This window comes from Mauremys reevesii, linkage group 14 (genome assembly GCF_016161935.1).
Source record: "Mauremys reevesii isolate NIE-2019 linkage group 14, ASM1616193v1, whole genome shotgun sequence".
NCBI lineage: Eukaryota > Metazoa > Chordata > Testudines > Geoemydidae > Mauremys > Mauremys reevesii.
In genome coordinates this window covers 14,902,040-15,029,098 of record NC_052636.1, presented here as the reverse complement: position 1 = coordinate 15,029,098, position 127,059 = coordinate 14,902,040, and the positions used below count along the sequence as shown (strand labels likewise).

Sequence of the window (127,059 nt, the reverse complement as noted above, 5' to 3'; positions counted from 1 at the left end):
GATGTAGGTGCTCTCCCGTGGATGGGTCAGGGCGACCAAGTGCCTAAACTGCCGGGGGTTGCTTGTTCCGATACTTTATTGTAGGAGTTGGTGGGGAATTGTTCCCATTTTCGGTCACTGTTCTCTCTCCTTTGCATCCTTTCTTTCCCCCGTCCCGCTTTTCTCTGCTTCTCTCCTTCCCCCGCGCTCTCTCTTCTGCTCTTCCCTCTGCATTTTTCCCCCCCACACGATGCGCTGCCCAGCACATCGCCGACGCCATCCGCAGGCGGAGCCGCAGCCTGCACCTGGCACCCGCGCAGCTCCAGCGCTGCCTGCAGGGGGACGGGGTCAGGACTCCTGGGTTCTCTCCCCGGCGCTGGGAGGGGAGCAGGGGCTGGTGGGTTAGAGCAGGGGGGGCTGGGAGCCAGGACTCCTGGGTTCTCTCCCCGGCGCTGGGAGGGGAGCAGGGGCTGGTGGGTTAGAGCAGGGGGGGCTGGGAGCCAGGACTCCTGGGTTCTCTCCCCAGCGCTGGGAGGGGAGCAGGGGCTGGTGGGTTAGAGCAGGAGGGGCTGGGAGCCAGGACTCCTGGGTTCTCTCCCCGGCGCTGGGAGGGGAGTGGGGGCTGGTGGCTCAGAGCAGGGGGGGGCCAGGACCCCGGACTCCTGGGTCCCCTGGCATGATGGCGCCTTCTCTCCCCTTCCCCAGATCTCCATCCGGACGGGGATTTACCACGGTGGGGAGCCCCTCTGCGACAACGTCAACACCCAGCGCGTTCCCTGCTCCAACCCCAGGTAGCGAGCGGGGCGGGGGCTCAGCAGGGGGCGCTGCGGGGCCGCCGGGGTCGGGGACTCCCCCCCCCCCAGCCGCCGCCGGCGACCCCAACCCGTGTCCCTCGCCCCCAGGTGGAACGAACGGCTCTGCTACGACATCCACCTCGCGGACGTGCCCCGCGCCGCCCGCCTCTGCCTCGCCGTCTGCTCGTCAAGGGGGCCAAAGAGGTGGGGGGATTGGCCGGCTCAGGGGGGCGGGGAATGGGGGGCAGGCTGGCTGTGCCCCACCCCCGGCAGGAGCAGTGCCCCCTGGCTGGGGGAACCTCCATCTCTTTGATTACAAAGATACCTTGGTGGCTGGGAAGATGGCGCTTAACCTGTGGCCGGTGCCCCACGGCCTGGAGGACTCACTGAACCCCATTGGTGTGGGGGGCTCGAACCCCAACAGGGTGAGTGTTTTCCTGCCCCCCCCCCAGCGCGGCCGGTGCCCCTCACTCCTGATCCGCAGCCCCTGCCAGCCCGGCCCTGGGTCCCCTCTCTGTCCCGTCCCGTACCACAGTGGGGTATCTGGCTATTAACCCCTCCTCGCCTGTCGGCAGCCGTAAGCCTCTCTCGTGGCAGTACGTGCTATTGCAGCCCACTTCTCTCCGCCTGCCCAGAGGTGGCGGCTGGCTGTTACGGTAGGGCCTACTCAAAACACACCAGGCTAAAACGGTCAACCTAAGCGCTTAAAAACATGGGCTGTGAAACTGTGAATTAGCCTTAGTGGTGCAGTCTCCTGGATGTAATTACAGTAGGGCCTACGTAAATGCACAGGGCCGGCATGTTTTGGCTATTAAGGTAGGGCCTACATAAATACACAGGGCCGGCATGTTTTGGCTATTAAGGTAGGGCCTACGTAAATACACAGGGATGGCATGTTTTGGCTATTAAGGTAGGGCCTACGTAAATACACAGGGCCGGCATGATCTGCCCAGTAGGGCAGGGCCCTAGGATAACCACCAGACCACATCATAGGGAGATAAAGCTATGTAATAAGTACTACAATAATAGATCCATATGGCCCTCTTGCGTATTATTGTAGGGCCTACATAAATTGGAAGGCTCTGAGCACATCGTTTTTGGGGTGCTTTGCTGGGGGCTAGGAGTCCCCTCTGGATGGGGTTGGGGGTGCTAAGGTTCTGACCCCCTTTTCACCCCCCTCCTCCCCCCACCACCGCCAGGAGACCCCCCTGCCAGGAGCTCGAATTCACCTGGTTCAGCCACTCCCCTCCCAGAGCCGGGGGGAGAACCCAGGAGTCCTGGCTCCCAGCCCCCCTGCTCTGACCCCTTAGCCCCCACTCCCCTCCCAGAGCCGGGGGGAGAACCCAGGAGTCCTGGCTCCCAGCCCCCCTGCTCTGACCCCTTAGCCCCCACTCCCCTCCCAGAGCTGGGGCGAGAACCCAGGAGTCCTGGCTCCCAGCCCCCAGTCCCCTCCCAGCGCCGGGGAGGGGACCCCGGCGTCCTGACCCCGCGCCGCGCCCCGGCAGGTGCCAGGCGATGTGCTACGCAGGCTACCGGCCATCCGGCACCAGGCCACCCTGCTGCTCAGCCTGTCCTCGCTGCTGCGGAGCACGGGGCTGCCGGAGCTGCAGCCCTTCGGCCACGCCGCCTACGGGCGCAAGGCGCCGGCGCTCGCCGAGGCCGAGCCGGAGGCGCTCGAGTCCTTCGGCCAGCGGATGAACGAGGCGCCCCACGGCGGCTGGAGCACCAAGAGGGACTGGATCTTCCACACCCTCCGGCACGTGCCCCTCGGCGAGGCCGGGCACGACTGAGGGGCCACACCCCCCCGCCTGCTTGGGGGGAGCCCTCCAGGAGCACGGGCCCCGCCCTCCTCGCTCGGGCGCTGATGCTCCTCCCCCTGGGGAAGGGTCCTCTAAACCCCGCCCCCTTGGGAAGGACCCCCCCCATAGCCCCGCCCCTCCTGGGACAGGGTGGGTGTAGGATTCAGGCCTGCTCTGGGCAGAGGGCGTGGCCAAGCACTTAATCCCCTCCCCCTTGGGCGGGGTCTGAGGGGAGCCGGGCCTCATGCCCCGCCCCTTCTGGGTGCATCCAGGTGAGGATGGGGGCGGGGCCCTTCCAGCTCCACCCTTTTCATAGGAGGAAGTGGGGGGGGTTTGTCAATCCATTATGCCCCTCCCCTTGGGGGGCGGGCAGAAGCCAGACAGCCTTAAGCCCCGCCCCCTGTGGGCGGGGACTCCACTTAGGCTCCTCCTCAGGGACCCCCGCCCAGAGATACCTGCTGTTCGGGGTGGGGGGGGGGTCCTGCTGCTTTTGACCTCTGACCCCAGTAAAGGGGGTTTAGCCCCCGTCGTCCCCTCACCGAAATCTTCCAATGCACCTGAGCCCCCAGCCCCCACCATGATACTTGAATCCTGCCCCCCCCCCAGTCTGCCAGGGCCATGGGGGGGGCAGATACTTGAAATTTTTTTGCCTGGAGAATTTTATGTTGTTGGTGCAAAAATACAATTTTGAAAGAAGCCCGAAGTGGCCCCAAACTGCAGGGAGGGTGGAGGGGGGGGGCTCAAAGGGAGGGGGGTCATCATGGGGGGGGTGGCACCCCAGTGAGCTCTGCCCCCTTCCCCGCCCCCCCATACCCAGGAACTTGGGCGTTGGGGGGGTGTTTCAGGGGCTGGGGGCCCCTGGAAATAGACACAGGCAGCTGCAGCATCCATTTTTATTGAGCTTTCAGGCTCGGGGGTGGGGGGGCAGGACGACCTGCCCAGCTGGCCCTGCCCGAGGGGACCCCCCCCCCATTAGGGCAGGAGGAAATAAGGCACAGAGATAGACTGGGTAGAGAAGGAACCCAGGAGTCCTGGCTCCCAGCCCCCCTGCTCTGACCCACCAGCCCCCACTCCCCTCCCAGAGCCAGGGAGAGAACCCAGGAGTCCTGGCTCCCAGCCCCCCTGCTCTGACCCACCAGCCCCCACTCCCCTCCCAGAGCCGGGGAGAGAACCCAGGAGTCCTGGTGCCCGAGGTTGCAGCTGGTGATGGATTTTTTGTGGGGGTGCCGGGGGCGGGACTGTTTTGGGGAGCCGGCCTGTGATTGGTTCCCGGGCATGCTGCATGTCCATTGGTCACGGGGGGGGGGTATAGAAGCTGGTGCTTCCGACAAAGGGTTAAATCTATCGCCTAGCAATAAACGAAACCATTTATAGTGGGCGCTGCCACTGATAAATTAACGGGGGGGGCAGCGGGGCTGGGGGGGCAGGGAAACGGGTGCCCCTTGGGTGCAGATCTGGGGGTGTAGGAGAAATACAGGGTCCCTCGGGGGGGGCGGAGATTTGGGGGAGGGCTGCACGGGGGGATATTTGGGGTTCGTGGGGTGAGGCCCTCAGGGAGGCGGCTCGGCTGGGAGGCCGGACAGGGTGAAAGGGGGATCGAGCGGGCGGGACCCGGGGCGGCAGGGAAGCCATCGGGGGCACCCGGGGGGAGGGACGGGGGGGCTCAGAAGTTGATGTCGACGTCCCAGACCTCCCCGCTGAGGGCGTTGGCCGCCCCCTGCAGGGTCCACGTGGCCAGGGCCAGCTGGCGCCGGAACCGCCCCTCGTCGACGCGCCCGGGCGCCTCCCGCAGCAGGCGCAGGTGCTGCAGCAGCGCCCGCAGCGTGTGCGGCCCCTGCCCGAGCAGGACGTGCCGGACGGGGGTCTCGGGGGCCGCCGCGTAGGGGGACAGGAAGTAGAACTCCACCTGTGGGGAAGAAAGGGGGTGCTTAGCAGAGTCCGACCCCCACAAATGCAGCAGGAGATGCAGGCTCCAGGCAACAGGCAGGCATGTGGCAACCCGGCTCCGGCCTGGTGCATGCGCCGACGCGGCCCCGGCCCGATGCATGCGCTGCCCCGGCCCTGGCCCGATGCATGCGCCGACGTGGGCCCGGCCCGATGCATGCGCCGACGTGGGCCCGGCCCGATGCCTGCGCCGACGTGGCCCCGGCCCGATGCATGCGCTGACACGGCCCCGGCCCGATGCATGCGCCGCCCCGGCCCCGGCCCGATGCATGTGCCGACATGGAACCGGCCCGATGCATGCGCCGATGCGGCCCTGGCCTGATGCATGTGCCCACCTGGACCGATGCATGCGCCAATGCATGCGGCGGTGAATTGCATGTGTCCGCACAGCTGAAAGGCGCATGCTCCCGGTTCCCAGCAGGCAGCGGGGCTGGGGCACCGCGTGCAGCAGGGGTGGGGAGCTGTGGGACGATGCAGGACCCCCCCCCCCCCGAGGCTCACCCTCATGATGCGGACGTTGTGCATGCGGTTGAGCCGTTGGTTCGTCTCCTCCGAGCTGTAGATGTCCTGGCGCAGCTTCTCGGCCGCCCGCATGTAGTCGCCCCGGGCCGAGTACATCCACTGCAGGGTCAGGCCGCGGCTCTGTGTGCGGGGGGGGATGGGAATGAATGGGGGGGGGACACAACCCAGCCCCCATCCCTCCGTGGGGCCTTCCAACCCCCGCAACTTCCACACTTCTGGATATGTTCCCCCGCTCCCCTCCCAGAGCCAGGGAGAGAACCCAGGAGTCCTGGCTCCCAGCCCCCCCTGCTCTGACCCACCAGCCCCCACTCCCCTCCCAGAGCCAGGGAGAGAACCCAGGAGTCCTGGTTCCCAGCCCCCTGCTCTAACCCACCAGCCCCACTCCTCCCAGAGCCGGGAGAGAACCCAGGAGTCCTGGCTCCCAGCCCCGCTGCCTCCAACCCACCAGCCCCCACTCCCCTCCCAGAGCCGGGGAGAGAACCCAGGAGTCCTGACTCCCAGTTCCCTCCACCCACCAGCCCCCACTCCCTCCCAGAGCCGGGGAGAACCCAGGAGTCCTGGCTCCCAGGCCCCTGCTCTAACCCACCAGCCCCACTCCTCCCAGAGCCGGGAGAGAACCCAGGAGTCCTGGCTCCCAGCCCCCTGCTCTACCCACCAGCCCCACTCCTCCCAGAGCCGGGAGAGAACCCAGGAGTCCTGGCTCCCAGCCCCCCCCTGCTATAACCCACCAGCCCCCACTCCCCTCCCAGAGCCGGGGAGAGAACCCAGGAGTCCTGGCTCCCAGCCCCCCCCGGCTCTAACCTATCAGCCCCCACTCCCCTCCCAGAGCTGGGGAGAGAACCCAGGAGTCCTGGCTCCCGGCCCCCCCTGCTCTGACCCACCAGCCGCCCACTCCCCTCCCAAAGCCAGGGCGATCGGTGGAGCCCCAGATCCCCCGGGGGTGGCTGTGGGGCTGGATCCCCCCCAGCCCCCTACCTTCAGCTCGCTGCTGTAGGGGTTCAGCTCCGCGATCCGCTGCAGCAGGACGTCTCCGTAGGCGCCGAAGTCCAGCGGCACCAGGTTGTCGTGGCTCAGGCGAATCAGCATCTGCCCCACGACCTCGGCCACCGACTTGGCCACGGCCGGCAGCCGCCCGAAGAGCATCCCGTTCAGGTTCTCGTAGGTGTCGTCCTGGGTGTGCAGGAACGGGTAGGGGCGGGCGTCCTGCGGGGACGGGAAAACCAGGGAGTGAGGGGCACCAGCAGGGCAGGGGGGCAGGGGCTGCGGGTCGGGAGTGAGGGGCACCGGCAGGGCTGGGGGGGGCAGGGGCTGCGGGTCGGGAGTGAGGGGCTCCGGCAGGGCTGGGAGGGGCAGGGGCTGCGGGTCGGGAGTGAGGGGCACCAGCAGGGCTGGGGGGTGCAGGGGCTGCGGGTCAGGAGTGAGGGGCGCTGACCCAGCTGGGGGGCACCCTGCCAGGGTCTCTCACCTCGACGAAGGAGAACTCCACGGCCGGGACCCCCGCGAAGGCGGTGAAGAGGTAGGCGCTGCTGTCCGTGGAGAGGGGCCGGATCCTGGGGGCGGCAGGAGGCAGGATCAGACTCAGGGAGAAGGGGGGGTGCTGAGGTTGGGGTTTCCCCAGTGTCCCACCCAGGGCTGCTCCCCAAAAACCTTCCCCGGGGGCTCTGAGATCAGGGACTCCTGGCCCCAAACAGCTCAGGATTTCGGGGGGTGGCAGCAGGATTTGGGGCTGGCAGGAGATTTGTATGGGGCTGGCGGGGGGGGATCAGAGTGGGTCAGGGTTGGTGTGGGGGGGATTAGGGGTCAGCAGGGGCGAGGTAGCCCTGGCCAGATTAGGGGGTCAGAGGTTAAGGGTCAGCAGTGGTTCGGGTCGAGGGGAAAAGCAGGAGGGTCAGAGGTTAAGGGTCACCCTTGGTGAAGGCTACGCCGAGATGGGGGTGGCGTGGGGCAGAAGCAGCCAGGGCGGCTGGGGAAACCCGCTAATGAGGACAAGGCTCGTTAGGGGCCAGCCGGGCGGCAGCCCAGCTCCAAGGAGCGGCTCCCGGGGAGCAGCGTGGGGCAGGCCCAGCTGGGGTGACCGGAGGGCCTGATATTCGGGGCTTTGTCTTCCACCCCCAGGGGGCGCCCCGGAGCCCGGCTGAGCCAATCCCTGGAGCGAGCAGTGGGGTGAGGGGGGGCAGCGGCTATGGGGCGGCCCCGGCCCATGGGCGGGGTCAGTGTGAAAAGGGGGCGGGACCAGAGTCAAAGGTGAGGGGTCAGCAAAGGTAGAGAGTATTTAAGGTCAGAGGTGAAGGATCACCACTGGGGAGGGTCAGCACTGAAGGGCAGAGGTCAAAGGTGATGGGTCAGAGGTGAAGGGTCACCATCGCGTAGGCTCAGCACTGAAAGAGCAGAGGTCAAAGGTGAAGGGTCGGAGGTGAAGGGCCACCACTGGGTAGGCTCAACACTGAAAGGTCAGGGGGATCAAAGGTGATGGGTCAGAGGTGAAGGGTTGCCATTGGGTAGGCTCAGCACTGAAAGGTCAGGGGTCAAAGGTGATGGGTCAGAGGTGAAGGGCCACCACTGGGTAGGCTCAGCACTGAAGGGCAAAGGTGAAGGGTCGGAGGTGAAGGGTCACCATTGGGTAGGCTCAGCACTGAAGGGCAAAGGTGAAGGGTCGGAGGTGAAGGGTCACCATTGGGTAGGCTCAGCACTGAAGGGCAGGGGTCAAAGGTGAAGGGTCAGAGGTGAAGGGTCTCTGTTGCTCCACAGGTCGCGCCCCACTTACACCTCGCTGGCCCAGCGCCGATCCGGGAACGTCACCTGCTCGTAGAGGGTCTGGCCACTGCGGTTCGGGCTGTCGACCTGCCGGTGGGGAGGAGTCACAGGTGACCTTCGAACTCTAACCCCCGACCTTCCACCCTCAGAGGGGCCAATGTGGCCTGATGACCTTTGAGCCCTGCTCTAACCACCAGCCCCCACTCCCCTCCCGGAGCCGGAGAGAACCCAGGAGTCCTGGCTCCCAGCCCCCCCTGCTCTAACCACCAGCCCCCACTGCCCTCCCAGAGCCAGGGAGAGAACCCAGGAGTCCTGGCTCCCAGCCCCCCTGCTCTAACCCCCAGCCCCCACTCCCCTCCCGGAGCCGGAGAGAACCCAGGAGTCCTGGCTCCCAGCCCCCCTGCTCTAACCCACCAGCCCCCACTCCCCTCCCAGAGCCCAGGAGAGAACCCAGGAGTCCTGGCTCCCAGCCCCGCCCCTGCTCTGACCCACCAGCCCCCACTCCCCTCCCAGAGCTGGGGAGAGAACCCAGGAGTCCTGGCTCCCAGCCCCTGCTCTACCCACCAGCCCCCGCCCCTCCTCCCAGAGCTGGGGAGAGAACCCAGGAGTCCTGGCTCCCAGCCCCTGCTCTGACCCACCAGCCCCCACTGCCCTCCCAGAGCCAGGAGAGAAACCAGGAGTCCTTGCTCCCCGCCCCTGCTCTACCTCCCCCTCCCCGAGCCGGGGAGAGAACCCAGGAGTCCTGGCTCCCAGCCCCCCTGCTCTGACCCACCAGCCCCCACTCCCCTCCCAGAGCCGGGGAGAGAACCCAGGCGTCCGGGGCTGCCCCTCACCTGTTTGAGGACACTCTCGATGAGGCTGGTCAGCAAGGGGCTGGTCTTGGCGTAGAATTTGTCATCTCCTGAGGTTCAGCGGGGGGGTGGGGGTGGGGAGAGAAACGTGTCAGGGTGGGGGGGATCCAGTAGTGGAACCTTGATTCCCACCCCCACTTGGGGGGGGGCTGACATGCCCCTCCCCCATCCCCTGGGAGCTAAGCCCCAAGCTTTGAGTCACCCCCTCCCACGGACCTTGATAGAGTTAGGTTTATAATTGAGAGAGGGAAACTGAGGCAGACAGTGTCTCCTCTAACCCACCAGTCCTGGCTCCCCTCCCAGAGCCGGGGAGAGAACCCAGGAGTCCTGGCTCCCAGCCCCCCCTGCTCTAACCCAGCAGCCCCCACTCCCCTCCCAGAGCCGGGGAGAGAACCCAGGAGTCCTGGCTCCCAGCCCCCCGCTGCTCTGACCCACCAGCCCCCACTCCGCTCCCTGAGCCAGGAGAGAACCCAGGAGTCCTGGCTCCCAGCCCCCCCTGCTCTAACCCACCAGCCCCCACTCCCCTCCCAGAGCCGGGGAGAGAACCCAGGAGTCCGGGCCCCCAGTCACGTACCTAGCACAGCGTTGTCCAGACTGATGTAGGCCACGGCTTTGAGGTGCAGCATGGTGAGATACCCCTGGTCAGGACGGGAGGTTTGGGGGGAGGGGAGTAAGTTGTGGGGGGGTCCAAAGTAAGCAGCCCCCCATCTCATCAATGATGGTAGCTGCTATTCCCTCATCTTACCACCAGGGGGAGCCCAGAGCCTCATGACGGCCAGAGAGAGAACCCAGGAGTCCTGGCTCCCAGCCCCCCCTGCTTCAACCCACCAGCCCCCACTCCCCTCCCAGAGCCGGGGAGAGAACCCAGGAGTCCTGGCTCCCAGCCCCCCCTGCTCTAACCACCAGCCCCCACTCCCCTCCCAGAGCGGGGAGAGAACCCAGGAGTCCTGGCTCCCAGCCCCCCTGCTCTCAACCACCAGCCCCCACTCCCCTCCCAGAGCGGGGAGAGAACCCAGGAGTCCGGGCTCCCAGCCCCCCCTGCTCTAACCACCAGCCCCCACTCCCCTCCCAGAGCCGGGAGAGAACCCAGGAGTCCTGGCTCCCAGCCCCCCCTGCTCTAACCACCAGCCCCCACTCCCCTCCCAGAGCTGGGGAGAGAACCCAGGAGTCCTGGCTCCCAGCCCCCCTGCTCTAACCACCAGCCCCCACTCCCCTCCCAGCACCGGGGAGAGAACCCAGGAGTCCTGGCTCCCAGCCCCCACTGCCCTCCTGGAGCTGTTGGCTGCAGGAGGGGATGGGACTGGTGGGCCCCTGTAGGTAGAACCCCCCTCCCCCAGCCCTGCAGCGGGGACCCAGGCGTCCGGGTCACCTCTAGCCATTCGGTGGAGCCGACCCGGCCGAAGTCTTCTGCGTCCCAGCTAGCGAAGAGCAGGGTGCGGCGGAGCTGGAAGCCTGGGAAGAGAAATGGACTGAAGTGGGGGGACATGTGCCCCTCCCGTCCCGAGAACCCAGGAGTCCTGAGGTCCCTGGGGAACTTTAATCTAACTCCTTTAAGGCGGCCATCTTTTTTGACAGGCTGATGAATATTCCCCTCTGTGCTCTTGGCGGGAGCGAGGTCCCCACCTGATGGCCACTGGGGGTATGACAGGGGAGGGGTCTTCTAGTGAGGGGGCGGCCCCGCCCCCCTGTGCCAGCCCCGCCCCCTTCATCTAGCCCCGCCCCCTGCCCCACCTGGTGCCAGCCCCACCCCCTTACCGTTGCGCACCATGGCGGAGAAGGTCCGGGCTAACTCGAGGAGCACGGCCGTGCCCACGCCCGAGCCGGCCGCCCCCGGGCCCAGAGCGTCCCGCTGAGCCCCGATGATCACGTAGTGATCTGTGGGGGGGGGGGAAGGGCAGGAGCCAAGGTTAGGGGAAAGGAGACCCCTCCCCGACAGCCCCATCCCCATCCCACACAGCTCCCAGGCCTCCCAGTCCCCACACAGCTGCCCCCACCGCATCCCCACCTCTCTGTGGCCCCCATTCCCAGGCGCCCACCCCACTACAACCCACACACCCAGCCCCAGCCCCACCCCTTCCTGTCCCCATCAATTCTCCTCCTCCTGCTCTCCACCCCACCCCACAGAGACCCCACCTCGTCCTGTCCCCTCCCCCGACCTCACCGGGTTCAAATCGCCCCTCGATGCAGCCGAAGACGTTACTGATCACGGTCGGAGTCTTGACGTTGTTCACCTGGAGGTGCACCCGGACGCCTGGGTCCCCGGGCCCAAGGCGATACGGGACGTCGGCCAGGCGGCCCTTCCAGTCCCGTGGGGCGGCCAGCCCTGTCAGCTTACTGGTGGGGGGAGAGGGGGTCAGACTCTTGCAGGGCCGGGGAGAAAACCCAGGAGTTCTGGCTCCCAGCCCCCCTGCTCTAACCACCAGCCCCCACTCCCCTCCCAGAGCCAGGGAGAGAACCCAGGAGTCCTGGCTCCCAGCTCCCCCTGCTCTGACCCACCAGCCCCCACTCCCCTCCCAGAGCCGGGGAGAGAACCCAGGAGTCCTGGCTCCCAGCTCCCCCTGCTCTAACCCACCAGCCCCCACTCCCCTCCCAGAGCCGGGGAGAGAACCCAGGAGTCCTGGCTCCCAGACCCCCTGCTCTAACCCACCAGCCCCCACCCAGAGCCGGGGGGAGAACCCAGGAGTCCGGGCTCCCCCACTTACCTGAGGAGGCGGGCGGCTGTGCTGGCGCTGATGGGGTGGGCGGGGATGCGCGGCAGCCCCGAGGACTGGATTGGGGGGAACTGGGTGTGGTTGAAGGAGGGGAAGCCGGGGGTGTAGGGGTCGCCGGTCCCCATGTGAACCTAGGAGGGGCAGAGACAGCGGGTGAGGGACGGAGGCCGGGCCTGCCCCACCTGCTCCCTGCCCCACTGAGCTTGACTCCTTTGCTTGCAGGTTGTGGAGAGAGACAGGGAAGAAGGACCCCCCAGGAACCGACACCGCCCCCGCCGCAGAGCGCAACCGGCTCCAGGTACGTCCGGAGATCTATCAGCTAGCCAGTTTTGAAGGCCTTTCGTTTGGTTGAAGCCCGGGTTAATGTTCGAGCTCGCCGGGGCGGGACCGATTTGGACACGGGCGGGAGTCCGATGCCCGTTAACGGCGGCCCGGTCGTCTCGTTAGAGAGAGAGCTCGTTAGTATGAAGGGATCCCTGTGGCGCAAACACCGGGACGGGCGTGAACTACATGAAACACCCCTTCAATTTTTTATTAATCAGGGCGTGAATCAGTCGCTCCGTTAGCTTAACGGGGATCAATGTCCCAGGGCAAGTGCCCCCCATCCCCTCACCCACCACGTCCCATGCAGACCCCCCCCCACCCTCCCTCCCGCGCCGGCACTCACGTGTCCATAAACCGCCCGGTTCTGGGACAGGCCGGCTTTCCGCGGATCCTGGGGGATGTCCCAGGGGTCAGGGTAGATCAGCACCCCCCGGGCCTGGGCAGCGTCTGCGTTTGCCACCTGGAGGAAAGGAGAGAACCCAGGAGTCCTGGCTCCCAGCCCCCCTGCTCTAACCCACCAGCCCCCACACCCCTCCCAGAGCTGGGGAGAGAACCCAGGAGTCCTGGCTCCCAGCCCCCCCTGCTCTGACCCACCAGGCCCCACTCCCCTCCCAGAGCCGGGGAGAGAACCCAGGCATCCGTGCTCACCTTCTCCGCATAGCTGATCTCTCCCACCCTGACGATGACGAGGTGGCCCTGGGGGTTCACTCCCTGCTGTCCCAGGACGTCAAAATCCTCCTGGCGCCCGTAGTTGGCATAGACCAGCCCCCCCTGGGGAGACAGATGGGGGGGAGCGTGGGTGGGGGCGGACACCCCCCCCAAAACCAGCACCCCCAGGCTCAGGAAGAGGGCTGGGGAGTGGGGATGGGGGCAGGATGGGAGCAGCAGGGTGGAGGCGTTACTGTGGCGTTGCCAGGGGCACTCTAGGGGCAGGACCTGGGAGAGGCGGGGGGCGTTACTGTGGCATTGCCGGGGGCGCTGTAGGGCAGGACCCGGGAGAGGCGAGGTGTTGCCGGGGGTGTTACCGTGGCATTGCTGGGGGGCGTTACCGTGGCATTGCCGGGGGCACTGTAGGGGCAGGACCCGGGGGAGGAGGGGTGTTGCTGGGGGTGTTACCGTGGCGTTGCCGGGGTGCTGTAGGGCAGGACCAGGGGAGGCGGGTGTTGCTGGGGGGCGTTAACGTGGCGTTGCCGGGGGCGCTGTAGGGGCAGGACCCGGGGGAGACGGGGTGTTGCCGGGGGGCGTTACCGTGGCGTTGCCGGGGGCGCTGTAGGGGCAGGACCCGGGGGAGACGGGGTGTTGCTGGGGGGCGTTAACGTGGCGTTGCCGGGGGCGCTGTAGGGGCAGGACCCGGGGGAGGAGGGGCGTTGCCAGGGGGCGTTACCGTGGCGTTGCCGGGGGCGCTGTAGGGGCAGGACCCGGGGGAGGAGGGGCGTTGCCGGGGGGCGTTACCGTGGCGTTGCCGGGGGCGCTGTAGGGGCAGTACATCTCGGGGTCCTCCAGGGGCAGTTTCTCCAGGACCCCCCCTTGCGGGTCCAGCTGATGCAGGAAGTTGGGGTTCATCCTGGGGGCGAGGGGGGGGGCGTCAGAGCCCAGCCTGCCTGGCCCCCCCATTTGCCCCTGGGCACCTCCTCCCCCCTCCCCCATGGGTCCCCCCCACGTCCCCCCGGTCAGACCTGTCCGGACGCTGCAGCCCCACGTAGTGGGTGTCGGTCCAGGCCCGGTCCAGCCCGTAGGACGTGAGACTCTCCAGCACCCGGTGGGTCAGGGCGTCCATGCGGGGCGAGCCGGGGTGGTGGGGGCCCTCGCTCACCCACCTGGGCGGGGGGGGACGACAGAAGAGGGGAGGGGTCAGGCGGCAGCTGGGGGCATAGGACCCCCCCCCGAACCTCCACCCCTCCAGCCATGCTGGGCGAATTGGGGAGGGGGTCCCCGGCGTTTTTGAGGGGGGGTTTCTGAGGAGAGATGGCAGATGGGGGGCAGAGGGGATTTGGGGTGTCTGTGGGGGCTCAGAGAAGGGGGACCCTGTGCTGGGTGGGGGTGTGGGGTGACTCTGGGGTATCTGTGGGGCAGGCTTCTCGGTGGGGCACGGGGGGATCCCTGTGGGAGGATCTGTGGGGCCATGGAGAGGGGGTTCTTTGGGGGGCAGGAGGATCTGAGGGCTCTCTGGGTGGGCCAGGGGGGCTCCAGAGAGCTGAGGGCTCCCTGGGGGGCTGGGGGTCCCTGTGGGAGGATCTGTGGCTGCAGGGGGTCCCAGTGGGGAGGGGGCTCTCGGGGGGCCAGGGATCTCTCTGGGGGGCTCTGGGGGACTGGGTCTCCTGCAAGGTTGGGGGGCTCTCTGGGGGGCTCTCTGGGGGGCCAGGAGGCTCTCAGGGGGCAGGGACTCTCTGGGGGGATCTTGGGGGGATTGGGGACTCTCTGAGGGCTCTCGGGGGACCAGGGGGTTCAGGGGGGCTCTGGGGAGGCTCACGGGGAGGGCTCACCGGACGGTGCTCTCGATGCTCTCCTCCCGCAGGTATTTCTGGAACATTTCCTTCAGGTCGGCCCAGTAGAGGGGGGCCCCCGGCCCCGGCGACTCCTCGGCCACCCCCTCGTCGCTCACCACGGCCAGCAGGTCGCCCCGCAGCCCCGCGCACGACGGGCAGCTGCCACGCAGAGCCACGTAGCCCAGCAGGAACGCTGCCCGGGGAGACGGGGCGTGGGCACGGGGGGCACGGGGGGCTCTCAGACTGGGGGGCGGGGCCAGGAGCCCAGGGGGCGGGGTTTTCAGTCCACAGGGCGGAGCTCTGAGCCAGGGGCGTGGCTATCTGTCCAGGGGGCGGAGCTCTGGGTCAGAGGGTGGGTCGGTCCGGCCAGGGGGCGGAGCTCTCAGGCCAGGGGGTGGAGCTCTTGGGCCAGCGGGAGGGGCTGTCAGGCGGGGGTGGGCCTGTCAGTCAGGGGGCGGAGCTCTCAGGCCAGGGGGCGGGGCCCTCAGTCAGGGGGTGGAGCTCTGGTCAGAGGGTGGGTCTGTCGGGCCAGGGGGCGGGGCTATCAGGGTCAGGGGGCGGGGCTATCCCTCCCGGGGGCGGAGCTCTGGGTCGGAAGGTGGATCTGTCGGTCAGGGGGTGGAGCTCTCAGGCCAGGGGGCGGGGCCCTCAGTCAGGGGGTGGAGCTCTGGTCAGAGGGTGGGTCTGTCGGGCCAGGGGGCGGGGCTATCAGGGTCAGGGGGCGGGGCTATCTCTCCAGGGGGCGGAGCTCTGGGTCGGAAGGTGGATCTGTCGGTCAGGGGGTGGAGCTCTCAGGCCAGGGGGCGGGGCCCTCAGTCAGAGTGTGGAGCTCTGGTCAGAGGGTGGGTCTGTCGGGCCAGGGGGCGGAGCTCTTGGGCCAGGGGGCGGGGCTATCTGTCCAGGGGGCGGGGCTTACCCACGGTGAAGATGAGCAGGGCGCTGAGCACCACGTAGGTCAGGGCTTTGGACCGGCCCCGCGGGCCGGGGGCCACCAGGGCGGCCATGTCCCCGGCCAGCGTCTGCTCCTCCCGCTCGGCCACCTTCAGCTCCAGGCCCCCGGCCCCCTCCCCGCCCGGCCCCTCCACGTTCCGGTAGATGGTGTAGGAGCGTCGGCCGGGCCGATCGCCGCCCTGCGGGGGAGACGGGGGTCACGGCGGGCGGGGCTGCGGGTCGGGAGTGAGGGGCACCGGCAGAGCTGGGGGGGACAGGGGCTGCGGGTCGGGAGTGAGGGGCACCCACAGAGCTGGGGGGCCCAGAGCTGGGCTGGCAGGGGCTGCGGGTCGGGAGTGAGGGGCACCCACAGAGCTGGGGGGCCCAGGGCTGGGCTGGCAGGGGCTGCGGGTCGGGAGGGAGGGGCACCAGCAGAGCTGGGGGGGGGCCGGGCGGGGCTGGCAGGGGCTGCGGGTCGGGAGTGAGGGGCGCCGGGGAGTGTGCATTGTTGGGGTCTCCTCCAGCCCGCTGGGGAGGATTCGAACCCGGCCCTACCGCACGCCGGAGCAGGGATCTCAGCGTCTCCATCGCAGCCTCCTCACGTCCTGGGGAGAGAGATGGGCCCCAGGGGCCGGTTAGGGAGGAGCCAGGAGGGTTCCCCTTTATCTGCCCCCCCCCAGAAGAGCAGGGGCTGGGGCACCCAGGGCTGGGCTGGCAGGGGCGGCGGGTCGGGAGTGAGGGGCGCTGGCAGAGCTGGGGGGGGCAGGGGGCTGCAGGTCGGGAGTGAGGGGCACCGGCAGAGCTGGGGGCAGGGGCTGCGGGTTGGGAGTGAGGGGCACCGGCAGGGCTGGGGGGCAGGGGCTGCGGGTCGGGAGTGAGGGGCACCGCAGAGCTGGGAGCAGGGGCTGCGGGTCGGGAGTGAGGGGCACCAGCAGGGCGGGGCTGGCAGGGGCTGCGGGTCGGGGGTGAGGGGCACCGGCAGGGCTGGGGGCAGGGGCTGCGGGTCGGGAGTGGGGGCACCGGCAGAGCTGGGGGGGCTGCGGGTCGGGAGTGAGGGGCACCGGCAGGGCTGGGCTAGCAGGGGCTGCGGGTCGGGAGTGAGGGGCACCGGCAGGGCTGGGGGGGCAGGGGGGGCGGTTACCAAGTCTCTGCCCGGCGGCCCGGGTGCAAAGGCTGCCGGGGCCGTATTGATTTGCCTGCCTGGCGCCGGGCTGCCGGGGGCACAGAGGCGGGGGCCGGCCCCATGGCCAGGGGTCAGAGCCCCTCCCCCGCCCCGGGCGAGCTGGTGGAGGAGCTGAGATATGGGGGGGCAGAAAGGGGCTGGAGGGGGCTTGGGGGCGATTGGGTGGGGGGAGGGGGAGCCAGGCCAGGAGGTCCCAGGCCCCGGCTGCTGGGAAGGGCCGGAGGGAGCCTGGCTGGGGTGATAAGGGCGGGGGTGGGGCTGGGACCTGATAGCGCGGCCCCCAGAGTCACGTACACACCGGCTCCCCCCCGGCCCCCCCAGCCCTGCCGGGGCCCCTCACTCCCGACCTGCAGCCCCCAGCCCTGCTGGGGCCCCTCACTCCTGACCCGCAGCCCCCCCGACCTGCCGGTGCCCCTCACTCCCGACCCGCAGCCCCCCCAGTCCTGCCGGTGCCCCTCACTCCCGACCCGCAGCCCCCCCCAGCCCTGGGGTGCCCCTCACTCCTGACCCGCAGCCCCCAGCTCTGCCGGTGCCCTCACTCCCGACCCGCAGCCCCCAGCTCTGCCGGGGCCCCTCACTCCCGACCTGCAGCCCCCCCAGCCCTGCTGCTGCCCCTCGCTCCCGACCCGCAGCCCCCCCAGTCCTGCCGGTGCCCCTCACTCCCGACCCGCAGCCCCCCCAGCTCTGCCGGTGCCCCTCACTCCCGACCCGCAGCCCCCAGCTCTGCCGGTGCCCCTCACTCCCGACCTGCAGCCCCCAGCCCTGCTGCTGCCTCGCTCCCGACCCGCAGCCCCGCTCGCTGCTGCTGCCCCTCGCTCCCGACCCGCAGCCCCCCCAGCCCTGCCGGTGCCCCTCACTCCCGACCCGCAGCCCCCCCAGCTCTGCTGGTGTCCCCCATTCCAGACCCACAGGCTGTCTCCCCCGGGCTGGGCTAGGACCAGTGGCTGTGGGGGGTTTATGGGGTTCTCACAGACCCCCCCAGCCCCCTCCCCCTAGGGACACTCACAGAGTCGGCGCCTGGTGCTGGGAGCTGTTTGTGTCTGATACAAACCCGGGCTCCCACCCACCTGCCGGTGACACCCAGGCCTCCTCCCCCGCCGGGACCTACGTCCAGCACCCCCCCCGCCCCCCCTGCCCTGCCTGGGCCCGGCCAGGGTGGCGCCAGGGGACACTGTGCTGCCGGGAATGGGGCGGGGGTCTCCCCTCGCAGCCCCAACGCTCACCGGGCCTAGGGGGGCTGTGACTGGCTGGGTCAGGGGGGCGGGGAATGGGGCAGGGGCCTGTCCCCTCTGGGGGGCGCCGGCTCCCCCCCGGCCCCAGGGCGGGGACTGGCTGGCTCAGGGGGGCAGGGAATGGGGCAGGGGGCCTGTCCCCTCTGGGGGGCGCCGGCCCCCACCCGGCCCCAGGGCGGGGACTGGCTGGCTCTGGGGGGTGGGTAATGGGGCAGGGGCCTGTCCTCTGGGGCGGCCTGGGCCCACCCGGCCTGGGCAGGGGGGGCTGGCTCAGGGGTGGGAAATGGGGCAGGGCCTGCCTGTCCTCTGGGGCGCAGGAGGACGGCTGGCTGGGGGCCATGGCTCTGTGCTGTGGGAAAAGGAGGACGAAGGAAGTTTCCGGCTGTCGCTCTCCATGGCCTGTAGGGGGCATCGGAGCACGGAATAAAATTGCCGCGTAATCCACATGCTAATCGCATGGCTGAGATGCAGCCACCTCTGGGGCGGGGCGGCCGGTGACCCAGGGACCCCTCGCCCGGCGCTGAGATGCAGCCACCTCTGGGGCGGGGCGGCCGGTGCCCAGGGACCTCGCCCGGCGCTGAGATGCAGCCACCTCTGGGGCGGGCGGCCGGTTACCCAGGGACCTCGCCCGGCGCTGAGATGCAGCCACCTCTGGGGCGGGGCGGCCGGTGACCCAGGGACCCCTCGCCCGGCGCTGAGATGCAGCCACCTCTGGGGCGGGGCGGCCGGTTACCCAGGGACCCCTCCCCGGCGCTGAGATGCAGCCACCTCTGGGGCGGGCGGCCGTTACAGGACCCCTCGCCCGGCGCTGAGATGCAGCCACCTCTGGGGCGGGCGGCCGGTTACCCAGGGACCTCGCCCGGCGCTGAGATGCGCCCACCTCTGGGGCGGGCGGCGGTGACCCAGGGACCCCTCGCCGGCGCTGAGATGCAGCCACCTCTGGGGCGGGCGGCCGGTTACCCAGGACCCCTCCCGGCGCTGAGACGCGGCCACCTCTGGGGCGGGGCGGCCGGTTACCCAGGGACCCCTCGCCCGGCGCTGAGACGCAGCCACCTCTGGGGCGGGGCGGCCGGTTACCCAGGGGCCCCTCGCCCGGCGCTGAGACGCGCCCACCTCTGGGGCGGGCGGCCGGTGACCCAGGGACCTCGCCCGGCGCTGAGACGCGCCCACCTCTGGGGCGGGCGGCCGGTGACCCAGGGACCTCGCCCGGCGCTGAGACGCGCCCACCTCTGGGGCGGGCGGCCGGTGACCCAGGGACCCTCGCCCGGCGCTGAGACGCGCCCACCTCTGGGGCGGGCGGCCGGTGACCCAGGGACCCTCGCCCGGCGCTGAGACGCGGCCACCTCTGGGGCGGCGGTGACCGGGACCCTCGCCCGGCGCTGAGACGCGCCACCTCTGGGGCGGGCGGCCGGTTACCCGGGACCTCGCCCGGCGCTGAGATGCGCCACCTCTGGGGCGGGCGGCCGGTTACCCAGGGACCTCGCCCGGCGCTGAGATGCGGCCACCTCTGGGGCGGGCGGCGGTTACCCGGGACCTCGCCCGGCGCTGAGATGCGCCACCTCTGGGGCGGGCGGCCGGTTACCCAGGGACCTCGCCCGGCGCTGAGATGCGGCCACCTCTGGGGCGGGCGGCCGGTTACCGGGGACCTCGCCCGGCGCTGAGATGCGGCCACCTCTGGGGCGGGCGGCCGGTTACCGGGGACCCTCGCCCGGCGCTGAGATGCGGCCACCTCTGGGGCGGGCGGCCGGTTACCGGGACCTCGCCCGGCGCTGAGATGCGGCCACCTCTGGGGCGGGCGGCCGGTTACCTGGGACCCCTCGCCCGGCGCTGAGATGCGGCCACCTCTGGGGCGGGGCGGCCGGTTACCCGGGACCTCGCCGGCGCTGAGATGCGGCCACCTCTGGGGCGGGCGGCCGGTTACCAGGGACCTCGCCCGGCGCTGAGATGCGGCCACCTCTGGGCGGGCGGCGGTTACCGGGACCCCTCGCCCGGCGCTGAGATGCGGCCACCTCTGGGCGGGCGGCGGTTACCTGGGACCTCGCCCGGCGCTGAGATGCGGCCACCTCTGGGGCGGGCGGCCGGTTACCGGGACCCCTCGCCCGGCGCTGAGATGCGGCCACCTCTGGGCGGGCGGCGGTTACCCGGGACCTCGCCCGGCGCTGAGATGCGGCCACCTCTGGGGCGGGGCGGTTACCCGGGGACCCCGCCCGGCGCTGAGATGCGGCCACCTCTGGGGCGGCGGCGGTTACCGGGGACCTCGCCCGGCGCTGAGATGCGCCACCTCTGGGGCGGGCGGCGGTTACCAGGGACCTCGCCAGGCGCTGAGATGCGCCCACCTCTGGGGCGGGGCGGCCGGTTACCCAGGGACCCCTCGCCCCGGGGCTGAGATGCGCCCACCTCTGGGGCGGGGCGGCCGGTTACCCAGGGACCCCTCGCCCGGCGCTGAGATGCGCCCACCTCTGGGGCGGGGCGGCCGGTTACCCAGGGACCCCTCGCCCGGCGCTGAGATGCGCCCACCTCTGGGGCGGGGCGGCCGGTTACCCGGGGACCCCCCGGCCGGCGCTGAGATGCAGCCACCTCTGGGGTGCGTATGTGGGGGGGGGCATTTTTTATTAACATCCCCCCTCCCCCCCAGGACTCGCCGATTGTCACTGCTCATGCAGGGGCTCAGGCAGGGAAGGGTTAAGGGGGCGGGGCCTGTGACCAGGGAGAGGGTTTCCTGGCAGACCCTGCCCCCCCCCACCCCCCAGGTGCCACCAAGTCTGGGGTCTTATCAGGCCTCTGCCTTGTGAAAAACAAACAGGGCCTGGATCCAGGCCTGATGCCTCCGTGGGGCGCTAGGGGGCGCTGTGGGGCAGGGAGCAGGGCAGGGGCAGCAGGGCGCTGTGGGGCAGGGAGCGGGGTGGGGGCAGCATGGGGCGCTGTGGGGCAGGGAGCGGGGCAGGGGCAGCAGGGGCGCTGTGGGGCAGGGAGCGGGGTGGGGCAGCAGGGGCGCTGTGGGGCAGGGAGCGGGGCGGGGGCAGCAGGGGCGCTGTGGGGCAGGGAGCGGGGTGGGGGGGCAGCAGGGGGGCGCTGTGTGGCAGGGAGCGGGGCAAGGGCAGCAGGGGGCGCTGTGGGGCAGGTAGCGGGGCGGGGCAGCAGGGGCGCTGTGGGGCAGGGAGCGGGGCGGGGGCAGGAGGGGCGCTGTGGGGCAGGGAGCAGGGGCGGGGCAGCAGGGGCGCTGTGGGGCAGGAGGCGGGGTGGGGGCAGCAGGGGCGCTGTGGGGCAGGGAGGCGGGGTGGGGCAGCAGGGGCGCTGTGGGGCAGGGAGCGGGGCGGGGGCAGCAGGGGCGCTGTGGGGCAGGGAGCGGGGCAAGGGCAGCAGGGGCGCTGTGGGGCAGGGAGCGGGGCAGGGGCAGCAGGGGCGCTGTGGGGCAGGGAGCGGGGCAAGGGCAGCAGGGGCGCTGTGGGGCAGGGAGCGGGGCAAGGGCAGCAGGGGCGCTGTGGGGCAGGGAGCGGGGCGGGGAGGCAGCAGGGGGCGCTGGGGGGCAGGGAGCGGGGCGGGGGCAGCAGGGGCGCTGTGGGGCAGGTAGCGGGCGGGGCAGCAGGGGCGCTGTGGGGCAGGGAGCGGGCGGTGGGCAGCAGGGGCGCTGTGGGGCAGGGAGGCGGGCGGGAGGCAGCAGGGGCGCTGTGGGGCAGGGAGCGGGCGGGAGGCAGCAGGGGCGCTGTGGCAGGGAGGCGGGGCAAGGGCAGCAGGGGCGCTGTGGGGCAGGTAGCGGGGCGGGGGCAGCAGGGGCGCTGTGGGGCAGGTAGCGGGGCGGGGGCAGCAGGGGCGCTGTGGGGCAGGCAGCGGGCGGGGGCAGCAGGCGCTGTGGGGCAGGGAGGCGGGGCAGGGGCAGCAGGGGGCGCTGTGGGGCCGGGAGCGGGGCAGGGGCAGCAGGGGCGCTGTGGGGCAGGGAGCAGGGCGGGGGCAGCAGGCGCGCTGTGGGGCAGGGAGCGGGGCAAGGGCAGCAGGGGCGCTGGGGGCAGGTAGCAGGGCGGGGGCAGCAGGCGGCGCTGTGGGGCAGGGAGGCGGGCAAGGGCAGCAGGGGCGCTGTGGGGCAGGGAGCGGGCGGGGGCAGCAGGGGCGCTGTGGGGCAGGGAGCGGGGCAAGGCAGCAGGGGCGCTGGGGGCAGGGAGCGGGGCAAGGGCAGCAGGGGCGCCAGGGGCAGGGAGCGGGGCAAGGGCAGCAGGGGGCGCTGTGGGGCAGGGAGCGGGGCAGGGGGCAGCAGGGGGCGCTGTGGGGCAGGGAGCGGGCCGGGGGTCTGTGTTTCGGAGACAGCCCCAGTTTTCATTCCTTGCCCCGCATTACCCCTCCCTTGCCTAGGGATGGGGGGAGGGGAGGGCCGCCTCCCACGAGGTCTCCCCCCCCATAACACTTTCCATAGAGGGGGGGCTGCTCCTGTCGGATTTCCCTCCCCCGCTTGCGAATGTCCAGGGCTCCCCTGCGTCCTCCATGGTCCCGGTCTTGGCAGTTTCTAGCCCCCCCAATCCTACTGCTGCCCCCAAGTTCTTAGCTTTGATCTTATGTGTAAGTGTGGGGGGGGGGAATTGAAACTGAAACCATCCTGTGCCAAATACAGCCCCCCCCCCGCTCTAACCACCAGCCCCCACTCCCCTCCCAGAGCCGGGAGAGAACCCAGGAGTCCTGGCTCCTGACCCCTGCTCTGACCCACCAGCCCCACTCCTCCCAGAGCTGGGAGGCGTCCTGGCTCCCAGCCCCTGCTCTGACCCACCAGCCCCGCTCCTCCCAGAGCTGGGAGAGAACCCAGGAGTCCTGGCTCCCAGCCCCTGCTCTTACCACCAGCCCCCACTCCTCCCAGAGCCGGGAGAGAACCCAGGAGTCCTGGCTCCCAGCCCCTGCTCTAACCACCAGCCCCACTCCTCCCAGAGCTGGGAGAGAACCCAGGAGTCCTGACTCCCAGCCCCTGCTCTAACCACCAGCCCCACTCCTCCCCGAGCCGGGGAGAGAACCCAGGAGTCCTGGCTCCCAGCCCCTGCTCTAACCACCAGCCCCACTCCTCCCAGAGCTGGGAGAGAACCCAGGAGTCCTGGCTCCCAGCCCCCTGCTCTAACCCACCAGCCCCACTGCCCTCCCAGAGCCGGGAGAGAACCCAGGAGTCCTGGCTCCCAGCCCCTGCTCTAACCCACCAGCCCTACTCCTCTCCCAGTGCTGGGAGAGAACCCAGGAGTCCTGGCTCCCAGCCCCCTGCTCTGACCCACCAGCCCCCACTCCCCTCCCAGAGCCGGGGGGAGAACCCAGGAGTCCTGGCTCCCAGCCCCCCTGCTCTAACCACCAGCCCCCACTGCCCTCCCAGAGCCGGGGAGAGAACCCAGGAGTCCTGGCTCCCGGCCCCCCTGCTCTAACCACCAGCCCCCACTCCCCTCCCAGAGCCGGGGAGAGAACCCAGGAGTCCGGGCTTCCAGGCAGTCCCCGCCCCATCCTCTCCCTCCCTTATCAGAGACGAGAGACACAAAATCGTTTCCATCTTAACTTAATATCAAATATAAACTCTGTTGCCCGGGCCCCCGGCGCGTCGCCCGCCTCCGAGGCTCTGCCCGTGTCGCCCTTTCAGAGATTTGTGTCCAGGGGGATCGTCAGCCCTCAGCAGTGCCAGCGGCACAGGGGTGCACCCACCTCTGGGGCGGGGCGGCCGGTTACCCAGGGACCCCTCGCCCGGGGCTGAGATGCGCCCACCTCTGGGGCGGGGCGGCCGGTTACCCAGGGACCCCTCGCCCGGCGCTGAGATGCGCCCACCTCTGGGGCGGGGCGGCCGGTTACCCAGGGACCCCTCGCCCGGCGCTGAGATGCGCCCACCTCTGGGGCGGGGCGGCCGGTTACCCAGGGACCCCTCGCCCGGCGCTGAGATGCGGCCACCTCTGGGGCGGGGCGGCCGGTGACCCGGGGACCCCTCGCCCGGCGCTGAGATGCGCCCACCTCTGGGGCGGGGCGGCCGGTTACCCAGGGACCCCTCGCCCGGCGCTGAGATGCGCCCACCTCTGGGGCGGGGTGGCCGGTTACCCAGGGACCCCTCGCCCGGCGCTGAGATGCGCCCACCTCTGGGGCGGGGCGGCCGGTTACCCAGGGACCCCTCGCCCGGCGCTGAGATGCAGCCACCTCTGGGGCGGGGCGGCCGGTTACCCGGGGACCCCTCGCCCGGCGCTGAGATGCGCCCACCTCTGGGGCGGGGCGGCCGGTTACCCGGGGACCCCTCGCCCGGCGCTGAGATGCGGCCACCTCTGGGGCGGGGCGGTCGGTTACTCGGGGACCCCTCGCCCGGTGCTGAGATGCAGCCACCTCTGGGGCAGGACGGCCGGTTACCCGGGGATCCCTCGCCCGGCGCTGAGATGCGCCCACCTCTGGGGCGGGGCGGCCGGTTACCCGGGGACCCCTCGCCCGGTGCTGAGATGCTGCCACCTCTGGGGTGGGGCGGCCGGTTACCCGGGGACCCCTCGCCCGGCGCTGAGATGCAGCCACCTCTGGGGTGGGGCGGCCGGTTACCCGGGGACCCCTCGCCCGGCGCTGAGATGCGCCCAGCTCTGGGGCGGGGCGGCCAGTTACCCGGGGACCCCTCGCCCGGTGCTGAGATGCTGCCACCTCTGGGGCGGGGCGGCCGGTTACCCAGGGACCCCTCACCTGCCTACCCCACCCCCGGATGCTAATCTTCAGAGACTGACAGCTGTCAGTTCGACTAATCTAGCTTCCCGCTGGTTATCGGGGCGTCCGGTTGGTGCGTTGAGCCGTGACGGGGGTGATGGACAGCTGTCAATCATGGGGCGAGAGCGAGGTCTGTGACAGGCATCAATCCGCTGGATCTCGCTCCTCTTCCGGGACGGCTCGTCTGTCTCCCTGCAGTCTGGGCTGATTGACAGCTGTCAATCTTTCATCCGCTGCCCTGTAGCAATGTTCTCCTCCTCCACCACTTTATTCATGCGGAATTCCAAAAGCCAAACGCGGGATGATTGGCAGCTGTCAATCATCTTCGTATTTCTCCTGTGACGTGCTGGCAAGAGTCTAGGCAGTGTGGCTGGGGGTGATTGACAGCTGCCAGTCACCCATCAATGTTTAACACACCCCCCCGCCAAGAGGAGCCGGGTTTCTTCCATGACTCCGGGATGATTGACAGCTGTCAATCACCAAGCGAGGTTTTCCCAAGGCTCCATGTCTGCTGTCCGGTGGGTGGATGATTGGCGGCTGTCAATCATCTGCCACCAGGAAGGTTCCGAGGGGGGAGGGGGCGGAGTGCTGTGGCGGTCGGGGCTGGGTGGGAGCCCCTCACCTGGTGTCGGGCCTGCAGGCGTCCGTCAGGAACAGTGTGACCCGCCCCCGCAGGAAGTTGGAGTGGACGCTGAGGAGTTTGGCCAGCGTCTGGATGCGGAGGGTGGGGGGCGGGGCAGGGGGCGGGGCCGGCTCCACCTGGGGGAGACGGGGGGCTGTGGTTAGAGGGGGGCACTTTTACCCTTCTGCCCCCCATCCCCCCGCACTGCTCCGTCCTGCTCCACAAATTCATCCGTCCATCCATCCATCCTCCTACCCACTCTCCATCCATCCACCTGTCCATCCATCCACCCATCCCTGCGTCCCTCCATCCGTCCATCCATCCACCCATCCGTGCGTCCCTCCATCCATCCATCCTCCTACCCACTCTCCATCCATCCATCTGTCCATCCATCCACCCATCCATGCGTCCCTCCATCCATTCATCCATCCATCCTCCTACCCACTCTCCATCCCTCCATCCGTCCATCCATCCACCCATCCATGCGTCCCTCCATCCATCCATCCATCCATCCACCCATCCGTGCGTCCCTCCATCCATCCATCCATCCATCCATCCGTCGTCCCTCCATCCATCCATCCATCCTACCCTCTCCATCCATCCTGTCCATCCATCCACCCATCCATGCGTCCCTCCATCCATTCATCCATCCATCCTCCTACCCACTCTCCATCCCTCCATCCGTCCATCCATCCACCCACCCATCCGTGCGTCCCTCCATCTGTCCATCCATCCACCCATCCGTGCGTCCCTCCATCCGTCCATCCATCCATCCTCCTACCCACTCTCCATCCATCCATCTGTCCATCCATCCACCCATCCATGCGTCCCTCCATCCGTCCATCCATCCACCCATCCGTGCGTCCCTCCATCCGTCCATCCATCCTCCTACCACTCTCCATCCATCCATCTGTCCATCCATCCTCCCATCCTTGCGTCCCTCCTTTCATCCATCCATCCTCCTACCCACTCTCCATCCCTCCATCCGTCCATCCATCCACCCATCCATGCGTCCCTCCATCCATCCATCCATCCACCCATCCATGCGTCCCTCCATCTGTCCATCCATCCACCCATCCGTGCGTCCCTCCATCCATCCATCCATCCTCCTACCCACTCTCCATCCATCCATCTGTCCATCCATCCACCCATCCGTGCGTCCCTCCATCCGTCCATCCATCCATCCTCCTACCCACTCTCCATCCATCCATCCGTCCATCCATCCACCCATCCATGCGTCCCTCCATCCATCCATCCATCCACCCATCCATGCATCCCTCCATCTGTCCATCCATCCACCCATCCGTGCGTCCCTCCATCCATCCATCCATCCTCCTACCCACTCTCCATCCATCCATCTGTCCATCCATCCACCCATCCGTGCGTCCCTCCATCCGTCCATCCATCCACCCATCCGTGCGTCCCTCCATCCATCCATCCTCCTACCCACTCATCCATCCATCCTCCTACCCACTCTCCATCCATCCATCTGTCCATCCATCCACCCATGCGTGCGTCCCTTCATCCATCCATCCTCCTACCCACTCTCCATCCATCCATCCGTCCATCCATCCACCCATCCGTGCGTCCCTCCATCTGTCCATCCATCCATCCTCCTACCCACTCTCCATCCATCCATCTGTCCATCCATCCACCCATCCGTGCGTCCCTCCATCCGTCCATCCATCCATCCTCCTACCCACTCTCCATCCATCCATCTGTCCATCCATCCACCCATCCGTGCGTCCCTCCATCCGTCCATCCATCCATCCTCCTACCCACTCTCCATCCATCCATCTGTCCATCCATCCACCCATCCATGCGTCCCTCCATCCATCCATCCATCCTCCTACCCACTCTCCATCCATCCATCTGTCCATCCACCCATCCGTGCGTCCCTCCATCCGTCCATCCATCCATCCTCCTACCCACTCTCCATCCATCCATCTGTCCATCCATCCACCCATCCGTGCGTCCCTCCATCCGTCCATCCATCCATCCTCCTACCCACTCTCCATCCATCCATCTGTCCATCCATCCACCCATCCGTGCGTCCCTCCATCCGTCCATCCATCCACCCATCCAATCGTGCGTCCCTCCAACCGTCCATCCATCCATCCTCCTACCCACTCTCCATCCATCCATCTGTCCATCCATCCACCCATTCATGCATCCCTCCATCTGTCCATCCATCCACCCATCCGTGCGTCCCTCCATCCGTCCATCCATCCACCCATCCGTGCGTCCCTCCATCCATCCATCCTCCTACCCACTCTCCATCCATCCATCTGTCCATCCATCCACCCATCCGTGCGTCCCTCCATCCGTCCATCCATCCATCCTCCTACCCACTCTCCATCCATCCATCTGTCCATCCATCCACCCATCCGTGCGTCCCTCCATCCGTCCATCCATCCACCCATCCGTGCGTCCCTCCATCCGTCCATCCATCCATCCACCCATCCGTGCGTCCCTCCATCTGTCCATCCATCCACCCATCCGTGCGTCCCTCCATCCATCCATCCATCCATCCTCCTACCCACTCTCCATCCATCCATCTGTCCATCCATCCACCCATCCGTGCGTCCCTCCATCGGTCCAGCCCTCTATCCTCCGCCCCACTCTCCATCCATCCATCTGTCCATCCATCCACCCATCCGTGCGTCCCTCCATCCGTCCATCCATCCACCCATCCGTGCGTCCCTCCATCCGTCCATCCATCCACCCATCCGTGCGTCCCTCCATCCGTCCATCCATCCACCCATCCATGCGTCCCTCCACCCATCCATCCATCCTCCTACCCACTCTCCATCCATCCATCTGTCCATCCATCCACCCATCCGTGCGTCCCTCCATCCATCCATCCATCCATCCATCCTCCTACCCACTCTCCATCCATCCATCTGTCCATCCGTCCACCCATCCGTGCGTCCCTCCATCCGTCCATCCATCCATCCTCCTACCCACTCTCCATCCATCCATCTGTCCATCCATCCACCCATCCGTGTGTCCCTCCATCTGTCCATCCATCCATCCTCCTACCCACTCTCCATCCATCCATCCATCCATCCATCCACCCATCCATGCGTCCCTCCATCCGTCCATCCTCCTACCCACTCTCCATCCATCCATCTGTCCATCCGTCCACCCATCCGTGCGTCCCTCCATCCGTCCATCCATCCATCCTCCTACCCACTCTCCATCCATCCATCTGTCCATCCATCCACCCATCCGTGCGTCCCTCCATCTGTCCATCCATCCATCCTCCTACCCACTCTCCATCCATCCATCTGTCCATCCGTCCACCCATCCGTGCGTCCCTCCATCCGTCCATCCATCCATCCTCCTACCCACTCTCCATCCATCCATCCGTCCATCCATCCACCCATCCGTGCGTCCCTCCATCCATCCATCCTCCTACCCACTCTCCATCCATCCATCTGTCCATCCATCCACCCATCCGTGCGTCCCTCCATCTGTCCATCCATCCATCCTCCTACCCACTCTCCATCCATCCATCTGTCCATCCGTCCACCCATCCGTGCGTCCATCCATCCACCCATCCATGCGTCCCTCCATCCGTCCTCCTATCCACTCATCCATCCATCCTCCTACCACTTATCCATCCATCCATCCCTCCCTCCATCCATCCATCCATCCTGCCCCACACATCCGCCTGCCTCTCCGTCCATCTGTCTGTCCCACCCCACGAATCCATCCATCGATCCGTCCATCTCTCCACCCCCCACAGCATCCGTCCACCATTCTGTCCTCCCAGCCCCGTTCCCGCCCGGTGCCCCTCACCTGGGCGTCGTGGCTGCGCAGGATCTGGGTGATGCTGCGCAGGTTGCTGTACGTGCGCCCGAGCTGCTGGTTCAGGGAGGGGTCGGGGACCAGGGTCCGGGCCCGGAGCACCGCGGCCGAGAGCAGGGCCTGCCCCCCCCACACCTCCGCCGCCTGCGTCTGCCTCTGGGGAGGGAGGGCAGGGTCAGACCCCTGGGATCCCCCAGCCCACCCCAGTCAGACCCCCGGGCTCCCCCAGCCCCCCCCAGGTCAGACCCCCGGCCCCTCCAGCCTCCCCCCACCCCAGATCAGACCCCCGGCCCTGTTCAGACTCACATCCATTTTCTTCCACTCGTTAAAATTAACCTTCGTGTCGGGCACCGTGAGAACTTCTGATAAGTTGCAAGAATTTGTACAACCTTCCTGTAAAGAGACCAAATCGCCTGACACCACGGAGCTGGTTACCCAGGGACCCCTCGCCCGGCGCTGAGATGCGCCCACCTCTGAGGCGGGGCGGCCGGTTACCCAGGGACCCCTCACCCGGGGCTGAGATGCAGCCACCTCTGGGGCGGGGCGGCCGGTTACCCGGGGACCCCTCGCCCGGCACTGAGATGCAGCCACCTCTGGGGCGGGGCGGCCAGTGACCCAGGGACCCCTCGCCCAGCGCTGAGATGCGCCCACCTCTGGGGCAGGGCGGCCGGTTACCCAGGGACCCCTCTCCCAGCGCCGAGACGCGCCCACCTCTAGGGCGGGGCGGCCGGTTACCCGGGGACCCCTCGCCCGGCACTGAGATGCAGCCACCTCTGGGGCGGGGCGGCCGGTTACCCGGGGACCCCTCGCCCGGCGCTGAGATGCAGCCACCTCTGGGGCGGGGCGGCCGGTTACCCGGGGACCCCTCACCCGGCGCTGGGATGCAGCCACCTCTGGGGCGGGGCGGCCGGTGACCCAGGGACCCCTCGCCCGGCGCTGAGATGCAGCCACCTCTGGGGCGGGGCGGCCGGTGACCCAGGGACCCCTCGCCCAGCACTTGGGGCTGACGCGGTTGGGGACGTACCACGGCGTTCTCAGTGTCTCTGGCCTCCTTGATGAATTTCTCCATGACTCGGGTGTCGCAGATGGGGTGCAGCGGGGAGGGGCGAGTTAGTGCAGCGAGTCCCAGCAGTAACAACAGCAAAGCACAGAGCCCTGGGGGCGGGGGGAGGGAGAGTGTTGTGAGCCAGAGGGACCCCTCCAGCCATCTATCCACACCCCACCATCCATCTCCTCCATCCCTCCCCAATTCCTCCATCCATCCATCCATCCCCCCACACCCCACCATCCATCTCCATCCCTCCCCAATTCCTCCATCCTTCCATCCATCCACCCCACACTCCTCCATCCATCTCCTCCATCCATCCATCCATCCCCCCACACCCCACCATCCATCTCCTCCATCCCTCCCCAATTCCTCCATCCTTCCATCCATCCATCCCCAATTCCTCCATCCTTCCATCCGTCCCTCCCCAATTCCTCCATCCTTCCATCTGTCCGCCCCACACCCTACCATCCATCCATCCATCCATCCATCCATCCATCCATCCATCCGTCCCACACCCTCTGTCCATCCTTCCCTGCATCCATCCATTCATGCACCCCCACCCACTACCATCCCCCTCCGTCCGCCCCCCCCCCCCGTCTATGAGCTCCGCTCCCTCCCAGCCGTTCTGTCTCCTCCCACCCTTCCCGGTAACTCCGTACGGGACTCGCCCCGTCCGTCTGACTCGCCGTCAGCCGCCCGCTAATTCTACCACCTCTTCCCCGCGCTCCTGGGGGACACTCCAGCGCCCCCCCTTCCCAGCTCCTGCCCCTGTGACGCGGGGTGGGGGCCTGCAATCGGGCCCCAGCAAACCGCCGGCTCGGAAATTCCCGAGGAGCCGATCGGTGGCGCTACCGCGACCGGGGACGAACCGTGCCCGGGAAACGAACGTGAGTTGAAAATTCTCCACAACTATGAAACGTCCCCGGAGCCGAGCTCCTTTCACTCTGGGCCTGTCTCCTTGTCTTGCAAGGCCGGCACTTATTGTATCTTCCCAAGAGGAGGTGTCATTTGTCTCCGAACACGTTCTCGGTCGCCTGCACCGTGCGCTTTCTGCTCCCTGATTCTTCCCACGAGCGGTGGGGAGGGGTTTTTGAGGATGTTTTAGGTGCAGGAGCCGATCTTTTCCAGCGGGGTTATGAGCATCGACGGCGCTCGGCAGTAGGATAGACTTGGACAAGACGTCCTTCGCTCTCGATTCAAGCTCAGATGGACCTCGAAACGGATCTCCGGCGGGTTGGTGAGGTTTCTCCTGTCGGCTCCAGTGACAAAACCTTCAACGTCCCTCTTTGCCGACAAAACCGACCTCCCCCAGGACTGGTTCCTCACTCTGCTTCCTAGATCCTCCGTCTCTTCATGGCGCGCGTGGGAGGCTTCTCTCTGGTCGGCCCCGTGCGTCCCGTCCCTTGGTTTTTCCGTCGACGTCTTGCCCCGTTCTCCCAACGCAAGGGCGGAGATCTAACCCGCGTCCTGCCGCTTCCTCTGGGTGGTTGGGTTTGGCTCTCAAAGACAAGACGAATATTAGCCGGAGCTGAAGCCGGGGGCGTTGGGGGACGGCTCCCGGAAGCCGGTAATAGTTGACGGGAGCAACGGAGCGTCTGCGGGACACGGCGTCACCGGGTAGCGAAATTTATGGGTCCAGGCTTCCAGAATCGGGATCAGCTTCCTTGACCACGGTCAAGCTGCCTCCTCTGCCTTCTGTGGTGTATTTTGCCATCCCGAGTGTCCGCCTCCGCGGGAGGATGGTGTTTCACTCTGATTTGGACGCCAGCTAATTTGGCAGCAGAGTCAGGGGTGGCGGTGAGGGTGGCTGGTTCGACCTTCCCCGGCGTTGCTCGGTCCAGGTGAGCGGCCGGTTGGGGAAGGACCATCGGCTCTGACGTCCTGTATCACGCAGGTCTCCATGCAGAGGCAATGCGCGGGTGGGGGGCTCCCCCCCGCCAATTTCTGCCAGGGTTTGCCATCGAACCCTGGTGCCGGAGAGTCGAGCCCCAAACCCATCTCCCGCCCCAGCTGCGTCTCCTCTAGACCTCACACGGCCGACTCTTCCAACCTCCCCTCATCGGTCACACCGCGGAGCCGGGTCTCCGTCTTTGGGCACCGGCCGCGGGAAGATGCCGGTTTCAGCCAAGCGCCGGCCGGAGGGATACGGCCCCGGCGTGTCCCGTAGATCAAAGGAGGCGCTCGGCTCCGGGGAGACCCCTGCCCCGGTCGCTCATCTTCAGCCCAAATCGCCTCCTGTTTGGTGGGGTTTTTTAAAGCTCTCCGGGGCGGGTGGGGCAGATCTCTTCAGAGCCCCACGTCTTCCCGCAACGGCCCCCTCCGGCGGCGCCCGCCGAGCTCCTCCGGTTTCCCCAGCCGGCGCTGCCAGAAAGGGTCGGGGTGACGTCCGGAGACGCGTCTGAAATGCTCCTGCGACGGCCGCTTTTCAGAGAGCTTCTGCTCGTCAAGCGGCATCAGCCACCGGGCCCCCCGGTTCTGCGGCTGGACCCCCCCCGGTGGCTACCCGGAGTCGGGCCCTGGCTGTGGGTCGGGGCGCGGACCCCTGGCGTTCTCCTATCGCGCTCCACGGTCTGCGTGACCCCCCACCTCTTTCCATGCATCCGTCTCCATCCACACCCCTCCAGCCCTGCCCCACAGCCCCCCCGTCCCCTAACCCCCCCGGTCCATTGCATTGCACAGATCTACACATGGGGGTATGTAGGGTGAATCAGGACTCCTGGGTTCTCTCCCCGGCTCTGGGAGGGGAGTGGGGGCTGGGGGATTAAAGCAGGGGGGTGCTGGGAGCCAGGACGCCTGGGTTCTTTCCCCGGCTCACAGAGGGGAGTGGGGGCTGGTGGTTAGAGCAGGGGGTGCTGGGAATCAGGACTCCTGGGTTCTCTCCCCAGCTCACAGAGGGGAGTGGGGGCTGGTGGGTTAGAGCAGGGGGGGCTGGGAGCCAGGACTCCTGGGTTCTCTCCCCGGCTCTGGGAGGGGAGTGGGGGCTGGTGGGTTAGAGCAGGGGCGGCTGGGAGCCAGGACTCCTGGGTTCTCTCCCCGGCTCTGGGAGGGGAGTGGGGGCTGGTGGGTTAGAGCAGGGGGGGCTGGGAGCCAGGACTCCTGGGTTCTCTCCCCGGCTCTGGGAGGGGAGTGGGGGGGGCTGGGAGCCAGGACTCCTGGGTTCTCTCCCCAGCTCTGGGAGGGGAGTGGGGGCTGGTGGGTCAGAGCAGGGGGGGCTGGGAGCCAGGACTCCTGGGTTCTCTCCCCGGCTCTGGGAGGGGAGTGGGGGCTGGTGGGTTAGAGCAGGGGGGGCTGGGAGCCAGGACTCCTGGGTTCTCTCCCCGGCTCTGGGAGGGGAGTGGGGGCTGGTGGGTTAGAGCAGGGGGGGCTGGGAGCCAGGACGCCTGGGTTCTCTCCCCGGCTCTGTATCCCAGTCCCTGACCCCACACATGTCTTTGCAGCCCGGAGCCTGCTCCACAGTGAGTGAGGTGGGCCGGAGGGGAATGGGGCAGGGGGCCGATCCCGTCTAGGGGGCACCACCCCCTATCCAGCCTCAGAACGGGGGTCCCAGCTGGCTCAGGGAGCTGGGGCCTGTCTCCATTTTCCCATTTTTTTAGGGGGTGCATCTTTAGTGACCCTCCAGTGACTGAGACCCCCCCCGTCTCCCTCGCTGTGGGACAGGACCCAGGCGTCCGGGTCAGGGTTACTCACCAGATCTCCCCATATCCAGTCTGCATCGCCTCCCGGCCTAGTGGGGGCCCCAGGCTCCCATCCCGGCGTGCAATCGGCGAGGCCGCGGGGGTCCCGGCTACTCCGGCGGGGGCATCGCCTGCGCGGCTGCGGCCCCCGGCCCCCGGCTGGCTCCCCGCTGCTCTGTGTCTCCGCAGGGCAGGCAGCGAAGCTGGGAGTTAATGTTTCATCCGAACTCCCCGTCCCGAGGTCGCGGGAGCCTGGCCGGCAGCAGGAATGTGCCGGGGGGCCGCGGCCGGAGCCGGGCGCTTTAGAGACGGGGCTCGGCGGGGGGGGGGGAGGGCAGGAAGCCGGGGGGTTTCCTCAGGCCCCCGCCGGAGGCAGCGTCTTCGAGGAAAGGGCCATGCGGGCGGCCGCACGTCGGCTCCTGGCCCGGTGCCACGAGGCAGCGACAGGTTACGGCCCGAGGTCGCCTGGCGCATGGTGGGGGGGGGGGTGCGGCGCGGGGCAGCCAAAGGCCTGACCCATCGCCCGCCCCGGGCTTGGAGTGACAGCTGCCAGTCCCCCCCCCCCGCCCTGGGTGTCAGAAGCTAGGGTGTGAGAGTGGGGGAGAACCCAGGAGTCCTGGCTCCCAGCCCCCGCTGCTCTAACCCACCAGCCCCACTCCCCTCCCAGAGCCAGGGAGAGAACCCAGGAGTCCTGGCTCCCACCCCCCCTGCTCTAACCACCAGCCCCCATTCCCCTCCCAGAGCCGGGGAGAGAACCCAGGAGTCCGGGCTCCCAGCCCCCCCTGCTCTAACCCACCAGCCCCCACTCCCCGCCCAGAGCCGGGGAGAGAACCCAGGAGTCCTGGCTCCCAGCCCCCCTGCTCTAATCCACCAGCCCCCACTCCCCTCCCAGCGCCGGGGAGAGAACCCAGGAGTCCTGGCTCCTGGGGCCCCCTGCTCTAACCACCAGCCCCACTCCTCCCACAGCCGGGAGAGAACCCAGGAGTCCTGGCTCCCAGCCCCCCCTGCTCTAACCACCAGCCCCCACTCCCCTCCCAGAGCCAGGGAGAGAACCCAGGAGTCCTGGCTCCCAGCCCCCCTGCTCTAACCACCAGCCCCCACTCCCCTCCCAGAGCTCAGGAGAGAACCCAGGAGTCCTGGCTCCCAGCCCCCCTGCTCTAACCCACCAGCCCCCACTCCCTGCCCAGAGGGCTGGGAGCCCGGACTCCTGGGTTCTCTCCCCGGCCAGGGTGGGGGCAGGGTGTGGCAGGGCCGAGCTCGGCACACGCCCAGGGGGCTCCCTGCCATGTCCCCTGACGTGGGCACTTTGTTCCCAGCTCTCGGGCCCTGTGAAAACACGACCCCGACGGGCTGCCGAGAAGCCTCTGGAACAAACACCTGTCTGGCTTCTGGGCACTTCCGCCCGGGCCGGGCTGGGGGGCTGCGGGTCGGGAGTGAGGGGCACCGGCAGGGCAGGGAATGGAATATCGATCTTAAAATCATTGGACTCCTGGGTTCTCACTCCATCTCTGGGAGGAGAGTGGGGGCTGGGGGCCAGGACTCCTGGGTTCTCTCCCTGGCTCTGGGAGGGGAGTGGGGGCTGGTGGGTTAGAGCAGGGGGGGCTGGGAGCCAGGACTCCTGGGTTCTCTCCCTGGCTCTGGGAGTGGAGTGGGGGCTGGTGGTTAGAGAAGGGGGGGCTGGGAGCCAGGACTCCTGGGTCCCTCTCAGGCCCTGGTTCAGATGACCTGGAAGGCTACACGTACGCCGGGGCTGGGGGTCCCCGCAGGGCCGATCTGCGTCCGTCCCCGCCCTGGGGAGCGTCTCCGACCCGGGGTTCGGGCTGCGGAGGCGTCGGGCTGCCTGGAGAAGCGACAGGGAACAAGCGCTTCATTTTCCATCATCCCCACGCGGGAGGAAGCCGCTAACAATGGGGACCTGATTGTGTGCGAGACTCTGACGCTGTCCAGCGGCTCCAGGCGTCTGTCACACCGGCCGGGCGCGTGAGCCCTCACCCGGAGCTGAGACGCGGCCACCTCTGGGGCGGGGCGGCCGGTTACCAGGGACCCCTCGCCCAGCGCTGAGATGCAGCCACCTCTGGGGCGGGGCGTCCGGTTACCAGGGACCCCTCGCCCAGCGCTGAGATGCAGCCACCTCTGGGGTGGGGCGGCCGGTTACCCGGGGACCCCTCGCCCGGCGCTGAGATGCGCCCACCTCTGGGGCGGGGCGGCCGGTTACCCGGGGACCCCTCGCCCGGCGCTGAGATGCGGCCACCTCTGGGGCGGGGTGGCTGGTTACCCGGGGACCCCTCGCCCGGCGCTGAGATGCGGCCACCTCTGGGGCGGCGCGCCGGTAACCCAGGGACCTCGCCCTGCGCTGAGATGCAGCCACCTCTGGGGCGGGGCGGCCGGTTACCCAGGGACCCCTCGCCCGGCGCTGAGATGCGGCCACCTCTGGGGCGGGGCGGCCGGTTACCCGGGGACCCCTCGCCCGGCGCTGAGATGCGCCCACCTCTGGGGCGGGGCGGCCGGTTACCCGGGGACCCCTCGCCCGGCGCTGAGATGCGCCCACCTCTGGGGCGGGGCGGCCGGTTACCCGGGGACCCCTTGCCCGGCGCTGAGACGGGCCCACCTCTGGGGCGGGGCGGCCGGTTACCCGGGGACCCCTCGCCCGGCGCTGAGATGCAGCCACCTCTGGGGCGGGGCGGCCGGTTACCCGGGGACCCCTCGCCAGGCGCTGAGATGCGCTCACCTCTGGGGCGGGGCGGCCGGTTACCCGGGGACCCCTTGCCCGGCGCTGAGACGGGCCCACCTCTGGGGCGGAGGGTGGTGGGCACACAGTGTAACAGCTTAGGACAGGATGGGACATTCCCGCCGGGATATTTCAAGAGGTGGAATAGAACCGATCAGGTCGAAACGGCTCAGATGGGGAGAGCGACCCCTACAAACCCCCCCATCCACCTCCTCACAGCCCCATGTGGGGCTTGCTCTGAGCGTTTGGGGAAGCAGGGACCCACCACCGCAGCTTGGATGGTGTAGTACCCCCGGACACTGCTCCCCCAGCCGGGAGAGAACCCAGGAGTCCTGGCTCCCAGCCCCCCTGCTCTAACCACCAGCCCCCACTGCCCTCCCAGCGCCGGGGAGAGAACCCAGGAGTCCTGGCTCCCAGCCCCCCTGCTCTAACCACCAGCCTCCACTCCCCTCCCAGAGCCAGGAGAGAACCCAGGAGTCCTGGCTCCCAGCCCCCCCTGCTCTAACCCACCAGCCTCCACTCCCCTCCCAGAGCTGGGGAGAGAACCCAGGTGTCCTGGCTGGTCTGGTCTCGTGTGTGGGGCAGGGGCGGCGGCCGGGGCAGGCAGTGGCAGGACCCCCCCCCCCCGGCGGCTGCCGGCCGCTGGCCCGCACTGGGCCTGGGCCAAGGATGACAGTGGGGGATACGTGCCGGGCTGCAGGGACCGAGGCCGCGGGGGCTGCCAGGTCCATCGATCCCGGAGCCTTCGGCAAACAGAGCCGGGCCCCGGCGCCAGAGCCGGTCACTCATCAACCGGGGGGCAGCGGGGCAAAGGGCAGCGAGGGTGAGCGCCGGCCCTGCCTGGCCCCCCCAGCCCAGCCCCCCCGGGGCTCCCGGTCCCGGCTCTGCCAGGGCTGCCAAACTCGGCCCGCCGGGGAGCGGGGCCTCCCTCCGGCCTGCGCCAGGTGTGACTGGCACGCGCAGCCAGCGCCGGGGGGGCGGGAGCTAGGACGCCTGGGTTCTCTCCCTCGCGCTGGGAGGGGAGTGGGGGCTGGTGGGTCAGAGCAGGGGGGGCTGGGAGCCAGGACTCCTGGGTTCTCTCCCGGCTCTGGGAGGAGTGGGGCTGGTGGGTTAGAGCAGGGGGGGCTGGGAGCCAGGACTCCTGGGTTCTCTCCCTGGCTCTGGGAGGGGAGTGGGGGCTGGGGGATTAGAGCAGGGGGGGCTGGGAGCCCGGACTCCTGGGTTCTCTCCCCGGCTCTGGGAGGGGAGTGGGGGCTGGTGGGTTAGAGGGTGGCGGGCTGGGAGCCCGGACTCCTGGGTTCTCTCCCTGGCTCTGGGAGGGGAGTGGGGGCTGGTGGGTAAGAGCAGGGGGGGCTGGGAGCCAGGACTCCTGGGTGCTGTCCCGGCGCTGGGAGGAGTGGGGCTGGTGGGTAGAGCAGGGGGCTGGGAGCCAGGACTCCTGGGTTCTTTCCATGGCTCTGGGAGGAGTGGGGCTGGGGATTAGAGCAGGGGGGTCTGGGAGCCCGGACTCCTGGGTTCTCTCCCCGGCTACGGGAGGGGAGTGGGGGCTGGTGGGTTAGAGGGTGGCGGGCTGGGAGCCAGGACTCCTGGGTTCTCTCCCTGGCTCTGGGAGGGGAGCGGGGGCTGGTGGGTTAGAGCAGGGGGGGCTGGGAGCCAGGACTCCTGGGTTCTCTCCCTGGCTCTGGGACGGGAGTGGGGGCTGGTGGGTTAGAGCTGGGAGGGAGGTTGGGAGCCTGGGTTCTAGGCTCAGCTCTGTCACTGTATCTGGATTAAAAAAAACAGGAGTACGTGTGGCCCCTTAAAGACTGACAAACATCCGAAGAAGTGAGCTGCAGCTCCCGAAAGCTCAGGCTGAAATAAATTTGTTAGTCTCTAAGGTGCCACAAGTGCTGCTGGTTTTTTTGCGGATACAGACTAACACGGCTGCTCCTCTGAAACCTGTATCTGGAGTGTTACTCTGGGAATTTCTAGCTCATTGCCCCAGTCTTGGGGGTTTATGCAGGGACCCCTTCCCCGCTGCTGAGATGCGCCCACCTCTGGGGCAGGGCGGCTGGTTATAGTGAGCTGCTCTCAGGACACCCCGGGGGTGCGTGTAGCAGCTGGTTTCACATGGTTAGGAAGGGCCTGGCCTGGCCCCCCAGGAATTCCTAGAGGGGACAGGCCCCTGCCCCATTCCCCGCCCCCCTGAGCCAGCCAGTCCCCGCCCTGGGGCTGGGGGGGACCCCAGAGGGGACAGGCCCCTGCCCCATTCCCCGCCCCCCTGAGCCAGCCAATCCCGCCCTGGGGCCGGGAGCCGGCGCCCAGAGGGGACAGGCCCCTGCCCCATTTCCCGCTCCCCTGAGCCAGCCAGTCCCCGCCCTGGGGCTGGGGGGGAGCCGGCACCTCCTAGAGGGGACAGGCCCCTGCCCCATTCCCCGCCCCCCTGAGCCAGCCAGTCCCCGCCCTGGGGCTGGGGGGGACCCCAGAGGGGACAGGCCCCTGCCCCATTCCCCGCCCCCCTGAGCCAGCCAATCCCCGCCCTGGGGCCGGGGGGGAGCCGGCGCCCCCCAGAGGGGACAGGCCCCTGCCCCATTCCCCGCCCCCCTGAGCCAGCCAGTCCCTGTCCTGGGGCCGGGTGGGAACCGGCGCCCCCGGAGGGGACAGGCCCCTGCCCCATTCCCCGCCCCCTGAGCCAGCCAGTCCCTGTCCTGGGGCCGGGTGGGAGCCAGCGCCCCCGGAGGGGACAGGCCCCTGCCCCATTCCCCAGCCAGTGCCCCCCAAGTGATGTCACACGGGGGCCCATGGGGAAGTCGTGCTGACCCAGCCACCGGTCGCTTTTATTGTTCAATCCAACAGGTGCAGGCCATGAGCCAGGTCCTGGCAGGAGGGGGGGGGGGCTTTCCCCTGCCCCCCCCCATCACCACAAAATCAGAATCCCACCCCCCCAGCTGCCTCCCATCAGGCTCCGGCGTCCAGTCTTGGTTGGGTGGGGGCAGGAGAGGAGCGGATGGGTGGGGGGTGGTCCAGAAAGGGGTAAAGGTCAAGTGTCCCCCCCCCATAAACACAGCCAGACAGGTGAGCTTGGGGGCGGCTCTGTGCCAGCGGAGGGGATCTGGGGGCCGGCTCCGGGGGCATCTCCGTGCCAGGGCTCTGTCCCGGGGGGCTGGAGCAGGTGTCCGGGAGCCGGCTCCGTGCCAGGGGGCCAGGCTCTGGGGACTGGCTCCGTGCCAGGACAGGGGTTTCCGGGGCCAGGCTCCGTGCCGGGACAGGGGGCTCCGTGCCCCGGCTCCGTGCCGGGTGCCAGGCTCCGGGGACTCTCTCCGTGCCGGGACAGGGGGCTCCGTGCCGGGGGCCAGGCTCCGGGGACTCTCTCCGTGCCGGGACAGGGGGCTCCGTGCCGGGGGCCAGGCTCCGGGGACTGGCTCCATGCCGGGACAGGGGGCTCCGTGCCGCGGCTCCGTGCCGGGGGCCAGGCTCCGGGACTGGCTCCGTGCCGGACAGGGGCCGTGCGCGCCAGGGCTCCGTGCCGGGGCCAGGCCCGGGACTCTCTGTGCCGGGGCCAGGCTCCGGGGACTCTCTCCGTGCCGGGACAGGGGGCTCCGTGCTCCGGCTCCGTGCCGGGGGCCAGGCTCCGGGGACTCTCTCCGTGCCGGGACAGGGGCCTGCCCGCCCGCCGGGGCCTCGCTCAGGGCGGGGCGCGCCCGCACACCCGGATGTGGATGGCGGAGTTGTGGCGGGCGCGGGCCAGGGGCGGGCGCCCGCCTCGTCGCCCTGGGGCTCCAGCCCGTCGGCCAGCGGCACGGTGGAGGTGTTGGCGGCCAGGCACAGGGCGCCGGCGCCGCCCGCCTGGAGCTGCAGGGCGATGTTGATGGCCCGGTTGATGGCCAGGCCCAGCCCGTGGATGCAGATCTCGGCGCAGCCGCCCCCGGGGCCGAGCAGCTTCTGGCACCGGCTCAGCTGGGCCTTGAAATCCGTCTGCATGTTGACGTAGACGTCGCCCGGGCGCCGGGGCAGGCGGGGGGGCAGGCGGCGCCGCAGGGCCAGCTCCGCCGCGGGGGGGGCCGGCTCCACCATGGCTCTGGGGGGGGGGAGAGAGGGGGGAGTCCTGGGCCGCCTGCCCCCACGTTCCCCCGAATCCAGCCTCCTGGGCGCCGGAGCCACCCCTCTCAGCAACCCCCTCTGCCCTGCTCCAGACGTCCGCAGCCCCCTCCAGCTCCCCTCCTCCAGCCCACCAGCCCCGTCCTCCAGCCCCCCTGAACATCCCAAGCCCCCCCCGAACCTTCCTCCAGCCCCCCATCATCAGACCCCCCAAATCCCCCTCCAGCCCCCCATCCTCCATCCCCCCTGAACATCCCCAGCCCCCCCGAACCTGCCTCCAGCCCCCATCATCAGCCCCAAATCCCCTCCAGCCCCCTCCTCCTGCCCACCAGCCCCGTCCTCCACCCCAGAACATCACCAGCCAACCAGCCCCCTCCAGCCTCCAGATCACCAGCCCCCAAATCCCCTCCAGCCCCCATCCTCCAGTCCTCCCGGAACATCCCCAGCCCCCGGACCTGCCTCCAGTCCTCCCTCCAGCCCCAGATCACCAGCCCCCAAATCCCCTCCAGCCCCGGCCTCCAGCCCCCGGCCTCCAGCCCCCAGAACATCGCCAACGCCCCCGGACCCCCTCCAGCCCCAGGAACATCGCCAGCCCCCAACTCCCCTCCAGTCCCCTCCGCGGGCCAATCACCCCCCGGCCCCGCGCTCACCTCCCCGTGTCCGCAGCGCAGGCCGAGCCGCCGCCGCCGCTTCCGCTTCCGCCTCCACGCCCGCCCGGAGCGCGCATGGAACGTTCATACAACCCGCCGGGAGCGCGCGTGGAACGTTCATACACCCCGCCCGGAGCGCGCGTGGAACGTTCATCCACCCCGCCCGGGGCGCGCATGGAACGTTCATCCCCCCCGCCCGGAGCGCGCGTGGAACGTTCATACCATAACCCCCCGCCTCTCCGGGAGCGCGCGTGGAACGTTCATACACCCCGCCCGGAGCGCGCGTGGATGGGTTACGGGGAGGGAGCCCCACGGGAGGGTTAGGCACGATGGGGGGCCCCGGAGGGAGCAGGGGGAGCTAAGGGGAGAGATGGGGCCCTGGGGGGTTACAGGAGAACGGGGGGTTGGGGGGAGAAGCCTGGGGAAATCGGGGGGCTGCCGGGAGAGGGGCGGCCCCAGAGGGAGGGGAGCTCCAGGGGTTCGGGGCCCAGCCGGTTGAGGGGAGATGGGCCACAGGGGGCTGGGGAGGGGAATGGGGCGTGGGGAGGCGGGGGAAAGGCCCCGGGGGAAAGGTGGGTAAGGGAACGAAGCCCCGCCCCACGGGTCCCTCCTGGACTATTCCAGCCCCAGCCCCAGGCAGAGTCTGTCTCCCCGCCCAATTCCAGGGCTGAGGAGGGGCCTTGACATTCCTTCCATCCCATAAACGGGGGGGGGGGGGGAAACGACACTTTCCAGTTTCCAACAGCCCCCCCACCCCCCCGCGAGAACAAAGCCACCTGGGAGTTTCATGCCCAGTTTATTTTTCCACCTGTTGAGGAGGCCTTTGCTGCCGGGAGTCAAAGGTCACCTTGGACTCAGCCCAGCCCTTCGCCCCCGCCCCCGTTAATCCATAACCCAGAGCCGGGGGGAGAACCCAGGAGTCCTGGCTCCCAGCCCCCCTGCTCTGACCCACCAACCCCCACTCCCCTCCCAGAGCCAGGGAGAGAACCCAGGAGTCCTGGCTCCCAGCCCCCCCTGCTCTAACCACCAGCCCCCACTCCCCTCCCAGAGCCAAGGAGAGAACCCAGGAGTCCTGGCTCCCAGCCCCCCCTGCTCTAACCCACCAGCCCCCACTCCCCTCCCAGAGCCGGGGAGAGAACCCAGGAGTCCTGGCTCCCAGCCCCCCCTGCTCTAACCCACCAGCCCCCACTCCCCTCCTAGAGCCGGGGAGAGAACCCAGGAGTCCTGGCTCCCAGCCCCCCCTGCTCTAACCACCAGCCCCCACTCCCCTCCCAGAGCCGGGGAGAGAACCCAGGAGTCCTGGCTCCCAGCCCCCTCTGGTATCTGGTGCCCAGGGGAGAGGTGTCTCCCACAGGCTCCAGACAGCTGGGGGCCCTTCCCCTGGGTTTGTTGTCACAACAGCAGGGTGGGACTGGGGAGGGGGACGCCCTGAAGCTTTGCAAAGCCCAGGCACCAGCCTGTAACTGGGAGCAGAGCCGGCCAGTGCCCAGCCCTGGGGCCAGATCGGAGCCGCTGGCCTTGGCAGAGAATCTGCCTCTGTCTGTCTGTCCGTCCCCAGGCCAACAGACCTTGGTCCAGGAAAAGATCTTACCTCACCCTGGGACCCTCATGGCTCCAGGGACACTGCACGTCCCTAGACACAGGTGTCTGCCACGCATCGCCCCCCCCACATCTATCCGTCCCCGTCCCCCCCCTCTATCTATCTATCTATCTACCCCCATCCACCCCCTCTATCTATCTATCTATCTACCCCCATCCACCCCCTCTATCTATCTATCTATCTACCCCCATCCACCCCCTCTATCTATCTATCTATCTACCCCCATCCACCCCCTCTATCTATCTATCTATCTATCTACCCCCATCCACCCCCTCTATCTATCTATCTATCTATCTACCCCCATCCACCCCTCTATCTATCTATCTATCCCCTCCACCCCTCTATCTATCTATCTATCTATCTATCTATCCCCATCCACCCTCTATCTATCTACCCCCATCCACCCCTCTATCTATCTATCTATCTATCTATCTATCCCCATCTACCCCTCTATCTATCTATCTATCCCCACCCACCCCTCTATCTATCTATCTATCACCATGCACCCACTCTATCTATCTTTCTATCTCTCCCACTCCACCAGCTCTATCTATCTATCTATCTATCCCCATCCACCCCCTCTATCTATCTATCTATCCCCATCCACCCCCTCTATCTATCTATCTATCCCCAGCCACCCCCTCTATCTATCTATCCCCCTCCACCCCCAGCCCTGCCTCTCTCTCTCCCCCTGCACCCCCCATCTCTCTACCTGTCTCTCCCCACACCCACCCTCTAATCTCCCCACACTCTCTCTTTCTGCCTGCCCCTGCCCCCACCTGTCTTCGCCCGGCCCAGACCGGTGTCCCTGGCTCCAGGCAGCTGGTTCCGCTCCCCCCAGGGTGGGGCAGGGCTGATGGGGCTATAAACCCCGGGGAGAGGGGGTGGGGGCCAGCCAGTGGAGCCAGGCAGGGCCATGGGGCTGTGCAGCTCAAGGAAGGGGGAGCCCAAGGAGGGGGTTGGGGGGCCGGGGTCCCAGGGGCAGCACCTGGACAGTGAGCTGCTCGGGGAGACCTACCAGAAGCTGTTCTGCAGGGACCGGCGGCCGAGGGGGCGCAAGGCTGTGCAAAGGGTGATACAGGCGCTGAAACGTAAGGGGGCTGCGGGTCGGGAGTGAGGGGCACCAGCAGGGCTGGGGGGGGCAGGGGCTGCGGGTCAGGAGTGAGGGGCACCGGCAGGGCTGGGCTGGCAGGGGCTGCGGGTCGGGAGTGAGGGGCACCGGCAGGGCTCGGGGGAGGCCAGGGCTGGGCTGGCAGGGGCTGCGGGTCGGGAGTGAGGGGCACCGGCAGGGCTGGGCTGGCAGGGGCTGCGGGTCGGAAGTGAGGGGCACCGGCAGGGCTGGGCTGGCAGGGTCTGCGGGTCAGGAGTGAGGGGCACCGGCAGGGCTGGGCTGGCAGGGGCTGCGGGTCGGGAGTGAGGGGCACCGGCAGGGCTGGGCTGGCAGGGGCTGCGGGTCGGGAGTGAGGGGCACCGGCAGGGCTGGGCTGGCAGAGTCTGCGGGTCGGGAGTGAGGGGCACCGGCAGAGCTGGGCTGGCAGGGGCTGCGGGTCGGGAGTGAGGGGCACCGGCAGGGCTGGGCTGGCAGGGGCTGCGGGTCAGGAGTGAGGGGCACCGGCAGGGCTGGGGGGGCAGGGCTGGGCTAAGAGGGGGCTGCGGGTCGGGAGTGAGGGGCACCTGCAGGGCTCGGGGGAGGCCAGGGCTGGGCTGGCAGGGGCTGCGGGTCGGGAGTGAGGGGCACCGGCAGGGCTGGGGTGGGGGCAGGGGCTGCAGGGCGGGTGTGCGGGGCACCGGCTGTGCTGGGGGGCAGGGGCTGCGGGGCAGGAGTGAGGGGCACCGGCAGTGCTGGGGGGCAGGGGCTGGGTCGGGAGTGAGGGGCACCGGCAGAGCTCGGGGGGGCGGGGGCTGCGGGTTGGGACTGAGGGGCACTGGCAGGGCTGGGCTGGCAGGGGCTGCGGGTCGGGAGTGAGGGGCACCGGCAGGGCTGGGCTGGCAGGGTCTGCGGGTCAGGAGTGAGGGGCACCGGCAGGGCTGGGCTGGCTGGGGCTGCGGGGCGGGAGTGAGGGGCACCGGCAGAGCTGGGGGGGCTGCGGGTCGGGAGTGAGGGGCACCGGCAGAGCTGGGGGGGGCGGGGGCTGCGGGTTGGGACTGAGGGGCACTGGCAGGGCTGGGCTGGCAGGGGCTGCGGGTCGGGAGTGAGGGGCACCGGCAGGGCTGGGGCCGGGAGGGAATCACATTGTTACAGTCTGTGTTTGGGGTATAAACAGGGCTGCGTGTTCACGGACAGGCTCACACAGACGCCCGCCGGGCCTGGGATTCAGGCTGGGGCCGGTCGGGGTTTGGGTCGCCCCCCCCCCCCGGTCCTCTTATCACACAGGAGCGTGTGACACAAACACGGATCGGCCCCGGGGTCAAGGGCAGCAGCTGCCTCAAGGATTTTCCGCACCTGGACATGACTGGGGGGAACAGGGACAGGGAGGGGATCCCGCAGCAAGTGGGCTGTGGGTCGGGAGTGAGGGGCACCGGCAGAGCTGGGGGGGCTGCAGGTCGGGAGTGAGGGCACTGGCAGGTTGGGGGCTGGGTCGGGAGTGAGGGGCACCGGCAGAGCTGGGGGCTGCAGGTCGGGAGTGAGGCACCGGCAGGTCGGGGGCTGCCGGTCGGGCGTGCGGGGCACTGGCAGGTGGGGGGGGGCTGCTGGTCGGGAGTGAGGGGCACCGGCAGAGCTGGGGGCGGCGGGTCGGGAGGGCGGGGCCCCGCCAGAGCTGGGGGGGCTGCTGGTCGGGAGTGAGGGGCGGCGGTGGAGCCGGGGCTGCGGTCGGGAGTGAGGGGCACCGGCAGGGCTGGGGGCTGCGGTCGGGAGTGAGGGGCGCCGGCAGGTCGGGGGCTGCGGGTCGGGAGTGAGGGGCACCGGCAGGGCTGGGGGGGCTGCAGGTCGGGAGTGAGGGGCAGCGGCGGAGCTCGGGGGGGCTGCAGGTCGGGAGTGAGGGGCGGCGGTGGAGCCGGGGGGGCTGCGGGTCGGGAGTGAGGGGCACCGGCAGGGCTGGGGGGGCTGCGGGTCGGGAGTGAGGGGCAGCGGCGGAGCTCGGGGGGGGGCTGCGGGTCGGGATTGAGGGGCACCCTCCGTCCGTCTCTCTTGCAGCGCTGGGTCTGTCCGTCCGCTCCCAGATCCTGAAGCTGGGCGAGGACTGGATCTTCCTCTTCCTCCTGGGCATCTCCATGGCGACCATCAGCTTCGGCCTCGACGTCGTCATCTCCAAGTTCCAGCGAGGTGCCCCCCCCGATCCCCAGCCCCCCCCCCCGGGTCCCAGAGCCGTGGGAGTCGCTAGCAGGATGGGGGGGCCCCTCTGAGACGCTGACCCCCCCATTTGACCCTCCCCAGTCGCCCCCCCCGCCCCGATCCCCAGTCCTCCATAGAGCCCCCCAGGCGGATCCCGGCCCTGACCCCCCCTCTCGCCCCCCAGCCAACCTGTGGGTCTACGACGCGCTGGAGGGCTACCGGGCCCTGCAGTATTTCTCCTGGGTCCTCTACCACACCGGGCTCATGATGGTCTCCGCCGCAGTCGCCAAATACATCTCGCCGCAGGCAGCAGGTCGGGCCCGGGCCCCCCTACCCCGCCCTAGCCCCGGGATCCCGGGGGAGGGGGGTTTGGGGGGCTGCGATCGGGGGGTCCCCCATCCCCGGGGCCGTGGGGGGGGTGAACGTGGAGTCCCCGACCCCCAGGGCCTTGGGGGCTGGGAACACGGGGTCCCCGATCCCCAGGGCCATGGGGGGGTGAATGTGGGGTCCCCAATCCCGAGCCGTGGGGGGCTGGGAACATGGGGTCCCTGGGGCCGTGTGTCGGGAGGGTGAACACAGGGTCCCCGATTCCCAGGGCCATGGGGGGGGCTGAACGTGGGGTCCCCCATCCCTGAGCCATGGGGGGCTGGGAATGTGGGGTCCCTGGGGCCGTGGGGGGGGTGAACATGGGGTCCCCGAACCCCGGGCCATGGGGGGCTGGGAACGTGGGGTCCCTGGGGCCGTGTGTGTGGGGATGAACACGGGGTCCCTGATCCCCGGCCGTGGGGGGCTCTGACACGTCCCCCCCCAGGCTCCGGGATCCCCGAGCTGAAGGTGACGCTCCGGGGGGTCGTGCTGAGCGAATTCTTCACCCTGCGAACCGGCCTGGCCAAGCTGGTCGGGGTGATCTGCACCCTGGGGGCCGGCAGCACCATCTTCCTGGGCAAAGTGGTGAGTGGGGGGGGCCCTGGGGGTTAGGGGCTGGAGTATTTTGGGGGCTGGGGTCTCTGGGGTGGGGTTTAGGGGTCGGGATCTGGGTGTGTCGGGGATCGGGGCATCGGGGCTGGGGTCCGGGGGATTGGGGGGATTTTGGAGGTGGGGGCTGGGTGTGTTGGGGGGATCGGGAGGCTGGGGACCGGGGGGATTGGGGGGAATCTGGGAGGTGGGGGCTGGGTGTGTTGGGGGGATCGGGAGGCTTGGGTCCGGGGGGATTGGGGGGATCGGGGAGGTGGGGGCTGGGGACTGGGGGGATCGGGGGGATCAGGGGATCTGGGTGTGTTGGGGGATCTGGGGCTGGGTGTGTTGGGGGATCGGGGGCTGGGGACCGGGGGATCGGGGGATCTGGGTTTGTTGGGGGATCGGGGCTGGGGACTGGGGGATCTGGGTGTGTTGGGGATCGGGAGGCTGGGGACCGGGGATCGGGGAATCTGGGTGAGTTGGGGGGATCTGGGAGGTGGGATCTGGGTTTGTTGGGGGGATCGGGGGGGCTGGGGACTGGGGGGATCTGGGTGTGTTGGGGGGATTGGGGGGCTGGGGACCGGGGGGATCGGGGGGAATCTGGGTGAGTTGGGGGGATCTGGGAGGTGGGATCTGGGTGAGTTGGGGATCGGGGACCGGGGATCGGGGGGCTGCGGTGACCCCGTCTCTCTCCCCAGGGCCCCTTCGTGCACATGGCCACGATCCTGGCCACCCAGCTGGGCCGCGTGATGGTTCGAGTCGCCGGGACCAAGGAGGTGAGTCCGGGGGTATCCCCGCCCCCCCCGCCCCTCCCCCGGCCTCTCCCCCAGCCCCCAAACTGCCCCAACCCCCCCACCTCTCACCCCCGTCTCTGCCCCCCAGAACTCGGCCCGCAAGTACGAGATGTTGGTGGCCGGGGCAGCCGTGGGGGTGGCCTGCTGCTTCGTGGCCCCCGTGGGGGGTGAGTGACCCCAAAGCGCTCGCGGGGCTGGGGGGAGGGGCAGAGAAGGGGGGTGGGAGGGAGACAGGTCGGGGGCACTGGGGGAAAGGGGTCGGGGGCTGGTTCCCAGCTGACCCCAGTGCCCCACGCTGCCCGGGTGCCGTTCTCCCAGAGATGACTGGGAGGAGATGGGGATTGGGGCCTGGGGCAGGTCTGGGGTGCAGGGGTGACCCGGGGCAGGTCTGGGGTGCAGGGGACCCAGGGGACGGGGCAGGTCTGGGGTGCAGGGGACCCGGGGCAGGTCTGGGGTGCATAGGGGACCTGGGGCACGGGGCAGGTCTGGGGTGCAGGGGACCCAGGGGCAGATCTGGGGTGCAGGGGTGACCCGGGGCAGGTCTGGGGTGCAGGGGTGACCCGGGGCAGGTCTGGGGTGCATAGGGGACCTGGGGGCACGGGGCAGGTCTGGGGTGCAGGGGACCCGGGGCAGGTCTGGGGTGCGGGGGGACCCGGGGCAGGTCTGGGGTGCAGGGGACCCGGGGACCCGGGGCAGGTCTGGGGTGCGGGGGACCCGGGGCAGGTCTGGGGTGCAGGGGACCTGGGGACCCGGGGCAGGTCTGGGGTGCAGGGGACCCGGGGCAGGTCTGGGGGTGCAGGGGACCCGGGGACCCGGGGCAGGTCTGGGGTGCAGGGGACCCGGGGCAGGTCTGGGGTGCAGGGGACCCGGGGACCCGGGGGCAGGTCTGGGGGTGCAGGGGGACCCGGGGGCAGGTCTGGGGGTGCAGGGGGACCCGGGGCACGTGGCGCAGTCTGGGGTGCAGGGGACCCGGGGCAGGTCTGGGGTGCAGGGGTGACCCGGGGCAGGTCTGGGGTGCAGGGGACCCGGGGGCAGGTCTGGGGGTGCAGGGGGACCCGGGGACCCGGGGGCAGGTCTGGGGGTGTGGGGGGACCCGGGGGCAGGTCTGGGGGTGCAGGGGGACGCGGGGCCCCGGGGGCAGGTCTGGGGTGCAGGGGACCCGGGGCAGGTCTGGGGTGCAGGGGACCTGGGGACCCGGGGGCAGGTCTGGGGTGCAGGGGACCCGGGGCAGGTCTGGGGTGCAGGGGACCTGGGGACCCGGGGCAGGTCTGGGGTGCAGGGGACCCGGGGGCGGGTCTGGGGGTGCAGGGGACCTGGGGACCCGGGGGCAGGTCTGGGGGTGCAGGGGGACCCGGGGGCAGGTCTGGGGGTGCAGGGCGACCCGGGGGCACGGGGAGGTCAGCGGGGAGCACGTGGGGGGCTCAGGAGAGGGAGGCCGGGGGGACCCGAGGTGGACGCTCGGGGAGGGCTGTGGGCAGGGGCCGGGGGGGGCCCGGTTCCCGGCTGACCCCCCCTGCCCCCCAGGGGTGCTGTTCTCCGTGGAGGCGACCGGGACCCACTTCGCGCTGCGGGATTATTGGCGCGGCTTCTTCTCCGCCACCTGCGCCGCCCTCACCTTCCGCCTGCTGCCCCTGCTCCACGGGGAGAGCGGTACAGGGCAGCGGGGCGGGGGCAGAGCTGGGGCAGAGGGCTGGGGCGGGGCCGCGGGGACGGGGGGCAGAGCTGGGGGCAGAGGGGTTGGGGGCCGGAGCCGCGGGGGGCGGGGGGCAGAGCTGGGGGCAGAGGGTGGGGGGGCGGGGCCGCGGGGGGCAGAGCTGGGGGCAGAGGGTGGGGGGGCTGGGGAAATGGGGTGCAGGGGAGGGGCAGTGGGGGAGCTCTGGGGCTGTGGGGGGGCTGGGGAAATGGGGGACGAGGGCAGGGGGCCCGGATCCCAGGCCTTTGGGGGCTGAGGGCCGGGCAGGAAGACGGGGGGACCCGGCCCCCCCAGACTAACCGCCCCCCCGGTGCCCCCCCAGAGACGGTGGCCGTTCTCTTCAGCACCAGCTGGCGCGTCGAGTTCCCCTTCGACCTGCCCGAGCTGCTCTCGTTCGCCCTGCTGGGGTGAGTGGGGGGACCCCGGGATCCCCCGCCCGCTGGCTCCGCCCCCGCCTGGCCAGGCTCCGCCCCCTGCTGCTGGCTCCGCCCCGGCCTGGCCAGGCTCCGCCCCCTGCTGCTGGCTCCGCCTCCAGCCGGCCAGGCTCCGCCCCCTGCTGCTGGCTCCGCCCCTGCCTGGCCAGGCTCCGCCCCAGCCCAGGGAGCAGGGATAGGCGGGGGCGGGGCTGGGAGCCAGGACTCCTGGGTTCTCTCCCTGGCTCTGGGAGGGGAGTGGGGGCTGGTGGTTAGAGCAGGGGGGGCTGGGAGCCAGGACTCCTGGGTTCTCTCCCCGGCTCTGGGAGGGGAGTGGGGGCTGGTGGGTTGGAGCAGGGGGGCTGGGAGCCAGGACTCCTGGGTTCTCTCTCCCGGCTCTGGGAGGGGGGGCTGGTGGTTAGAGCTGGGCGGGCTGGGAGCCTGGACTCCTGGGTGCCCTCCCCGGCTCTGGGTGGGGTGGGGGGGCTGGTGGGTTGGAGCAGGGGGGCTGGGAGCCAGGACTCCTGGGTTCGCTCCCGGCTCTGGGAGGGGGTGTGCTGGGTGGGGGCGGGGCCCGGACGCCTGGGTTCGTGCTGACCTGTCCCCCCAGGGTGCTGTGTGGGGCTCTCTGCTGCGTCTACCTCTTCTGCCACCGCAACCTCCTGCTGCTCCTGCAGAACCGGCCCCTGCCCCGGCGCCTGCTGGGCAGCAAGTGAGTGACCCCGGGGCCCTCCCGGGCCCCAAACCCTGCCCCGGGGCCCCCCAAACCCTCCCCAGCTCCTGCCCCGGGCCCCCAAACCCTGCCCCAGCTCCTGCCCCTGGGTGCCCCAAACCCTCCCCAGCTCCTGCCCCGGGCCCCCAAATCCTCCCCAGCTCCTGCCCCGGGCCCCAAATCCTCCCCAGCTCCTGCCCCGGGGCCCCCAAATCCTCCCCAGCTCCTGCCCGGGCCCCAAACCCTGCCCCAGCTCCTGCCCCCGGCCCCCAAACCCTGCCCCAGCTCCTGCCCCGGGCCCCCAAACCCTGCCCCCGGGCCTCCCGGAGCCCTCCGCTGGGGCCCAGAGCCGGCAGCCCGGCCTCACCCCTCCGGGACCCCTGCCCTGGCAGCAGGGGCGCCCTGGCCCCTGGGTTCCCCAGATCCCGCCCCCATGTACCAGCCTCCTGAAACCCAGAGCCCTCTGCCCCCGGCTCCCTAATCGGCCCTTACGGACCCCCACCCCCGGCTCCCGCTGGCTCAGGCCCCCAGAGCCCCCATCTGCCCTTGCTCCCCCTTCACCCCCTTCAGTGACCATCTCCCCATTTTCTCCCCGCAGCAAAATCCTCCACGCGGGCCTGGTCTCCTGGTGCTGGCGAGCGTCACCTTCCCCACGGGCTGGGGCAGTACCTGGGGGCGCGGGTGAGTACCCCCCTCCCCTGCCCCCGGCCGGGACCCCTCCTCCCCTGCCCCCGGCCGGGACCCCCCTCTCCCCCGTCTCACCCCCCCGCTGTCTCCCCCCCAGCTGACCATGAAGGAGCTTCTGGAGACTTTCTTCAACAACTGCACCTGGGGGCGGGCGGAGCTGGGGGGGCTGAATGCCTCCCGCCAGCCCCCCCACCCCTCCTACGGCGACCCCTGGCTCCAGTGGACCCACCCCCGGCTCTCCTCCCTCGAGATGCTCAGCGTCTTCCTGCTCGCCAAGGTGGGGGGGACCCCGGGGGGGGCAGCTGTCGGGAGGGGTGAGGGGGGGCCGGAGAGGGGGGGGCTGTTTCATTCGCTCGTCCCTCCTCCCCAGTTCTTCATGCTGCTCCTCGCCACCACCATGGTCGTCCCCGCCGGCTACTTCCTGCCCGTCTTCGTCTACGGTGAGAACCCAGGCGTCCGGGCTCCCGGCCCCCCCCGCTCCAACCCACCAGCCCCCACTGCCCTCCCAGAGCCGGGGAGAGAACCCAGGAGTCCTGGCGCCCCGCCCCCCCAGCTCCACCCCCCCGGCCCCCCCTGCCCTCCCAGAGCCGGGGAGAGAACCCAGGAGTCCTGGCTCCCAGCCCCCCCTGCTCTGACCCCCCCGCCCCCACTCCCCTCCCAGAGCCGGGGAGAGAACCCAGGAGTCCTGGCTCCCAGGTCCCCCTGCTCTAACCCACCAGCCCCACTCCTCCCAGAGCCGGGAGAGAACCCAGGAGTCCTGGCTCCCAGCCCCCTGCTCTAACCCCCAGCCCCACTCCTCCCAGAGCCGGGGAGAACCCAGGAGTCCTGGCTCCCAGCCCCTGCTCCAACCACCAGCCCCACTGCCCTCCCAGAGCCGGGGAGAGAACCCAGGCGTCCGGGCTCCCAGCCCCCCCTGCTCTGACCACCAGCCCCCACTCCCCTCCCGGAGCCAGGGAGAGAACCCAGGAGTCCTGGCTCCCAGCCTCCCCTGCTCTAACCCACCAGCCCCCACTGCCCTCCCAGAGCCGGGGAGAGAACCCAGGAGTCCTGGCTCCCAGCCCCTGGCCATATCCCGGGATGGGCTCGGGGGGTCTGGCCGGGGGAGGTGGGGGGGTTCTGGCCAGGGTCTCCGTGTAACCCGAGGTGGGGGGCTCTCTGCCCACAGGCGCGGGGCTCGGACGGCTCTATGGGGAGATCATGGCCAAGGTTTTCCCCGAGGGGATCGTCTCCGACGGGACCCACATCGCCATCGGCCCCGCGGCCTACGCCCTGGCCGGTATGAGCCACTGCGGGGGAGCCCGGGGGGGGCTCGGCGGGGGTGTGACGAACCGGGCCTGGGGGCTCTCAGCTCCCCACGGTTTCCCGGAGGGACCCCGACTGGGCCGGATTATCCCACCTCTGCCACCAGTTATCACGGAGTCCCCGGGCGACGCTCTGGAACTGCTCCCTACGAAGCCAGTCAGGACTGGCGGTGATTGGGGGCGGGGGGGCTCGGCGGGGGTGTGACGAACCGGGCCTGGGGGCTCTCGGCTCCCCACGGTTTCCCGGAGGGACCCCGACTGGGCCGGATTATCCCACCGCTGCCACCAGTTGTCACGGAGTCCCCGGGCGACGCTGTGGAACTGCTCCCTACGAAGCCAGTCAGGACTGGGGGTGTTTGGGGGTTCGGGGGCAGGAGCTGGGGCTCACCTCCTCCCCTCCCCCCAGGCGCGGCGGCCTACTCGGGCGCGGTGACCCACACGCTCTCCACGGCGCTGCTGGTCTTCGAGCTGACGGGGCAGATGTCCCACGTGCTGCCCGTGCTCATCGCGGTGCTGGTGGCCAACGGGCTGAGCCAGCGGCTCCAGGCCTCCTTCTTCGACGGCATCATCATCGCCAAGCAGCTGCCCTACCTGCCCAAGCTGGGCGTGGGGCAGAGCGGGTGCGCCCGGACGCCGGGGTCCCGCCGGGCCGGGGGGCGGAGCCAGGCTGCCTGGGGGCTCCCCGGCTGAGGGAGGGGAGTGGGGGCTGGTGGGTAGAGCAGGGGGGGCTGGGAGCCAGGACTCCTGGGTTCTCTCCCGGCTCAGGGAGGAGTGGGGCTGGTGGTTAGAGCAGGGGGCTGGGAGCCAGGACTCCTGGGTTCTCTCCCCGGCTCTGGGAGGGGAGTGGGGGCTGGTGGTTGGAGCAGGGGGGGCTGGGAGCCAGGACTCCTGGGTTCTCTCCCCGGCTCTGGGAGGGGAGTGGGGGCTGGTGGTTGGAGCAGGGGGGGCTGGGAGCCAGGACACCTGGGTTCTCTCCCCGGCTCTGGGAGGAGTGGGGCTGGTGGTTGGAGCAGGGGGCTGGGAGCCAGGACTCCTGGGTTCTCTCCCCGGCTTTAACCCTCCCCCCCCCCCCCGTCTCACCCCAGGGCCCACGACATCTACGCGGAGGATTTCATGGTCAGGGACCTCAAATACCTGCCCCGGGGCTGCAGGTTCAAGGACGTGCGGGGGCTGCTGAAGGCCTCCAGCCTCAAACAGTTCCCCCTGGTGGACTCCCAAGGTCAGTGTGGCCCCCCCGAGCCCCCCCCAGGCAGCCAGTCCCCGCCCTGCGGCCGGGGGGGAGCCAGCGCCCCCCAGAGGGGACGGGCCCCTGCCCCATTAACCCCCCCGTCTTGTTTGCAGAGTCCAGGATCTTGCTGGGCTCCATCCGGAGGAAGCATCTCGCCAAGCTGCTGTCGGAGCAACTGAGCACGGAAAAGCGATTCCAGTATCTGCTCCGTCAGTCCGAGGAGAACAGCCCCACAGAGCCCGTGAGTCTCCTCTGCCGCCCGCCCCAGAGCTGGGCGCATCTCAGCGCCGGGCGAGGGGTCCCTGGGTAACCGGCCGCCCCGCCCCAGAGGTGGCCGTGTCTCAGCGCCGGGCGAGGGGTCCCTGGGTAACCGGCCGCCCCGCCCCAGAGGTGGCCGCATCTCAGCGCCGGGCGAGGGGTCCCTGGGTAACCGGCCGCCCCGCCCCAGAGGTGGGCGCATCTCAGCGCCGGGCGAGGGGTCCCCGGGTAACCGGCCGCCCCGCCCCAGAGGTGGCTGCATCTCAGCGCCGGGCGAGGGGTCCCTGGGTAACCGGCCGCCCCGCCCCAGAGGTGGCTGCATCTCAGCACCGGGCGAGGGGTCCCCGGGTAACCGGCCGCCCCGCCCCAGAGGTGGGCGCATCTCAGCGCCGGGCGAGGGGTCCCCGGGTAACCGGCCGCCCCGCCCCAGAGGTGGGCGCATCTCAGCGCCGGGCGAGGGGTCCCTGGGTAACCGGCCGCCCCGCCCCAGAGGTGGCTGCATCTCAGCGCCGGGCGAGGGGTCTCCGTGTAACCGGCCGCCCCGCCCCAGAGGTGGGCGCATCTCAGCGCCGGGCGAGGGGTCCCGGGGTAACCGGCCGCCCCGCCCCAGAGGTGGCTGCATCTCAGCGCCAGGCGAGGGGTCCCCGGGTAACCGGCCACCCCGGCCCAGAGGTGGCCGCATCTCAGCGCCGGGCGAGGGGTCCCCGGGTAACCAGCTGCCCTGCCCCAGAGGTGGGCGCATCTCAGCGCCGGGCGAGGGGTCCTGGTAACCGGCCGCCCGCCCCAGAGGTGGCCGCATCTTAGCGCCGGGCGAGGGGTCCCCGGGTCACCGGCCGCCCGCCCAGAGGTGGCTGCATCTCAGCGCCGGGTGAGGGGTCCCTGGGTAACCGGCCGCCCCGCCCCAGAGGTGGCTGCATCTCAGCGCCGGGCGAGGGGTCCCTGGGTAACCGTCCGCCCCGCCCCAGAGGTGGGCGCGTCTCAGCGCCGGGCGAGGGGCCGGGGGTTGACTCAGTGACTGTTTCCCTTGCAGCTGCTGGGTGCAGACGGCGCTTCGGGGACCCCAGAGGAGAAGCCAGGTGAGCAGGACGGGGGCGTTACGGGGCGGGGGACACATGGAGTCGGGGGTGGACGGTCTGGGATGGCGGGGGAGAGTCAGAGGCTGGCGGGGGGGGGGCGCAATCTGACCTGCCCCCACCCCGTGTCTCTCTCTCTTTCCCAGAAGCACTGAAGGTTTCTGCTGAGCCGGGCGACGGGGAGACATCGAAGGAGGAGGTGCCGGGGTGGAGGAGGGCTGGGGACAGGGGCAGGGAGGGGGGCCCCTGTTTGGGAGGATGCATTGATGGGGGGCTGGAGGGGAGCAGGGGGACCCATTGGTGGGTGCCTGTGGCTGGGAGTGGGGGTCAGGAAAGGGGAGGCCTGTGAATTGTGGCGGGGGGGCTGGGGGACCCCCCCAATGGTGATGCTGCGGGAGCTGATCTCTACCCCCCCCCCAGGAGCGAGGCACCCAGCTGTCTGTCAAGATGAAGGACGTGCGTCACTTGGTATGTCGGGGGCAGGGCCGCGTGTCCGTGGGGACCCCCCCGGTACCCGGGTGGGGGGGCCATGACCCCCCCCAGCCATCCCCCAGTCTGCAGGGCGATTGAAGGGGCCAGGGGGTGTCTCCAAGCTCCCCCATATGGGGGGTGGTGACCCCTGACTATCAAGGGTCAGACTTGGGGGTCCCCCAGCCTATTGGGGTTCAGGCTGCCCCCCAGCTTCCCATATCATATACTTGTTGGGGTGTTCCCAGGGTGCTTGGCCGGGGCTGGCGCCGAGGATTCTGGGAGGGACCCCAGGGAGGGGGCCAGGGCAGGGTGGATATTTCCCAGGGTGCTTTGCGCCGGCTGCTTGGCAGGGGCTGGCGCTGAGGATTCTGGGAGGGGGCCAGAGCAGGGTGGATATTTCCCAGGGTGCTTTGCGCCGGCTGCTTGGCAGGGGCTGGCGCTGAGGATTCTGGGAGGGGGCCAGAGCAGGGTGGATATTTCCCAGGGTGCTTTGCGCCGGCTGCTTGGCCGGGGCTGGCGCCGAGGATTCTGGGAGGGACCCCAGAGAGGGGGCCAGAGCAGGGTGGATATTTCCCAGGGTGCTTTGCGCCGGCTGCTGGGCGGGGGCTGGCGCTGAGGATTCTGGGAGGGGGCCAGGGCAGGGCGGATATTTCCCAGGATGCTTTGCGCCGGCTGCTTGGCAGGGGCTGGCGCTGAGGATTCTGGGAGGGGGCCAGAGCAGGGTGGATATTTCCCAGGGTGCTTTGCGCTGGCTGCTTGGCAGGGGCTGGCGCCGAGGATTCTGGGAGGGGGCCAGAGCAGGGTGGATATTTCCCAGGGTGCTTTGCGCCGGCTGCTGGGCGGGGACTCGCGCTGAGGATTCTGGGAGGGGGCCAGAGCAGGGCGGATATTTCCCAGGATGCTTTGCGCCGGCTGCTTGGCGGGGGGCTGGCGCCGAGGGTTCTGGGAGGGGGCCAGAGCAGGGTGGATATTTCCCAGGCTGCTTTGCGCCGGCTGCTTGGCGGGGGTTGGTGCCGAGGATTCTGGGAGGGGGCCAGAGCAGGGCGGATATTTCCCAGGGTGCTTTGTGCCGGCTGTTTGGCAGGAGCTGGCGCCGAGGATTCTGGGAGGGGGCCAGAGCAGGGTGGATATTTCCCAGGGTGCTTTGCGCCGGCTGCTGGGCGGGGGTTGGCGCCGAGGATTCTGGGAGGGGGCCAGAGCAGGGCGGATCTTTCCCAGGATGCTTTGCTCCGGCTGCAGGTGGAGGACTGGGAGTGCCAGCAGCTGCAGGAGCCGGTCCGGCTGGAGGAGCTGCCCATCGACCCGGCCCCCTACCGCCTGCTGGAGAAGGAGACCCTCTACCAGGTGGGTGCCGCCGGCTGCCTCGGGCTCCCTCGCCCTCCGCTCTGCCTTCCCAGCATGCTTTGCCTGCCGGCGGCGGGTGCAAAGGATGCTGGGAGGCGGCTGCAGGGGAGTCTTTTCCCAGAATGCTTTGCAGCCACCGCGCGGCCGGAGGTGGCGCAAGGGATTCTGGGACTCGGGAATCTGCAGCCCAAACCCGCCTGGACCCGAGTCTGGGTGCCACCTCTGGCCTGGCTGGGTGGGCTTGAGCAGACCTCTGATTGGCATGAATTTGCATATGCAAATAGGGCCACTGTTGGCATCGGTAGCACACTCGGGGCAGAGCAATTAGGTAAAATGACGTCTGCAAATCTGCCAGCAGCTCATTTGCATTCACTTGGGGGGTAATTCCTTATATGTGTTGATAGAGATTTGCATATGTAATTAAGGTGGGAGGGGATTTGGGTAAATTTGCATGGGCAATTAGAGTGAGAGGCGTTGGCACATCAATTTGCATGTGCAATTAGGGGCAGAGGGGCTGGTAGGGTAATTTGCATATAGAATTAGCATGGGAGGAGTTGCAGATGAATTTTAATATGCAATTAGCCCAGCCTGCTCATTTGCATCCTGGATTTGCACACATTTGCATATGCATTGTAGGAACAAGACCTTTGCGCCTCAATTAGCGGCTGCCATGGGATGGGGCTCATTTGCATAGCATTATGGCCCACGTCCTGCCCCCCCCCCCAGTCCAGCTAATGCCCCCCCCCACACTCCTGGGTGCCCCCCATGGCTATGTCCCGGCCCCGGCGCCCCAACCCTGATTCTGATCTGCTCCCAATATCTGCCCCCCTTGGTTTGACGTCTGCCCCCCCCCCGTTTCTCTGCCCCCGTCCCCGTCCCCCGCAGTGCTACGACCTTTTCAACCTGCTGGGCCTGCGGACCGCCTATGTCACCAACGTGGGCCGGCTGGTCGGGGTGGTGAGCCTCCGAGAGGTAGGGTGGGGGGCAGATGGGCGGTGGGGGGGGGGCGTGGGATGGGGTGTCAAGCAGATCAGAGGAGTCGTGGGGCGGGGCAGGAGCTCATGGGGTCATGCTGGGGATCGGGGGGGTGTCAGGGAAGACATGGGGGTCACAGTGACATCAGAGGGGGCGTGTGGGGAGATCCTGGGGGATCCGGGGTCAGGGAGGATGTAGGGGTCAGAGGGAGAGCTTTGGGGTTCAGGGAAGTTGAGGAAGGAGGCGGGGGGCAGCAGGTGGGGGTTGTGGATCAAATGGGGGGGGCTCAGAGATTTGGGGGCAGGGGTGTCCCTGATGTGCTGTCTCTGCCCCCCCCCCCCGCAGCTCAAAGCCGCAGTGGAGGGGTCGGTCAAGGGCACCTTCGTCAGATGCCGGGAACGCGAGGGGGACCCCGACTCCAACGGAGCCTCGGCCTAGCGGGGATCGGAGCATCCGGCCTCCCCCCAAAACCCGGATCGTGGGGGGGGGGGCAGGGGAAAGAGAGCCCCCCACAGCACCCTGACCCCCATCTTTTCTCTGTCGCCCCCCACGTCCCAGCTCCAATACCCCCCCAGTGACCCCTAAATTATTAACCCCCTGTTTTCTGGAGCTGCCCCCACTGACCCCCCCCCCCAATCACCCAGTAAAAAACGGGTTATATTTTGTGCCTGTGTTTTATTTTCTAGGGGGCTGGTGGGTTGGATCAGGGGGGCTGGGAACCAGGACTCCTGGGTTCTCTCCCTGGCTCTGGGAGGGGAGTGGGGGCTGGGAGCCAGGACTCCTGGGTTCTCTCCCTGGCTCTGGGAGGGGAGTGGGGGCTGGTGGTTAGAGCAGGGGGGGCTGGGAGCCAGGATTCCTGGGTTCTCTCCCTGGCTCTGAGAGGGGAGTGGGGGCTGCTGCGGGGAGAGGTGAATGTGGAGCTGTGATGTCATGAGCCCGCAGGCGAGGCCGCAGCATCACGGTGAAGCACGTGGTCATCACGGTGCCCGGATGTACGATGATGACATCATAACCCGACAGAGTGACATCGTAGCTTCAGGCTGTGACATCCTTGTGTGACATGCCAAGTCACTGGTGCATCATGGGAAGTCACGTTGGTCCCCGATGACATCATAGGGCACACAATGATGCCGTGGGCTGAGGCCATGACCTCACAGCATAGCGCGGTGACATCACAGCCGATTGATGTCCTGCTGGGGGCTGTCCTTGGTCAGAAGGGTGCAATGACGTTGCTGCTGCGTGTGGTGACATCATGGCAGAAGATGTAAGGGTGTGTTGTCACCGAGGAGCCTAATGAGGTCATGGTGACACTATGGCCTCACACTGCGCCATAATGTCATTATGATGGCATCATGGGGGGCAGTGGGGGCCGCGTGGGGCTACCGGGGGCGGAGGACTAGCTCAATGCCCTGACGTTATGACATCACAGGGCCGTACGGCGACATCTGCCGGTGCAATGGCCTTGCAGTGTGACAGAATGGCAGCACCGGACACAGTGACATCACAGGGCCAGGTAGTGACATCAAAGGGCTGGGGGGGTGACACAAGAGTGAGGCACAGTGACATCACAGGGCTCAATGCTGACATCACAGGCCCGGCAGTGACATCACAGGGCTCAATGCTGACGTCACAGGGCAGGCAGTGACATCACAGGGCCAGGTAGTGACACCACAGGGCCTGGGGGTGACACAAGAGTGAGGCACAGTGACATCACAGGGCTCAATGCTGACATCACAGGCCCGGCGGTGACATCACAGGGCTCAATGCTGACATCACAGGCCCGGCGGTGACATCACAGGCCCAGGTGCTGACATCACAGGGGCAGGCGGTGACATCATCTGTCCCTGGGGTGACATCATAGTGTGACGACGGCAGCACCAGGCGAGGCGGTGACGTCACCAGGCTGGGGGCGGTGACGTCGCGGTCTCCCGCACCCCAGGAGGCGGGAATCACCATTTTGTGGGGGCGGGGGGGGATACGTCACGTGACCCGAGCCCCGCAGTGAGGCCGTTCCCCGTCACGTGGTCCTGGCGGCGCGGGGCGGGGCCGCCTCACGCGGAGGGGCGCACGCGCGCGACCGGCGGCGGTTGGTGCGCGTGTCTGTGAGGGCGGCCCCGCCCCTGCCGCAGCCTCGCTTTGGAGACGCGCCCGCGCGCGTGCGTCACGCGCGCCGGGCGGCGGTTGCTCCCCCGTCACGTGACCCCCCTCCCCCGCCTCCTTCCTCCCCCCCCCCCGCCCCGCGGTCCCCGGGCTCCCCCGTCACGTGACGCGGCGCAGCGCCGCCATCTTGGTACAAACACAAACAAGCGGCGAGAGGAGGCGGCGGCGGCGGCGGCGGAAGCGGCGAGAGACCCCGGAGCCTCCCCGCGGCCAGGGCCCCCGGCCCCGCCCCGCCAGGCCCCGCCCCGAGCCGGGCGCCGCGGTGAGACCCGGGTCCCCGCGAGCCGGGCCCCACCCCGCGTCCCCGCCCCGCCAGCCGGGCCTGCCGCCCCGTTGCCATGGAGACCCCGCGGGGGCCCTGGGCCCAGCGGCCCTCCCCTCCCTGCCCCGCGCCGGTTGGGGGCGGGAGCCTGCCCCATCGCCCCCGGGGTCCCCAGCTTCTCTCCTCCCGGGTGTGGGGGCTCTGCTGCCTGTGCGACCCCACACGGGGGCTCTATGGGGGGGGTCCCCTGGGGCAGCATATCGGGGTCTGTGTGTGGGGGGGGGTAATTCCCCCCCCACTGAATCCTCCCTGCCCCCCCCAGACCCTGCGGGGGTGGGGGGGGCCGCTGGGGAGCAGGGTGTGAATCCTGGGCGGGGGGGGGCTGTTTGGGCACATGCAGCTCCCCCCCCCCGGGAAATGCCCCTTGGAAGTGGGGGTGTGTGGGGGGGGGGTTGGGAACCCCCTTTTCTGCACCCCCTGGCGAAGCTGCGGAGACCCCCTTCCCGCCCCTGTCAATGTGCGTTGGTCCCTGGATCTCCCCGCTTGGCTTTGTGGGACCTCTCTGGTTACCCCACTTGCCCCAGAACTGGGGGTGGGGGTGGGGTGCACGTTGGGCGTTGCGGGCGCCTCTGAAGCCCCCTTATTTCTCGCTGTCCAGGCCCCCGTCCCAGGCTGCGTCGGGGGCTTTCCTCTGGCTACCCCCTGGGGGGGGGACACCTCGGGGGTGTGTGTGGGGGGGCGATGTGTGGGGCGCGTGTGGGTTGGGTTGTCTTGAGCTCTTTCCCTGTCTTGTGCAGCTGGTGGCCTCGACCTGTAGTGTCTCCTGGATGAATTTCCAGCCCCCCCCCGATAATTGCGTGGGGGGGCATTGAAAAATGGCAGCACGAATGGAGTTGAAATAACCCAAGCATCAGACGTCGGGCCCCCCCAACCCGTTGTGCCGGGCGCCGCACAGACACCCCCCTGCCCGATTGAGATCGGGGGGGGGTATCCCCGTTGTGCCGGGCGCCGCACAGACACCCCCCTGCCCGATTGAGATCGGGAGGGGGGTATCCCCATTGTGCCGGGCACCGCACAGACACCCCCCTGCCTGATTGAGATCGGGGGGGGGATCCCCACTGTGCCGGGCGCCGCACAGACACCCCCCTGCCCGATTGAGATCGGGAGGGGGGTATCCCCGTTGTGCCGGGCGCCGCACAGACACCCCCCTGCCCGATTGAGATCGGGGGGGGGTATCCCCGTTGTGCCGGGCGCCGCACAGACACCCCCCTGCCCGATTGAGATCGGGGGGGGGGTATCCCCGTTGTGCCGGGCGCCGCACAGACACCCCCCTGCCCGATTGAGATCGGGGGGGGGTATCCCTGTTGTGCCGGGTGCCGCACAGACACCCCCCTGCCCGATTGAGATGGGGGGGGGGGTATCCCCGTTGTGCCGGGCGCCGCACAGACACCCCCCCACTGGTGTGGGTGCTGCGGGAGTGAATGAAAGATGGCAGAGAAGCGTCCAGCTGTCGGTGCAGACAGCGTCAGGTCGGCGGTGGTTTGTTGCGGGGAAACTCATGTCGGAAATAAGGCGTGAATTTTTGACAGGGCGGGTAGTGAACCGTTGGGACAGCGGACCCAGGATCGGGGTGGATTTCCTAAAAGCCCTGCTGTGGGGCTGCCGGCGGGGGCAGTTCTCTGGGCTGGGTGTGTAGGGGCTCTTGTGCCCTTGCCATCCGACTATGCCCACCGCTCCGATGTGTGGGGCGGCCCGCGGACTAGGTAACCGTCTGGACATGCAGGGTTGCAAGAGAACTAGTTGCAGGCATGAAAATACGGGTGGCACAAGCCTTCGCCCCCCACGACCGAGATCGAGGGCTGCCCGTTGTGTCAGATGCTGCGTGAGCGCCGTTCCCTGCCCCATAGAGCTCGGCCTAAGTGTGTGTGTGGGGGGGAGAAACTGAGGCACGGTGATGGGAAAGCGATCACACAGTTGATGGTGGCAGCGGAGCTGGGGAGGGAACCCAGGCGTCCTGACTTCCTCGGTGCCGGGCCCTGTACGAACCTGTGCCAGAAGTGTCCTGAGGTCCTGTTGGTTTAAAAGGCAGATGAAGTCCTGGCCGGTGTGGTGCGTGCCACGCGCGCCGCGCTGCTGCCTGCCGTGCGTTTGTCTGTCCTCCTAGCGCGCATGGGGGGGTGGTGTACCACCTGACTCCATTGGGTCTAAGGGAGTCACTGCCGTCTGCTAGGTCTGTTCCCTCTCTGTACAACTGGGGGAATCCAGACATGGCCCCCAGGAGTCTGCACCAGTGGCACTCGGTCTCCGGGCGCCGCGTTTCACTGTCGTCATCTCGCTGCCCTCAGAGAGGCCGGAAATGCAATTTTTAAATCCGATTCGGGGCTGGGTTCGGGGTTATCCAAGAGCCGGTTAAGAGGTGCCTTGATCCAGCGTCTCAATCGGAAATTGTGGGTTTGGGGCAGGATTCCTGGGGCAGACGTTCTCCGCTCCGTGCTGTGCGGCCGGTCGGATGACCCCTCCCGGCTTTAAGGTGCCTGAAAGTTCATGCTCTGTGGAGTTGGCACGAGCCGCGTCTGTTATAACTGCATCCGTGCGTTAGCTCGGGTGGTGGAAATGTACGCGGGATGGCGGGGGTGAAAAGGGTGGGGTCTCTGAGTTAAAGTTGTCAAGAAACGTACCCCCAGGAGTGGGTGGGTGAGATTCTGTGGCCTGCCTTGTGCAGAAGGTCAGACTAGATGATCGTAATGGTCCCTTAAAGTCTATGAGTTCACGGAGGTGTACATTTGAATAGGTCATCGTAACTAGTCTTTATTCAGAGGGTCCCGCTCTTGGCCCTGGGTACTCTGCGCATGGTGCTGCACAAACACTGAGTAGTAGATGGTTCTTCTTTGAGACCAGGCAGATGTAGGAAGAGTCAACAAAGTGATGGCTGAAAATGTCCCGGTAGTGCCACGGTGAGGTGGGTTTAGTTGGTGGGGGACGGAGCTGGATGGGGCAGGTGTGGGGGCATAAAGTGAAGGCTGTGTTTGGAGCACAGATGTGGATATGATCGAGGTCTGTATACGCAGGACTGGTGTGGAGAAAGTAAATAGAGACGTGTTATTTACTCCTCAGAACACAAGAACCAGGGGGTCACCCAATGAAATGAACAGGCGGCAGGTTTCAAACAAACCAAAGCAGTATTTCTTCACGCAATGACCAGTCAACCTGGGGAACTCCTCGCCAGAGGACATTGCGAAGGCCAAGATTATAACAGGGTTCAAAGAAGAACCAGAGAAGTTCATGGAGGACAGGTCCATCAATGGCTATTAGCCAGGCTGGGCAGGGACACAGCTCCATGCTCTAGGTGTCCCTAAACCTCTGACTGCTAGAAGCTGGGAATGGGCGACAGGGGATGCATCACTTGATGATTCCCTGCTCTGTTCACTCCCTCTGGGGCATCTGGCACTGGATCCTGGCTAGACGGACCTTTGGTCTGACCCAGTCTGGCCGTTCTTATGTGCGCTTGTGTGAACTGAGTATTTGAATTGGGCCAGGGTTGCTGTTCAGGCTGTTTATTTTTTTTTAAACGTGCCAGGAGGGTCGTGCACTACTGTGAATAAGCTTGGCGGGTTAGATTTCTATTCTAAATATCCGTAATTGTCGCTTTCACGGGACACACGCAACCCACGGAAAAACTATTCCCATGGATAGTTGACATTTCCAGCCAGGCAAAGTAGGGATAACGCTGCTTGAGAACTTTATCCTTAAATCAAACTAAGACGTTCTCAAGCGGCATTTTGCTTACTTCGCCCATGAATTTCAATTATTCATGGCAATATTTTTCCCCCCCCGCGGGTCTGGTGTCTCCTGTGAAATTGACATCGATTTTGACGCCTGACGTTGACGATGTGTTTGGACGCTTCTAAAGCTTTTCAGTTTTTGAATCTCCCTCTGCAGTGATTAAATGATGACTGGCCCCTCTGAATTTCCTGCCAGTACGAACATTTACATCAGTTAAAACCACAGCCTTTTGTGCAACTGTGCACGTTGAAATTGAGAATCAAAATAATGCTTAAAAAATAAAGCATCCATCAAAATTATTTAAAAAATCCAAGCCTGTTTACTAACCATCGGGTATATTTGAATGTGTATCTGCTTTCCCGGAACCTATTCACGTCTGTGATCTTCATCTGTACCGTTTGGTGTTTGTATAGGCTGAGCAGAATTCAATTTTTACTTTCTTTTATCATGTTGATGGATAATATTGATTTTTATATTAGGGCATTTTAATATATATATTTTTTTAAATTCACAGTTGAGGGGAAAGTATTAAATTGTTGTTTAATGACAGTAGATGTTGAGATTCAAAAAGTTAAAGCTTTCTAACCGTTAGAACACGTTGGTGACGTCCCGTGTCAAAACAGACAAACTCTAAGAAGTTTTCAACTAGCGTTTTTCTTCCTTTGCCAGTCTGTACGTTTCTGTCATCAGTGGAAATATTTTTTTTTCTCGGGGCTGGGTTCGGGGTTATCCAAGAGCCGGCTAAGAGGTGCCTTGATCCATGGCTCTAATGTGGGGAGAGAGCTCTCCGAGGGGACAGATTCAGACTCAAAACAAGTTGGGGGAATTGAACCCACTGGAGCAACTGACCCAACGACCCACCTCCTGGAGTCTGAATCGGGATCGGGAGGTGTCTTTTTAAAAGCTACGCTCAGCGTCTCAAGTGGAAATTGTGGGTTTGGGGCAGGATTCCTGGGGCGAACGTTCTCTGCTCCGTGCGTCTGGTGAAATGGATGGTTAGCAACGTTTACTGATACAAATCCCAGCCTGCGTCCATAGAACAAGGAGTCGGGGTTGTTTTTATGGTCTGGTGAATAGATTTGGGCTTTAACTTCACAGAGCGGCCGTTAGCTTAGAGGTTAGGCGGCCTTTAGATCTTGCTAGAGTTGGGATCGCTACCTGGGTTGTATTGCTACTTGGATGTTTTTACCAGAGATCTGCTCAGGCAGAAATTAACTCTCCGGGCAGCGTCACCCGGGAGGTAAGACTAAATCAGTGATACTCCGGCTGAGGCTGGGGAGCTGCAAGTGGCTTTTTAACGCGTCTCCGCTTTGTAGCATGTGATGTAATTATTATCCAGTCAGGCAGGAGGCTTTTTTGCTAAGTTGTTGACCAATGGTAGTTGATAAAATAATAATACTCGGTCAGCTGTTTTGCTGTGAGAATATATAAAAACGATTTCCCCGTCATACTGTTTAAATATGAATCTGTAGCACTATAGTAAATGAAATGATCTATTCGTACCGCTGTGGCTCATTTGGGTAATGATGATCGCTCATTTGGCTCCTGAATCCCTGAGGGCAGGAGAACATGAGGCTCACGGACGCCTTCGGGGAACGGAGGTTGTTCGTAACTCTGACCAAAACGTTCCGGTCGTCCTTACAACTTTCCAACGGACCGTTGCCTTCCTGCAGCTTTGAAACTTTACTGGGCGGAAGAAAAGTGCTGCTTTTAACCATCTTAATTTAAATGAAACGAGCGCAGAAACAATTTCCTACATCTGGGATGCTTTAGTTGGGAATTGGTCCTGCTTCGAGCAGGGGGTTGGACTAGATACCTCCTGAGGTCCCTTCCAACCCTGATCTTCTCTGATTTGTCAAATCTGTTCCAGAGGAGGTGTGTCGTTGACTGGTCAGTTCGTAACTCTGGGGTTCGTAACGCCGAGTTTCTCCTGTATCTCCGGACTCGATGATTCCAGAGACCTGGGGTGGGGGGAATCCTTCAGTACTTGGAGCAGAGAAGCGCAACAAAAACGATGAAAGATCTAGAAAACATGAGGGATGGAGAAGGTTGAAAACATTGGGTAGGTTTAGTCTGGAGAAGAGAAGACTGAGAAGTGACATGAGCACCATTTTCCGGTTGTTACAAGGAGGAGGGAGAGAAATTGTTGTTGTTAATCTCTGAGGACAGGACAAGAAGCAACGGGCTTAAATTGCAGCAAGGGCGGTTTAGATTGGACATCAGGAAAAACTTCCTAACTGTCAGGATAGTTAAGCACTGGAATAAATTTGTTACGGAGGTGGTGGAATCTCCATCGTTGGGGATGTTTAAGAGCGGGTTGGACAAACACCTGTCAGGGATGGTCTAGATAATACCCCGTCCTGCCTTGAGTGCAGGGGACAGGACTAGAGCCCTCTCGAGGTCCCTTCCAGCCCTACGAGTCTGTGATCTTTGAAACCAAAACTTGGGTTTCTTTCAAAACCCTCTCTAATTGAGCGCAAAGTTCTGGCTTTGGGGCTGGCTGAAATTCTCTGGTTTGGGGGCGTTCGTCGATTGAGGTAATGGCTTGGATTGGACTATCTCTTATCGGAGCCGCTTCGGGCCGGGAAGGCAACCGGAGCGTCTGAGCTCCAGCCGAGCCTTGGGGTAGATGGTTGAGCAAAATCGGTTAACCCCCATTGTGGGAAACCACTTAAAATGGGATTCAGGGTGTCTGAGGCGATGGTGTTTAGTGTCAAATTCGTAACGCCGCTCAAGTGCCCGGGCGTGTTCCCCGAAGGGGACCGAGCGGTCAGACGTGGCGCGACGGCTGCCTGGGGGTGGCCGTTCTCGGGTTTTGCCGTGAGCTCGTTGGAGAGCGTAGTGATTCTGTCCGGCTTCACTCATGTAGTTGTTACTGGGGCGTGCGAGGCGCTGGAGGAGGTACACCCCGGATTGCGAGCTCCGTGGCTAGGACCCGTGTGTGGTGGGGAGGATGGTATTTATGGCCCGGACACACGGCGAGGGACAGACCCTGCCCCAGCTGAGATCAGGCCCCGTCGTGCCCAGACCCACGGCGAGGGACAGGCCCTGCCCCAGCTGAGATCAGGCCCCGTCGTGCCCAGACCCACGGCGAGGGACAGGCCCTGCCCCAGCTGAGATCAGGCCCCGTCGCGCCCAGACCCACGGCGAGGGACAGACCCTGCCCCAGCTGAGATCAGGCCCCGTCGTGCCGGGCGCTGCCCAGACCCACGGCGAGGGACAGGCCCTGCCCCGGCTGAGATCAGGGCCCCGTCGTGCCCAGACCCACGGCGAGGGACAGGCCCTGCCCCGGCTGAGATCAGGGCCCCGTCGTGCCCAGACCCACGGCGAGGGACAGGCCCTGCCCCGGCTGAGATCAGGGCCCGTCGTGCCCAGACCCACGGCGAGGGACAGGCCCTGCCCCGGCTGAGATCAGACCCGTTGTGCCCAGACCCACGGCGAGGGACAGGCCCTGCCCCGGCTGAGATCAGGCCCCGTCGTGCCCAGACCCACGGCGAGGGACAGGCCCTGCCCCGGCTGAGATCAGACCCCGTCGTGCCCATACCCACGGCGAGGGACAGACCCTGCCCCAGCTGAGATCAGACCCCGTCGTGCCCAGACACAGGGCGAGGGACAGGCCCTGCCCCAGCTGAGATCAGGCCCCGTCGTGCCGGGCGCTGCCCAGACCCACGGCGAGGGACAGGCCCTGCCCCAGCTGAGATCAGGCCCCGTCGTGCCCAGACCCACGGCGAGGGACAGGCCCTGCCCCAGCTGAGATCAGGCCCCATCGTGCCGGGCGCTGCCCAGACCCACGGCGAGGGACAGACCCTGCCCCAGCTGAGATCAGGCCCCATCGTGCTGGGCGCTGCCCAGACCCACGGCGAGGGACAGACCCTGCCCCAAGTCGAAGGAGGCAAAGGCAGGATTCTTATCTGTGTTCTGGTCTGGCGGGTCTGCGCGGTGCTGGAATAATGCAGATCCCCCGCTCTGGGCCGGGGTGGGGCCCCTCGCCGAAGTATCACATACGCCTGGCTGTGTTACACTCGCCCCCCCCCACCCCGCCGGCCTGCGGTTGGGAGGGGCGCCCTGGTTCGAAATGATGCAGCAGTTTCCTGTCAGGTTCTCATCCAGGGGCTTTGCCTCCGAAAGGCCTTGGCCTAAGGGGTAGGAAACTGATGATGTTTGTGAGTTGTGGAGTGAAGTGTAGTGGTTAGAGCGTGGGGGGGGAGCCAGGACTCCTGGGTTCTCTCCCCATCTCTGGGAGGGGAGTGGGGGCTGGTGGATTAGCGCAGGGGGGGGCTGGGAGCCAGGACTCCTGGGTTCTCTCCCCGGCTCTGGGAGGGGAGTGGGGGCTGGTGGTTCGTGCAGGGGGGGGGGGGAGCCAGGACTCCTGGGTTCTCTCCGGGCTCTGGGAGGAGTGGGGCTGGTGGGTTAGAGCTGGGGGCTGGGAGCCAGGACTCCTGGGTTCTCTCCCCGGCTCTGGGAGGGGAGTGGGGCTGGTGGGTTAGAGCGGGGGCGGGGAGCCAGGACTCCTGGGTTCTCTCCTGGCTCTGGGAGGAGTGGGGGCTGGTGGGTTAGAGCAGGGGGCTGGGAGCCAGGACTCCTGGGTTCTCTCCCGGCTCTGGGAGGAGTGGGGCTGGTGGGTTAGAGCGGGGGGGGCGGGGAGCCAGGACTCCTGGGTTCTCTCCCCGGCTCTGGGAGGGGAGTTGGGGCTGGTGGGTTGGAGCAGGGGGGTGCTGGGAGCCAGGACTCCTGGGTTCTCTCCCCAGCTCTGGGAGGGGAATGGGAGCTGGTGGGTTAGAGTGGGGGGGCGGGGAGCCAGGACTCCTGGGTTCTCTCCCCGGCTCTGGGAGGGGAGTGGGGGCTGGGAGCCAGGACTCCTGGGTTCTCTCCCCAGCTCTGGGAGGGGAGTGGGGGCTGGTGGGTTAGAGCAGGAGGGGCTGGGAGCCAGGACTCCTGGGTTCTCTCCCCGGCTCTGGGAGGGGAGTGGGGGCTGGTGGGTTAGAGCAGGGGGGGCTGGGAGCCAGGACTCCTGGGTTCTCTCCCCGGCTCTGGGAGGGCAGGGGGGTCTGGTGGTTAGAGCAGGGGGAGCTGGGAGCCAGGACTCCTGGGTTCTCTCCCCGGCTCTGGGAGGGGAGTGGGGCTGGTGGTTAGAGCAGGGGGAGCTGGGAGCCAGGACTCCTGGGTTCTCTCCCCGGCTCTGGGAGGGTCTAAGTGCCCCACGGTTTGGCATTCGTCCGTTAGCTCGCGGCGGCGGCCCTGCCAGACGATTGGCTGCTTTGCCCTTTGTGGTTTCTGACAGTCTTGACATGGGTGTTATGCAACCTTCCCTCCCCCCCCGCCCCCCGGGCTGGAGTGACTGGGCTGCAGCCCTTCCGGCCCCGGGGGAGGCTTCAGGGGGCACCCTGGTGCCAAAGAGCCTGTGGAACCCCCTGCCGCATGCTGATGCCGGTGCTGAGAGTCAGGAGTCCTGGCTTCTAGTCTGGTGGGTTACAGTGGGGATGGGGGGGTTGGGGAGGGTCAGGACTCCTGGGTTCTCTCTCTCCAGCCATTGGTGATGATGGGGAAAGTCCCTTTGCCTTACTTCCTGCATAAGGGACAGCGCCATGGAAGCTCTATGTTCCTGTGCCCTCCGGTGGTTGTGATGGGAATTGCTCCCCTGTGTGTCCTATACCCTATACTGCTGACTGGAGAATCGCCTCCATCCCACGTGCTGGGGGCCACACTCTGCAGGGTACAGGGGTCTGAAGCCAGTTCTCCCCCCGCCCCCCCAATCTGTCACCGTGTGGACTAATGCTCCCCCTCTCTTTCCCCAGCAGCTCTTCCCAATGTGAATCCGGCTTCCGACTCTGTCGTGGGGGGAGAAAGGCCCAGCAGCCGCATCAGCACCTGTGGTCCGCTAGCGACCCGGACAGGCAGGCGCCCGCAGATCCTTCCCCCACCCTCAGAAATCCCCCAGCCCCCAGCGCGCTCGGACCCACAAGCCGCTGCCATCTGGGTGAGAAACGCTTGGGGTGTGGGGGGAGAGTACACACGGATGGCTGCGGAGAGAACCCAGGAGTCCTGGCTCCCAGCCCCCCACTCCCGTCCCAGAGCTGGGGAGAGAACCCAGGCATCCGGGCTCCCAGCGTGCCCCCCCCCCCCAATCGCCTAGACTGTGCAGCTGGTTCCTGGGGGAGGCATATGGAGGATTTGGGGGGTAACCTTCGGTTAGAATTATTTATCCCTGAGGTAATGATAGATGTGTGAAATGGGCCGGTGTTTAGGGGGGCCGATGGGGGTGGCCGACAGTCCCCTCACTACCTTTTCCCCTCGGGGGGGGCTCCCCCCTTCTGAGCCCCCACCCACAGCTGATCTGCACTGGGAAGGCCCGGGGAGGGGGAGACAGTGGGGGCGGGGGGAGAGTCCTTTATCCTAACCCTGCGCCCCTCGGGTTCTGTCTCCTGGCTGCAGGGTCGGCGCCGTGGGCCGAGCCTCCCGCGGTGAGGGGCGTGGGGCTGTAGCCAGCAGGTAAGGAAGGGGTGTGGGGGGGCTGGGAGAGGTCGGAGCGAGGGGGGCAGGGAGCCCAGAGCGACAGAATGGGGGCGCCCCACCTTTCATTGCCTGGTTTCCTTCCTCGCCGTCCAGGTCATAGGACAACAGAAGCTAAACCCAACGCACACGCACAGGGCGATGGCCGCCGAGACGCTCAATTTTGGACCGGAATGGTGAGCGCGGGGAGCTGGGGGTGGCGGGAGCTGGGGGTGGCGGGGCCCAAAGAATGGGGGACCCGGGGGTGGGGGATCCCCGGAGAGATCCACAAACACCGGTTGGCCCTTAACTTCGGGGCAAAGAAGGTGATAATGCAGCTATTGACTCCTCTCCCCAAACTGGGAGAGAACCCAGGAGTCCTGGCTCCCAGCACCCCCTGCTCTGACCTCCCAGCCCCCACTCTCCTCCCAGAGCTGGGGAGAGAACCCAGGAGTCCTGGCTCCCAGCCCCCCCGCTCTAACCACCAGCCCCCACTCCCCTCCCAGAGCCGGGGAGAGAACCCAGGAGTCCTGGCTCCCAGCCCCCCCTGCTCCGACCCACCAGCCCTCACTGCCCTCCCAGAGCCGGGGAGAGAACCCAGGAGTCCTGGCTCCCAGCCCCCCCGATGTAACCCACCAGCCCCCACTCTCCTCCCAGAGCTGGGGAGAGAACCCAGGAGTCCTGGCTCCCAGCCCCCCTTGCTCTAACCCACCAGCCCCCACTCCCCTCCCAGAGCCGGGGAGAGAACCCAGGAGTCCTGGCTCCCAGCCCCCCTGCTCTAACTCATTCTAACTTAACCCTGAAGCCCCCCTTGAAGGCTCCTAGCTGGCCAGACGCTCTCGCGGCCTCACTCTGCGTATGTGGCCGGGTGTTCGCGGAGCCTGGCCCCGTCGCTGACTCTCCGTCTGTCCCCCCTCCAGGCTCCGCGCGCTGTCCAGTGGGGGGAGCGTGGCCTCCCCCCCGCCCTCTCCTGCCATGCCAAAGTACAAGCTCGCGGACTATCGCTACGGCAGAGAAGAGATGCTAGCACTTTATATCAAAGAGAACAAGGTGCGTGTGTGTCCATGCCCCGGGGGCGGAGTAAGAGTGCCCAGTGGGGTGCTCCAGAGTGTTGCTCCTGAGGGCATCCTGTGCCCCAAAAATTAAAAATCCTTTGGGGGGCGGGGTGAGAGGGGTCTGTGTGGGGCAGTCTGGGTGCGGGCGGCCCAGCGGGGGATCTGGCTGCACGGGGGCTTGTTGGGGGTTCTGGGTGCAGTGGTGATGGGGCTCTGCAGGGGGGTTCAGGTGGAGGTGGTTGGGGCTGAGTGTGAGTGGGGGGTCCAGGTGCAGAGGGAGTGGGGCTCATCGGGGGAGGTTCTGAGTGCAGGGGGGTGGTGAGGCTCGCCGAGAGGGTCTGGGTGCCCGGGGTTTGGGCGGATGGGGCAGCAGCTCCCTGTACAGGGATCCCTCCCCCGGCAGTTGAGGAGCGACGGGTGCAGGAAGTGGAGGGTGGGGAATTTGCAGAGCTTCCTGCAGCCGGGGGCGAAATCTGGGGTGGGTCTGACCCGGCCCCGGATGCTGTGCAGGGAAAGAGGAAGTCGGGACTAGCGGCTGAGCCGGCACAGGGTAGGAGCCACCAGCCGGGTCCCCAGTCCCGCCCCCTGCCCCACACTGATGTACCTCTCTGCCGCCTGCCCGTACTGCGGTGGGGGTCACATGTCCACTCTTGTGGTGTCCCTTTGCTTCCCCGTCAAAGTCATTTTTCTGCGGGGAATCAAAGAAATCTGCGGGGGACGTAAATTCTGTGCATGCGCAGGGCTCCTGGGATGTCAGGTGACCGGGGGGCGGGGTTATGGCTGCCCAATGGGGTGCCCCAGAATAGACCAGGGCCCATGGGATGTCAGGTGACTGGGGGGCGGGGTTATGGGTGCCCCAGAATAGACCAGGGCCCATGGGATGTCAGGTGACCGGGGGGCGGGGTTATGGCTGCCCAATGGGGTGGCCTGGAATGTGTCGGGATGAGGGCTGTTGGGGTCCGAGTTCAGATCACCCACGGGGAGGGAGCCGCTGGTGTGACCCCCTGGGGTCCCCTTTCATGGTTCGCAGGGGGGGGTGTCTTGGGGGGGCAGAGGGGGTGACCCTGCCGTTGGGGGAGGGCAGGGGAAGTTAATTCCCAGCCGCACCCCCCAGCTGCTCTGTCTGCCCCGCCCAGGTCCCGGAGGAGCTCCAGGATAAGGAATTCGCTGCCATTCTCCAGGAAGAGCCGCTGCAGCCGCTGGCCCTGGTCCCGCTAACGGAGGAGGAGCAGGTAGTGGGGCGGGGGGGGCGCCTTGGGGACCCCCACTGCTTGTGCCAGGGGCTGCACAGACCCACCCCCCCAACAGAGATCGGGGTGTGTGCAAAGACAAAGCACCCCCTTACGGCTGAGATCCCCAGGGGCAGCCCTGGGGATGGGGCATGGGGTCTTTTCCCTCTGGGGGGGCCAGCCCAGATCCGGCCCCAGGGCGGGGACTGGCTGGCTCGGGACGGGGGGGGTTGGGTTGGGGCAGGGGCCTGGCCCCTCTGGGGGTACCAGCCCCAATCTGGGGCAGGATCTTGCGTTGGCGGTGTGCTAACCCTGCCCCCCCCCCCCCCCCCGGCTCTGTTCCAGAGGAATTTCTCCATGTCTGTGAACAGCGTGGCGGTGCTGAGGCTGATGGGAAAAGGAGGCGGAGCCGCTCCCGCTGGAGTCTCCCGGGGGAGGGGCAGTACCCGGAGCCGAGGTATCTAGGGGGAGATTTGGGGGTCCGGGGCATCAGGATGTGGTGGGTGGGGGTGGGGACGCGGGGATAATAGGAACTGATAAGGAGGCGGCTGTGCCTCGGGGGGTGAACGGGGAGGGGCCATTCCTGGCTTCCCCCCCCCCCCCAGGCAGGCGGGGTCCTGGGAGGGGGGCGGGGCAGCCCCCCGTTTTCAGGCTGGGGTCTCAGCGCTCATTTCCCCAGGCCGGGGCCGAGGCGAGAGCGGGTTTTACCAAAGAAGTCCGGAGGAGCCGGAGGGGGCGTTCGGGCGTGGGGCCCGGGAGATCCACCGCAGCCAGAGCTGGGACGACAGGTGAGCGGGGTGCGGGGTGCGGGCTGGGGGGCCCCTGGACTGGGGGGCCAGGCTCTGACCTCTCCCCTCTCTCTCCGGCAGGGGCGAGCGGCGGTTCGAGAAGCCGACCCGGCGGGACGGAAGTAGGTGGTTCCTGGGTCCTGTGGGGAGAGATGGGGGGGAGGGGGGGGCTGTAACAGGGGGACACCCTGGGGGACCCTAGGACCGGAGGGGGGGTCCCCACAGTCATGCCCAAGAATTGGGGGCGCCCCTCTACTGGGAACACCGACGCCTTGAGGAAGCGGGGGCTCTGCCCCCCACACCCGGGAGCTACCCTTCCCCCAGGGGCTCCGCTGGGGGAGCAGCCGACCCCCTGCTGGGTGGATGGGGGGGGACGACACTGATGGCCTCTCCCCCGCAGCCCGGGCTCCCTTCGAGGAAGGGGCCCCGCCCCCCCGCAAGGAGTACGCCCGCTCGGACAGCAACAACTGGCGCACGCTGCGGGAGGAGCAGGAGGAGGAAGAGGAGGGGGGCGGGGGCGCCGGCCCCACCCCCGCCGGGGCGGCCGCGGGGGGCAGCTGGCGGCTCAGTGGGGCCCGGCGCGAGAGCGAGCGCTGGCGGTCGGCCAGCCCAGGTGAGGCCCCCCACGGGTGGTGGTTGGGGGGGGGGGACTCTGGGGATTGTGGGCAGGGCCTGTGGGGGACCTCCCCGGGGTGGGGTGGTAGGAGGGGCCCTAGGCGAGGCTGGGGGGGGGGCCGGTGGGGGACCCTCCCGTGGTGGGGTGGTAGGATGGGCCATAGGAGGGCAGGCTTAGGGTGGGGCCTGTGGGGGACCCTCCCCGTGGTGGGGTGGTAGGAGGGGCCATAGGAGAGGCTGGGGGTGGGGCCTGTGGGGGACCCTCCCCGTGGTGGGGTGGTAGGAGGGGCCATAGGAGGGCAGGCTGGGGGCGGGGCCTGTGGGGGACCCTCCCCGTGGTGGGGTGGTAGGAGGGGCCATAGGAGAGGCTGGGGGTGGGGCCTGTGGGGGACCCTCCCCGGGGTGGGGTGGTAGGAGGGGCCATAGGAGAGGCTGGGGGTGGGGCCTGTGGGGGACCCTCCCCGTGGTGGGGTGGTAGGAGGGGCCATAGGAGGGCAGGCTGGGGGCGGGGCATGGGCAGGTACCATCCCCGTTCTGAGTGGGTGGGCGGGGCCGGGAGCCCAGATCCCCGCAGTGGTGGGGCAGCAGTGGGGCGCCCCCCGCTCAGCGTGTACCCCCCGCCCCCAGATGGCGCGCCCCGCTCGGCCGGCTGGCGGGAGCACCCCGACGGCCGGCGCCGCAAGTTCGACTTTGACTTCCGGGAGCGGGAGGAGGAGCGGGGCGGGCGGCGGCACCGGGGCAGCGACAGCTTCGAGGACGACAAGGACGGGCTGCCCGAGTGGTGCATGGACGACGAGGACGAGGAGAACCCGGGAGTCCTGGCTCCCAGCCCCCACCCTCCTCCCCGGGCGGGGAGAGAACCCGGGAGTCCTGGCTCCCAGCCCCCACCCTCCTCCCCGGGCGGGGAGAGAACCCAGGAGTCCTGGCTCCCAGCCCCCACCCTCCTCCCCGGGCGGGGAGAGAACCCAGGAGTCCTGGCTCCAAGCCCCCCCTGCTCTAACCCACCAGCCCCCACTCCCCTCCCAACGCCGGGAGAGAACCCAGGAGTCCTGGGTCCCAGCCCCCCCCGGTTCTGACCCACCTGCCCCACTCCCCTCCCAGCGCCGGGAGAGAACCCAGGAGTCCTGGCTCCCAGCCCCCCCCTGCTCTGACCCACCAGACCCCCTCCCCTCCCAGCGCCGGGAGAGAACCCAGGAGTCCTGGCTCCCAGTCCTGTCCCCCAGGGTAGTTCCTGCTGTCGGCTGGGCCGGGGAGTGGGCAGAATGTTGGTGGGATGCTTCCCCCCACCCCTCCATGTACTTGGGGGTCCTGGCTTGACCTCTGACCCCCAAGCCCCTCCTCTTGTCTGACAGAAGAGCCCCAAGGAGCCAATCCCTGAGGAGCAGGTGTTCGACTTCCATCCGTTGCAGGAAGATGACGAGGGGTCGGAAGGGAAGGACGACGCCGAGCCCGGCTCGAAGGAGGCCCCCGAGAAAGGTAAGGGGGACCCCACTGCACCTGGGTGGGGGGCGGGCGGGGGGATCGGGGCAGCCCCCCGGATGGTAACCCGTTCTCTCTCCCTCCCCAGAGGCCTGGAAGGATCCCTCGATGGCCCCGGAGGAGAAGCGATGTTCCCCGCCCGGCGCCCCCTGGCTGTCGGGCCCCCCTTTTGCTGCTACTGTTGCCACTGCCACTAGTGAATGTGAGAGCGCCCCGCTGGGGGGCTCGGACCCCGCCGCACCCCTCGGCCCCTGCGACAAGGAGCCGAAGCCTGCTGCGGAAGGTACCAAGCGGGCGGGGGGACGGGCCTATTAGACTTGGTACGTTCCTGCCCCCGCGGGGGGTGGGCTGGTGGTGGTCCCCCCCATCCCAGGATGCATTGCTCCCTTCAGCGCCAAGGGAGCCAGGATGTTATCACAGATAGTGTCTTTGTTGCCCGTTTTGGAAGTGGGCGCAGCCTGAGTCAGCTGAGAGCCTGGCACAAAAGATCCCTGCACCACTCAATGGGACGTTCACTCTGAAACCTACTGATGGGCCAGGCCCCTCCTACTGACCTCAACGGAAACCATCCACCTACCTTCACACCCCCCCCCCCACAGTGCTTCTGTAGAGCTGAGCGCTGCCTGAGTCTGCTGAGAGCCTGAAACAGTCACTTCCTGTGCGCCCTAATGAAGGGTGTTCACTCTGAAACCTACTAACGTCTGTCCGACCACCTGTATCTGTGGAGAGCCTGAAAGGACAGCTCCCACAACCGACAGGAGGCTACCAAGGCGGGGGTGGTATTATGGGGGGGGGGGGCGCAGGGATCTGAGCCCCGGAGGGGTGGGGGAAGAGTTAATGAATTAATGTAGTGACTCCCTCCCTCCCTCCTTCCCCAGGGGACCCAGGCGTCCTGAGCCTCCCGTCTCAGCTCAGCACGGGCGCGGTCTCCACCCTCTCCTCCCCTTCCTCCACCACCAATGCTGCTACTGAGTTCTCCATCGGAGACGCCGAGGACGACGACGGGATGAAACATCTTCAGCAGGTGAGAGGGGGAGCCCGGATGCCTGGGTTCTCTCCCCGGCTTTGGGAGGGGAGCGGGGGCTGGTGGGTTAGAGCAGTGGGGTCTGGGAGCCAGGACTCCTGGGTTCTCTCCCCGGCTCTGGGAGGGGAGTGGGGGCTGGTGGGTCGGAGCAGTGGGGTCTGGGAGCCAGGACTCCTGGGTTCTCTCCCCAGCTCTGGGAGGGGAGTGGGGGCTGGTGGTTAGAGCAGGGGGGCTGGGAGCCAGGACTCCTGGGTTCTCTCCCCGGCTCTGGGAGGGGAGTGGGGGCTGGTGGGTTAGAGCAGGGGGAGCTGGGAGCCAGGACTCCTGGGTTCTCTCCCCGGCTCTGGGAGGGGAGTGGGGGCTGGTGGGTCGGAGCAGGGGGGGCTGGGAGCCAGGACTCCTGGGTTCTCTCCCCGGCTCTGGGAGGGGAGTGCGGGCTGGTGGGTTAGAGCAGGGGGGCTGGGAGCCAGGACTCCTGGGTTCTCTGCCCCCACTCCTGGCCTGTGCTCAGGGTGGGAGCAGCACAGATTTGGGGGGCCCGGGCCCGGTCTCACCTCGGTTGCCCCCCCAGGAAGCAGAGAAGATGGTGGCCTCGCTCCAGGAGAGCTCCATGGACGAGGAGCGCTTCACCCAGGCCATCCAGGAGCCGCGCAACACGGCCGCCGCCCTGCCCCTCTCCCACGAGGCCGCCATGAAGTGGTTCTACAAGGACCCCCAGGGGGAGATCCAAGGTGTGGGGCCGACGGGGGGTGGGGGCGGGGTCACGGCAGGGAGTCCTTGGGCCTCTGGGGTTCCTGTCCCCGGAGCTGGAAGATCCCCCCCCCCCCCCCTTCCTCGATTCCGTGGGGCAGCTCGACCCCTGATTCCTGGGCCTGGTAATTCCTGTCTGCCCCCATCCCCACTCGCAGTGCTTCTCTTAACCAGCACCCCCCCGCCCCAGAGGTGGGCGCATCTCAGCGCCTGGCGAGGGGTCCCTGGGTAACCGGCCGCCCCGCCCCAGAGGTGGGCGCATCTCAGCGCCGGGCGAGGGGTCCCTGGGTAACCGGCCGCCCCGCCCCAGAGGTGGGCGCATCTCAGCGCCGGGAGAGGGGTTCCTGGGTAACTGGCTGCCGCCCCAGCGGTGGCCGCACCGCAGCGCCGGGCGAGGGGTCCCTGGGTAACCGGCCGCCCCGCCCCAGAGGTGGCCGCATCTCAGCGCCGGGCGAGGGGTCCCTGGGTCACCGGCCGCCCCGCCCCAGAGGTGGCTGCCTCTCGGCACCGGGCGAGGGGTCCCTGGGTAACCGGCCGCCCTGCCCCAGAGGTGGGCGCATCTCAGCGCCGGGCGAGGGGTCCCTGGGTAACCGGCCGCCCCGCCCCAGAGGTGGGCGCATCTCAGCGCCGGGCGAGGGGTCCCTGGGTAACCGGCCGCCCCGCCCCAGAGGTGGGCGCATCTCTGCACCGGGCGAGGGGTCCCTGGGTAACCGGCCGCCCCGCCCCAGAGGTGGGCGCATCTCAGCACCGGGTGAGGGGTCCCTGGGTAACCGGCCGCCCTGCCCCAGAGGTGGCTGCATCTCAGCGCCGGGCGAGGGGTCCCTGGGTCACCGGTCGCCCCGCCCCAGAGGTGGGCGCATCTCAGCGCCGGGCGAGGGGTCCCTGGGTCACCGGTCGCTCCGCCCCAGAGGCGGCCGCGTCCCAGCGCCGGGTCCCCGTGTGAACCCCCGGTGTGTCTGTGGCCGCCCCGCAGGGCCCTTCACCACGCAGGAGATGGCGGAGTGGTTCCAGGCCGGCTATTTCACCATGTCGCTGCTGGTGAAGCGCGGCTGCGACGAGGGCTTCCAGCCGCTGGGCGAGGTGATCAAGATGTGGGGGCGAGTGCCTTTCGCGCCGGGCCCGTCGCCGCCCCCGCTGCTGGTGAGCCGAGCCCCCCGCCGGGGGACCCCCGAGAGCCCGGCCGGCCGCAGATCCTGCTCGGCCCAGCCCCGGGGGGGGGGGGACCCGAATCCCGTCCTCCAAGGCTGGGCAGATTGGGAGCGAACCCAAACCCCGGCCTGCTCCCTGCCCGGCCCGGCCCCGCCCCGCGGCGAAGGGCGACAGGGTCCCAGGATCCCTTTGGGGGCCCCCCACGGAGGTGGAAGCGGGAGGTCCCGGAGTCACAGCCCCCCCACCCCCACCCCCACCCCCCTCGTGTCTGAAATCGGCCCCCTCCCCGTGGGGAGCCCCACAGCCTGTCTCTGCCGTTGCCCCCCAGGGGAACCTGGACCAGGAGCGGCTGAAGAAGCAGCAGGAGCTGGCGGCCGCCGCCCTCTACCAGCAGCTGCAGCATCAGCAGTTCCTGCAGCTCATCAACAGGTACCTGCCCGACAGGTACGGTCTGAGCGCCGCGGGGGGGCCGGGCGTGGGGCACGGGGCTGATCCCTGTCACTTCCCCCCCCTCGGGCCGGGCGTGGGGCTGATCCCCGTCGCTTCTCCCCCTCGGGCCGGGCGTGGGTCGTGGGGCTGATCCTTGTCATTTCCTTGGGCTGCGCATGGGGTGCGGGTCCGACCCCCATCACTTCCCCCCTCTTGGGCTGGGCGTGGGGTGCAGGTCTGGCACTGGGGGTCCCCAGGCTGGGGGCATGGGGCAGGCATTGGGGCTTCCTAGGGTGGGCACAGGGGCTCTCTGGGGTGGGGGTGTGGGCCCTGGGGGGCCACGGGTCTGGCATGGGGGCGGGCACCAGGGGGCATGAGGGGTCCCTGGAGCGGGGGGCACGGGGCGGGCACGGGGGTGGGCACTGGAGGTCCCCAGGGCGGGCACCAGGGCGTACGGGGGGGTCTCTGGTGTCGGGGGGCACGGGGGATGTGGGGCGGGCCGGGCAGGGGGCACTGGGGGGCCACAGCGACTCCCCGGCGCTCTCCCCCCAGGCCGCAGTTCGCCCAGTGCGCGCTCCAGCAGAAGCTGGCGGCTGGAGACCTGACCCAGCAGCAGCTCACGGCTTTCCTGCAGCAGCTGCAGGCTCTGAAACCCAGGTGAGCCCCCCCTCGCCCGGCCGGCCCCCCTCCTGGCCAGCTCCCCACACTCTCCCGCCGCCATCTGGGGCGGAGCAGGGGGTGTGCACACAGTCTGACTGGCCAGGACTCCTGGGTTCTCTCCCCGGCTCTGGGAGGGGAGGGGGGCTTGTGGGTCAGAGCAGGGGGGGCTGGGAGCCAGGACTCCTGGGTTCTCTCCCCGGCTCTGGGAGGGCAGTGGGGGTTGGTGGGTCAGAGCAGGGGGGGCTGGGAGCCAGGACTCCTGGGTTCTCTCCCCGGCTCTGGGAGGAGTGGGGCTGGTGGGTCAGAGCAGGGGGCTGGGAGCCAGGACTCCTGGGTTCTCTCCCGGCTCTGGGAGGAGTGGGGCTGGTGGGGTAGAGCAGGGGGGACTGGGAGCCAGGACTCCTGGGTTCTCTCCCCGGCTCTGGGAGGGGAGTGGGGGCTGGTGGTCAGAGGAGGGGGGCTGGGAGCCAGGACTCCTGGGTTCTCTCCCCGGCTCCGGTAGCTGGACAGCCCCTGGGGGTGGCTGAGGCTATCTCCCCCTGGGGGCGCTGTGGGGGCGAGCGGGGCGCTGAGCGGGGCACCCCCTTGCCTTGCAGAGCCGGGGAGCAGAACCTGATCCCGGCGATGAACCGCTCCATGTCCGTGCCAGACACAGGGTCCCTGTGGGACGCGCATACCTCAGCCTCACAGCCTGCAGGTAAGGGGGTGGCGGCAGTGCAGGGTGGGGGGTGGCAGCGCGGGGAGGTGCGGCACTGGGGGGGCGCCGCGCCAGGCCTGACGCTCCGGTCTCCCCCGCAGGCGGTGAGGCCAGTCTATGGGATTTACCAATTAATTCTTCAACTCAGGGTCCAATCTTAGAACAACTGCAACTGCAACAGAAAGTAAGTGTCGGAGCCCGGACGCCTGGGTTCTCTCCCTGGCTCTGGGAGGGGAGTGGGGGCTGGTGGGTTAGAGCCGGGGGGGCTGGGAGCCAGGACTCCTGGGTTCTCTCCCCGGCTCTGGGAGGGGAGTGGGGACTGGTGGGTTAGAGCAGGGGGGGCTGGGAGCCAGGACTCCTGGGTTCTCTCCCCAGCTCTGGGAGGGCAGTGGGGGCTGGTGGGTAGAGCAGGGGGGGCTGGGAGCCGGGACGCCTGGGTTCTCTCCCCAGCTCTGGGAGGGGAGTGGGGGCTGATGGGTCAGAGCAGGGGGGCTGGGAGCCAGGACTCCTGGGTTCTCCCCCCGGCTCTGGGAGGGGAGCAGGGGCCTGGCCGCCGTTGGGCAGAGGGAGATCTCGGCGCCGCCCGAGTCCCTGGCAGCTGGGTGGTGGTGGTGGGGGGGACACTCTCTGCCAGCCGGGGCCCCCCCTCACCCCCCCCGGTGCCGCAGCTCCAGGAGCGCCGCGACGCGGAACTCAGGGCTAAGAGGGAGGAGGAGGAACGCAAGCGGCGCGAGGAGAAGCGGCGCCAGGAGGAGCAGAAGCGGCGTGAGGAGGAGGAGCTGTATCGGCGCAAACAGGTCAACGCCCCCCTGGCCCCCACAGACCCCCACCCGCAGCTCCAGGGAGACCCCCACCCCTGCCCTGTCCTGGGTTCCCTCCCTGGCTCGGAGGGGGGGGGAGCAGGAGCCAGGACTCCTGGGTCCTTGCTCCTTTACTGCGCCTTTGGGCCTCAGTTTACCCCTGTGTTTTAGGGGCCCTGATCTGCTGCCCAGAGGGGTTGTGGGGCTGCCATGGAAGGTGGAGACCCTGGGTGTCTGAGGGGGGCCCCCAGATCCCCACTTGCTCCTCCTGGGGGCAGCCGAGGGCTGGGAACGGGTGAGGTCCCCGGGCCGGGTGGGGGCTGGGCTGGCCGTGCCCCGGTAACCTCCCTGCCCCCCCCCCCCCGCAGTGCCGGCAGCAGGAGCTGGTGCTGAAGCTGCTGCAGCAGAGCCAGGCGCAGAGCGCGGCGCCCTGGGGGGGGCTGGCCAAGCCCCCCGGGGGCATGAAGGCCCTGCTGGAGCTGCAGGAGAGCGAGCGGCAGCTGCACAAGCAGCAGCGGGCGCAGCAGAGAGCGGTGAGTGGCCCCGCCCCCAGCCTGGCCCCGCCCCCACGATAGCCCCTGGCCCCGCCCCCAGCCTGGCCCCGCCCCCATGGTCTGCCCTGGCCCTGCCCCCATGGTATCCCCAGGCCCCGCCCTGAGCCTGGCCCCGCCCCTATGGTATCCCCTGGCCCTGCCCCCTCCAGCCTGGCCCCGCCCCATGGTCTGCCCTGGCCCCGCCCCAGCCTGGCCCCGCCCCCAGCCTGGCCCCGCCCCATGGTATCCCCTGGCCCTGCCCCCTCCAGCCTGGCCCTGCCCCCATAGTCTGCCCTGGCCCCGCCCCTGCCCCATCTTGGCCCTACGCCCATGATCTCCCTTAGCCCTGCCTCTGTCCAGGCCCCACCCCCATGATCTCCGCTGGCCCCACCCCCAACCTTCACCCATCCCAATAGTCTGCCCTGGCCCTGCCCACAACAAGCTGGTCCCCTGCTCCGCCCTCCCCCACCTGGCCCCAATCATCTGGGGAGGTCCCTGCCCCCTCTCCAGTCGCAGTGCCCGCCCCACGCAGGAGTAGTGTCCCTGAACTATTGGCTGGGTTACCGGCCGCCCCGCCCCAGAGGTGGCTGCATCTCAGCGCCGGGCGAGGGGTCCCTGGGTAACCGGCCGCCCCGCCCCAGAGGTGCTGCAGCTCAGCGCCGGGTCCTGCGGTAAGTGGGCGCATCTCAGCACCGGGCGAGGGGTCCCTGGGTAACCGGCCGCCCCGCCCCAGAGGTGGCTGCATCTCAGCGCCGGGTGAGGGGTCCCTGGGTAACCGGCCGCCCCACCCCAGAGGTGGGCGCGTCTCACCCCCGGTGGTGCTGACCTGGCTTCCCCTTCCCAGCACGGGGGGCTCGGCATGAGCAGCCCCTCGCAGTGGGGCACCGACTCCAGCCCGCTGTGGAGCCATGAGAAGAGCAGCCTGTGGGACGAGAGTGTCAAGAACATGAGGAGCGTGGGGCTGAAGAGCAGCCGCAGCAGCCCCTCCCTCGGGTGAGCCTGCGGGGCGGGAGCGAGGGGCACCGGCACGGCCGGGCTGGCAGGGGCTGTGGGTCGGCAGTGAGGGGCGCCGGGCTGGCAGGGGCTGCGGGGCGGGAGCGAGGGTGGTGGCTCTCTCTGACTCTCTGCCCCCCGGCACAGGGACAGCTACGGGGGGCCGGGCCGGCAGAGCCGGAAGAAGACGGACGAGGAGGAGAAGCTGCTGAAGCTGCTGCAGGGGATCCACAAGCCCCAGGACGGCTTCACGCAGTGGTGCGAGCAGATGCTGCACGTCCTGAACAGCTCCAGCAACCTCGACGGTACTTCTGCGCCCGGACGCCTGGCTCCCCTGCGCCCCGGGGGGGAGGGATCCTGGGGTCGGTCCCCAGCTCGTTTCCTCAGTTTCCCCCACCTTGCGCCTCGGTTTCCGCAGCACTCAGGCCGTGTTCTTGGGTGGGTGCGTGGGGGTGGGGGGACGGGGGGCGAAGGGGGCTGCCCCTCCTTGACCCCCCTCCCGCCTGCAGTCCCCACAGTGGTGGCGTTCCTGAAGGAGATGGAGTCCCCGTACGACGTTCACGACTTCATCCGCTCCTACCTGGGCGACACGCTGGAAGCCAAAGAGTTTGCCAAGCAGTTCCTGGAGCGGCGCGCCAAGCAGAAAGCCAGCCAGCAGCGCCAGCAGCAGCAGGTAGGGGGCGCCCTCCCCTTGCCGCCTGGGGGGGCGGGGCTTGCCAAGGGGCGGGGCTCCACGCTAATCCCTCCCCCCCCTTCCCACCAGGAAGCCTCGTGGCTCAGCTCCGGCAACCTGCCCTCCCCGTTCCCGGCCAACCACAGCACCAAACAGCCGCCCTTCGACGGCAGCCAGCCGGTGAAGATCAAGAGGAGACCGGTCATGCTGCACGCTGACCCCAGCATCCTGGGTAGGGGGGGCCCGGACGCCTGGGTCCTCTCCCTGGCGCCGGGAGGGGAGTGGGGGCTGGTGGGTAGAGCAGGGGGGCTGGGAGCCAGGACTCCTGGGTTCTCTCCCCAGCTTGAGGGGGGAGGGGGGCTGGTGGTCCGAGCAGGGGGCTGGGAGCCAGGACTCCTGGGTTCTCTCCCCGGCTCTGGGAGGGGAGTGGGGGCTGGTGGGTCAGCGCCGGGGGGGCTGGGAGCCAGGACTCCTGGGTTCTCTCCCCAGCTCTGGGAGGGGAGTGGGGGCTGGTGGGTCAGAGCAGGGTGGGCTGGGAGCCAGGACTCCTGGGTTCTCTCCCTGGCTCTGGGAGGGGAGTGGGGGCTGGTGGGTTAGAGCAGGGGCGGCTGGGAGCCAGGACTCCTGGGTTCTCTCCCTGGGTCTGGGAGGAGGGGGGGCTGGTGGGCACGTAGCCGATTAACCCTTCGTGCCCCGCTCTGCCCCCAGGCTATTCGCTGCACGGCCCGGCAGGCGAGGTGGAAAGCATTGAAGACTACTGACGTCTCGTAGCAATAGGAACTCTGCTGCCTTCTTAACCGATTCAGTCTTACCTGAATGTGCACTGCGAAAGGACGAGGCGGCCGTGCTGGGCCCTCCCCTGTCCTCCGCCCCCCCCCCCCGGCGAGTGGGGGGCACCGGGGCTGGCGGGGGGGCAGGGTGGCACGTGCGCTCGGATCGGGGCGCCGGCGACCCGCCTTCGGAAGAGGAGTATGTGTGAGCACTTCTTTCTCCAACACACGAAGCACCTTAAAATGCAACCCGCTGATGCACTTTATCGAGACTTTTTACAAAGAGCTGATTAAAAAAAAAAAGGAAAAAAAAATTTTTTTTGGTGATTCTGGAGGAAATTTTTATAAAGAAACTTTAAAAAAACAAAAAAAAAATCGCTCTAGGAAACACTGTTATTTTCACACGGGGACGAGGAGAGACGTGAAAATTCGCAAAGGGGAAAACAGAAGATTTCATAGAAAAAAAACAAAAACACACAAAAATAGCAAAACTTGAAGAAATGCACTTATCGCCCGGCCCGCTTTCCGCGAGCCGGCCCGGCTCCGTGTCGCGCGGCGGAGCCGGCTGTAAATAGCGCTGGATACAGAGCTCCGCACGGGAGACTTGCTCTCGCCAAGAGGCCATCTTTGTTTTTCTCTTTTTTGGAAGAGAGACGTTGCGTGTTTGGGTTTTTTTGTTGTTGTTGTTGTTTTTTGAAAGTTGCACAAGCACGAAACAGCCGACTTCCCCTTCCCTGGGGGTGCCTGGCTGCAGCGGAGCTGGCTCGGAGGAGTAACGCTAACCGCAGCGGCTGACTGCGGTCGCCGGAGCCAGGCGCTCTTCCCGCCGGCTCCCATGAGCTCCGGCTACTCACCTGGCTCAGGGAGAGCGTCTAACCTGCAGAGCTCTCTTGGCTTCCTGCCAGTTCCTGTCCCCCGGCCGAGCTCCCCCGTCACCGGCCGCTCGGGTGCCTCGGAGCTCCCCCGTCACCGGCCGCTCGGACGCCTCGGAGCTCCCCCAACGCCTCGGAGCGCCCCCGTCACCGGCCGCTCGGACGCCTCGGAGCTCCCCAGCGTCGGGCGCCCGTCACCGGCCGCTCGGACGTCTTGGAGCTCCCCCGTCACCGGCCGCTCAGGCGCCTCGGAGCGCCCCCGTCACCGGCTGCTCGGACGTCTCGGAGCTCCCCTGTTCCTGCTGCTCGGGCGTCAGATGCCTCGGAGCTCCCCCGTCACCAGGCGCTCGGACGTCTCGGAGCTCCCCTGTTACAGTCCGATCAGACGCCTCGGAGCTCCCCCGTCACCGGCCGCTCGGACGTCTCGGAGCTCCCCTGTTCCTGCTGCTCAGACGTCTCGGGGCTCCCCAACGTCTCGGAGCTCCCCCGTTACAGTCCGATCAGACGCCTCGGAGCTCCCCCGTCACCAGCCGCTCGGACGTCTCGGAGCTCCCCTGTTACAGTCTGATCAGATGTCTCGGCTGGCTTCCTGCAAGCTTCCAGGCCCTGCAAACTCCCTGCAACAAGCTCCGCCTCCCCGGCTGGATTTCTTCTACAAGCTCCGCCTCCCCGGCTGGATTTCCCCCCACAAGCTCCGCCTCCCCGGCTGGATTTCCTCTACAAGCTCCGCCTCCCCGGCTGGATTTTTCCCCACAAGCTCCGCCCTGTGAAGCCAGCCTCCTGTGAATTACCAGCCTGCTCTCCACCCAGCCGTGCCGCTGCCCAGCTGATAGGAAGACGATTTCTTCTGCACGTGTTGTTTTTTTTTTGGGGGGGGGGGAGGTGAGAGGCCCTTTTTTATTTTAAGCTCTGGGCACCTCGTTCATTTTGCCTTTCCCCCGCCCTGTTAGACGTGCGCCCCCATCCCAATGGCCCTTGTGGGGGGCGGTTGGGTTTTTTTTGTTTCTTTTTTTGTTTTGGACGGAGAAGCATTTTTGTGTGCGCGGCGGGTGGGGGGGCTCGACCCCGCCCCCATTTCTGAATGTATCTTTGGACAAGAATTGGAAAGACGAAATCCGCCAGCCCCTCCCGGCACGGGCTGCGGCGTGGCCCCGAGTCAGTAAAGCTCCAGTCACGCTCTCTCGAGAGAGCTCGCTCTCTCTCTCTCTATTTTTTAAAACCCGAGAAGCCGTTGAATTTCCTGTGACCGATCCCCACCCGCAGAGGGGAGCGACTTCGCTCTCACATGCAGCTGTACAGATTTCCGAGGGGAGGGAGACGTCGTTCGTTTGTTCGTTTTCGGGTTTTTTAAAATTTCGGCTTGACTATTTTTTTTTTTTTGTTTGAATTGCGCGTATGGATCTGTTGTTTCTTTGTTTACAGACCGTCTCTGGGGCGTTTGTGTCTCACGGGACGGTAGCCACTACACAGGGTACCTTTCCGAGTCGAAATCTTCCCGAGGAGGAGACGTTTTTATTTTATTCCCATCCCCTTGGAAATCAGCGTGCGGGAGGGGAGAGAGTTCCCTCGGCCTTCGCACGAGCCGACACGAAGCTTTTCCCCCGGTTGTGGCAAGCCAGGAACCGCGTGGAAGGCGTCACGCCGAACGGCCGGATCACGGTTTCTTGCGTGTGTTCTTCCTCCCCACCCCGGATTGTTGTATTTTTATTTTGTTTCCGAACCAGTGCAGCTTTGGGGGTTAACCCCCCCCCCCCACCCGTTGGGTTTCCGTTTGTTTTTTTTAAACGTTTGTGGTTTATGAATTTTTCAATCGACCAAATGGCAAAGACACTTGTTTTTTTTCTTTTTTAAGATGTATGTCGAAGATTGGGGTTTTTTTTTTTGCGGTCAGGGACCTCTTTTGTTTTGGTAGGCCCTACAACAAATACTGTGAGGTTCCATGGTTACTGTGTTAGTGGCCTTGGCCTAGTCAATGGATCAAAGGACACAGGATTTGGATGTGACCTGATCTGGTTTCTCACCCTCCTCCCCCATCAGTCAGTATTGGCCTGTAGCGGCCTCGGCGCAGTCCGCGTGCAATAGGCCGCCGAAGGATTTACCCCCCCGCCCCTGTTTGCTGTGTGTCAGAAACCCCGCGGTGCCGGTGGGGGCGAGCGAGGGGCCAGCGAGGTTCCCGGGGGAACCAATGAGCTGACAGCTTCCCGGCTCCGGCTGGGATCCCCCCCCCCGTTTCGGACTCTCGGTGCAGCGGGGGACAATCCGGCACCCCAGGAGCTCCAGCCGCCCCCACGGACCCGGCTCAGGTGGGGGGCGACCAGGAGCCACCGTTTGTGTTGGAATTTGCCACAAGAATGTATTCGGCGCTCTCGGACCTGTCCCTCTAAGGGCTGTCTCCCCGGTTCGCTCCCCCCACCCCCCCGCTATCAACCGGGATGGGGGGGGGTGTTTCCACCCAGCCCCCCCTCCGGAGAGATCGGACTCTACAGGGGGCCGGGCCGAACCAAAGTCTCCTCTGGCCCACGGTGGAGACCGGCCACCGGAAGGACGTTCGTTATCCACCGCGGAGGGGGGGGCGCGTTTCCTGCAGCATTTGCCTTATCTTCGTATTGGTTGTTCCCCCCACCCCCCTGCGGAAGAAAAGGGAACCCGACCCCGCGGCCGGGGCAGTATTAGCCCGGGGGCCGGTTCGCTGCCGCCAGGCCGCACGTGGGGTTTCTATCTAGCAATAACGAACTGGACTCGAGCGCTTGCCACCCGCCGTGCCAAGGCACGTCCCACGCCGGCCTCGGGCACCGGGTCGGGCCGGGGGGAGGAACCCCCCCCCGCCGGTTCATTGTGTGTCGCTCGCGCCCGCGTGGAATTAAAGTTTGTAGATATTTCCTGCCCCCGCCCCTGCGAGAGCCGGTGTCTTTGTCCTGCCGCTTCCACCGGGCCGGGGGGGTCAGAAACGGGGAGGGGTGTTTCACCCCCCACAAAAAGGCAGGGGGCTGCCTGGCCCTGTCCCCCCAGTGGGGGTGTGAGCCTCTGTTTACACAGCCCCAACTGCAGCGGTATTTAAGGGCATGAGGTCCCCATGCCCCAAAGCAGGAAGGGGGGGGCTGCCTCAGTTTCCCCAGTTGCTAAAGGCGACTGCCCCAGCATCTGCCTCCTGTGCTAGGTATTAGTAGGAGGCTGGGGGGGCTTTCGCCAGGCCCTTAGCAGAGGGCTGAGTCCCAGGACTCCTGGGTTCTTAACCCCGCGCCCCGCCGTCAGTGACAAACTGGGCACAGATTTCCACTGGGTTCAGGCAGGCAGGGGTAGCGCAGTATAACCCGCCCCCCCGGCATCAAGGACTGGGGGGGCACAAAGCAGCCCCCCCCCCCGCCCCGATCCCTGAATCCGCTTTTGCAGCAGGGGAGCGGCCGGACTGAACGGGGAGGAGAGGTAAAGTCAGGACTCCTGGGTTCTTCGGCCAGGGCCAAGAGGCGGGGCTGTGGGGGAGGTGATGCCCTCCCCACATCAAGCCGGCTGCTCCTGGATCTCTGCTATGCTGGGGTGGGGGGTGGGGGGCTGCCCTGGGGGCACCCCCACTCCCGCAGAGGCTCCTCAGCTCACCCCCTGGGGGCAGAGGCCCGTTACTGCAGCTAACCGGACACCTGAGTATAATCATCTCTGGGCGGGGGGGCTCCCTTTAAACAATTACAAAGAGGGAGGGGGGTTGAGTTACATCCCCCACCCCTTGCAGGGAGGGGGCACCATCCCCAGCACGATGGGGTGGGGCCACCCTGTGTCTAGGGCCCTTTAACCCCACAGTTCTCCCCTGAAGGCAGGGAGAGAACCCAGGAGTCCTGGCTCCCAGCCCCCCTGCTCTGACCCACCAGCCCCCACTCCCCTCCCAGAGCCGGGGAGAGAACCCAGGAGTCCTGGCTCCCAGCCCCCCCTGCTCTGACCCACCAGCCCCCACTCCCCTCCCAGAGCCGGGAGAGAACCCAGGAGTCCTGGCTCCCAGCCCCCCTGCTGTAACCCACCAGCCCCCACTCCCCTCCCAGAGCCGGGGAGAGAACCCAGGAGTCCTGGCTCCCAGCCCCTCTGCTCTAACCCACCAGCCCCCACTCCCCTCCCAGAGCTGGGGAGAGAACCCAGGCGTCCTGGATCCCAGCCCCCCCGCCCCAGTAACAACATGGAGGCAGATTGTTGGGTTTGGTCATTTATAGTTTGACGTGGTGCTGGGAGCTGGTTACAAACACCCCAGCAAAGAACCCCCACCGCCCCCCCCCCCCGTGAGCAGGACAATCCCCAGCAGGGGGTGGGGGAGGAGCCCTGGGGGGGGGGCAGGGAGGGAGAGGGCAGGCCGGGAGCCCCCCACCCATATCTGGCTTTGCCTCAGAGTCGGGGGCCCATCTACCCCCCATCCCACCTCCCCCCACGGCCCCCCCCCGCTAACCTGATCTGCCCCTGGCCCCACTCGCTGGGTGGGGGGGCACCCCCCCCGGAGGAGGAGCCACTCCTCCCCCCTTCCCAGGAGGAGGGAGTTTGGGGGGCAGATAGGACCCTGCCCCAGCTGTCAATCACCTCATGCCCCACCCAGGTCAAAGGTCACTGCTGGACACAGGCCCCGCCCCCTCAGCAGGCTATTTTTCCTTCTTTTGAATCAGGAGAAGAAAAAAAACAATAATTGGCAGAAATCAAAGGGGGAGGAGCTGAAAGAGGAGGTAAAGCCACACCCCCTCCCTGCTGTGGGTGGGGCCAGCGGCAGCCACGCCCCCAGGGTGTGGGGCAGCAGGGGGCTAGTTCCAGATTTTCAGGAAGCTGTCCCAGGAGCCGGTGGCCACGGCCATCCCGTCGTCCGTCACCCCCAGGCAGCTCACGCGGTTGTCGTGGCCGGCCAGGACCCCTGCGGGAGGAGACGGGGTGAGGCCAGGCTGGGAGAACCCAGGCATCCTAGTTCCCAGCCCCACCCCCCTCTGCTCTAACCCACCAGCCCCCGCTCCCCTCCCAGAGCCGGGGAGAGAACCCAGGCGTCCTGGCTCCCAGCCCCCCGTGCTCTAACCCACCAGCCCCCACTCCCCTCCCAGAGCCGGGGAGAGAACCCAGGAGTCCTGGCTCCCAGCCCCCCTGCTCTGACCCACCAGCCCCACTCCTCCGAGAGCCAGGAGAGAACCCAGGAGTCCTGGCTCCCAGCCCCCTGCTCTAACCCACCAGCCCCACTCCTCCCAGAGCCGGGAGAGAACCCAGGAGTCCTGGCTCCCAGCCCCCATGCTCTAACCCACCAGCCCCACTCCTCCCAGAGCCGGGAGAGAACCCAGGAGTCCTGGCTCCCAGCCCCCTGCTCTAACCCACCAGCCCCACTCCTCCCAGAGCCGGGAGAACCCAGGAGTCCTGGCTCCCAGCCCCCTGCTCTGACCCACCAGCCCCACTCCTCCCAGAGCCGGGGAGAGAACCCAGGAGTCCTGGCTCCCAGCCCCTGCTCTAACCCACCAGCCCCCACTCCCCTCCCAGAGCCGGGAGAGAACCCACGAGTCCTGGCTCCCAGCCCCCCTGCTCTAACCCACCAGCCTCCACTCCCCTCCCAGAGCTGAGCAGAGAACCCAGGAGTCCTGGCTCTCAGCCCCCCTGCTCTAACCCACCAGCCCCCACTCCTCCCAGAGCCAGGGAGCCAACCCAGGAGTCCTGGCTCCCAGCACCCCCGGCTCTAACCACCAGCCCCACTCCTCCCAGAGCCGGGAGAGAACCCAGGAGTCCTGGCTCCCAGCCCCCTGCTCTAACCCACCAGCCCCCACTCCCCTCCCAGAGCCGGGGAGAGAACCCAGGAGTCCTGGCTCCCACCCCCCTGCCCTAACCCACCAGCCCCCACAGCCCTCCCAGAGCCGGGGAGAGAACCCAGGAGTCCTGGCTCCCAGCCCCCCTGCTCTAACCCTGCAGCCGGGGGGAGAACCCAGGCGTCCGGGCTGACCTGCGCGGTCGCCCTTCATGGCGTCCCAGATGTTGCAGTTGAAGTCGTCGTAGCCGGCCAGCAGGAGGCGCCCGCTCTTGGAGAACGCCACCGAGGTGATGCCGCAGATGATGTTGTCGTGCGAGTACATCATGAGCTCCTGGTCGGCGCGCAGGTCGAAGAGCCGGCAGGTGGCGTCGTCCGAGCCCGTGGTGAAGGCGTTGCCGTTGGGGAAGAACTGGGCAGGGAGGGGGGCATCAGGGAACCCAGGCGTCCGGGCTCCCGACCCCCCTCCCAGAGCCGGGGAGAGAACCCAGGAGTCCTGGCTCCCAGTCCCTCCCCCGAGATTGGTGGGGTTTCTAAATTGCGAGTCAGGTTTTCGGATGCTGCGGGGGGGTCTGTGCCCCATGGGGGGCGCTGAGGGGCCGTTAGTTGAAGCTCGGGGCATACGAGGTTGTGGGGGGCAGGGGTCACTCACACGCACTTATTCCCAGGGAAGGTCAAGGGGATATTGGGGGTTCAGGGGGGCGTTGATGTCCGACTTGTGCCCAATGACCGTCTGTCTGTGGGTGAGGGGGATCGGGGGCCCTGGGGAGATCGGGGCCCCATGGCGGGGCCCACACCACTCACACATGGCGTTGATGTCGGACTCTGTCTGTGGGTGAGGGGGGGGGGCGGGGGGCGGGGGCCCACGGCGGGGGTCCCCCCCACGCGGTTCGGGCGCCCGCGACACTCACACACGGCGTTGATGTCGGACTCGTGCCCGGTGAACGTCTGTGTGTGGGTGAGGGGGATCAGGGGCCCTGGGGGGGATCGGGGTCCCCGTGGCGGTTTCGGGGGTCCCCGTGGCGGTTTCGGGGCGCCCCGCGACACTCACACACACGGCGTGGATGTCGGACTCGGGCCCGGTGACCGTCTGTGTGTGGGTGTGGGGGAGCGGGGGCCGGGGGGGGGATCGGGGGCCCCACGGCGGTTTCGGGGGGCCCGTGGCGGTTTCGGGGGTCCCCGCGACACTCACACACACGGCGTTGATGTCGGACTCGTGCCCGGTGAACGTCTGTGTGTGGGTGAGGGGGATCGGGGGCCCTGGGGGGGATCGGGGTCCCCGTGGCGGTTTCGGGGGTCCCCGTGGCGGTTTCGGGGCGCCCCGCGACACTCACACACACGGCGTTGATGTCGGACTCGTGCCCGGTGAACGTCTGTGTGTGGGTGAGGGGGATCAGGGGCCCTGGGGGGGATCGGGGTCCCCGTGGCGGTTTCGGGGGTCCCCGTGGCGGTTTCGGGGGTCCCCGCGACACACACACACACGGCGTTGATGTCGGACTCGTGCCCGGTGAACGTCTGTGTGTGGGTGAGGGGGATCGGGGGCCCTGGGGGGGATCGGGGTCCCCGTGGCGGTTTCGGGGGTCCCCGTGGCGGTTTCGGGGCGCCCCGCGACACTCACACACACGGCGTTGATGTCGGACTCGTGCCCGGTGAACGTCTGTGTGTGGGTGAGGGATCGAGGCCTGGGGATCGGGGTCCCCGTGGCGGTTTCAGGGGTCCCCGTGGCGGTTTCGGGGCGCCCCGCGACACTCACACACACGGCGTTGATGTCGGACTCGTGCCCGGTGAACGTCTGCCGGCACATACTGTCCCGCACGTCCCACAGCTTGATGGAGGCGTCGCAGGCGCCGGACACGAAGCTCCGGGCGTCGGGGGCCAGCGAGAGGCTCATCACGTCCCCGCTGTGGCCCCCGAACGTCGTCGTCTGCTGCCCCGTCTCGATGTCCCACAGCGCACTGGGGTGGGGGGGGGAGAGAGGTGGGACCCTGCTGGCTCCGCCCCCAGCCCAGCCCACCAACCCCACCCCTGCCAGCTGGCTCCGCCCCCACCCTGCCCACCAACCCCGCCCCTGCCCGCTGGCTCCGCCCCCAGCCCGGCCCACCAACCCTGCCCCTGCCAGCTGGCTCCACCCCCACCTGGCAACCTGACCCCGCCCCAGCCCCACCCCTCAACCCCACCCTGGCCCACTGGCTCTGCCCCTGGCCCCGCCCACCAACCCCACCCCTGCCAGCTGGCTCCAGCCCCATCCCCGCTGGCCCCCGTGTGGTTCTGGGGAGCAGATCCCGGGACGCCCAGAGCGCAGGGCTCACCAGGTGGTGTCCCCGGAGCTGGTGATGATCTGATTGTCATCCAGGAAGCGGCAGCAGGAGAGGTAACCTTGCGGGGGGCACGGCAAGATGCTGATGAGCTGGGGGCCGGGGAGAGAACCCAGGTGTCCGGGCTCCCCCCATCCCCCACCCACCAGCCCCTCCCCAGCGCTCACCCGTGTGGCCCGGCAGCTCCCGGCTCACGCGGACGTTCCCCTCCCGGGTCTTCAGGCTGTAGATGGAGCAGATGTTGTCCAGGCCCCCGCAGGCCACGTAGTTCCCCGACGGGGCGTAGGCGCAGGTCATGACCCAGGAGGAGCGCAGGGGGATGGCGTGGACCTGGGGGGAGGGAAAGGTGGGTCCCTCTGCCCCGGCCTCCGCCTCCCCCCGGGCCCATCTGCCCCGGTATCCGGCCTCCCGCCTCCCCCCCGGCCCATCTGCCCCGGTATCCGGCCTCCCGGGGCCCATCTGCCCGGTATCCCGCCTCCCCCGGGGCCCATCTACCCGGTATCCCGCCTCCCCCTCCCCGGGCCCATCTGCCCCAGTATCCGCCTCCCGCCTCCCCGGCCCCATCTGCCCGGTATCCAGCCTCCCGCCTCCCCGGGCCCCATCTGCCCGGTATCCAGCCTCCGGCCTCCCGGGCCCCCATCTGCCCGGTATCCAGCCTCCCGCCTCCCGGGCCCATCTGCCCTGGTATCCAGCCTGCCCCGGTATCCAGCCTCCCGGGCCCATCTGCCCCGGTATCCAGCCTCCCAGGCCCATCTGCCCCGGTATCCAGCCTCCCGCCTCCCCGGCCCATCTGCCCGGTATCCGGCCTCCGCCTCCCGGGGCCCATCTGCCCGGTATCCAGCCTCCCGCCTCCCGGGGCCCATCTGCCTCGGTATCCGGCCTCCTGCCTCCTCCCCCAGGGCCCATCTGCCCGGTATCCAGCCTCCCGCCTCCCCGCCCATCTGCCCGGTATCCAGCCTCCCGCCTCCCCGGCCCATCTGCCCGGTATCCGGCCTCCCGCCTCCCGGCCCATCTGCCTCGGTATCCGGCCTCCTGCCTCCCCCCGGGCCCATCTGCCCCGGTATCCAGCCTCCCGCCTCCCCTCCCCAGGGCCCATCTGCCCCAGTATCCGGCCTCCCGGGCCCATCTGCCCGGTATCCCGCCTCCCGCCTCCCAGGGCCCATCTGCCCGGTATCCCGCCTCCCGCCTACCCCGGGCCCATCTGCCCGGTATCCAGCCTCCCGCCTCTGCCCCCCCCCGGGCCCATCTGCCCCGGTATCCAGCCTGCCGCCTCCCCCTGGGCCCATCTACCCCGGTATCCAGCCTCCCGCCTCCCAGGGCCCATCTGCCCGGTATCCAACCTCCTGCCTCCCCCCAGGCCCATCTGCCCCGGTATCCGGCCTCCTGCCTCCCCCCAGGCCCATCTGCCCCGGTATCCGGCCTCCCCCCGGGCCCATCTACCCCGGTATCCAGCCTCCGCCCGGGCCCATCTGCCCCGGCCTCCGGCCTCCCGCTTCCCCCCCGGCCCCATCTGCCCCGGTATCCGGCCTCCCGCCTCCCCCCCGGCCCCATCTGCCCCGGTATCCGGCCTCCCGCCTCCCCCCAGGCCCATCTCCCCCGGTATCCAGCCTCCCCCCCCGGCCCAACTACCCCGGGATCCAGCCGCCCCCCTCCCCCCCAGCCCATCTGCCCCGGGATCCAGCCTCCCCCCCGGGCCCATCTACCCCGGTATCCAGCCTCCCGCCTCCCCCCGAGCCCATCTGCCCCGGTATCCAGCCTCTCCCCGGGCCCATCTACCCCAGTATCCAGACTCCCGCCTTCCCCCATGGCCCATCTGCCCTGGGTGTAGCGGGCAGTTCCCCGGCTCCGGTGGAGGGCGGCTGGGCTGATTGGGGGAAGCAGCCACACCCGGGGCCACGCCCGGCCCTGCTCTAAGGCCCAGGGAGGAGCTGGGGCAGGCTGGCTCCAGCCGGGGCGCGGGAAGGGCCGGGCTGCCGGGGAGCTCGGGGTCCCGGGAGCTCTGGCCCGGCGAGTCCCCAGGCCGAGGCAGCAGCACCTGGTGCGACCCCCTTGCCGATGAGGAGTGGCCGCCACAGGCTGCGTCTGCCCCAGAGTAAAGGGGCTGGATGACGACTGGCTGCAGCCACTGAGGCCAGGTGGGTTTAGAGGGTGGGGGGGTCCCCCTGGGAGGGGAGACCCAGAGTCTGGGGGTACTGCTGTGGGCAGCACCCCAAGGTAGGGGCCCCAGGGTCTGGGAGGGACACCGGGGCCTGAGGCAGGAGACACCAGCCAGGCGGAGGCGCCGCACCGGTGAGTAAACGATTAGCGCCCCCCCCTCCCCCGGGCCCCCATCTCTCCCGGTATCCCCCCCCCCCGTACCCCGCCTGCCGCCCTCCCCTTATTCGTGGTGTAACTGTCCCAGATGATGAGTTTCCCATCCTGCGAGGCGCTGACCAGCAGCCTGGGGGGAGAGCGCCCCTGTGAGCGCAGCTGGGTCCAGGGGGGGCCCCCCGCAGGCAGGCTGGCACCAGGGGGGCTGTGGGGGCTCAGCAGGGGGCGCTCTCCCCCAGGGAGGTGGGCGCATCTCAGCGCCGGGCGAGGGGTCCCCGGGTCACCGGCCGCCCCGCCCCAGAGGTGGGCGCATCTCGGCGCTGGGCGAGGGGTCCCTGGGTAACCAGCCGCCCACCCCAGAGGTGGGCGCATCTCGGCGCCGGGCGAGGGGTCCCTGGGTCACCGGCCGCCCCGCCCCAGAGGTGGCTGCATCTCAGCGCCGGGTGAGGGGTCCCCGGGTAACCGGCCGCCCCGCCCCAGAGGTGGCTGCATCTCAGCGCGGGCGAGGGGTCCCCGGGTAACCGGCCGCCCCGCCCCAGAGGTGGCCGCATCTCAGCGCGGGCGAGGGGTCCCTGGTCACCGGCTGCCCCGCCCAGAGGTGGCTGCATCTCAGCGCCAGGCGAGGGTCCCTGGGTCACCGCCGCCCGCCCCAGAGGTGGGCGCATCTCAGCGCAAGGCGAGGGGTCCCCGGGTAACCGGCCGCCCCGCCCCAGAGGTGGGCGCATCTCAGCGCCGGGCGAGGGGTCCCCGGGTAACCGGCCGCCCCGCCCCAGAGGTGGCTGCATCTCAGCGCCGGGCGAGGGGTCCCCGGGTAACCGGCCGCCCCGCCCCAGAGGTGGCTGCATCTCGGCGCCGGGCGAGCTCTCACCTGGAGTCGGTGCCCCAGTGCATGGCGTAGATTTTCGCCAGGTGGCCTCGCAGGGTGCGTCGCGTCCGCATCTGGATGCGCCCCACGGGGTCCATGCCGGCGGTGATCTGGGGGGGGGGCAGAGCGGTGAAGGGTCAGGCGGGGAGGGGAGGGGCCGGGAGGGACCCAGCGAGGGGGGTGGGGCAGGGCCCAGCATCACTCACCTGGCTCAGGGTGGAGTCGCCGCATGATTTCCGCGCGTCCTGGGGGGGGAGACGGGGTGAAAATCTGAACAGTCCAAACCCCCCCTCCTGAGAACCCAGGAGTCCTGGCTCCCAGCCCCCCCTGCTCTAACCACCAGCCCCCACTCCCCTCCCAGAGCCGGGGAGAGAACCCAGGAGTCCTGGCTCCCAGCGCCCCTGCTCTAACCCACCAGCCCCCCCTCCCCTCCCAGAGCCGGGGAGAGAACCCAGGAGTCCTGGCTCCCAGCGCCCCTGCTCTAACCCACCAGCCCCCCCTCCCCTCCCAGAGCCGGGGAGAGAACCCAGGAGTCCTGGCTCCCAGCCCCCCCTGCTCTAACCCACCAGCCCCCACTCCCCTCCCAGAGCCTGGGAGAGAACCCAGGAGTCCTGGCTCCCAGCCCCCCCTGCTCTGACCCACCAGCCCCCTCCTCCCAGAGCTGGGAGAGAACCCAGGAGTCCTGGCTCCCAGCCCCCTGCTCTAACCCACCAGCCCCCACTCCTCCCAGAGCCGGGAGAGAACCCAGGAGTCCTGGCTCCCAGCCCCTGCTCTAACCCACCAGCCCCCACTCCTCCCAGAGCTGGGAGAGAACCCAGGAGTCCTGGCTCCCAGCCCCCTGCTCTAACCCACCAGCCCCACTCCTCCCAGAGCCGGGAGAGAACCCAGGAGTCCTGGCTCCCAGCCCCCTGCTCTGACCCACCAGCCCCCACTTCCTCCCGGCGCCGGGAGAGGACCCAGGAGTCCTGGCTCCCAGCCCCTGCTCTACCCACCAGCCCGCACTCCTCCCGGCGCCGGGAGAGAACCCAGGAGTCCTGGCTCCCAGCCCCTGCTCTAACCCACCAGCCCCCACTCCTCCCAGAGCTGGGAGAGAACCCAGGAGTCCTGGCTCCCAGCCCCCTGCTCTGACCACCAGCCCCACTGCCCTCCCAGAGCCAGGAGAGAACCCAGGAGTCCTGGCTCCCAGCCCCTCAGCACTCACCCACCAGCCCCCACACCCCTCCCAGAGCCGGGAGAGAACCCAGGAGTCCTGGCTCCCAGCCCCTGCTCTGACCCACCAGCCCCACTCGACCCTGGTTCCCAGAGCCAGGAGAGAACCCAGGAGTCCTGGCTCCCAGCCCCTGCTCTGACCCACCAGCCCCACTCCTCCCAGAGCCGGGAGAGAACCCAGGAGTCCTGGCTCCCAGCCCCCCCTGCTCTAACCACCAGCCCCCACTGCCCTCCCAGAGCCGGGGAGAGAACCCAGGAGTCCTGGCTCCCAGCACCCCCTGCTCTGACCCACCAGCCCCTGCTTCCCTCCCAGAGCCGGGGAGAGAACCCAGGAGTCCTGGCTCCCAGCCCCCCCTGCTCTAACCACCAGCCCCCACTGCCCTCCCAGAGCCGGGGAGAGAACCCAGGAGTCCTGGCTCCCAGCCCCTGCTCTGACCACCAGCCCCACTGCCTTCCCGGAGCCGGGGAGAGAACCCAGGAGTCCTGGCTCCCGGCCCCCCCTGCGCTAACCACCAGCCCCCACTCCTCCCAGAGCCGGGAGAGAACCCAGGAGTCCTGGCTCCCGCCCCCTGCTCTAACCCACCAGCCCCCACTCCCCTCCCCGAGCCGGGGAGAGAACCCAGGAGTCCTGGCTCCCAGCCCCCCCTGCTCTGACCCACCAGCCCCCACTCCCCTCCCAGAGCCGGGGAGAGAACCCAGGAGTCCTGACTTCCCGTGCAGGGGCGGGGGACTCGGACGCCTGGGTCCCCGAGGGCTCCCCGGACGCCTGGGTTCCCCGGCAGGGGAGGATGGGCCCCAGACGCCTGGGTTCCCGGGAGGGGCAGGGGAAGGGCTCTGGACGCCTGGGTTCCCCGGGGGGAGGGGGCACTCGGACGCCTGGGTCCCCGCGGGAGGGGGCAGGGGGCACTCGGACGCCTGGGTCCCGGGGGCAGGGGCACTCGGACGCCTGGGTCCCGGCGGGGGCAGGGGCACTCGGACGCCTGGGTCCCGGCGGGGGCAGGGGCACTCGGACGCCTGGGTCCCGGCGGGGCAGGGGCACTCGGACGCCTGGGTCCCGGCGGGGGGCAGGGGCACTCGGACGCCTGGGTCCCGGGGGCGGGGGCACTCGGACGCCTGGGTCCCGGCGGGGGCACTCGGACGCCTGGGTCCCCGCGGGGGCAGGGGGCACTCGGACGCCTGGGTCCCGGCGGGGGCAGGGGGCACTCGGACGCCTGGGTCCCGCGGGGCTCACCCGGATCTGGGCGCGGAGCTGCTCCGCCTCCTGCCGCAGCTGCTCCAGTTCGCTCATGGCCGCGCCGGGCCCTGCGGGGGGGGGGGGGGGGGGGTCAGCCCGCGCCGGGACGCGGGGGTCCGGGCCCCCGCGCGCGCCCCTCCCCGTACCTGGCGCAGCCTCGTTCCGGGGCCGGGGACTCGTTTCCGGGCCGCTCCCGCGGCGGAAGGATCCGGCCTGGGCCGGCTGCGCGCGGCCGGGACTCAGCGGCGGAGGGATCCGCCCCCTCGGCCCGTTCGCCGCCTGCCCGCCCCGGTGATGCGGCTGCCGCCGACCGCGCCCCAGAGCTCGGGAGAGACCAAGTGCGCGGCGCACGGGGCTAGGGCGATACCATCTGGGCCGGGCGATACCAAGTCACTGCCTCGCGGGCCGACCCAGACCTGCGGCCCAGCGTTCCGACGGGAGATACCAACTCACTGCCGGGGGGGGGGGCAGGGTGACACCTTCTACCATGGAGGGTGGAGCTTGCCACGGGAGATACCAATAGGGATGGGGGGGGGGAGAGCTTGTGGTGGGAGATACCAACTCACTTCCTGGAAACGGGGGGGTGACACGCTATGTAATTAGGAGGCGGGGTGTGAGATGGGAGATACCAACTCATGTCCTGGGAAGAGGGGGAGACCATTTACCGTGGGAGGGGTGTGCCTAGGAATGGAAGAAACCAACTCAGTTACGGGGGGGTGCAGGGGGATACCTGGCAGATAGGGCCGTGCGGGCGGGGACGAGGGATGGGAGATACCAACTCCCTTTCTGGGGGGGGACAGGGCACGATTATCTCACCCACGGGTGGGGACTGTGGCATGGCGAGGTCTCTTTTCCTGGGGGGAAGGGAGAGACCATCTTGCAGACTTGCAGGGGGGCGGAAGTAGACATGGGAAATACCAATTCACTTCCGGGGGTGGGCAGGTTGAGACCAATGCCAAAAGGCGGAGGGGTAGGGAGGGGAAATACCAACCCTGACACATACTAATGTGGGTTGTACCAACTACGAAGGGGGAGAGCGTGGGCTCCGACTAAACCAGCTAAACCGGCAGGGGGAGGTGGGCTGTACCAAGTCGCTGAAATGTGCCCATCCCAGGCACACAGTGGGGCCCCCCCCACTCCCCTCCCAGAGCCGGGGAGAGAACCCAGGAGTCCTGGCTCCCAGCCCCCCCTGCTCTAACCACCAGCCCCCACTCCCCTCCCAGAGCCGGGGAGAGAACCCAGGAGTCCTGGCTCCCAGCCCCCCCTGCTCTAACCACCAGCCCCCGCTCCCCTCCCAGAGCCGGGGAGAGAACCCAGGAGTCCTGGCTCCCAGCCCCCCCCTGCTCCAACCCACCAGCCCCCACTCCCCTCCCAGAGCCGGGGAGAGAACCCAGGAGTCCTGGCTCCCAGCCCCCCTGCTCTACCCACCAGCCCTCTCTCCTCCCAGAGCTGGGGAGAGAACCCAGGAGTCCTGGCTCCCAGCCCCCCCTGCTCTGACCCACCAGCCCCACTCCTCCCAGAGCCGGGGGAGAGAACCCAGGAGTCCTGGCTCCCAGCCCCCCCAGCTCTAACCCACCAGCCCCCGCTCCCCTTTCAGAGCCAGGGAGAGAACCCAGGAGTCCTGGCTCCCAGCCCCCCCTGCTCTGACCCACCAGCCCCCACTCCAGTCCCAGAGCCGGGGACAGAACCCAGGAGTCCTGGTTCCCAGCCCCTCCCCCACTCCACCCACCCCTACCAGAACATGCATCTCACATCTCTCTCCCCAGCAAGAGAAGGGGGGTTACCTGGTGCAGTCCCCCCCCCCACTGGGGGTCCTTGCGGGGGGTCACAGCAGCTCCTGCTGGCCAGGGGAGAAGCCCCCCCCCCGGGTTAATCCCCAGGCGGTGGCAGGGTAGGGGGTGGGCGGACGGAGCCGGAGCAGCCGCTGTGTTCCTGCGCGGTGGCAGCAGCCAATGGCGGTGGGTGGGTGGGGGAGGGAATGGGGGGGGACCCCTCCCCTGCCCATCCATCATCAGCTTCTGCTGCTACCAAGTGCGGGGGGGGATGTCCCTGGTCAATTTCCCGCACATACAGCCCACCCCTCACAGGGGCTGACACTGACAGTGCAACCCACAGGGACAGATCCAGAGAGAACCCAGGAGTCCTGGCTCCCAGCCCCCCCTGCTCTGACCCACCAGCCCCCACTCCCCTCCCAGAGCCAGGGATGGAACCCAGGAGTCCTGGCTCCTGCTGTTAAATTCCCAGCTCGGTATCTGCCCCCAGTCTAGGGGGATTTCCGATTTTTCTGGTTTGAAATAATCTGGGGCGTGGAAGTGGGGGTGGGACTGAGTAGGGAGACCGGTATGAAGGGGGGAGTATAAGGGCCTGGGGATAGATTGTCGGGGTGTGGGGGCCGGGATGGGCGGATAGTGGGGGTGCGGGGAGAGATGTTTAGATATTATTTTGAGTGGTAACAGTTAATGAATAGGTGGTGGGGGCTGGTGGGTTAGAGCAGGGGGGGCTGGGGGCCAGCACTCCTGGGTGCTCTCCCGGCTCTGGGAGGAGTGGGGCTGGTGGGTTAGAGCAGGGGGCTGGGAGCCCGGACGCCTGGGGTCTCTCCCGGCTCTGGGAGGAGTGGGGGCTGTGGGTTAGAGCAGGGGCTGGGAGCCAGGACTCCTGGGTTCTCTCCTGGCTCTGGGAGGGGAGTGGGGGCTAGTGGGTTAGAGCAGGGGGGGCTGGGAGCCAGGACTCCTGGGTTCACTCCCCGGCTCTGGGTGGGGTGTGGGGGCGGGTGGGTTGGAGCTGGGGAGCTGGGAGCCAGGACTCCTGGGTTCTCCCCCAGGCTCAGGGAGGGGAGGGGTGAACCCATGGGTAGGGGGCGATTGTTACCGGAGAACCGACCCCCCGCCCTACCAAAATCCGTCCCCGACACTAACCCCCACCCGCCCCGTCCTTCCCTGCCCCTTTAAGGAAGCCCCAAATTGTCACTTATTGTCTGGGCGATTGACCAATCAGGGGCTGCCCGGGGAGGGGGGGCAGCTTCTCATTGGCTGGGCTGAAAGCGGCCCGCCCCATCCCGCACTCGCCACATCCCCCCCCCCCGCCCCCATTCCGCGGTCGCTGTCCAGCCGCCCGGGTGCTGAACCGCCCCTCCCCCACCCCCGGCCGCCCCGACACCGGGACCCTCCCCCCGCAGCCGCTGGGGCAGGGGGCGCAGCGGAGCCAGGATGAGTGGGGGGGTCTATGGAGGAGGTAAGGGGCCCCCTTTAACGTCCCCCCCCCTTTATGTCCAGGCTGGGATCACAGCGGCGCCCTGCTGCGGGGGGGGGGGTCAGCAAGGGGGCGCCCTACCCCGGTTCTCGGAGCGTGAACCCAGGCGTCCGGGCCGGTTCCCCTCCCCCCACGCCCAGGGCTTGTCTGCTTGAGCTGGGATTCTCTTTCCAGCCGCCCTGCCCCAGAGGTGGCTGCATCTCGGCGCCGGGCGAGGGGTCCCCGGGTAACCGGCCGCCCCGCCCCAGAGGTGGCTGCATCTCAGCGCCGGGCGAGGGGTCCCTGGGTAACCAGACACCCTGCTCCAGAGGTGGCTGCATCTCAGTGCCGGGCGAGGGGTCCCTGGGTAACCGGCCGCCCCACCCCAGAGGTGGCTGCATCTCAGTGCCGGGCGAGGGGTCCCTGGATAACCATCCGCCCCGCCCCAGAGGTGGCTGCACCTCCGCGCGGGGCGCGGGGGCCGTGGGTATCCGGCCGCCCCGCCCCAGAGGTGGCTGCATCTCGGCGCCGGGCGAGGGGTCCCTGCACCGCCGCCCGCCCCAGAGGTGGGCGCATCTCAGCGCCGGGCGAGGGGTCCCTGGGTAACCGGCCGCCCTGCCCCAGAGGTGGCCGCATCTCAGTGCCGGGCGAGGGGTCCCTGGGTAACCGGCCGCCCCGCCCCAGAGGTGGGCGCATCAGTGGTGTGTGCTGAGTGTTTCTCTCTCTCTGTCCCAGATGAGGTGGGGGCGCTCGTCTTTGACATCGGCTCGTTCTCAGTCCGAGCTGGCTACGCCGGAGAAGACTGCCCCAAGGTACGTCCTCAGCCTCCCCGTTGGGGTCCCTGGAAACACCCCCCCAACCTGCCCTGGGGCCGGGTGGGAGCCGGCGCCCCCCAGAGGGGACAGGCCCCTGCCCCATTCCCCACCCCCCTGAGCCAGCCAGTCCCCACCCTGGGGCCGGGTTGGGGCTGACACCCCCCGAGGGGCCAGGCCCGTGGCTCACCCTGCCCCCCCCCGCAGGCGGATTTCCCCACCACGGTGGGGCTGCTGGCCCCCGAGGAGGCGGCGCTGGAGCTGGACGGGGACAAGGAGAAGAAGCCGGGGAAGGTTTATTACATCGACACCAACTCGCTGCACGTCCCGCGGGAGAACACGGACGTCCTGTCGCCCCTCAAGAACGGCATGAGTGAGGGGCTGCCCCCGGGGCCCTGCCACGGCCCCTGCCACGGGCCCCTGCTACCCCCCTGCCACGGGCCCCCCTGCCACAGCCCCCCTGCCACGGGCCCTCGCTACCCCCTGCCACGGCCCCCTGCCACGGGCCCCTGCTACCCCCTGCCACGGGCCCCTGCCACAGCCCCTGCCACGGGCCCCTACCCCCTGCCACGGGCCCCTGCCACAGCCCCTGCCACGGGCCCTCACAGCCCCCTGCCACGGGCCCTCGCTACCCCCTGCCACGGCCCCTGCCACGGGCCTCGCTACCCCTGCCACGGGCCCCTGCCACGGCCCCTGCCAGCCCCTGCCACGGGCCCCTGCACCCCCTGCCACGGGCCCCTGCCACAGCCCCCTGCCACGGGCCTCGCTACCCCCTGCCACGGCCCCTGCCACGGGCCCCTGCTACCCCTGCCACGGGCCCCTGCCACAGCCCCCTGCCACGGGCCCCTGCTACCCCCTGCCACGGGCCCCTGCCACAGCCCCTGCCACGGGCCCCTGCTACCCCTGCCACGGGCCCCTGCCACGGCCCCTGCCACGGGCCCTCGCTACCCCCTGCCAGGCCCCCACCACGGGCCCTCGCTACCCAGCTGCCACGGGCCCCTGCCACAGGCCCCTGCTACCCCCTGCCACGGGTCCCCTGCCACAGGACTCTGCTACCCCCACTGCCATGGGCCCCTGCCACGCCCCCTGCCACGGGCCCTGCTACCCCCTGCCATGGGTCCCCTGCCACAGGGCTTCCTGCCACGGCCCCTGCTACCCCTGCCATGGCCCCTCTTCCTGCCAGGACCCTGCCCCCCCCTGCCATGGCCCCCACCACAGGCCCCCCGTTATGCCCTTGCCACAGCTCCCCGCCTCCCCACCTCACCCCACCCTGAGCCCCCCACCACACCCCTCCACGGCTTTTGTACCCCCTGCCGTGGGCACCCGCCAGTGGCACCCCACGTGGTGCAGGGGGGCTGGAGGGAAGCGGGTTGGTGCCACCTTAACTGAGCCCCCGCATCTCTCCCTCCCCGTGTCGTTCCTCGCCCCAACGCCGCTGTCCCCCCAGTCGAGGACTGGGACTGTTTCCAGGCCATCCTGGACCACACCTACGGGAAACACGTGAAGTCGGAGCCCGGCCTGCACCCCGTGCTCATGTCCGAGGCGCCGGTAGGTCCCCGCCCCCCGTCCGCCCCGACCTCCCGTCACCCCCCCTCCGCGGGCAAATCACCGCGCTCCCCCCCCTCCCCCCATCACGTCACCCCCCCATGCTGTCAAATCACCCCGAGCTACCCTCTGCGCCCCGACATCGCCCGATCCACCCCCTGTACCCCGACATCACCCCTGATCCATCCCCTGCACCCCGACATCACATCACCCCTCCGCTGTCAAATCACCGCGATCCACCCCCTGCACCCATCACGTCACCGCCCGCGCTGTCAAATCACCGCGATCCACCCCTGCCCCATCACATCACCCCCATGCTGTCAACATCACCCCTGATCCATCCCCTGCACCCCGACATCACCCGATCCACCCCTGCACCCCGACATCACATCACCCCTCCACTGTCAAATCACCGCAATCCACCCACTGCGCCCCAACATCACGTCACCCCCTGCACCCCGACATCACCCCTGATCCATCCCCTGCACCCCGACATCACATCACCCTCCACTGTCAAATCACCGCGATCCGCCCCTGCCCCCATCACATCACCCCCATGCTGTCAAATCACCCCGATCCACCCCTGCGCCCGACATCACCCGATCCACCCCTGCACCCCCGACATCACGACATCACCCGATCCACCCCTGCACCCCAACATCACCCTGATCCACCCCTGCACCCGACATCACATCACCCCTCCACTGTCAAATCACCGCGATCCACCCCCTGCACCCATCACGTCACCGCCCGCGCTGTCAAATCACCGCGATCCACCCCCCTGCGCCCCGACATCGCCCGATCCACCCCTGCACCCCAACATCACCCCTGATCCATCCCCTGCACCCCGACATCACATCACCCCTCCGCTGTCAAATCACCGCGATCCACCCCCTGCGCCCCGACCTCATGTCACCCCCCGCGCTGTCAAATCAAATATCACATCACCCTCCACTGTCAAATCACTGCGATCCACCCCTGCCCCATCACATCACCCCATGCTGTCAAATCACCCCAAGCTACCCTCTGCGCCCCGACATCACCTGATCCACCCCCTGCACCCCAACATCACCCCTGATCCACCCCCGGAACCCCCACATCACCGATCTCCCTCCCCTGCACCCCGACATCACATCCCCCCTCCACTGTCAAATCACTGCGATCCACCCTCTGCCCCCATCACGTCACCCCCCATGCTGTCAAATCACCGCGATCCACCCCCCTGCGCCCCGACATCGCCCGATCCACCCCTGCACCCCAATATCACCCCTGATCCATCCCCTGCACCCCATCACATCACCCTCTGATCCACCCTCTGCGCCCCGACATCACCCGATCCACCCCTGCACCCTGACATCACGTCACACCCTGCACCCCATCACTCCTGATCTACCACTGCACCCCAACATTACCCCTGATCCACCCCCTGAACCCCAACATCACATCATCCCCTCGCTGTAAAATCACCCCTGATCCACCCCCAGCACAGTCACCCCCCTGTGCCATCACATGCCCTGATCCACCCCCTGTGCCCCTGACATCACATCACCCCCCTGCACCCCGACATCACCCGATCCACCCCTGCACCCCGACATCACGTCACCCCCTGCGCCATCACATGCCCCGATCCACCCCCTGTGCCCCTGACATCACGTCACCCCCTGCACCCCGACATCACGTCACCCCCTGCGCCGTCACATCCCCCGATCCACCCCCTGTGCCCCTGACATCACGTCACCCCCTGCACCCCGACATCACCCCCAATCCACCCCTGCACCCCGACATCACATCACCCCCTGCGCCGTCACATCCCCCGATCCACCCCTGTGCCCCGACATCACATCACCCCTGCACCCCGACATCACCCCAATCCACCCCTGCACCCTGACATCATGTTACCCCCTGCACCCCAACATCACATCACCCCCCCGTGCTGACAAATCACCCTAATCCACCCCCTGCGCCCTGACATCACCCGATCCACCTCCTGCACCCCGACATCACATCCCACCCTGCACCCCAACAGGCCTCTGATCCAGCCCTTGCACCCCGACATCATGTCACCCCCTGCGCCGTCACATCCCCCGATCCACCCCCTGTGCCCCTGACATCACGTCACCCCCTGCACCCCATCACCCCTGCACCCCGACATCACGTCACCCCTGCGCCCCATCACCCCTGCACCCGACATCACGTCACCCCGCGCCCCATCACCCCTGCACCCCGACATCACATCACCCCCTGCGCCGTCACATCCCCCGATCCACCCTCTCCTAATCCACCCCCCGCACTCCCCAGCATCACGTCCCCCCCTGCGCCCCGAGACCCCGGCCTGGCCCCCCACCGCCGCTCTCTCCCCGCAGTGGAACACCCGGGCCAAGCGGGAGAAGCTGACCGAGCTGATGTTCGAGCATTACGCCATCCCGGCCTTCTTCCTCTGCAAGAGCGCCGTGCTCACCGCGTATCCGGGGGGCGAGCCGGGGGGCTGGCGGCGGGAGCCGGGGGGCTGGGAGAGGGATCTGGGGGGCTGGAGTCTGGAGGGCTGGCAAGGTGGGGGGATGGGAGGACTGGAGAGGATGTGAGGGGGCTGGGAGAGGGATCTGGGGGGCTGGAGGTGGGACTGATGGCAAGGTGGGGGCTGGGAGAGGGATCTGGGGGCTGGAGGACTGGAGAGGACGTGGGGGCTGGGAAGGATCTGGGGGCTGGAGATGGGACGGCTGGCAAGGTGGGGGCTGGGAGAGGGATCTGGGGGCTGGAGGACTGGAGAGGATGTGGGGGCTGGGAAGGATCTGGGGGCTGGAGGTGGGAGGGCTGGCAAGGTGGGGGCTGGGAGAGGATCTGGGGGCTGGAGGTGGGATGGCTGGCAAGGTGGGGGCTGGAGGTGGAGGGCTGGCAAGGTGGGGGCTGGGAGAGGGATCTGGGGGCTGGAGGTGGGATGGCTGGCAAGGTGGGGGGCTGGAGGACTGGAGAGGACGTGGTGGGGTGGGGAGGGATTGGGGGCTGCACAGGGAGGCTGGGAAGGATCTGGGGGGCTGGAGGTGGGACTGATGGCAAGGTGGGGGGCTGGGAGAGGGATCTGGGGGCTGGAGGACTGGAGGATGTGGGGCTGGGAAGGATCTGGGGCTGGAGGTGGGAGTGCTGGCAAGGTGGGGGCTGGGAGAGGATCTGGGGGCTGGAGGACTGGAGAAGACGTGGGATGGCTGGGAAGGATCTGGGGGCTGGAGGTGGGAGTGCTGGCAAGGTGGGGGCTGGGAGAGGATCTGGAGGACTGGAGAGGACGTGGGGGCTGGGAAGGATCTGGGGCTGGAGGTGGGACGGCTGGCAAGGTGGGGGCTGGGAGAGGATCTGGGGGCTGGAGGACTGGAGGATGTGGGGGAGGCTGGGAGGATCTGGGGCTGGAGGTGGGACTGATGGCAAGGTGGGGGCTGGGAGAGGATCTGGGGGCTGGAGGTGGGAGTGCTGGCAAGGTGGGGGCTGGGAGAGGATCTGGGGGCTGGAGGACTGGAGAGGATGTGGGGCTGGGAAGGATCTGGGGCTGGAGGTGGGACGGCTGCAAGGTGGGGGCTGGGAGAGGATCTGGGGCTGGAGGACTGGAGATTATGTGGGGAGGCTGGGAAGGATCTGGGGGCTGGAGGTGGGAGGGCTGGCAAGGTGGGGGCTGGGAGAGGGATCTGGGGTGCTGGAGGACTGGAGAGGACGTGGGGGCTGGGAAGGATCTGGGGGCTGGAGGTGGGAGGGCTGGCAAGGTGGGGGCTGGGAGAGGGATCTGGGGGCTGGAGGACTGGAGAGGACATGGGGGGCTGGGAAGGATCTGGGGCTGGAGGTGGGAGGGCTGGCAAGGTGGGGGGCTGGGAGAGGGATCTGGGGGACTGGAGGACTGGAGAGGAGGTGGGGGCTGGGAAGGATCTGGGGGCTGGAGGTGGGAGGGCTGGCAAGGTGGGGGCTGGGAGAGGATCTGGGGGCTGGAGGACTGGAGAGGACGTGGGGGCTGGGAAGGATCTGGGGGCTGGAGGTGGGAGGGCTGGCAAGGTGGGGGCTGGGAGAGGGATCTGGGGACTGGAGGACTGGAGAGGATGTGGGGCTGGGAAGGATCTGGGGGCTGGAGGTGGGAGGGCTGGCAAGGTGGGGGCTGGGAGAGGGATCTGGGGCTGGAGGACTGGAGAGGACGTGGGGCTGGGAAGGATCTGGGGGCTGGAGGTGGGACTGATGGCAAGGTGGGGGCTGGGAGAGGGATCTGGGGACTGGAGGACTGGAGAGGATGTGGGGGCTGGGAAGGATCTGGGGGCTGGAGGTGGGAGGGCTGGCAAGGTGGGGACTGGGATGGGGCTGGCAGGCTGGAGAGGACATGTGGGGGGCTGCAATGCGGGGAGCCGGGCAGGGACTGGGGGGCTATAGGGCAGATCTGGGGGGCTGGGAGGAGAAGGGGGGACCCTGGCACGGGGTCTGGCAGCGGGCACCGTGGGCGCGGAGAGCTGGGCCGAGAGCGGCTACGAGGCAGGCGCCCGCTCCAGTGGCAGGGAGTTCCACCGACCCCAGGGACCGGCTTGCCCCCTTGACCCCCCCACGCCCCCCAGCTTTGCCAACGGCCGCAGCACGGGGCTGGTGCTCGACAGCGGGGCCACCCACACCACAGCCATCCCCGTGCACGACGGCTACATCCTGCAGCAAGGTGGGCACCGCCCGGACGCCTGGGTCCTTCCCCGGCGCGGGGAGGGGAGTGGGGGCTGGGGGGGCGGGGAGCCAGGACTCCTGGGTTCTCTCCCCGGCGCTGGGAGAGGAGTGGGGTCTAGTGGTCAGAGCAGGGGGGGCTGGGAGCCCGGACTCCTGGGTTCTCTCCCCGGCTCTGGGAGGGGAGTGGGGGCTGGGGGGTTACCGCAGGGGGGGCTAGGAGCCAGGACTCCTGGGTTCTCTCCCCGGCTCTGGGAGGGGAGTGGGGGCAGGTGGGTCAGAGCAGGGGCTGGGAGCCAGGACGCCTGGGTTCTCTCCCCGGCTCTGGAAGGGGAGTGGGGGCTGGTGGATGAGAGCAGGGGCTGGGAGCCAGGACTCCTGGGTTCTCTCCCGGCTCTGGGAGGAGTGGGGGCTGGTGGGTTAGAGCAGGGGGCTGGGAGCCAGGACTCCTGGGTTCTCTCCCGGCTCTGGGAGGAGTGGGGGCGGGTGGGTCAGAGCAGGGGGGGCTGGGAGCCAGGACTCCTGGGTTCTCTCCCCGGCTCTGGGAGGGGAGTGGGCAGCGGGGGGGCTGGGAGCCCGGACTCCTGGGTTCATGCCCGGCTCTGGGGGGGTTCCAGGGATCGTGAAGTCGCCGCTGGCTGGGGATTTCATCTCCATGCAGTGCCGGGAGCTCTTCCAGGAGATGAACATCGAGATCGTGCCCCCCTACATGATCGCTGCCAAGGTGCGGGGCGGGGGGCTCTCACGGGGGGGCAGCCGGGCTGGGGGGACGACAGGAATCCGGGGGTTGATGGGGGCGGGGCTGGGGATCTGGGGAGGTGGGGATCCGGGAGGGGAATGGTTCACGGCTCCCCCCTGCCCCATCTTTCTGCCCCCCCCCGCAGGACCCCGTGCGTGAGGGGGCCCCCCCCAACTGGAAGAAGAAGGAGAAGCTGCCCCAGGTCTCGAAATCCTGGCACAACTACACCTGCAATGTGAGCTGGGAGGGGGCCGGACGCCGGGGTTCTTTCCCTGGCCCTGGGAGGGCAGTGGGGGCTGGTGGTTAGAGCAGGGGGGGCTGGGAGCCAGGACTCCTGGGTTCTCTCCCCGGCTCTGGGAGGGGAGTGGGGGCTGGTGGTTAGAGCAGGGGCTGGGAGCCAGGACTCCTGGGTTCTCTCCCGGCGCTGGGAGGAGTGGGGCTGGTGGGTTAGAGCAGGGGCCTGGGAGCCAGGACTCCTGGGTTCTCTCCCAGCTCTGGGAGGAGTAGGGGCTGGTGGGTTAGAGCAGGGGGAGGCCGGGAGCCAGGACTCCTGGGTTCTCTCCTCAGCTCTGGGAGGGGAGTGGGGGCTGGTGGGTTAGAGCAGGGGGGGCTGGGAGCCAGGACTCCTGGGTTCTGTCCCCGGCTCTGGGAGGGGAGTGGGGGCTGGTGGGTTAGAGAAGGGGGGCTGGGAGCCAGGACACCGGGGTTCTGTCCTGGCTCTGGGAGGAGTGGGGCTGGTGGTTGGAGCAGGGGGCTGGGAGCCCGGACTCCTGGGTTCTCTCCTGGCTCTGGGAGGAGTGGGGCTGGTGGGTTAGAGCAGGGGGGGCTGGGAGCCAGGACTCCTGGGTTCTCTCCCTGGCTCTGGGAGGGCAGTGGGGGCTGGTGGGTTAGAGCAGGGGGGGCTGGGAGCCAGGACTCCTGGGTTCTCTCCCCGGCTCTGGGAGGGGAGTGGGGGCTGGTGGGTTAGAGCAGGGGGGGCTGGGAGCCAGGACTCCTGGGTTCTCTGCCCGGCTCTGGGAGGGGAGTGGGGGCTGGTGGTTAGAGCAGAGGGGGCTGGGAGCCAGGACTCCTGGGTTCTGTCCCCCAATCACTGACCCACATGTATCCTCCCGCTCCCCCAGGAGGTGATCCAGGATTTCCAGGCCTCGGTGCTCCAGGTCTCCGACTCGCCGTATGACGAGCAGTGAGTGCTGGGGGCGGGGGGGGGGGCAGCCCCTGGCACTGTGGTGGGAGGAGGGCGGGGGCTGGGCTCTCAGCTTGGGGGGGTCTGTCAGGGTGGGGCTGTAGGGGGAAGCACTGGGGTCACTACCCCCTCTCTGCCCCCCCCCCCGCAGGGTGGCTGCCCAGATGCCCACCGTGCACTACGAGATGCCCAACGGCTACAACACGGACTATGGGGCCGAGCGGCTGCGAATCCCCGAGGGGCTGTTTGACCCCTCCAACGTCAAGGTGAGTCCCCCCCGACCCGGAGCCGGGAGAGAACCCAGGAGTCCTGGCTCCCAGCCCCCCTGCTCTAACCACCAGCCCCCACTCCCCTCCCAGAGCCGGGAGAGAACCCAGGAGTCCTGGCTCCCAGCCCCCCTGCTCTAATCCACCAGCCCCCACTCCCCTCCCAGAGCCGGGGAGAGAACCCAGGAGTCCTGGCTCCCAGCCCTCCCCTGCTCTAACCACCAGCCCCCCATTCGCAGATCACCTGCCTTTTTTAAATCACTCCCTGCCTCAGTTTCCCCAGGGGGGCACCTTCTCCAGGGTGGGTCTGGGAGTTGGGGGGAGATGCTGGCAGGATATTGAGGAAGGTGGAGTCGAGAGGGAGGGCAGAAGGGCCCCCCCCCCATTAACGCCCCCCCATTGTCTCCCCTACTCCAGGGTCTTTCTGGGAACACCATGCTGGGCGTCGGCCATGTGGTGACCACCAGCATCGGCATGTGTGATATCGACATCAGGCCGGTGAGTGCCCCCCCCTCGCTCCCTCCTGCCCTGTGGGGTGTGGGGCTGGGCCCCCAGGCCCTGTGGGACCCCCCGCAACTGGAGTCGCGTGGCTGGGCCTGTGGGGAGGGAACCTGGTCAGCAGGCGGGACGCCGGGAGATGGGAGGCGGGAGGGGGGCGCCGGGGGAGATGGGCCCCTGGGGGAGACGCCAGGGGGGGATGGGCCCTGGGAGACGCCGGGGGAGATGGGCCTGGGGAGATGGGGAGATGGGCCGTGGGAGAGATGGGCCCGTGGGGGAGACGGGCCCGTGGGGGAGACGCCGGGGGGGAGATGGGCCCGTGGGGGAGACGCCGGGGGGAGATGGGCCCGTGGGGGAGACGCCGGGGGGAGATGGGCCCCTGGGGGAGACGCCGGGGGGGAGACGGGCCCGTGGGGGAGACGCCGGGGGAGATGGGCCCGTGGGAGACGCCGGGAGATGGGCCCGTGGGAGACGCCGGGAGATGGGCCCGTGGGGAGACGCTGGGAGATGGGCCCGTGGGGAGACGCCGGGAGATGGGCCCGTGGGGAGACGCCGGGAGATGGGCCCGTGGGAGACGCCGGGAGATGGGCCCGTGGGGAGACGCCGGGAGATGGGCCCGTGGGGAGACGCCGGGAGATGGGCCCGTGGGAGACGCTGGGGAGATGGGCCCGTGGGGAGACGCCGGGAGATGGGCCCGTGGGAGACGCCGGGAGATGGGCCCGTGGGGAGACGCCGGGGAGATGGGCCCGTGGGGAGACGCCGGGGAGATGGGCCCGTGGGGAGACGCCGGGGAGATGGGCCCGTGGGGAGACGCCGGGAGATGGGCCCGTGGGAGACGCCGGGAGATGGGCCCGTGGAGACGCCGGGAGACGGGCCCGTGGGGGAGACGCCGGGGGAGATGGGCCCGTGGGAGAGACGCCGGGGGGGGAGATGGGCCCGTGGGGAGACGCCGGGAGATGGGCCCGTGGGGAGACGCTGGGGAGATGGGCCCGTGGGGAGACGCCAGGGGAGATGGGCCCCTGGGGGAGACGCCGGGGGAGATGGGCCCCTGGGGGAGACGCCGGGGGAGATGGGCCCGGGGGGGAGACGCCGGGGGGGAGATGGGCCCGGGGGGGCGACGCCGGGGAGATGGGCCCGTGGGGAGACGCCGGGAGATGGGCCGTGGGAGACGCCGGGGAGATGGGCCCGTGGGGAGACGCCGGGAGATGGGCCCGTGGGAGACGCCGGGGGGGAGATGGGCCCGTGGGGGAGACGCCGGGAGATGGGCCCGTGGGGAGACGCCGGGGAGATGGGCCCGTGGGAGACGCCGGGAGATGGGCCCGTGGGGAGACGCCGGGAGATGGGCCCGTGGGGAGACGCTGGGGAGATGGGCCCGTGGGGAGACGCCGGGGTAGATGGGCCCGTGGGGGAGACGCCGGGGGGAGATGAGCCCCTGGGGGAGACGCCGGGGGGAGATGGGCCCGTGGGGGAGATGCCAGGGGGAGATGGGCCCGTGGGGGAGATGCCAGGGGGAGATGGGCCCGTGGGGGAGACGCCGGGGGGGAGATGGGCCCGTGGGGGAGATGCCGGGGGGAGATGGGCCCGGTGGGGAGACGCCGGGGGGGAGATGGGCCCGTGGGGAGACGCCGGGAGATGGGCCCGTGGGGAGACGCCGGGAGATGGGCCCGTGGGAGACGCCGGGGAGATGGGCCCGTGGGGAGACGCTGGGAGATGGGCCCGTGGGGAGACGCCGGGAGATGGGCCCGTGGGGAGACTGGGGAGATGGGCCCGTGGGGAGACGCCGGGAGATGGGCCCGTGGGGAGACGCCGGGAGATGGGCCCGTGGGGAGACGCCGGGGAGATGGGCCCGTGGGGAGACGCCGGGAGATGGGCCCGTGGGGAGACGCCGGGAGATGGGCCCGTGGGGAGACGCTGGGGAGATGGGCCCGTGGGGAGACGCTGGGAGATGGGCCCGTGGGGAGACGCCGGGAGATGGGCCCGTGGGAGACGCCGGGAGATGGGCCCGTGGGAGACGCTGGGAGATGGGCCCGTGGGGAGACGCCGGGAGATGGGCCCGTGGGAGACGCCGGGGAGATGGGCCCGTGGGGAGACGCCGGGGAGATGGGCCCGTGGGGAGACGCCGGGGAGATGGGCCCGTGGGGAGACGCTGGGAGATGGGCCCGTGGGAGACGCCGGGAGATGGGCCCGTGGGGAGACGCCGGGAGATGGGCCCGTGGGGAGACGCCGGGAGATGGGCCCGTGGGGAGACGCCGGGGGGGATGGGCCCGTGGGAGACGCCGGGAGATGGGCCGTGGGAGACGCCGGGGAGATGGGCCCGTGGGAGCGGGCCCGTGGGGGAGACGCCGGGAGATGGGCCCGTGGGGAGACGCTGGGGAGATGGGCCCGTGGGAGACGCCGGGAGATGGGCCCGTGGGAGACGCTGGGGAGATGGGCCCGTGGGGAGACGCCGGGGAGATGGGCCCGTGGGGAGACGCTGGGGAGATGGGCCCGTGGGGAGACGCCGGGGAGATGGGCCCGTGGGGAGACGCCGGGAGATGGGCCCGTGGGGAGGCCGGGAGATGGGCCCGTGGGGAGACGCCGGGAGATGGGCCCGTGGGAGACGCCGGGGAGATGGGCCCGTGGGGAGACGCCGGGAGATGGGCCCGTGGGAGACGCCGGGAGATGGGCCCGTGGGAGACGCCGGGAGATGGGCCCCTGGGGAGACGCCGGGAGATGGGCCCGTGGGAGACGCCGGGAGATGGGCCCGTGGGGAGACGCCGGGAGATGGGCCCGTGGGGAGACGCCGGGAGATGGGCCCGTGGGGAGACGCCGGGAGATGGGCCCGTGGGGAGACGCCGGGAGATGGGCCCGTGGGGAGACGCCGGGAGATGGGCCCGTGGGGAGACGCCGGGAGATGGGCCCGTGGGGAGACGCCGGGAGATGGGCCCGTGGGAGACGCCGGGAGATGGGCCCGTGGGAGACGCCGGGGAGATGGGCCCGTGGGGAGACGCCGGGAGATGGGCCCGTGGGGAGACGCCGGGGAGATGGGCCCGTGGGGAGACGCCGGGAGATGGGCCCGTGGGGAGACGCCGGGAGATGGGCCCGTGGGAGACGCCGGGGAGATGGGCCCGTGGGGAGACGCCGGGAGATGGGCCCGTGGGGAGACGCCGGGAGATGGGCCGTGGGGAGACGCCGGGAGATGGGCCCGTGGGGACACGCCGGGGAGATGGGCCCGTGGGGAGACGCCGGGGAGATGGGCCCGTGGGAGACGCCGGGGAGATGGGCCCTGGGGGAGATGGGGGAGGGCCCGTGGGGAGACGGGGGAGATGGGCCCGTGGGGAGACGCCGGGAGATGGGCCCGTGGGGAGACGCTGGGAGATGGGCCCCTGGGAGACGCTGGGGAGATGGGCCCGTGGGAGACGCTGGGAGATGGGCCCGTGGGGAGACGCTGGGAGATGGGCCCGTGGGGGCGCCGTGGGAGATGGGCCCGTGGGGAGACGCCGGGGAGATGGGCCCGTGGGGAGACGCCGGGAGATGGGCCCGTGGGGAGACGCCGGGGAGATGGGCCCGTGGGGAGATGGGCCCGTGGGAGACGCCGGGAGATGGGCCCGTGGGGAGACGCCGGGGAGATGGGCCCGTGGGGAGACGCCGGGAGATGGGCCCGTGGGAGACGCCGGGAGATGGGCCCTGGGAGACGCCGGGGAGATGGGCCCGTGGGAGACGCCGGGAGATGGGCCCTGGGGAGACGCCGGGAGATGGGCCCAGGGGAGACGCCGGGGAGATGGGCCCGTGGGAGACGCCGGGGGAGATGGGCCCGTGGGGAGACGCTGGGAGATGGGCCCGTGGGGAGACGCTGGGGAGATGGGCCCGTGGGGAGACGCCGGGAGATGGGCCCGTGGGGAGACGCCGGGAGATGGGCCCGTGGGGAGACGCCGGGAGAGATGGGCCCGTGGGGAGACGCCGGGAGATGGGCCCGTGGGGAGACGCCGGGAGATGGGCCGTGGGGAGACGCCGGGGGAGATGGGCCGTGGGGAGACGCCGGGAGATGGGCCCTGGGGAGACGCCGGGGAGATGGGCCCGTGGGGAGACGCCGGGAGATGGGCCCGTGGGGAGACGCCGGGAGATGGGTCGTGGGGCACCGGGAGGATGGGCCTGGGGAGATGGGCTCCCAGGGGAGATGCCGGGAGATGGGCCCGTGGGGAGGCTGCCGGGAGATGGGCCCGTGGGGAGACGCCGGGAGATGGGTGTGTGTGTGGAGAGGGAGATGGGTGTGTGCAGAGGGGAGATGGGGTGCCGGGAGAGGGTGTGTGTGGGAGATCGAGGAGATGGGGTGTGTGTGAGGGCCGGGAGATGGGGTTAGGGGTGAGATGGGCGTGTGGGGATGCCGGGAGATGGGGTGTGTGTGCAGAGGGGTGGGGAGTATCGAGGGGTTGTGGGGGTGTGAGGGGTTGGGGAGATGGGTTGTGGGGGGGAGATGGGGTGTGTGTGTGCAGAGGGTTGTGGGGGTGTATCGAGGGGGTGGGGAGATGGGGTTGTGGGAGGTATCGGGGAGATGGGGTGTGTGTGTGCGGAGAGGGGTTGTGGGGGGTGTATCGAGGGGTTATTGGGGTGTGTGTGTGCAGAGGGGTTGTGGGGGGTGTATCGAGGGGTTATTGGGGTGTGTGTGTGAGCAGAGGGAGATGGGCCCGTGGGGGTATCGAGGGGAGATGGGGTGGGTGTGTGCAGAGGGCCGTGGGGGGTGTAGAGGGTTATTGGGGTGTGATGGGCTGTGGGGAGGCGCCGGGAGATGGGTTGTGGGAGTGCCGAGGAGATGGGGTGTGGGGAGAGGGGGGAGATGGGCCCTGGGGAGACGTGGGGGAGATGGGCTGTGGGGGGTCAGTTGGGGTCGGGGGAGAGGGGTGTGTGTGTGCAGAGGGGCTGGGGGGGTGGAGTTGGGGTGGGGTGTGGGAGACGGGGTGTGTGAGGGGGTGTGGGGTGGGGTGTGTCAGAGGGGTGGGGGGAGAGGTTGTGGGGGTCGGGGTGTGTGTGGGGGGTGTGGGGGGGTTGTTGGTTGCACACCCTGCTGGGGGGGTGTGTCCAGCTGAACGCGAGTGGGGGCCGTGTGTGTGTGTGTCCAGAGGGGTGTGGGGGTGTCGAGGGGTTGTTGGGGGGGTGTGTGTGCAGAGGGGTGTGTGTGGGGGGGTTGTGGGGTGTGGGGTGTGTGTGTCCAGAGGGGTTGCTGTGGGGGGGGTGTCGGAGTTGTTGGGGGTCGGGGTGTGTGTGTGTGTGTGTGTGTCCAGAGGGGTTGCTGTGGGGCGGGGGAGGCGGCGCTGCCCCCTGCTGGCCGGTCCCTTGGGTGCGCCCGGCGCTGGCCAGCCGGGGGCCTCTCCCCACCCCCCTGTGCCCCCCCTGTGCCCCCCCAGAGCATGCGCCTCAAACTCATCGCCAGCAACAGCACCATGGAGCGGAGATTCAGCCCCTGGATTGGGGGGTCCATCCTCGCCTCGCTGGTGAGTGCCCCTGGGGGGCAGGACGCCTGGGTTCGCCCCGGCGCGGGGAGGGGGTGGGGGGCTGGAGCAGGGGGGGCTGGGAGCCAGGACTCCTCGGTTCTCTCCCCAGCTCTGGGAGGGAGTGGGGCTGGGAGCCAGGACTCCTGGGTTCTCCCGGCTCTGGGAGGAGAGTGGGGGCTGGGGGGTCAGAGCAGGGGGGCGGGGAGCCTGGACTCCTGGGTTCTCTCCCAGCTCTGGGAGGGGAGTGGCGGCTGGTGGTAAGAGCAGGGGGGCTGGGAGCCAGGACTCCTGGGTTCTCTCCCCGGCTCTGGGAGGAGAGTGGGGGCTGGTGGGTTAGAGCAGGGGGGGCTGGGAGCCAGGACTCCTGGGTTCTCTCCCCGGCTCTGGGAGGGGAGTGGGAGCTGGTGGGTCAGAGCAGGGGGGCTGGGTGCCAGGACTCCTGGGTTCTCTCCCCGGCTCTGGGAGGAGAGTGGGGGCCGGTGGGTCAGAACAGGGGGGTGGGGGCTGGGAGCCCGGACTCCTGGGTCCTATCCTGGTCTCTTCTCCCCAGGGCACCTTCCAGCAGATGTGGATCTCCAAGCAGGAGTACGAGGAGGGCGGGAAGCAGTGCGTGGAGCGGAAGTGCCCCTGATGCAGCCGGCGCCCCCTGGCGGTGGGGCTGGGGGGCCCAGGGGCATCTGCCCTGGGGGTCCCGCTCCCCTCCCCACCCCTCTCCAGCCTGTCCCCAAGTTGCGTTTCCAACCATTGTGCTCACAACACCTTTGGTGGGGGGAGAGGGTCCAATCCCCCCGTCACAGCCCCCCATGGGCTGTGCCATTCTTCCCCCACCCACGGGTGCCCCTCGCTAGCTCCTTCCGTGGTTCGTTAATTGGGTCGGTTCATTTTCATGGGTGCGAATGTGGACAATGGCCTGTAATAAACGTCCGAAAAGGAGAAAACTGTCCAGTGGTGTCTGCCTAGCCGTGAACGGAACCCAGGAGTCCGGGCCCCCAGCCCCCCTGCTCCGACCCACCAGCCCCCACTCCCCTCCCAGCACTGGGGAGAGAACCCAGGAGTCCTGGCTCCCAGCGCCCCCTGCTCTAACCACCAGCCCCCACTCCCCTCCCAGCGCCGGGGAGAGAACCCAGGAGTCCTGGCTCCCAGCCCCCCCTGCTCTAACCCACCAGCCCCACTCCTCCCAGAGCCAGGAGAGAACCCAGGAGTCCTGGCTCCCAGCCCCCTGCTCTAACCACCAGCCCCACTCCTCCCAGAGCCGGGAGAGACCCCAGCAGTCCTGGCTCCCGGCCCCCCCTGCTCTAACCACCAGCCCCCGCTCCCCTCCCAGAGCCGGGGAGAGAACCCAGGAGTCCTGGCTCCCAGCCCCCCCTGCTCTGACCCACCAGCCCCCACTCCCCTCCCAGAGCCGGGGAGAGAACCCAGGAGTCCTGGCTCCCAGCCCCCACTCCCAGAGCTCTGGATAGCATCCAGTTGGGCCCCAGGGTGGGGGTCCGGCTTGCTTGGGGGGTGGGGACTGACCGAGGGCGCTTTCCCGTCTTGGGGGCAGCGGCCCCGATGGGGGCGGGGGGGGGTGTGTGACGGCGCTGCCCGGGGGAGCCGGCTGGGGTCACTCCATGAGGGGGAGCTGCCCCCACCCCGGGGCAGACGAACCCCAAACGCTGGCGGGATCGTTACCCAGCAGCTCGAACCCGCTTCTCTGGCACCTCCGAATCCAGCCCCCGCGGCTCCCTCCCCGGGCCCGGCCCCCGGCCTGCGTCCACACCCCCCCGGTCAGGGCCGGGGCCCGAAAATCTCCCCTCGCCCTAGCTAAGAAAAGCTTCCGACCCCCAAGGACCAGCCGCCCCCCCAGATCTGTGCCGAAATCCCCGCTGCAGCCGGTGCCCATCGCCGCCGCTAAACTTTATTGCCCCGGCAAAGCGGGAGGAGAGTCGGTTCAAAGCTGGATCTGCCGCCGGGCGCGAAGTCAATTCGGTTCAGAGCCGGCCGAGGTGAGTTTGCGGCTCCCCGAACTCGTTTCAGAAGCAGGCCCGAGGTTACGGCCCGGTGGCCGTATCCAGCCGGCGCCGGGGGGATCTCGACCCCTGCGGCGGAAGGTTTCCCCGTCGCGGCTCGGAGACGAAGCCGGATGGTGGCCCCCGGGGGTGGGAGACGTTTCCAGCCGCCTTTCGGCCTGAGAAACCCAGCGGCTTCGCGCTCCCTCCAACCGGCCGGGAGGGATTGACCCATTGAACGGTTCGGAGCCGGGTGACCCCCACCTTCCCGGACCCCCATGTTCCCATTTCACAGCCGGAGCGTCTTTCTGACCCCGCGGCGTCTTTCGAGGCGAGACGAGGTCACCCTGGGTTGGTTGGATTTCCTGCCCCGCGGGCGGCTCTGACCTTTGGGGCTGGGTGGGGCGGGTTCGCCCCGCCTGGCTGCCTCCCGTCCCCGCCCCCCTTATCTCCCTGGACGTTAACCCTTCGGAGCTGATGCAGGCGCCTGCCCCACCCCAGCCGGGGGCAATTCACCTGCCTGCCCCGGCCCGGGGATTCGTCTCCCCTGCCCCCGCCCCATGGGAGACCCTCCGAGCTGGGGAATGGGGGTTGGGCTGCTTGCTCCCTGACCCACATACAGCCCCTGCCCGCCGGAGTAGCTCTACAAGCTGTGGCCCTGGACGTCAGCTATTCACTGAGCGACTGGCTCAGGCTCTCTGCAGACTCTGGCAGCGGCACCGTGCCGGTGACACCCAGGGCGGTTCACACCTCTCCGAGCGACCGGCTCAGGCTCTCTGCAGACTCCGGCAGTGTCACTGCACTGGTGACACCCAGGGCGGTTCACACCTCTCCGAGCGACCGGCTCAGGCTCTCTGCAAACTCCAGCAGTGTCACTGCACCGGTGACACCCAGGGCGGTTCACACCTCTCCGAGCGACCGGCTCAGGCTCTCTGCAGACTCTGGCAGTGGCACCACACCGGTGACACCTAGGGCGGTTCACACCTCTCCGAGTGACCGGCTCAGGCTCTCTGCAGACTCTGGCAGCGTCACTGCGCCGGTGACACCCAGGGCGGTTCACACCTCTCCAAGCGACCGGCTCAGGCTCTCTGCAGACTCCGGCAGTGGCACTGCACCGGTGACACCCAGGGCGGTTCACACCTCTCCGAGCGACCGGCTCAGGCTCTCTGCAGACTCGGGCAGCGGCACTGTGCCGGTGACACCCAGGGCGGTTCACACCTCTCCGAGTGACCGGCTCAGGCTCTCTGCAGACTCGGGCAGCGGCACTGTGCCGGTGACACCCAGGGCGGTTCACACCTCTCCAAGCGACCGGCTCAGGCTCTCTGCAGACTCCGGCAGTGGCACTGCACCGGTGACACCCAGGGCGGTTCACACCTCTCCGAGTGACCGGCTCAGGCTCTCTGCAGACTCGGGCAGCAGCACCGCGTTGGTGACACTGTGATGAACTGGGAATGTTCTTAATGTTTTCTCTGAATACGGTGTTGGTGCCTCAGTGTCCCCTCTGCAGTTCTTAATATCCAGGTGGTGGATCAGGGGGTGTGGTTGCTGCAGAGCAAGGGGGCAGTGCACCCGAATGCCTGGCACTGTCTCCTGGCAACTGATGGCCTGGGCCCCTCCCCTGCAAGGTGCCAACTGAAGGTGTGGGAGACAAAGGGGTCAGGAGACCCCCTGGCCCGGGAAAGGAGCTGAGCAGAGGAGGGGCTGGAGGGGGGTCAGTCTGGAGCTGGCTGGGGACGAGGAGTGAGGGCAGACGGGGGGGTCTGGCTCACTGCCCCCCAGGATGGACCCGGCTGAGGGGTCCGGCTCGCGGTACCTACAAGCTCTGTGTTAGACCCTGTTCCTGGCATCGAATAAACCTCTGTGTCCCTGGCTGGCTGAGAGTCACGTCTGACTGCGCAGTGGGGGGGCAGGACCCTGTGGCCCCCCAGGACCCCGCCGGGGGGACTCGCTGTGGGAAGCGCACGGAGGGGCAGGGGATGCTGAATGCTCCAAGGAGAGACCCAGGAGGTGAAGTCGTGGGAGCCCAGCCTGGCAGGGGGGTTGCCAGGGGCTGGGATGCGGGGGGCGGGGGCTGGGAGCCAGGACTCCTGGGTTCTCTCCCCGGCTCTGGGAGGGGAGTGGGGGCTGGTGGGTTAGAGCAGGGGTGGGAGCTCCTGGGTTCTCCCCGGCTCTGGGAGGGGAGTGGGGGCTGGTGGGTGAGAGCGGGGGCGGGGGGTCCCTTTGTCTTTCTCTAACGCTCTTTGCAGATTTCCAGCGAGCGTCGGCCCTAAATCAGGGCTGATCCGTGGGTCAGGCCCGGAGCCAGCCCCGAATGGCCCCCCTCTGGGGGATGCTGGCCCCGGGGCCTCGTCCCTCTGACGTCAGCCGGGCGGCTGGTGAATAGGGGGTTGGCCGGGGAACCCCGTGTGGGGGGCAGGAATTCTGGCTCCTTTGTCTCCCTGGGCGCCCCCCTCCCAGCTCGGTCACAGGGGCGGGGGGGTGGAGTGCTTTCATTTTTAGCCTTTTGGGGGGTGGGTGGGGAGGGGTCGCGGCCTCCCAGCATCTTCACCAGCAGCCTGCGTCAGCGGGTGACGTCCTGTTGGCACGCTGGGGGCACAGGAACCCAGGAGTCCGGGCTCCCCCCTGCAAACCCTCTACACCCCTCTCCCCTCCCTGAGCCGGGGAGAGAACCCAGGCGTCCTGGCTCCCAGCCCCCCCTGCTCTGACCCACCAGCCCCCACTCCCCTCCCAGAGCCGGGGAGAGAACCCAGGAGTCCTGCCTCCCAGCCCCCCTGCTCTAACCACCAGCCCCCACTCCCCTCCCAGAGCCGGGGAGAGAACCCAGGAGTCCTGCCTCCCAGCCCCCCTGCTCTAACCACCAGCCCCCACTCCCCTCCCAGAGCCGGGGAGAGAACCCAGGCGTCCTGGCTCCCAGCCCCTGGCAACCCCCCTGCCAGGCTGGGCTCAGCGGGCCGGGCCTGCCCCCCCCCCCATCTGCCCCACACACAATGGGCAGCTCGACCCCAGCTGGGCCACAGGCAGGCATGGGTGGCTTGAGCGGCTCTAATCCCCCCACGGTTTAATTAGTCCCCTGGGCTCGTTAATTCAGGGATTAGGCCGTTAATTAAGAGACAGGTGGGGGGGGGGAGGCCGGAGTTTGTCCTGGCCTGTGTTGAACTCCCAGCCTGACCCTCCCCCCAACTTTCTGTTAGGGGCCAGCACCCCCCGTCCCCAGGGGACAGGCCCCGGGCCCCATCCCCCCCCCCAGCTGGCCCATCCCATAGCGGCTGGAAGCCGCATTCCCCGCAGGCCACTGGCTGGTCTCTGGGGCAACCCCCCCCCCCCGGGGAGCGACGCAGGGGCTGCGGGTCGGGAGTGAGGGGCACCGGCAGGGCTGGGCTGGCAGGGGCTGCGGGTCGGGAGTGAGGGGCACCGGCAGAGCTGGGGGGGCTGCGGGTCGGGAGTGAGGGACACCGGCAGAGCTGGGGGGGCTGCGGGTCGGGAGTGAGGGGCATCGATCTGTTTCCAGACCCCCCCCTTCCCGTAACTCGTCACCCCGACAACCCTGGAGCTGCTTCGTCCACACAAAAGCCCCCCCCCCAGTTCCCCCCTTCCCACCGCCCCCTCCTGCCCCAGCGAGGGGCGGAGATGTTGCCCCTGGTGATGCATCCCCGGAGGGGGTGGCCGGGGGGGCACGTCACCGCCTCGGGGTCCCTTATAGGGCCGGGGCCGGGGCGGGGGAGATGCCAGTGGGACCCAGACACCCGGCCAGACCCCCCAGCCCCCGTCACACACGCGGGGACCATGCAGCCTTCGTCCACCCTGCTCGTCCTCCTCCTCCTCCCCCAGCTCGGCTCACCTGCCCCCCTCTGGGCCCCCAAGGTAGGTACCGGGGTACGGAGGGAACCCAGGAGTCCTGGCTCCCAGCCCCCCACTCCCCTCCCAGAGCCGGAGAGAGAACCCAGGAGTCCTGGCTCCCAGCCCCCCACTCCCCTCCCAGAGCCGGAGAGAGAACGCAGGAGTCCTGGTTCCCAGCCCCCCACTCCCCTCCCAGAGCCGGGGAGAGAACCCAGGAGTCCTGGCTCCCAGCCCCCCCTGCTCTAACCCACCAACCCCCACTCCCCTCCCAGAGCCGGAGAGAGAACCCAGGAGTCCTGGTTCCCAGCGCCCCTGCTCTGACCCTCCCCACGCCCACTCCCCTCCCAGAGCCAGGGAGAGAACCCAGGAGTCCTGGCTCCCAGCCCCCCCTGCTCTAACCCACCAGCCCCCACTCCCCTCCCAGCGCCGGGGAGAGAACCCAGGAGTCCTGGCTCCCAGCCCTCACTCCCCACCCAGAGCCGGGGAGAGAACCCAGGAGTCCTGGCTCCCAGCCCTCACTCCCCTCCCAGAGCCAGGGAGAGAACCCAGGAGTCCTGGCTCCCAGCCCCCCCTGCTCTAACCCACCAGCCCCCACTCCCCTCCCAGAGCCGGGCCGCGTCCCTGCGCCAGGGGTACCCGGGGGCTGGGATATAATTGGGGGGGTCCCTGTCTCCGTGCCATGTGGTCTCCCGCTTTAATGGGGTTCCCTCTTTCCGCCCCTCCAGACTCTGGCTGACTTGCTGGGCGCCGCCCCGCTCTCCGCCGCCGTCCCCGCGCCCCCCCCGGCGGGAAGCCGCCCCCCGCGCGACAGCCCCGAGCCCCCCTCCCTGGACCCGGCCTGGGCCCGGTTCTTCGCCGACTTCATGAGCGGGCAGAGGCGGTTCCGGGGCCGGACCAGGAAGGTGCCGGCGCCGCAGGGCTGCTTCGGGCTGAAGCTGGACCGAATCGGGAGCCGCAGCGGGCTGGGCTGCTAGCGCCGCAGGTAGGAGCCGGCGGCGTCCAGGGGCGGGGAGTTCCACGGGGTAACCGCCCCTGGCCCTGGCCTGGCCTGGACGCCGCCCGCCCCCAGGAGCCTCCCGTCACTCACCCCCGTGTGTCGCCCCATGGCCCCAACCTCACCTTCCCCGTCCCGCCCCAGCCGGGACGGTGGCATCCCTGCAGAAAGCAGGGGCAGGGCGTCCCCCAGGTTAACACCTGCCCAGCCGCACCCGGTGACGGGTAGTTCCCCAGGTTAACGCCCATCCAGTGGCGGGTAGTTCCCCAGGTTAACGCCTGCCTGGCCGGGCCCAGTGGTGGGTAGTTCCCTGGGTTAACACCTGCCCAGCCGGGCCTTGGTTGCAGGTAGTTCCCTGGCTTAATGCCCATCCAGTAGCGGGTAGTGCCCCAAGTTAACACCCCCCCGCCGGGCCCTGCGGCGGACAGTTCCCCAGGTTAACACCCATCCAGTGGCGGGCAGTTCCCCAGGTTAACGCCCGCCCAGCCGAGCCCTGCGGTGGGCAGTTCCCCTGGTTAACACCCATCCAGTGGCGGGCAGTTCCCCAGGTTAACGCCCGCCCAGCCGGGCCCTGCGGTGGGTAGTTCCCTGGGTTAACACCCATCCAGTGGCGGGCAGTTCCCCAGGTTAACGCCTGCCCAGCCGGGCCCTGCGGTGGGTAGTTCCCCAGGTTAACGCCCCCCCCCCGGCCGGGCCCTGCGGTGGGTAGTTCCACGGGTTAACACCCATCCAGTGGCGGCCAGTTCCCCACGTTAACGCCCGCCCAGCCGGGCCCTGCGGTGGGTAGTTCCCTGGGTTAACACCCATCCAGTGGCGGGCAGTTCCCCAGGTTAACGCCCGCCCAGCCGGGCCCTGCGGTGGGTAGTTCCCTGGGTTAACGCCCCCCCGGCCACGCCCAGTGGCGGGTTGTTCCACGGGTTAATGATGCCCCCTCCTTTGACTTGGCTGCAGCGATGCTCAGCTAGCCGCCCTCCTGGGGGGGGGCCCTGCAAGCCCCTCCCCCCTCTAATGCCACCGCTTTGCCCCCCCCACGCCCCTAGCCCGCCTCTGTGGCACCAAATCAAGTGGCTGGGAGTTCCACAGGTTAACAGCCCCCCCACCACCACCGAATGTAGCTTGGTTTCCCCTCTGGCTCGGGATGCTGCCCCCCCCCGCCACCCCGTAACTTCACCCTTCTGCACCCCACGACCCCCCCCCACAACCGCTTCGTTTTCTCTCCTAGGTTTCCAGCCCAGCCCCGCCCGTTGAGGCGACGCCGGAGGCGAAGTGCCCGGATTAGTAACGCAGCCCCCCCCTGCCGCCCACCAGCTCTGGATTTGGAGGGGGGGGCCCAGGACCCCTGGCCTATCCCCACCCCCCACCCCGACATGGGGGACGTAGAGACAAGGGGACCCCCCCCCTCGCCCACCCAGCGAGAGGTTCCTGCCACGTCTCGGAATTGCACCGAAATCAAATAAATATAAAAAAATGAAATCGATTTTCCTTCATTTCTATTAACGGGGCTTTTAGTTCTGGGAGAGAACCCAGGAGTCCTGGCTCCCGGCCCCCCCTGCTCTGACCCACCCGCCCCCACTCCCCTCCCAGAGCCGGGGAGAGAACCCAGGAGTCCTGGCTCCCAGCCCCCCCTGCAACCTCCCAGTCCCCACTGCCCGCCCAGAGCCGGGGAGAGAAACCAGGAGTCCAGGCTCCCAGCCCCCCGGCTCTGACCCACCAGCCCCCACTCCTCCCAGCGCTGGGAAGAGAACCCAGGAGTCCTGGCTCCCAGCCCCCAGCTCTACCCCACCAGCCCCCACTTCCCTCCCAGAGCTGGGAAGAGAACCCAGGAGGCCTGGATCCCAGCCCCCCCTGCTCTAACCACTAGCCCCCACTCCCCTCCCACAGCCAGGGAGAGAACCCAGGAGTCCTGGCTCCCAGCCCCCCGTGCTCTAACCCACCAGCCCCTGCTCCTCTCCCAGAGCCGGGGGAGAACCCAGGAGTCCTGGCTCCCAGCCCCCCTGCTCCAACCCCCCAGCCCCCTCCCAGAGCCGGGGAGAGAACCCAGGAGTCCTGGCTCCCAGCCCCCCTGCTCTGACCCACCAGCCCCCACTCCCCTCCCAGAGCCGGGGAGAGAACCCAGGAGTCCTGGCTCCCAGCCCCCACTCCATGGTTGAGCCATTTATGTGCAGTACCACAAACGGCCACCAGGTGGTGATGTTGCTCCATTTTTGTGAGGCAGGCGGGGCTGGCCCCAGGGCGGCGCTAGGGGGCGCTGTGGGGCCGGGAGCTGGGCGGGGGCAGCAGGGGACGCTCTCCCCTGGCACAGGGCTGGCCCCAGGGGGCGCTGTGGGGCAGGGAGCGGCAGGGGCGCTCTCCCCTGGCAGGGGGCTGGCCCCAGGGCGGCGCTAGGGGGCGCTGTGGGGCAGGGAGCGGGGCAGGGGCAGCAGGGGGCGCTGTGGGGCAGGGAGCGGGGCGGGGGCAGCAGGGGGCGCTCTCCCCTGGCAGGCGGGGCTGGCCCCAGGGCGGCGCTAGGGGGCGCTGTGGGGCAGGGAGTGGGGCGGGGGGGCTCAGCAGGGCTGCAGCTCTGGGAAATGGGGCGAGGGAGATACGGGGGTGTCCGGGGGGGGGCCGGTGCCAAACCAAGACAGGTCACAGGTAGATGGGCCCCTGCCCCCCCCCAGCCCTGCCGGTGCCCCTCACTCCCGACCCGCAGCCCCCCCCAGCCCTGCGGGTGCCCCTCACTCCCGACCCGCAGCCCCCCCAGCTCTGCCGGTGCCCCTCACTCCCGACCCGCAGCCCCTGCCCCCCCAGCCCTGCTGGGGCCCCGCACTCCCGACCCGCAGCCCCCCAGCTCTGCTGGTGCCCCTCACTCCCGACCCGCCGCCCCCCCGCCCCGCTGGTGCCCCTCACTCCCGACCCGCAGCCCCCCCAGCCCTGCCGGTGCCCCTCACTCCCGACCCGCAGCCCCTGCCCCCCCACCCCTCTATTTACCTTCCCCGCTACAACTTCAAAAACTTTCCCGTTTAAAGATCAACTCCCCGCAGACACATCTGGAAATGGGGGAACATCTGGCACAGACTCCATGAAGCACGAATGTAGTGGAGGGGGCTGGGAGCCAGGACTCCTGGGTTCTCTCCCCGGCTCTGGGAGGGGAGTGGGGGCTGGTGGGTCAGAGCTGGGGGGGCTGGGAGCCAGGACTCCTGGGTTCTCTCCCCGGCTCTGGGAGGGGAGTGGGGGCTGGGGGGTCAGAGCAGGGGGGCTGGGAGCCCGGACTCCTGGCTTCTCTCCCCGGCTCTGGGAGGGGAGTGGGGGCTGGTGGGTCAGAGCAGGGGGCTGGGAGGGCTGAGTCCATGGGTCAGACTGTCCATTGTCCACAGGGTGGGGCTTGGCCTGGGTGGCAG

At 68.6% G+C, this 127,059-nt stretch overlaps 7 protein-coding genes across 9 annotated transcripts; 3 read left to right on the top strand and 4 right to left on the bottom strand.

Annotated features, from left to right (window-relative positions):
* Positions 1–4,197: 4,197 nt before the first annotated feature.
* Positions 4,198–17,335, bottom strand: TFR2 (transferrin receptor 2). 2 transcript variants are annotated; one of them, XM_039499875.1, is made up of 19 exons: positions 17,284–17,335; positions 15,650–15,699; positions 15,081–15,294; positions 14,162–14,357; positions 13,355–13,495; positions 13,131–13,242; positions 12,327–12,449; positions 12,022–12,138; positions 11,346–11,485; positions 10,805–10,977; positions 10,399–10,518; positions 10,013–10,095; positions 9,218–9,281; positions 8,626–8,693; positions 7,803–7,879; positions 6,504–6,588; positions 6,014–6,241; positions 5,018–5,158; positions 4,198–4,478 (listed from the first exon to the last, which is right to left on the bottom strand). In XM_039499875.1, exons 2-19 carry the CDS (start codon positions 15,680–15,682, stop codon positions 4,236–4,238), a joined length of 2,358 nt encoding a protein of 785 aa, XP_039355809.1. In that variant the 5' UTR covers positions 15,683–15,699; positions 17,284–17,335; the 3' UTR covers positions 4,198–4,235. The 2 variants fall into 2 exon arrangements, with proteins under 2 accessions (XP_039355809.1, XP_039355810.1); XM_039499876.1 differs by lacking the exon at positions 17,284–17,335 and adding an exon at positions 17,187–17,208.
* Positions 17,336–24,114: 6,779 nt separating this feature from the next.
* EPO (erythropoietin) lies at positions 24,115–33,587 on the bottom strand. Its single transcript, XM_039499927.1, has 5 exons — positions 33,355–33,587; positions 29,644–29,774; positions 28,926–29,012; positions 28,611–28,775; positions 24,115–24,943 (listed from the first exon to the last, which is right to left on the bottom strand). The coding sequence occupies exons 1-5, from the start codon at positions 33,365–33,367 to the stop codon at positions 24,803–24,805; spliced, it is 537 nt and encodes a 178-aa protein (XP_039355861.1). The 5' UTR covers positions 33,368–33,587; the 3' UTR covers positions 24,115–24,802.
* Positions 33,588–39,733: 6,146 nt separating this feature from the next.
* POP7 (POP7 homolog, ribonuclease P/MRP subunit) lies at positions 39,734–40,979 on the bottom strand. Its single transcript, XM_039499920.1, is given in 3 exon segments — positions 39,734–39,810; positions 39,813–40,126; positions 40,797–40,979. Coding segments are annotated over 3 exon segments (567 nt in total). The 5' UTR covers positions 40,973–40,979.
* Positions 40,980–43,312: 2,333 nt separating this feature from the next.
* Positions 43,313–58,200, top strand: LOC120381522 (chloride channel protein ClC-Kb-like). Its single transcript, XM_039499700.1, is given in 23 exon segments — positions 43,313–43,487; positions 45,533–45,661; positions 45,855–45,983; positions 46,482–46,621; positions 47,326–47,403; positions 47,510–47,588; positions 48,946–49,071; positions 49,437–49,521; positions 50,138–50,239; positions 50,838–50,920; positions 51,024–51,156; positions 51,158–51,203; positions 51,297–51,366; positions 52,092–52,202; positions 52,634–52,847; positions 53,313–53,446; positions 53,569–53,696; positions 54,744–54,789; positions 54,933–54,985; positions 55,207–55,254; positions 56,476–56,601; positions 57,487–57,573; positions 57,922–58,200. Coding segments are annotated over 23 exon segments (2,415 nt in total). The 3' UTR covers positions 58,015–58,200.
* Positions 58,201–59,973: 1,773 nt separating this feature from the next.
* On the top strand, positions 59,974–84,217 carry GIGYF1 (GRB10 interacting GYF protein 1). The gene is made up of 27 exons (XM_039499699.1): positions 59,974–59,998; positions 69,580–69,758; positions 70,214–70,270; positions 70,388–70,467; positions 71,191–71,320; positions 72,462–72,557; positions 72,900–73,011; positions 73,234–73,342; positions 73,424–73,464; positions 73,743–73,955; positions 74,585–74,772; positions 75,310–75,433; positions 75,525–75,719; positions 76,315–76,460; positions 77,032–77,191; positions 78,184–78,350; positions 78,688–78,803; positions 79,341–79,445; positions 80,045–80,145; positions 80,247–80,329; positions 80,814–80,942; positions 81,314–81,478; positions 82,323–82,471; positions 82,619–82,776; positions 82,981–83,144; positions 83,235–83,376; positions 83,853–84,217. Exons 4-27 carry the CDS (start codon positions 70,433–70,435, stop codon positions 83,903–83,905), a joined length of 3,081 nt encoding a protein of 1,026 aa, XP_039355633.1. The 5' UTR covers positions 59,974–59,998; positions 69,580–69,758; positions 70,214–70,270; positions 70,388–70,432; the 3' UTR covers positions 83,906–84,217.
* Positions 84,218–89,247: 5,030 nt separating this feature from the next.
* On the bottom strand, positions 89,248–98,770 carry GNB2 (G protein subunit beta 2). 2 transcript variants are annotated; one of them, XM_039499902.1, is made up of 10 exons: positions 98,603–98,770; positions 98,454–98,524; positions 96,220–96,258; positions 96,017–96,123; positions 95,215–95,278; positions 93,006–93,168; positions 92,833–92,899; positions 92,277–92,478; positions 90,719–90,935; positions 89,248–89,659 (listed from the first exon to the last, which is right to left on the bottom strand). In XM_039499902.1, exons 2-10 carry the CDS (start codon positions 98,508–98,510, stop codon positions 89,553–89,555), a joined length of 1,023 nt encoding a protein of 340 aa, XP_039355836.1. In that variant the 5' UTR covers positions 98,511–98,524; positions 98,603–98,770; the 3' UTR covers positions 89,248–89,552. The 2 variants fall into 2 exon arrangements, with proteins under 2 accessions (XP_039355836.1, XP_039355837.1); XM_039499903.1 differs by lacking the exon at positions 98,454–98,524 and having other exon boundaries at positions 89,525–89,659; positions 98,603–98,769.
* A 2,792-nt stretch (positions 98,771–101,562) lies between these two features.
* On the top strand, positions 101,563–117,767 carry ACTL6B (actin like 6B). Its single transcript, XM_039499698.1, has 13 exons — positions 101,563–101,687; positions 102,420–102,496; positions 102,704–102,869; positions 103,944–104,044; positions 106,405–106,502; positions 108,616–108,710; positions 109,327–109,433; positions 109,594–109,683; positions 110,570–110,631; positions 110,783–110,897; positions 111,315–111,432; positions 116,730–116,863; positions 117,414–117,767. The coding sequence occupies exons 1-13, from the start codon at positions 101,663–101,665 to the stop codon at positions 117,492–117,494; spliced, it is 1,269 nt and encodes a 422-aa protein (XP_039355632.1). The 5' UTR covers positions 101,563–101,662; the 3' UTR covers positions 117,495–117,767.
* The last annotated feature ends 9,292 nt before the right edge of the window (positions 117,768–127,059 follow it).

Excerpts from the sequence above, each read along its gene's own strand:
- TFR2 (XM_039499875.1), bottom strand. The coding sequence starts at position 15,682 with ATGGAGACGCTGAGATCCCTGCTCCGGCGTGCG. Across the intron at positions 10,519-10,804 it reads CGAGGGGCGATTTGAACCCG|ATCACTACGTGATCATCGGG; the intron begins GTGAGGTCGGGG and ends CCCCCCCCACAG. Across the intron at positions 10,096-10,398 it reads CTCCGCCATGGTGCGCAACG|GCTTCCAGCTCCGCCGCACC; the intron begins GTAAGGGGGTGG and ends TTCTCTTCCCAG.
- EPO (XM_039499927.1), bottom strand. Across the intron at positions 29,013-29,643 it reads GAGACACTGAGAACGCCGTG|GAAGGTTGTACAAATTCTTG; the intron begins GTACGTCCCCAA and ends GTCTCTTTACAG. Across the intron at positions 28,776-28,925 it reads ACGAGTGGAAGAAAATGGAT|AGGCAGACGCAGGCGGCGGA; the intron begins GTGAGTCTGAAC and ends CTCCCTCCCCAG.
- GIGYF1 (XM_039499699.1), top strand. The coding sequence starts at position 70,433 with ATGGCCGCCGAGACGCTCAATTTTGGACCGGAATG. Across the intron at positions 80,146-80,246 it reads CTCAGCCTCACAGCCTGCAG|GCGGTGAGGCCAGTCTATGG; the intron begins GTAAGGGGGTGG and ends TCTCCCCCGCAG. Across the intron at positions 82,472-82,618 it reads CGCAGCAGCCCCTCCCTCGG|GGACAGCTACGGGGGGCCGG; the intron begins GTGAGCCTGCGG and ends CCCCCGGCACAG.
- GNB2 (XM_039499902.1), bottom strand. The coding sequence starts at position 98,510 with ATGAGCGAACTGGAGCAGCTGCGGCAGGAGGCGGAGCAGCTCCGCGCC. Across the intron at positions 96,124-96,219 it reads GCGACTCCACCCTGAGCCAG|ATCACCGCCGGCATGGACCC; the intron begins GTGAGTGATGCT and ends CCCCCCCCCCAG. Across the intron at positions 89,660-90,718 it reads CATGAAGGGCGACCGCGCAG|GGGTCCTGGCCGGCCACGAC; the intron begins GTCAGCCCGGAC and ends CTCCTCCCGCAG.
- ACTL6B (XM_039499698.1), top strand. The coding sequence starts at position 101,663 with ATGAGTGGGGGGGTCTATGGAGGAG. Across the intron at positions 102,870-103,943 it reads GCCCCTCAAGAACGGCATGA|TCGAGGACTGGGACTGTTTC; the intron begins GTGAGGGGCTGC and ends CTGTCCCCCCAG. Across the intron at positions 108,711-109,326 it reads CGGCTACATCCTGCAGCAAG|GGATCGTGAAGTCGCCGCTG; the intron begins GTGGGCACCGCC and ends GGGGGGTTCCAG.